The 144,179-nt window shown below is 43.4% G+C and overlaps 2 protein-coding genes across 6 annotated transcripts; both read left to right on the top strand.

The window, feature by feature from the left end:
- The first annotated feature begins 50,068 nt into the window (after positions 1-50,068).
- EGFL6 (EGF like domain multiple 6) lies at positions 50,069-128,519 on the top strand. Of its 5 annotated transcripts, none has more exons than XM_053310460.1 (12): positions 50,069-50,135; positions 76,315-76,427; positions 92,452-92,544; positions 98,655-98,774; positions 99,956-100,075; positions 104,976-105,110; positions 108,126-108,248; positions 113,337-113,678; positions 118,319-118,390; positions 122,443-122,529; positions 126,835-127,100; positions 128,119-128,519. In XM_053310460.1, the coding sequence occupies exons 3-12, from the start codon at positions 92,490-92,492 to the stop codon at positions 128,227-128,229; spliced, it is 1,431 nt and encodes a 476-aa protein (XP_053166435.1). In that variant the 5' UTR covers positions 50,069-50,135; positions 76,315-76,427; positions 92,452-92,489; the 3' UTR covers positions 128,230-128,519. The 5 variants fall into 5 exon arrangements, with proteins under 5 accessions (XP_053166435.1, XP_053166432.1, XP_053166433.1 ...); XM_053310457.1 differs by lacking the exon at positions 50,069-50,135 and adding an exon at positions 69,345-69,552; XM_053310458.1 differs by lacking the exons at positions 50,069-50,135; positions 92,452-92,544 and adding an exon at positions 69,345-69,552.
- An 8,649-nt stretch (positions 128,520-137,168) lies between these two features.
- On the top strand, positions 137,169-142,394 carry TCEANC (transcription elongation factor A N-terminal and central domain containing). Its single transcript, XM_053313070.1, has 2 exons — positions 137,169-137,649; positions 139,724-142,394. The coding sequence occupies exon 2, from the start codon at positions 139,732-139,734 to the stop codon at positions 140,776-140,778; it is 1,047 nt and encodes a 348-aa protein (XP_053169045.1). The 5' UTR covers positions 137,169-137,649; positions 139,724-139,731; the 3' UTR covers positions 140,779-142,394.
- Positions 142,395-144,179: the final 1,785 nt, after the last annotated feature.

Raw genomic sequence — 144,179 nt, 5'->3', positions numbered from 1 at the left:
TTTTTGGAGCTCCTCACAATCTTTTTTGGATGGATGGATGGATTGATTAAGAGCTGTCAAGTCGGTGTTGACTCTTAGAAACCACAAAGATAGATTCTCTCCCAGATGATCTGTCTTCAACTTGGCCTTTAAGGTCTCTCAGTTGTGCATTCATTGCTGTCGTAATTGAATCCATCCACCTTGCTGCTGGTCGTCCTCTTCTTCTCTTCAACTTTCCCCAGTATTATGGACTTCTTCAAGGGAGCTGGGTCTTCGCATAATGTGTCCAAAGTATGATAGTTTGAGCCTGGTCATTTGTGCCTCGAGTGAAAATTCTGAAATGATTTGTTCTATGATCCATTTGTTGGTTTCCCTGGCTGTCCATGGTATCCTCAAAAGTCTTCTCCAGCACCAAAGTTCAAAAGCATCAACACCTTTTCTATCTTGCTTCTTCAAAGTCCAGTCTCTGCTCTACATGAGCAGTCCTACCCATGTATGGCTGTGCAAGCCCAGGTAGGGCTGCTCATATGCACGCCCTCATTGTTAGCTTCTCTAGATATAGATGTGGGAAATACATGCTTAGTATATATGGTCATATCATGAGGTACTCCCCTTATGGAACTTTTGCTATTCACAGATGATGGACCCATCAGTGGCTTGTGGGAGTTTATGGTGGGCCACCTGGTACCAACAAATAGTTATGGGGCAGCAAAGTTTGCAACTTCCATGCAATTTCAAATTGATGGAGACTTTCATCGTGGAACGTTTTCCACTCAAATTGCTGGACTCTAAATAAGAGATATTATGATTGAATTTAAGTTCTGCTGAAAAGTATATTACATGTTTGTGTTCACATCCTTACAATGTGATCTACAAACAATTTAAAATGTCACATAAGCACTTAAGATGGTACATTCATTGGGTGACATCTAGAGTAGTCAATTTGGGATGTAGCAGAGCTGCATCTGGCACAGACAGGCTGCTCAAAGCTCAGCCAGAGTGTTGCGGAGCACCAGACTCTGTACAAAGGTAAGAGTGAACTTTTCACTGCTCTCCCAAGCAAGAGCCCCCATAAATACTTTCAAAACTGTGTTCCTGAGGACTTTGTGGCCTTCAGGCAGCACTGTTTGGGGGTGTGTGAATTGGGGCTATCACCTTGGGCCAATGATGGCAGCAGCATGGATTTTCCAGCTTGGAATTTCCCACTTCCCACCACTGAAAGGCCTGCCACTCTGCACTGCCACCACTTGCGTGGGGCTAGGTATGGCACAGGGCAATGGCCCTGATTCCCACTCCCAAAGGATGATACTGCCTGAAGGCCAGTGCACCGCTCTAGGACACATTTTTCAGGGCAAAAAGAGAGAACATTTGTGGGAGACTCTTACTGGGGAGAGTAGCGAAAAATTCTCCCCTTACTGGGGAGAACAGCAAAAAATGTAGAGTTGGAACAGTGAAGGTTATGGGCACATTCACCTCCTCCTGCATATACCCTTTCTGCACATGCTCCAATCAACATCTGAAACCCTGTTCCAGGTTCTCCAACCAACTGAGATTCTGCACAAGGGCCTTTCCTGTTGTGGCATTAGCATTACAGAACACTCCCTCCAGAAAACCCTCCTTTAAGGTGCTGGGGACCTTGAACCAGGAACTCTGGCAGCAGGGCTCAGTTGCCTCATTCTCCTTATCACAGAGGCACCTCCCAGGCAGAGGGAAATATTAACTGATCTCTGCTGTCCTGCAGTGCCTCCCATATAATGGACAGAGATGGTATTGCCGCTCTTCAGCCTAAGAGACCTGAAGATTCAATAGGGGTGTAGCTGGATCCAGGCTTGTTGGTTCCTCAGCCTGAGCAACTCATCTGACCAAGCACAGATGTGTGTTGCTGCCTTGCCTCCTTGCTCTGAAACCTGTTTTCCAGCCTATTTAAGACCATCTGTCTCTGGCCCTTTAGATCTTTGTCTGGGCCCTGCCTTGTTAAAATATGGCTTTTTAGAAAAATCTTTAGTGGATGCTTATGATTGCTAGATTTCTGGTGGCTGCTTTTCATAGAATTATAGCATTTTAGAGTTAGAAGGACCTTAGAGGTTACCTAGTCAAACCCCTGCTCAGTACAGGAATCTGCTACAGTGTCCCCGATGGATGCTGTTCAGCCTCTTTTAAAAATCTCCCGTGAAGGAGAGCTGATGACGGTGCGAGGCAGGCAGTTCTACTGCCAAACAACTCATGTAGTTCACTGTTTTTGATTGGGCTGCTTCCGTTTTTGTGTTGAAGTTTGTTTTATTACTGTTGAAGGTATGTGTTTCTACAACTGACTGATCTGCCATCATTATTAATTATGCTATTCTGCTTATCAGGGGCGTAGCTAGCCTGCCAGTGGCCCGTGTGTGGCCACGGCGAGCACCCTGATAGCCCCACCCCTGAGTCTGATGTCAGATGCGGGGGGCGTGGCCTGGCTCCCGAACGGAGCCTTGAGTCTCCGTTCGGGACTCCGCTCCGTTGTAACTGCTGAAGGGGCCATGCGGCCCCTTCGGCAGTTAGAAGAAGGCTGGTGCTGCTTTCGCAGCACAGCCCAGGAGCAGCTCTTGGCTGTGTTGCGAACGCAGCACCAGTCTTAGCTCCAGAAGGGGCCGCGCGGCCCCTTCAGGAGCTAGTTAGGCTGGTGCTGTATTTGCAGCGCGCAGCCAGGAGCGACTCTTCCCTGCCTTTGAAGGGAAGAGCCACTCCTGGCTGGCACTGCAAATGCAGCACCAGCCTTAGTTTAGTTCCCGAAAGGGCCGCGCGGCCCCAGCTCGGGAGCTAAACTACCGCCCCCACGTCTGACGTCAGACGCGGGGGGCATGTCGGGGCCACTCTCGCGGCTCCTGATTGGTCACCGGCCTGGGTTCTTTGAACCCATTGGCCCAATGGTGGCTCCGCCCCTGCTGCTTATTATTAATTGTATTTATTTTCCCAGCCCAAATCCCTGCTAGTACGATTCCCAGACTATGGTAAACCCCTGTATAGGGCAGCGGCGATATAGGAAAGATGCTGAAAGGCATCATCTCATACTGCATGGGAGATGGCAGTGGTAAACCCCCTCCTGTACTTTACCAAAGATAACCACAGGGCTCTGTGGTCACTAGGAGTCGACACCTACTCGATGGCACACTCCTTTACCTGGAGATGCCAAGGATTGAACCTGGGCCTTCTGCATGGAAGGCATGAATGCTACTGTTAAGCTATGGCCCCTCCCACTTGGAGAGGGGTGAGAAGTCTAAAACATAAGAGGAATTGGGGTGGTGGGTACGGTGAAGCTCTAAGGAAAAGAAAACTTAATACTTCTTGGTGTTGAATCAGTGACTTTTTCTTTGTTTTAACAAAGTCTGTATTTTCCTGAATTAGTTAATTACAGAAAAATCTTAAAGATTTTAGGGATCTTCACATGACCGGGAGGATGGGCAGGAAGATGTGCAGTGGAGGGAGGCAGGGATGTACCTACCTTCCCCCAGATGATTGTCATTTCTTTCTTCAGCATGCCGCCACATGCAGCACGGATCTCTGCAGGCTGGGGCAATGTGTCCCGGCCTCCAGATGTCCCACAATGCACCGCACGATGAGTTTGGTGAATTGGGATACCCTACATGAGTCAGGGGCAGCCCAAGCACACACATGACCCTAGTGCTGGGGTTAAGGGTGTGCTCAAGCCCTTGAACCTCAGCTAGAGGCTGGGATAAAAAGTAAGGTTAGACAGGCGAACAGTCTTGGAATCCATGTGGATCCCAGCACTGCACAAAAGCAGGCTAGCCGAAGCTGGACTGCCCTTGCCTGGGTTAGGCTGCTCATGAGAACAGGGTTATTGTATTTCTTCTCCAGACTTAAAGTATACATTCACAAAGATTCACAGTATAGGAAGAAAGTAAAATGGACTTGACTCATTAATTTGAACCACAATAAAATCTTCTTGCTTTTTTCATAGAAGGCAAATTTGCAAACCCTTTTGTGGTTCAATTTCTTGGTTCACAGATAAATGTAAAGTAACTGTGTGATTACAGGCAACAAAAGGCAGGAGGCACCCACTGCCTTATTTGGCTAAGAACAGCCTGTTTTTTGTGGCAGGAGTGGACGAGCTCAGATTCTGGAATGAACGAAAGAATATGACGCTACAGCATGCACAAACAGATAACAGTATTAGAAAGGTATTTCATGGGTGTGTCATTCCTCTGAAACAAATATAGCAAGTTTACAACATCAGTTGATATTGCCAGGCTTTCTAAGAAAGCGGTTCCAAGTAATTCTACTTTGACCCCCATTTTTCTCTCTCTGTACAGCACAGACAAGCAGGTAATGTGTGATATACACATTATATATTATTGCTTTACATCTTCAAATACTCATTAATCATGGGAAGGACCCAGACTAAGTTAGTCATGACTAAGCACTATTGAAATAAATGAGACATGATTAATTTAAGTTCCATTAATTTCAATGGCACTTAGCCATAACAAATTGTGTCTGCATCCTCCCCACCATATTTGCAAGCAGAAACATTTTGGAATTTTGCGGAGAACTGCCACATCAAAGCTCCAAGAGAAGGCTAAAGAGAAGCTGTTCGTGTTCTGTATTGTGCGGCAGTGGTATGAAGTATAGTTATTTTAGATAGCTATTTTTAAAAATTGCATTTAATCCCACTCTTTCACGAAGGAGCTCAGGGCGGAATAAATGGTGTCTCCCCTTTCATCTCCATAACAACCCTGTGAGGCTAGCTGAGAGAAAACACTTGACTCAGAGTTGCACAGTGAGCTGCATGGCTGAGCATGGATTTCAGGCTGGGCTTCCGTGGTCCCAGCTGTCTGGCCATTATCATAGGTCATAGGGTCATAGGAAGCTGCTGTATACTGAGTCAGACCATTGGTCCATCTAGCTCAGTATTGTCTACACAGGCTGGCAGCGGCTTCTCCAAAGTTGCAGGCAGGAATCTCCCTCAGCCCTCTCTTGGAGATTCTGCCAGAGAGGGAACTTGAAACCTTCTGCTCTTCCCAGAGCAGCTCCATCCACTGGGGAAGATCAAGCACTGGCTCTCTGTTCCAGATATATGGGGGAATTAAATTTCTTTACAATACAAAGCAATTGTAACTTGCAATTCAACACAGTTTTCAGACATGATGTAGCGGTGTTAGAAAGTACCAGTTTACCACACATTTTATTGCACATCTGTGCCTGGTAAACTTCTCCTTGGCATGATGGCCAAATTATCCTGAGGCAGGAGAGCCTATCCCAAAGTAATCTATATGAGCTCATAGATGAGGATGGAACAGGAAATGAAAACTCCTGCTGTTGGCTGGCTTGCTAGCTAGCTAGTTAGCTAGACAGACTGACAGACAGACAGATTCTCACTCACATGTATACTTTGATAGCGTTTTAGTGGTGGTATACATCAGAAAGAAATATGCCCTCATGACTGAGGAAACAAAGAGGCAAATGTCTCTTCCTGCTTTTATGAACCAAATTCCATTATTGATTGTATAAAAGGGTAAAGAGCGCCCTCTTCTGGCCTAGATTACAACTTGTGGAGCACTCCCTTCTCCGCCCCCAGCAAAAGGCTGAGAAAAAGCACACACAGTAAACAGCACTGAGGGGTTGGGTTTTTTGCACTTGTGACATGACACACCTCCATATATAATATAGCAGGTGAGAGGTTCAGGATGCATCTTTGTAAACAGACGGGGCATTTCCTTTGGCATGTGTGACTGCTTGTATGGCAAGGAGCACCACACAGAGCCAAGGAAAAAGAGAGAGTGAAAATGTACACTCATCTGAAGCCACTCATCACTAGGCTGTTGGTGAACTTTTGAGAATGTAGGGGCCCAGAGAATCATGTACTTCCTGTTTTGACTGATCACATGGATTTAAACACACACTCACACACTTTTCTTCCAACTTCTCTCCTGCTTTATCAGTTTGTCCCATTACAGTTACTTCAGCAGTTGTTTACAGAATGGCAACAGTTACTGGACAAAGAGAAACATCGGTCTGATCTGCCATTGATCAGGACTTCACACATTTGCATGTGTGGTGATGGGAGGGCACACATGCACTTCTAGTTATGCAGTCAGGAGCAATGAGAAAGGGGACATTTTCCCTTCTTACCCTATATTTAAATCTGCCTGTGCTTCTACAACCCAGCTTATTGATTTGTTTATTTTATTTACCTGCACTAAGTCTGAAGTTGAGTCTGCATTAAACAGTGGAAGCATTCCCAGATGAGGCTTTTTGCTCACTTCTCCTCTGGAATGGAGGGTGTGCATTTGCACATCGGCTGGATTTGTGCCAAAGTCCATGTGAGAAATTGGGCGGCGGCAGGGCGGGGGCATACTTTACACACAATTCAGGTTTTCCATTGTACATTGGAGTGGAGTACAATTTATGTCCAGGATAAAAAAATCCACTTTTGTGTCTTTTGCGGGGGGGCGCGCAAATTCAAACTTGAAGTAAAGCCTTGCTGTAAGGCCTGGTGCCTGGAAAGGCCCAAGAGACATAGTTTTGCCACGCTGAAGAAAATGTTGATTTATATATGATAGCAATTGAAATAAGAATCTATTTGGCAGGTTCAGTTCACCCTCCTGCACCTTTAATTGTTGTGAAGAAGGCAGGAATTTTGCAGGCATTGCATTGTCCATCAATGCAATTCACTGATGGGAAAAGCTGCAGGAGACAAAATTCTCCCTCCTATGCCACTATTCAAGACACAAGAGCCCAGTCTTATATCAAATCTGGTGATAACTGCATTCAGTTTATACAATTGCTGGCTGTTATTTTGTTTACTTCCTCCCAGAACCAGCACAAGTGCTTTTCTGCCATAGGCAATGCTGCATCAGATGTACCCCTGACCCATGCATATACAGTACAGTGATACTGTGTAAGGGAAGACACAAGATCACACAGCAATGAGAGGTAACAGCAACATAATGACCCAAGCTCTTCAGATCCTTGGATATTTATGCACCCTTGCATTTTGCTTTTTGAGAATAGCTGCACTACCAACATAAACTGGTTTGAACCTGGGTTTACAGGGAGGGTTTCCCTGACAGAATACAGGGGACTGCAATTTCATGAAGATGTGGAATAATTCTGCCTCTCTCAGGGAAATACAGTTCATTGGCTGGAGGCAATGATAATTAAATGGGCTTGAAATTGATTCCAGCATGTTGTACAGAAATAGCCAGGAGCTGTGTCAGGGGTCAGTCACAGGTCAAAGGGCTCACACCCATTGAAGGCCCATCCAGCTGATCCCTGAATCTGCACACTGCACACTGCTGCTCAGTAAAACTCCCCACTGGGCCCTGGCTTACCAGGCAATGGGGAGCAACAGTGGGTGCTGTAGGTGGCCCTCCCAACAGTGACACCATTTTAAGTGACTGATGTCCCACCCCTCACAGTTTGCTGAAGGAAGAGCATCTCTTCATTGCCTGTTGAGTTTTCCCATGCAATCAGGTATCATCATGGGGCTAGTGTGCATGTATGCTTGAGGCCCAGGGTGCTTCAGGGGGCCCAGTGCAGGGCTTTTCCTCAGGGCTCCCTGGAACCTGGCCCTGCCCTTGAAAATAACCTAAGCACTAAGGAAAGGAATTCAGTGGTAGGAGACTGAACCAACTATGGCTACATCCCATACCGGGCACCAAAAGCATTGCAATAACCATAGCAAGTCAAGCTAATACCGGTACAAATTCAGCTACCACAGCTTAATAGGCCTGGACTCCTCCAGTATTGTATTCTGCACCAATTGCAGCTTCCGGACAACGTACAAAGGCAGCCCCATGTAGAGTACATTACAGTAGTCGAGCATAGAAGTTACCAGCATGTGCACCACTGTCTTAAGGTCACTCGCTTCCAGGAAAGGGTACAGTTGGCGAACTAGTCAAAGCTGATAAACCATCGCCTCCACCTGAGGTATCAGGGAGAGGGTTGCGTCCAGAAGTACTCCCAAAAGGCAAACCTGTTCCTTCTGGGGTAGTGTAACCCTATCCAGAACAGACAGATCTTTCCCATTTCCCAAACTGTGAATTCCTACAGTGAGCACTTCCATCTTGTTTGGATTCAGTCTGTTTGTTATCTCTCATCCCGCCCATTACTGCTTCAAGGCAGGCATTTAGGGAGGTTATGTCATTGCCTGATGAAGCTGACATGGAGAAGTGTCATCATCAGTGTACCCTACACCAAATCCCCCAAATCCTCCCAGTTAGTAAAATGATGACTTACTAACTCAAGACTACAAGAATGGTATTACCAGAATTCCCTGTGAAAAACTTCGTTCTTGCAGAACATTCCCTGAACAGCAATTGATGCTTCTGTACCATTCAACGTCATTTATACCTTTGTTGAGAAGCAGGGGTGTGTGATTACTTATTTTTAAAAAACTGTCTTTAAAAATTTGCTGTCACAGTTCATGTCAAACCATTATATAACAAAGGAAGGCAAGCTAGGATGTATTAGGTAAAGTTGTGTACAAATCGATTTTTGCTATTCAATTCAACCTCAAATTGAATTGCAAAAATACAAATCAATTTGTTGCACCAGCAGGCCATTGCTGGGCAGTTCAACAAATTGAATAGAACATTGGCAAAAAAAATTGTGATTCACCTATAGGGAACAATGGGGAACTCAAATCACCCCACTGTTCCCCATGGGTAAGTCCTAGGGAAACCAAAGTTAGTGTGTGGAAGGGCATGATGGGTGCTACCTACGAACCCACCAAAAAAACAACAACAAAAAACAAAACCATCCAAGCTTGCGATTTTTAGAAAGAATTTAAACTCCCCCCCCCCGCAAAAAAATAAGATTCCATATTGGACCTTATGGGGTTTAGATTTTTAAAAAAAAATAATTGCCCATTTCCCTGTTTCTTTTGTGAGGTGGGTGGTAGGTACCACCTATCATGCTGTACCACCCAACCCACTTTGGTGTCCCTAGGACCTCAAGTTCCCCATTGTTCCCTATGGGGGAAACAAGCAAAGTGCACTGCACACATTTTGCAATCCTGCCTTAAAAAACAACACTGCAGAACAGAAGCAGAACCAACACATTTTGCCATAAATTGCCCCCCCAAAAGTCCAAAGATCTCCACACAGTCCAAAGATTGCCCAAAAAAGAATCACTGACCCATAATCCACTACCAGCCACAGTGCCTGCACTGCAGTAACACCATTGGCACAATTTGCTCTCTCAGCTCACAATTATTACTCCATCCTTACTTGCAACAGCTGCCACAGCACAGCAGCACCCTTAGCAGCCAGCAAGCATAGCCATAAGCTCAACAAACAATGTCTTCAGCCACATTTTGACTGAGTGAATATACCTTGCATTGCAGATTGCAGAGCAGAGCAGTGAGGGGAGCAAAAGTTAGTCCAAGGCTAGACATAGAGCTCATCTCACAGCAATCTCCAAGGAAACATTACAGGGCGGGGGGAAGGGAGAGGGAGAGAAATGATCTGCCACTGTCCATTTCTTGCTACAATACCATCTCACAAACAGACCAAACCACAACTCAAGGAAGTTCTGCCTTTTTCAATCTGAGATCCAGCAAAACCAGATAGTTATAGCAGCAATAGGTAGCACAGCATTATACTCAGTGCTGAGAAAAGGAAATCACAAAATCAAACCTACCTACATACCTACCTACCTCCTGTTTGGATGTATCCTCTTCTTCATAAGGGCTCTCTCAGTGCCTTCCAGTCCTTTTGAATACACTTTGAAATTCTCCAAAAGTATTCCCCCTCCCTCTTCCCTCCCCCCAGCCAATGGGGTCACAGTTATCTATGCCAACAATTGATTTGAATGACAATAAGCCAACCAAGGTGCAAAGAGATCTCAAGCCAATCAGAAGCCAGTGCCAGAAAATGAATCAGCAAGGGGGGGGGATGCCCCAGTTCACTGCAAATCAAATTTCATATCCCTAGTCTTAGGCCTATATATGGTAAAATTGTTCTCATCCATACAATTGACTATAATATAGACCCCCCCACTGATAGGTTTCTTGACAACACTAGCCTAACAGTCTTCAGGTGTGTTTGTGATTAACCAATAGCAAGAAGTCATAGGCATACTGAAGAGCTGAACTGGTTTCACAGCCCCTTTGCCAATGAACTTTGGCATTGTTTGTTTGTTTGTTTACTTACTTACTTATTGCATTGCATTTCTATACCGCCTAGTATTTCTATACTGTCTAGTAGAAATGTTGTTCTTGGAGAAGAGGGAGACAAAAGATCTCCCCACAATTTGCAGGATTTTTTCAAGGAAACCATGCCAGGTAAAGTGATATAAAACTGATATATGTTCATCGTGTAGGTAGGTCAAATATTTATCATCTTAAACATTTATATGCTGTTCACTGCAACTCTAACCGCTGAGATATTATAAATGAATGACACTTGCTGCCATCTATTGGCTATGATATGGAATAGTTTTTAACAATTCAAGAGATTTTAAAAAAATAATGGCATCTGTACTTTGTTATGATATTTGATACACACTAAAACAAAGATGAAAGAGAAGTATGAATTGCAGTGCAAGGTTTTATTTTATTTCTGCAGACTCCGATTACTGAATTGAAATTGCCGAACTGCTATTTTAGAAATCAGTTCCCAATACATTCTTCGCATGAATAGTATTCTTTGTTGTGGGGAGAGCAACATTCATTATCATGTTATAGATTACTAAGAGCATTATTTCTTTTAGAAACACATGTCTCAGGAAAAATCTCATGCAATCAAGCCAGGTAAATAATAGGCTGCTCCTTAGTAACCATTCTATTTTTGGACACAATTAAAGAAAGCACAGCTTGGTATACCTAATGGGGTAAACACTTTATTAAGATGAACACAGCAGTCATGTTCCCACACATGCATTTTAGAATAATTCAAAGCACTAAGAACAACCTGAGGTACAGGGAGGTCTTTCACACCGAAGCACCAACCACAAACTTCATCCTTTGTTTTAATATGCCTGAAGCGTTGTTTGTTAGACTGCAGAAGGCAAAAGCATATAATATTTTCTGGAAGAATGTCCGGTGGGTGAAACTCACTTCAGTTGAAACCCATGGAAACTTACGGACAGCATTGAGCTGCTTGGAGCAAACACACACTGCCAGTTAGGGATAGGCACCTCCTTTGGGAAGCACCGAACCAGCTCAGGTGGCCACAGCCGAAGTGGTTTGGTGGGGCAGAGAGCAGTTCCCTTATGGAGCCAGTAAACAGATCCTTACCTGCTCCACTGCTGTTTTTCCGGGCACAGTGCTCACACTAGCAGTGGCTGCATGGGGCTGCGGCGCTGTTCTCTGCAGCCTGTGCACGCAGCATTGGCTTGCACATGGCATCCACGCATGAGCGGGTGCCATTTGTATGCTCAGCAACACCATGCTGGCTGCGCAAATAGTGCCTGCGCATGTGCAGATGCCATGTTCATGCTGATGCCACGTGCACATGCTGCAAGGAACAGCGCCACAGCCCCATGCAGCCACTGCTAGGGCGAGTGCCGCGACAGGAAAAGTGGCAGGGCGGCAGCAGAGCAGTTAAGGACCTGCTTTCTGGCTCCTTAAGGGAACCACTCTCCACCCCACCCGCCCATGCATGAGCTGTCCGTGCACATCCCTACTGCCAGTCAGGGATGACTCCAAGGGGTTGCAGGCACTTCCTCCAAAATATGTCCCACCCTCCCTTTCACTCTCCCACCCACCAGACTGGAACTTTGTGGCAAAGTGACACATTATACAGTCATGGCATATTATGGTCCTATAGCTTGAATCCATTATAGCTGGAATTAATTATTTTAAATAGTCTCTTTTGTTTACAGAAGCCATAGTCACTCCTCTACCTCCCAAAATGCCTTATTGTATGCAAAAGGGATAGTGGGCTAAGGTTAATCTGAACCGGCCCACTATCAGACCTACATTGGGAGTGGCGGTACTGAGTTTATCTTGCCAATTCTGACATGTGCCATATTGGTTAGAAGGCTGAACGTTTACTCTTCCATATACATGAATCATTTTTCATACGATGCCAGTCTGCTCATTCTCAGTCCCTTAGGCCTAACTGTGAAATAGTATTCATGATTCAAATACAGCATTTTTGTTTTGGTGGCCTTTTACTGCCCTAATGAGCCTTCCCACTTGACCAGGATAATTTCAATTGTGGCATGATGATTGGTAGTTTTTCTTTTTTCCTCCAGAAAGCTATCACTTTCATCTCAGCTGTCAGCAAGTACACAACCAGGCTCAATGTAATAGAAATTTCTTCTGGAAATATCTTCTGTTCAACAAGATTGAATAGCTAATTCCATCTTAATTGTTCTTGCCACAGGTGATTTAATAATGTTGCCTAGGCGCAGCTTTTCCCTGGTATCCAGTGGTATTATAAATACAGCATGATTTCCCAGCATCTTGTTAGTCTATGGCAGGCCTGCACAACATAAGGCCCAGGGGTCACATTCGGCCCGCAGGGACTATTCTACTGGCCCCCAGGTATCCTGCAGCAACACAAGAGCTGGAAACTGTCTTATAGCGCCCCCTGTGCATGCTTTCTCAGAAATATGCTCCATGGTGTGCCCAGTGAGGCTTACTCCCATGTAAGCATGCCTAGCATTGCAGCCTGAAACTAGCAACAAGAGTTTAGGGAGAGGAGAGAGCATTTGTTTGGGGCTGGCATGCACTCCAGCAGCCCCACTGATTGAGCAGGGACAAGACATTTTCTCTGGCCACTATCCTTGGTTGAAACTATGGGTCCATTGACAGGGAGAATAGATCCACAAGTAACTAATAATATTTTTAATTTCAATGTAATAATGTGCTAAACATTGACTTCGGCCCCTGTACACCAAGTTGTGGATGGTTCCGGCCCTCCAGGGCATTTGAGTTGTGCAGCCCTGGTCTATGGGAAGTGTTTGTAAGATGCAGATTATTAAACTGTCTTTTAAAAGGTAAAAATGTTGTTTTGGTTTTATGTGTATGTGTTTGTTATGGCTTTATGTTGCCCTGATTTGGTCACAGACTGTAATACACTTGAACTGAACTGAACTGCCAGTAACAAGCTTCTGAAAGGCTGTATTGACTCCTTGCCATTGGTTCACTGAAGGCTGGATGAGCCACTGTGACTCTTCGACATTCCGCGGGTTCTCAGGCAGAGAGCTCTCCAGGCAGCATTTACAGGCGACATCTCTCCTGTGAGAGTTGCTCCCAAGTAAATGGGTCAGACGTGAGGTGTTGTTGTGTCACATCTGCATTCAGTGCTAATGCCATCAGCTTGAAATTAACACTGGAGATGGGGAGGCAATGGCAATTAATTAGTGCACAAATGGCAATGAAAGCACAACTATGGCCTGCCATTGGGTGTCACTCTTCTTTCATGAAACTATAGTATATGAAAAACTGGGTAAGCTTTAGAGCAATTATTCTACCTACCTACCTACCTACCTACCTACCTACCTACCTACCTATCTAATTTGTATGCTGCCCCAAATTTCTGTCTCTGGGCTAAAAGTGAGGTAAGAGGATGTGAGCGTGCCTCCTACCCCACGGCTCGGTCATGTGGGTGAGTGGGCTGCCAGCAGCCACCAGCAGACAGCTGTACCATAGGGCTGGGACAAAAGAGCATCCCAGCAGCTGGCATCCCCCCAATGCACCACTCGAGCAGTGTGAGCAGTGCGGTGCATTGGGGGATTCCTGAGGGCCGCTGCCGGGCCTCACTCTCACTGGCTCCAAAGAGCCATGCCGCTTGCCACAGTGGCAATTGTGTGGGTGAGCAGTGTGGCAAAGCAGGAGCGGAGCTAGGCTCATGTGAGGGAAGGTAGATATAATCCTGCCTCCCCCCCCAGCCCTCCCCAGCCCTGATGTCATGGTCTCGTCTGGCATACCAGCTGTAGCTGGTAAAAAGCACCTCTGCACACCGCCGCCACCTGCGCCTCCAAGAACAGGGGAAACCTGCCTCCAAGGACGGGACCAGAAGGACCCGCAAGCTGCAAACTTGGTCTTTCAGAGGGAGTGTTACCCCAAGACCAGATTTAGAGAGCCAGCGTGGTGTAGTGGTTAGAGTGCTGGACTAGGACCAGGGAGACCCGAGTTCAAATCCCCATTCAGCCATGAAACTAGCTGGGTGACTCTGGGCCGGTCACTTCTCTCTCAGCCTAACCTACTTCACAGGGTTGTTGTGAAAGAGAAACTCAAGTATGTAGTACACCACTCTGGGCTCCTTGGAGGAAGAGAGGGATATAAAATGTAAAAAAAAAAACCTCACTACTGAAATGATCAGTTTTACCAACCCAGAGCACTTCTGTCTTATCTGCATTACGTTCCAGCTTGTTTGCCCCCATCCATTAAAGCCCTAGACCAGGGTTTCTTAACCCAAGATGTTGTTGGACTAAACTTCCATCACCCCCAGACATGGCCTTTGTGGCCGGGGATGATGGGAGTTGTAGTCCAACAACATCTGGGGGCCCAAGGTTAAGAAATCCTGCCCTAAACAGCTTGATTGGTTGACTGATTGATTAAGTGCCATCAAGTCAGTGTCGACTCTTAGCGACCACATAGATAGATTCTCTCCAGGATGATCTGTCTTCAACTTGGCCTTTGAGGTCTCTCAGTGCCGAAACAGCTTAGGCCCTGGGTATTTAAGAGAACGTCTTCTTTGCTATGATTCCCACTGCCCCTTAAGGTCATCTGGAGAGGTTTGTCTACAGCCACCACCGGCTCGTCTGGTGGCTATTCAGGGAGGGGCCTTCTCTGTTGCTGCCCTGAGACTTTGGAATGTGCTCCCTGTTGAAATAAGAGCTTCCACATCTCCGACAACTTTTAAAAAGTCAATTAAGAAACATTTATTAACCCAGGCTTTTAATTAGATTTACAGTTTTAATACTTTTAACTTGTTTTAAGTTTTAAAGTGTTTTAATGTTTAAATTTTGTTTTTATTGTGTTTTCATTGTGAACTGCCCAGAGACATAAGTTTTGGGTGATATATACATTTGTTAAATAAAAATAAAATAAATCCAGCCCAGAATAGCCTCCAAAGGCTCCAGAGGAGAGCTGGTCTTGTGGTAGCAAGCATGACTTGTCCCCATAGCTAAGCAGGGTCCGCCTTGGTTGCATGTGAATGGGAGACTTGATGTGTGAGCACTGCAAGATATTCCCCTCAGGGGATAAAGCTGCTCTGGGAATAGCAGAAGGTTTCAAGTTCCCTCCCTGGCTTCTCCAAGATAGGGCTGAGAGAGATTCCTGCCTGCAACCTTGGAGAAGCCACTGCCAGTCTGTGAAGACAATACTGAGCTATATAGACCTATTGTCTGACTCAGTATATGGCGGTTTCCTATGTTTCTAACCCTGGTTCAGAATACCCACTGCTTCCCTGGTGCCTTCTGACTTAAATAATAGGTAGAGCTCGGTGTCATCCTGTTAACACTGCAGCCCATACCCATGGATGACCTCTCTCGCAGAAGTTTCATGTAGATGTTAAACATCATAAGGTACAGAATAGGTCCCTGCGGCCCCCTCATAGGCCAAAGGCCAAGAGGAAGAGTAGGTGTCCCCCAGCACCACCTTCTGAGTACAACCCTCCAAGTATGAACAAATCTATTGTATAACCATGTCCCCATCCCAACCCAGAGAGATGACCTAGAAGGATACCATGGTCGATGGTATCAAAAGCCTCAAGGAGGTCCAGGAGAATCAACAGTATCACACTCCCTCTGTCTATCTTCTGTTATACGCCATCCACCAGGGCAAGGCAGTTTCCATCCTATGCCCAGACTGGAAAGGATTTAACATGCAAATCACCCTACGGGTGAGGGGATGTCAATTGGGCCATGCAGTATAGCTGGCTGCTACAATAAACCAGAAAAACTGGCAGCAACTCCACCACATGCCTCTGAATCAGGATGTCCTGTCCCTGGATCAGGAACTCATGAGGCAGGGAAAGATAGTCAGAATTGCAGCACTAAGTTTCGCTGCCAGTCACCAACTTGCTTCAACAAGGATCAGAGGTGGAATGAAGCCTTAAATACCTCCAGCCTCAGAGTGGCAAGCAGAGAAGTTTAAAGGGACAGTATGTTTTAGCACTTCTCCTCTGCTTCACCAAGTTCCTCCTGGCCCATTGCTGGCACTGTTAGGAATACTTGGGGGGAATACGGGGAACATCATTTGGGAAAGGCAAGTTCATTGGGAGGCTTGGGCTCAGGCTCAGTGCGTGCCAGTTCTGGGATCTCCAGTTCAAGGGTCCGCAAGCTGGCAAGATCAGACTCCAGCCTGGTGTCAGGGCTTGCTGCTGGGCCTGGCTCCTCTGGCTTGACTTCTCCCACCACTACAAATCAACTCCATGCTGCTGCTCAGGACTAGGGTCAGCAAGAGGAGAAGCAATGCAGATGTAGTAGCAGGTGCATTTCGCCACTTGCTTTTCACGTGCTTGGGTGGGGCTTAGGTGTTGCTGGGAAAGGACCACAAACAAGAAGGATTTTGGGAATCCTTTTGGGGGTGAAGATAGTCAGGGATGGGCCTGCTGCTGGCTCTGACTACCTTTAGAGAGCTCAGGAGGGGAGATTTCTTTATCTGCCCCAGCGACAGCAGAAGTGCACAGGTAAAGGAGCACTGCTAATTAATGTTGTCTGGAGGCATGGAGTTGAAGTTCCAAATGAAGTAGTTTATTTAGGAAATCCATCAGGGAGATAGATAAGACCTATCATGCCTCATTGCTAGCTATATACAGGAAGAGGGAAGGGGAAAGAAGGCGGTCTCTCTCTCCAGGGTGCACTACAACAGTGTCACTTTGTGTCCGTTAAGTGTGCTTCCATATTGCCTGTGTATAGACATTGCAGTCCCTGCACTGGCAGCAATGTGCTGTTCACATTTCCGATGCCTTCTTTGGGGTTTTATTGCTGCGTTACAGTCCTACAACAGGAGCATAGGGAAGCGCGGTCCTGTTTTTGAGAAGCGTAGCCAGCGCCTGCTTCCTAGCCTGGTCAGGAACATGGCTCCCTGCAGGAGTGGATTTTTGCCGCCCATAGGCAAAAAGGCTTTTTGCAAAAAAATGCCACTATGTGGTGGCAGTAGGCTGGGGGTGGGTGGGCGAGGGGCAACTTTCCCTCTTTGCCCCGGTTGCAGTGGCTGCAGCAAGGGTGGGGGTGGGAGCGAGGAGGGGAGAGCTCCCCTTCACCAACTATCTACCTTTTACCCAGGGAGGGAGGGTGGGATGGGTCTGGTGGCAGAGGCTGCAGGCAGGGGCGTATCACCACACATGCTCAAATGGTCCCTGCGAGGCCCTAGAGGCCAGCGGGGGGAGGGGGAACCTTTGCAGACCCCCCACAGCCTTTAGGAAGCCCCCAAAGGGGTTACAGGTATATTTTTAATAATAATAATAATAATAATAATAATAATAATAATATAATATGTCACTGTACACATATTCAGATGTACAGAGAATCAGGGCTTGTGAATACTGAGCTGAAGCTTATGAGCTAGGATTGTATTCATTTGCTCTTACTTTGCTTCTTGTGTAAGTGAGTTAAATGTGATGTCTTAATTATATGGCTATTAATGGTGAGTTTGTCTTTGAATCAGTGTGAAATCCTTAGGATTAAGACCCACTGGGAGTTTTGTTCTCTCTTTCTCTCATTTTAACTGTCTTTCTGAAAGACTAAAATATATTCCAAGCAGTGACACAGTTTACTCTGCATATCCTTTAACTATTTTCAGAATATCTGGGGAAAGTCAAATTCTCCATTTATTTTTAAAACTTATGTCATAGTGATGCTACAATGCATAGTAGAGAATTAGACAGGCACTTCTGTTTAGTTTCCCAAGTACACCTCCACATAGTATTTGGTATTTCATGAGCCCCAGCTTATGGAAATTTGTAGTTTTCCAGCAATTTTCGGTCTGGCTACGTCCACTGCTAAATAGTTTTTGAAATATTAAAAGATAATCGAGCTTGACTTGTATTTTTGAGCTGATATTATGGTAAAGTTATCTATAAGATGGGTGTCAGATGTTTGGACAGGGGGCGCAATTTCAGTGCTTGCCCTAGGCGCTATTTTCCCTAGATACACCTCTGGCTGCAGGGATGGGGGGTGAGGAGCAGAGAGTTCCCCCTTTAACTGGGATGGGAGTTTGGCTGCGAGCTCCCTCCCTCCAGCTGCCCTCCCTCCTCCCAACTGACTACACAGGCCTCCTGAGTCCTACCGCTCTGCTTCCAGCAGGACTCAGGAGGCCCACTTCTGCTGTCTATTGAGGCAGCAGATTTTTGCAGTCCAAAGACAGAGGCAGTTCAAATGTAAGGCCTTGATAACACATCACACTATCAGATCACTTCAATGCAGGTACCCCACCACCACCACTATTGTATTGGTGAATAAATGTATTCAAATCAGATTGGATCAGAATTGATCAGATTCCAATTTTTTTCAGCAATGTACAGCCCATAAGTGAACATTAGGCCCACTGTTCCTAGAATTATAACTTTAGTACTAATTTAGTGGGGTTTATTTTTTAGTGACTTCTCTGTTACCTTATTTGCAAATACCTTTGCAGCTACTTACCAGGTTCCTTACTTAGTAAAATGAGTATCAAACTTCAGAGAAAGGTGAAAACCTTGATATGTCAGCGAGATTCAAAACTGTCTCCCTCAGAGATGACAGATAGAAAAGTTAAGAAGCTAAAAGAACAAGGGGAATCGCCAAAACAAGTTCAATCACATATAAAGTATCCCATGATGCACTAGGAATTTAGTTCCAATTAAGATGCATTCCAAATGAACAGGTGTCATTTTCAAATCAAGGACAGGAAGTGAAAGTCAAAGTGTACAAAGCTCATATATTTTGCTACACATCTTAGGCCATAATAAATTTAATTTGACTTGTCTTTCATCTATTATTTATCTCTTTTTAAACATTATAAGTGGAATCTTTGATCAGATAGATTAAAAATATGTAATGTGTTTTAAGTCTTACTAGCTTAGCTTAACCTGCACAGAGCATCTGTGCACTAGCAGTTGATTGCTCCCCTCACCTCCTGCCACAACACTCCTCACCTCAGAAATCTCTCCACCCTCACCTGAGCCACACTCCTGAGCCTCCTCCTCCATCCTGTTACTTCCACCCCCTTTACCCCTCTTGGTCACTCCTCCATCCCTTTACACCATCCCCCTCACCCCTCTTGTTCGTGGCTGCAGCGTTGCTGGCGCCTATTCGCCAAGCTGCAGCCCTCAATCCCTAGAGACCTCCCCACTCTCACCTGAACCCCGCTCCTGCTCCTCCCCACAGGAGCAGCAGCAGCAGCGGCGGTTGACCAGGCCCTGCCTCACTGCCACTGCCACCATGGCTGCTCATTCCCCTCAGACCGCTGACAGGCCTGGGCCTGTCCCTTGCCTGCCTCCCTCCGCCAATAGCCTCAGTAGCCCCAAAGAGCAGCAGTGGTTGACTGGGCCCTTCTTTGCTGCCACCGCCGCCGCCACTCATTCTCCTCGGGCTACTGACAGGCTCACCCTTCCTTCTTTCTCTATTCCCCTCTCTCTCTCTTTCTGTCTCCTTTGCTCACTCTTCCCCTGTCTTTCTTCCCCTCCCTTAACTCTCTCTCTCTCTCTCTCTTCCTGCATTAACAGATCTTGTTCATCTTATTTCCTCATCTAATTCACACAACAGCAGCCTCCTTCTCCTGAAGGGGCTCTTTCCTCCCTCACAACCCCATTTTTCACAGACCCCTGCCCACTATCCTTTTATATATATAGATTCCTCTCCTCTACAATCAAGAACATCTTCCGACCAGTAACAGTTGCATTCCAACTGACCTTAACCATCATAGGCTCCTCTCCCCTTCTGCATATGAAATCCCCACTGCCCAATCACCATGATGTCACAGGCTCCTCCTCCCTATCTGTGTATGGAATCCCCACTGCCCAATCACCATGGTGCTTCTGCTCTCACAGGCTCCTCCTCCCTATCTGCATATGGAATCCCCACTACCCAATCACCACAGTGCTTCTGCTCACAAGCTTTCACAAGAGCTGCCACACACAGGATTAGCCACAGGTATGCCTTAGAAAATTATATATATAGAAGATTACCTCTGAATAGCAATACTCTGTGATGGAGTCTGAACTAGTATTTTCCTCCCAGATGCAATACTAGGCCATCTCATACATTTTACTGTAAAAATGTAAAGTGTGAATGTGGCAATTAAATCTTTGCAAACACATGCACTACTCTTGTCAGGAAACTATAACTGGCTACAGCTATCTTTTGAGTGTACACTCAGAGGACTGACATATCAACTGCACTGGCTGCCGATATGTTTCTGAGCAAAATACAAAGTGCTAGTTTTGAGTTGAGCCAGGCCCATTTGCAGATATGGGCTCTCCTGAGTGGGATACTGCAGGGGGTGCATCCGGTAGTTCTGGGGCGGCTATTGCTGTAGTGGTGGGGAATAGAAGAATTGACGTTGGGAGAGCAGCTGACCGTTACAGGGGAAGGGAAACTAGTAATTTAGTAACTGTTTCCACTTCCAGCTGCTCTGTCAACTCTCAGGCCTTGGGGAGCAGCTCCAATTTCCCACAGAGCCTTGCCTTGCTCCTTTGTAATGCCAGGTCAGTTGGGGGAGGCGAGTGGTCCAGTGTGGGCCCAGCTTCTCCCTCCAGGTTATTCTGTTGTGGAGCAGGTTAGGGGAAGTGGGCAGGGGGTGGAGTGGCAGTGGTCCATAAGAATACCATTTCCCTTACCAGGGTCCCTGTGAGGCACCTGACCTATATCGAGTGTGTATTTTTGAAGCTGGCAGCTAGGGATAGATTGGGGATTCTGTTGTTGTACCGCTCACCCCGCTGCCCACCTGACTCCCTAACTGAGCTGACAGAGCTGATCGCGGAGTTGATGTTGGAGTATCCCAGGCTTCTGGTCCTGGCGGACTTCAATATCCACCTTGGGGCTGGCTTGTCTGGTGTGGCTCAGGAGTTCAGAACGGCCATGACAACTATGGGCCTATCCCAACTAGTATCTGAACCAACTCATGTTGCCAGCCACAAGCTCGATTTGGTCTTCTGTTCGGATTGGGGGGTGTTCCGTGGGTGGGGGATCCGGTGGTTTCCCCATTGTCATGGACGGACCACTACCTGGTTAAGGTTGGCATCACAGCCACAATCCACTCCTGCAGGGGTGATGGACCAATTAGGATGGTCCGCCCAGAAAGGCTACTAGACCTTTTTTCAGGAGAGTTTTTCAGTAGAGTTCCAAAATGCCTTGGAGGGTTTCAAAGTTGGTGCTGCAGGTGATTCTGTCGATGCCCTGTTGGGAACCTGGAATAAGGAACTTGCCAGAGCAGTAGACATTATTGCTCCTAAGCGTCCCTCCAGACCTGCTTCAAAGTCAGCTCCCTGATATACCAAGGAGTTGCAAGGGTTGAAGCAGCTGGGTAGGCGACTGGAGCGCAGGTGGAGGAGAACCCAGCTCGAATTTGACAGGATGGAGCATGTGAGTCACTTGAGGGCTTACGCGGAGGCGGTGCGTACGCAAAAAAGAAGTTCTGGTCGGTTTGCATTGCTTCTGCGGATTCACGTTCGGCGGAGTTATCCCAGGTAGTGAGGAGTCTAATTTCTACTCCTTCTGTTTCTAATCGGCTCCTGGAGGTGCTCTGCTGTGATGCCCTCAGTGGGTTCTTTGTGCACAAAATCTCCTGTATTAGGGCTGACTTGGATTCCACTTTTTCTGCAGGGTCTACGGAGGAGGTGTCCAGCAATCCTGCTTACAGTATTAGGTTGGATTAGTTTCAATCTGTGATTCTTGAGGATGTGGACGAGCTGCTTGGGACAGTGCGGTCCACCACTGGTTCTCTGGACCCTTGCCCGACTTGGCTGCTTCACTCTAGCAGGGAGATTATTTGAGGAGGCCTGGTGAATATCATAAATGCATCACTGAGGGAGGGTAAGGGCCTCCATGCTTGAAGGAGGCAATAATTAGACCGTTTCTTAAGAAGCCTTCCCTAGATCCCTCGGCGATGGATAATTATAGGCCAATCTCTAATCTCCCTTGGTTGGGCAAGGTGATCGAGAGGGTGGTGGCCGACCAGCTCCAGGCAGTTTTGGAGGAAACTGATTATCTAGACCCATTTCAAACTGGCTTTAGAGCGGGGTATGGGGTTGAGACAGCCTTGGTCGGCCTGATGGATGACCTATACCAAGGAATCGACAGAGGGAGTGTGACTCTGTTGGTTTTCTTGGATCTCTTGGCGGCGTTCGATACTATCAACCATGGTATCCTTCTGGGTCACCTGGCGGAGTTGGGTATAGGAGGCACTGCTCTGCAGTGGTTCCGCTCCTATCTCTCGGGCAGATCCCAGATGGTGGAGCTTGGTGACAGTTGCTCTTCTCAACGAGAGCTGTTATATGGAGTCCCTCAGGGCTCCATTCTGTCAACAATGCTTTTCAATATTTACGTGAAACCGCTGGGTGAGGTCATCAGGAGATTTGGTGCTGGGTGTTATCAGTATGCTGATGACACCCAAATCTACTTCTCTCTTTCATCTGCTTCATCAGGAAATGTATCAGATATTTAGGTTCATTCCCTAAATACCTGCCTACAGGCAGTAATGGGCTGGATGAGGAATAACAAATTGAAGCTGAATCCAAGCAAGATGGAGGTGCTCATTGTAGGGGCTCAGAATCTGAGGGATGAGTTAGATCTCCCTGTGCTGGATGAAATTACACTCCCCTGGAAGGAGCAGGTATGCAGCTTGGGGGTACTCTTGGATCCAGAACTCACTCTGGTATCTCAGGTGGAGGCTGTGGCCAAGTATGCTTTTTATCAGCTTAGGCTGATTCAACAGCTGCGTCCATTCCTAGGGGAGGATGACCTCAGAACAGTGGTGCACCAGCTGGTAACCTCCAGACTTGACTACTGTAATGTGCTCTACGTGGGGCTGCCTTTGTACGTACTTCGGAAACTTCAGTTAGTTCAAAATGCGGCAGCAAAGGCTGGTCTCCTGGGCAACCTGGAGAGACCATATTATGCCTGTTTTGAAACAGCTGCACTGGCTGCCGATATGTTTCCGAGCAAAATACAAAGTGCTGGTTATTACCTTTAAAGCCCTGAATGGCTTAGATCCAGGTTACCTTAGAGAGCGCCTTCTTCAGTCTGATCCCCACCGCACGCTAAGATCATCTGAGGAGGTCCGGCTCCAGTTGCCACCAGCTCGTCTGGTGGCGACCCAGAGGCGGGCTGTCTCTGTAGCCGCTCCTGGACTGTGGAATGCACTCCCAGCAGAAATCCGTAATTTGAATTCTTTATTGGAATTTAGGAGAGCCCTAAAGACCTACCTGTTTGGCCTGGCCTTCCAGTACTCTTAAATTGTTTTAAGGGGTCTTTGAAGTTTGTGAACCGCCCTGAGCTATTTTGTAAGGGCGGTCTATAAATCGAACAAACAAGTAAATAAATAGTTATTACCTATAAATCCTTCAACAGCTTTGGTCCAGGGTATTTAAAAGAGTGCCTTCCAGTGCTCTTAAATTGTTTTAAGTGGTCTTTGATGTTTGTGAACCGCCCTGAGCTATTTTGTAAGGGCGGTCTATAAATCAAACAAGTAAATAAATAGTTATTACCTATAAATCCCTCAACAGCTTTGGTCCAGGGTATTTAAAAGAGTGCCTTCTTTGTCATGAACCCTGTTGCTTATTAAGATCATCTGGAGAGGTCCAGTTACGGTTGCCACCAGCTCGTTCACGGGTAGAGCCAACATTGGCTGAACGGGTTCAAAGAACCTGGGCTGCTACTGATGTAGTATGGTAGACTTCACCCAGTAGGGGAGGTTCTTTTCTGGGCGGATGGAGCCCAATAACCAGCCCAGATGAGAGGACTTAAAGATCAAAGCTTTTATTCTGCCTTAAGAACAGAGGTGTTACTTTGGCTTATGCTCAAAGCAAGACAAAGGAATATTCAAACATCCATACCTTTATACAAGAAAAATTCAAAAGTCATCCACACAACACAACAGCATGTTGTTGCCAGAGTGCTTAACCAAGGCCAGGCACAAACCACAAGCATGTACACGGGTAGACAGCCAGCTTCTTCCTAGTCATATCAGCTTTTTCTTACATATCACAGTCGGTCACTGTAACTTATGGGGGATGGAAAACTACTAGAGAAACATAGTTTTGACAGTGCTTTGCACTGACAAGCAAAGCAACTTCTCTTGCAGAGAACCATTATTTCAAACTAATTCAGGCTGTGCAATTCTATGCATTTCTAATTTACTATACATCACTACCAATAGGGGCCGCGAGTGTGGCCCCAGACATGCCCCCCCCACATTTGACGTCAGACGCAGGGGGAGATATTTCAGTCCCAAATGGGGCTGTGCAGCCCCGTTTGGAACCGAAATCAGCCCATGCTGCCGGAATGATTGTCCCTGCCTTAAAGGCAGAGAGAGCTGCTCCTGTTCTCACTGCCAACACAGCAGGGCTGTTTGATCTCCCTCCCAAATGTGGCTGCACGGCATTGGCAGTGTGGCCGGAACAGCTATCCCTGCCTTTAAGGCAGGGAGAGTCATTCTGGCCCACACTGCCCAACACAGCATGGGCTGATCTCCTTTCCAAATGGGGCCTTGCGGCCACATTTGAAAGGGAGACCATGCCCCCACATCTGGCGTCAGACACAGGGGCATGGCTAGCCCCTGTGTCTGATGTCAGGCATGGGGGTGGGGCCAGGGGGCATGGCTGCACACAGGCCACCGCCAGCCTCCCTACACTCCTGGGCTCGTTTGGTGGTGACTCGGAACCAGGCCTTCTCTGGGATTGCCTCGGGGCTCTAGAATATGCTCTCTGTCAAAATAAGAGCATTTCCTTCTCTGTTTGCTTTTAGGAAGACTCGCAAGATACACCTGTTTTCTCAGGCTTTTAACTGAAATTAATTTGAAACTGTTTAATTGGTTTTTATCCTGTGACATTGTTTTAACTTTTTATTCTGTGACATTGTTCTAACAGTTTTTACTCAGTTTTATATTTCTTGTGTTGTAAATTGTTTATACCACCTAGAGATGCACATATCAGGCGGTATATATGTAAATATGATTGATAGATAGATAAAATAGTTTTTTGCACATTGCATAATGAACCTATGTTATTCTCTGCCACAAGATGTGGTGACAGCCACCAGCCTGGATGGCTTTAAGAAGGGCTTAGATAAATTCATGGAGGACAAGTCCACCAATGGCTACTAATCCGGTGGCTATAGGCCACCTCCAGCCTAAGAAACAAGATGCCCCTAAATACCACTTGTAGGGAAACAACAGCAGGAGAGAGGGCATGTCCTCACCTCTTGCCTGTGGGGTAGCCAGAGGCATCTGATGGGCCACTGTGTGACACTAGATAGGTCTTGGCCTGTTCCAGCTGAGCTGTTCTTATGTTCTTATGGCAAATCCATATTTGCCTTTGTTAAATGTGTAAAACAGCCCTAAGGTATGAGATTCATACTCTAACCCAGACATGAAGACCGCTAACCCATGTCTTCATGACTTCAGACAGAGTGGTAACAGCAGTAAGTTATCCCAGACCATAATGGCCTTGATTCTTGAGGAATAAAGATGTAACCTTGCCTTCTGCTCCCTGTTTCTCCAAAGCAGTCACAGCAGAAGGTACTATTTTTGCGAAAGGCTGCAATACTATGCAAATGTATTAATTGGAAGCCAATCCTATTGAAATTACTTTTTACAAAATTATAGGATTGGATAGCAAACGTACAAAGCATGTATTGTGAAACTGTCTATGCTTTCCTCCTTAAAGAGTTAGGCTGCTCAAGTTACTTTTAAATACAGATCCTAACATTTAAAAAAGACAGATTAAGTGTAACTTAATTAAGTATTTAGCAATTTATTTAAGCCCTTCTTCTGTCCATTAAAAGCTAAGATGCAACACTGAACTGAATATGTTATAAGAACGTTAAGACATTCTACATTCTTATCGATAAACATTCTAGGAGAGTTAGTCTTGTGGTAGCAATTATGAATTGTCCCCCTTGCTAAGCAGAGTCTGCTCTGGTTTGCATTCAGATGGGAGACTACATGTGTGAGCACGGTAAGATATTCCCCTTTGTGGATGGGGCAGTTCTGGGAACAACATCTGCATGTTTGCATGCAGAAGTTACAAGTTCCCTCCCTGGCACCTCCAAGATCAGAAGCCAGTGTCAGAAAACCAATCAATAAGGGAAAAACAGGGCTGAGAGAGACTCCTGCCTGTAACCTTGGAGAAGCCGCTGCCAGTCTGTGTAGACAGCACTGAGCTAAATGTCAGACTTGGTATATGGCAGCTTCCTATGTTCCTACAAGGCATTCTTCTGTGCAAAAAGGTTTTATGATATTTGTGAACCACCCTGAGCTATTTTGTAAGGGTGGTCTAAAAATCAAATAAATAAATCAAGCAAGCAAGCTTGTCCTTTATATATAACAGAATAATAGTAAATTGAATTCAGATATAAGAAATTAGTAAGAAGTGAGCCATTATTATCGACCCAGCATGGTGTAGTGGCTAGAGTGCCAGACTAGGACTGGGGAGACCTGAGTTCAAATCCCCATTCAGCCATGAAACTAGCTGGGTGACTGGGCCAGTCACTCTCTCTCAGCCTAACCTACTTCAAAGGGTTGTTGTTGTGAGGAGAAACCTAAGTATGTAGTACACCGCTCTGGGCTCCTTGGAGGAAGAGCGGGATATAAAATGTTAAATAAATAAATAAATAAATAAATAAATAAATAAATAAATAAATAGAAGTTTCAATTCCTATAGGTAATGGAATTACTGGCACTGTCACAAAATGGCAATATCTTGATGGGAAGCTTGTGAAAAGGAGACCCAGAGAGATAATTCCAAACAGCCTTCTACTTCTTAGGGTGATCACACTTGGTGAGGATCAAATTTGCAAGACAGAAGAATTTTAAAGACCAGAGCAGTGAAAAGGGGAAACCAACAATTGTTTAAAAATGAGGACTATTCGTTCACGGTGATCTAACACAGATGGATACAGCAGAAATCAAACTGACAAAAGATAAGAGGCCTTTCATTTGGGCCCCTGAGGGAATCTAATTAACCGATTTCTAGAAATTGCAGCAGTGTCTCACACTGAATGCTCTGTCAGATACTTGGCAAAAAATCAAATTGCTTGAAAGAAATTAATGGCGGGGGGAGCTATAATGTCTGATGATAAAACAAACTGGCTGGCCGAAGAGCTGTAGGGCCTGTGATTTTGGAATGCTTGAGTGCACAGTGAGAACAGAACAATGATGAATCCTCCGATAGTCTTTATGAATGAAGACAAAGAGTATACTCATAAATTACCCACTACAGCCTGTAATTACTCAAACTCTGTTGAAGAGTTCTTCTTTATTGTGATAAGCACTGCCTGTATTTAACAACAACCCCCAAACGGATCTGCTTAGCCTACACCTCCCTACACTAGGGGTGTGCACAAAACCAGTTTGCCCAAATTGGACTCAAACTGGGCATGTTCAATTTTTTGGCACTGAACACACACACACCCTTGCCCAGTTTGAATTCGAGCTGGTTTGGGGGTTCTAAACTTCTTCTAAAAATAATTTTTTACTCACTGCCATGGCACCGGCAGCCTCAGGGAGGTGCTGGAGTGGCTGCAGGGGGGTCCCCTTAGTCTCTCCTCCCCCGCCCGGCCTTGCCTCAGTCCTGCAAGGGCCCGTTGGGCCCATTTGTGGGCCGTTCCAGGCCTTTTCCTGGTGGTGGTGGCCATTTTGGAGGCCGCCACACATGCTCCCTGACCATTTATGTGGCCTTGGTCATGACCGCTGCCTTAGTGATCGCTGCCACTAGGAAAGGGGCTGGAACGGCCTGAAAACAGGTTGAAACGCCCCTTGTGGGAGCGGGGGGATACCAGTGGGGTAACAGGGAGACTAAGAAGACTGCCCCGTGGCCACACCTGCACTCTCAGAGGTCGCTGGACCCACAGCGCCATGGCAGTGAGTAAGTTTAAAACCCATGAACTGGCCCCAAACTGGCTGGTAGGGTTTGGCTCAACGTCAAGCCAAACTGGGCCCAGTCAAGCTTGATAGCGAGCCCTCAAGCTGGGTCAGTTTGATGGCGAACCAGCTCGACCTCAAGCCAGTTCACACATCCCTACACTACACTGATGATGCAGAGATTGAAATCTTTCATAACTTGAAATTAAACTACATTAATTGTCATGGTGTAAACTAGGTATGTGCAAAATATTTCAACGCTGAAATGTTTTGACTCGAAATGAGCCATTTCAAGTGTTTCAAGCTCGAAAGAAAACAACCTCATTTCGATTGAAATGTTTTGACATTCTGAACGCTATTTTGGAAGTTTGTTTTTCCCTTGTTGATTGGTTTTCTGGCACTGGCTTCCAAATGGCTTGTGATCTCCTTGCTTCTTGGTTGGCTTGTTACCATACAAATCAAGTATTGTCATGGGCAACTGTGCCCCCATTGGCTTGGGGTGGGGAAATACGAAAGGATGGAGTTTCAAAATGTATTCAAAGGGATTGGGAGGCAGAGAGAGCCCTTGCAGTGTGCCTCTCTTGAAGAGTGAGGCTCACATCAGGAGAGGAGGAAGGAATCAAGGAAGGTTTGTTTTTGTGGGTTTCTTAGCACCTAGTATAATATGCTGTGCTATTGCTCTTATAACTATCTGGTTTTGCTGGATCTCATGTTGACAAAAGCAGAACTTGAGTGCCTCCGTTTCTTCTTTCCTTCCTTCCTTCTTTTAGTTGTGGTTTGTTTTGTTTGTGAGATAGTGTTGTGGTGATAAATGGTGGCAGCTCTCTGTATGTGTAATATTTCTTGGTGCTTGCTGTGATGAGCTCCATGTCTGGCCTTGAGACTAAGTTGTGCTTCAGTCACTTTTCTGGTCTGCTCTGCAATCTGCATTGCAAGGTGTACTCGGTCAAAATGTGACTGAAGTTGCTCTAGTTGAACTTATGGCTATGCTTGCCACTAAGGGTGCTGCTGTGCAGCTGTTGCAATGCTAGAAAGTAAGGAGTCATAATTGTATGAGAGAGCAACATAATTGTATGAGAGAGCAAGCGTTTTTCATGGTAGGGTTGCAAAATGCATTGCAAAATTTGCATGGCAATTTGCAATGCAAAACTTGTGTTTGCACCCTGTGGGGCTATTCACATGCGCAAGCAAAACCAGGTTAAGGAAGCCCAACCCAGTTTTGCCAGTGTGTGTGAACTGTGTGGCTCCCAGTGGTGGCACGGCAGCAAACCTGCTTAGGGAGACCTCTGCTTAGCCCAGTTTTGGATGCATGGGTGCACTTAAACTGGCTCTGCACAGCACCTACACTTAAGTAGCCTCCCAGCCAGTGTCAGGAGGATCCCTAAAATGCACTGCACTCTCACACGGAGCATTATAAGAGTTCTGTGGGTTAGGAAGACACATCTCAGCCCCTGACCCTCCATGCTGCTGGCAGTAGCAGCAATTATCTGGGCAGGTGATCTGTCCAGGAAGGAGCCCTCGATCATCTGCCAGGGACATAAGCATTTTAAGGCTGCCTCTTCTGCAGCCATTTTTCACTTATCGTGAGAATGGTTCCCTCTTTGTAAGGAGCATAGAGTATGGCTAGCAAGTAAGCACTCACAAGCCAGTGAGGGAAAGAAGCAGGTTTTGTTTTTCCAGATGCCAGTAACAAGCAGTACTCATGGTGCTTCCCAGGGAGAGAGGTGAACCAAGCCTCATGCTATAATCAGACAGTTCATTTTTGAGTCAAATGGTGAGTGCAATTGTACTAGAAGCACTCAGCCTCGAATATTTACAGACAACACAGCTAGAGCACCTGGAGCTGGAGTGATGTTTGTGGTGGCAGATGACATTGTCCTCAGGCTTTAAATTAAAATTAACTAGAGATAATGATAAAAGGTATGAAAGTGCCTTCAGAACTAACTGACAGCTATTAAATGTGTGTCTGCAAGCTATTTTTGAAAGATGAAATGTATGCTGCAGATTTTCCATCTGAAATATTTAACAGCACATTCTTAAGCTGCTTTAGAAGCATTCTGTGGTTTGCCAATAGGATGAGGAAAGGAACCCCAATGCAGACATTGATGGAATGAGAGGTTGGAGGAAAGAGAGGGCTTTTATTGAGTTGAATCATCATTTATTCATTTGCAGAAATATCTTTGGCACATCTTTAGATTAAATCACTACCTAGTAAATTCAAAATTCAGATACCACAGCCATCTATTTCGGACAGACTGATGACTTAGAATACTATCTGAGTGGTGTCTTTCTCATTTTATTGGCAGATTGCCAGATATTTTAACACTGCATTATTTAAACTTTATTTTAATGACTTCTGACAATAATTAAAATAATATCCATGGATCATCTAGAAGCAACAAAGATTTGAGAGAACAATTCAAGAAACACAGGATCTAGCTATACATATTTGGTAGTTCCAAATATAACTTGGGCTGCAATCCAATGCACAATTACTTCTGAGTTAAAGTCCCATTTCTGAGGAGTGAGCCAAACAGTCTCCTGTGGGGTTTTGCATGTTCCTCCCTCTACACAAAAGAGAGATTCTCTCCATGCAAAGAACATGTTGTGGGAGGGATTAGGCTAACTAGCCTATACATATTCAGCAACCATATGACCACAGACTGCTATTAGACCTGGCTGAAAGACAATCTCAGGGCTCTCATGGGATTTTTTCCATATGCTTTCGGTTAAACCCAGTATTGTTTAATGAGTGAGCTCCAGTATATCTTCAAATATTCTCGACAGAAATTGCGAGGTAGATGGATGTTTAGCCATTCTTTCCATTATTTTGGTTTAGAATGTGAAGGTTGCTATCTTAATCACATTTACATGGAAGTAAGTCCTACTGAATCAATAGTCTTATTTTTTGTATATGTTTAGATCTCTAAAATGTGGGAAATAGCTAAGTTTGATTGTTCTTTTAAACAATTTCCTCCACTGATGTATGATGATGTACTAAATTACAATCTGGATTAGATTTTTACTGATTAGATTATCCAAAAACTGAAGATTTATGAAAGAAGCCACTAATAACCCATTTAAAAAGCATTGTACATAATTTTACTGCAATAATGCAGTTACCTGATAGTCTCATCCTAATAAGATACACATGGTAGACCTCAAATCACTGGTGCAAGGCCAGGCAGACAAGCTTTACAAAAGGAGAAACCAAACCAAACCCTGGACCAGTTGTGGCACTTTACTAGTGTATATTGTATTAAATCATACTTGCACAGTTAAACTGGAAACAAAACCAGAAAGAGGTTTTCATAGGAATGTTTACAATGCAGAACCACATATCACCACCACTGCAAGTAATGCTTACATGCAGAGTAGTCCATTATTTATTCTTCAAAGTACACATCAGTGCTCATTTTCCGCCTTGTGTACTTATTTAACTCTGCCTTTTCTTGTTCACTAAATTATAAATCTAGAGACAAGCAACCAATCAGGCTTCAAATTTAACTACAGCATGTACAATATTGCTGTTATGTATGCCAGAGGGTGCTGTGTTGTTTAGTTGTGCTTTTTGTTCCTCTGCAGATCCTGTAGATTTTTGGGGAGCTGTAGCTGTTGGTTGGAGCTTCTGCAGATCCTAAGTGGATCCCCCCCTCACTGAAGCTCAGCTCATGAAGTAAAGAAATCTTAAATGAGGCTGAATAGTGGTAACAAAAAGCATAGTAAAATATTATATTTATAAATAACCTATGTTCCACAATAGAACATCATCCTAAATTATTTTTTTAAAGGTTTTGTAAATTGTGGGCAATGCAGGTCATGTAATGGTACTAGAGAAAGACATGCTGTTCTGGTAGCTCCAGGTCTTAACCCTCACATCAATTTTGGAGGATGAATACAACTGAAGGAAGACTAGGCGGGTGCACGGCTGGGGGAGTCAGTCATGTGACTTGCCTCTGGGGGGTCCCCCAAGGCAGTGGTCCCCCAGACAACTGTCTCCCCTTGCCCTATTATAGTTACGCCCCTGGTATCAATAAAGAGCAGTTATGTTTTTAGACCTACATGTTTCCTCCACTTTTCTAGCTACAACATAGCACTTTTGGCAATGAAGATGGGATCTGCTGAGAGCTGAAGAGCAGCTGGAAGTGTGGTTCTGTCCTCATGTGCTACTAGGCATTTTCCAGATTAAACTCTGCAATGTACTCACAACATATCCGCTAAGTGCCCCTCCGTATTGCCTGTGTTTCAACAACGGTGTCACCGTGTTGTCAGCAGGATTCTGTTCATATTTCCCATGCCTTGATTTGAATGTTAATGATGCATTTTTGCCCTACAACTTTGTAAATGCACTGCAGGAAAGTAGCTGTATTTTTCCTTTGTAGGGAGCCTTGCCTCACATTTTATGCGTTGTAGCATTTTGCAGTATGGACAGTTCTTCCCCCACCCACCCACCCGTCCTTTCTTCCTCTGTCTTCTCACTGCAGGGAGAGAAACAGGCAAGGAAAACTCTTGGCTTTCCCCTCCTTTCCACCCCACAGATCCCAAACCACACACTGCCATCCTCCTCCACTTGCTTCCAATATAACTTGAACTTATCAACACACAAGGGGAGGGGAGAGCAGCGGTGCAGATTTCTGAATCCAACACTTTCTCATGCACTTTTTACTGAAGAGGAAGCCCATTGAACTAAATCATTTACTTCTGTGCAATCCTACTTGCTTACTACAAGGCAAAGGGCAGGGGGACAGAACAGTCACTTACCCATTGAACTGAATCGTGATTCACCCCATTGAACTGAATCATGATTCATTTACTTCTGTGCAATCCCACAGCCCTCACTAGAGAAGCTCTCCCCTCCCCTCCTCCTCTTCCCTCCATTGGCCCAAATGGAGCAGGAGGAGGGGCAGATAAATGCGTTTCAAAGATAATATGGACACTCCTGCCTGGAAAATATGTTGCAGAGGATGGAAATATGAATGGCCACCAGTTTACAACAAAGCATTAAACAACCCTTTACTCTTGCTTTGAAACCATTGCATAATTCCATCACAGTTTGCAATGCATTAACCGTTGCAAATCTCGTAGTTCGGAAAATGTCCTGGTAAGCAGTATAAAAAAGCCCCAGATTGAAAACCTGAGCAGATCCTGTGCTAAAATGGCTGCTCTTGAACACATTGAAGAGTTGGATATTAGTCAGCCTGCTTCTAGGGATTCATATGCACGGAGGCTTTCCTTTTATCTTGAAGCAAACAAAATAAGTTAGCCTTGAAGAAAAGTGAGCTGTCCTTTTGACTGTCTGTGAGGCCCAAACATTTGCAATAAGAATACTCACTACTCCTGTTTCACCAAAGTCTAAAACCTTTGATGAACTTGTGGAATTACTGAAGGCTCATTTCTCACCAACACCATCAGTCATTGTACAGAGATTTAAATTTAACAAACGAATTCAACAGCCTGGAGAAGACATTGCTGCTTATATCACAGAGCTGCATAATCTTTCTCAACATTTTAAATTTGGGGACTTCTTAGAAGATATGCTGAGGGATCGCCTTGTGTGTGGATTTATGATGAAGCCCTGCAATGAAGGCTCCTATCTGAGCCAAATTTGACATTTGCAATGGCTCAAGAAAAGGCATTAGCCAGTGAAACTGCATCACTACAAGTCACAGAACTCAAGGAGGTAGCAACCAATATAACATGTTATATACATGTTAACCAAGTAGGCTGAAAATTCTGGACAACAGGGTCAGCAGAACACAGAAAATGTACCTTCCACAATTTCTGCAGATAGGCCCTACATAGCAATCCCTGCTCAGGCTGTGGAGGGTTGAATCAGTGCTCTGTATGCAGATTCAAGGATGTGGAATGCAGGTTTTTGTAAGAAAGGTTACCTCCAGCAAGTATGCCATTCCAAGTCCATCATTAAGAAACCAAAGAATTGTAACATGGAGTCACACCACCTAACTTCACATTAACTTGATTGTTCACAATGCAGTGAAGCCCAGGAGCTGTATCATGTTCAAAATGTCTGTGACAAAGAGCCTAAAGATGGTTCAGTGTCTCCAAAGGTGTTTTGTGAGGCATTTTATTTATGTATTTATTTTATTGTTAAATTTATACCCCGCCTTTCATTAGGAAAATCCCAAGGCGGCTCACAATAAAATTTAAAAACAAGATTATAAAAAAGACATATTGAAATATTAAGTTAAAAAATATATAAACAAATCCGGTTTTTAAAAAATTAAATTAAAACACAAGCATAACACATTTGGTTATGGGAACTGGGAGCTTATAAATGAAAGCTATCATCATTCCACTTGGATCCATCTGTTGCACCAATTCACATGAAAGCCAGGAATGTGCCTTTTGCTTTACATGAAAAAACTGAAGAAAAGCTTGAACACCTTACCAAACAAGGAGGCTATCACAATCCATGAGACAAGCCTCTAGGGGGTTTGTGGGTAGAGCAGGCTTAGCCTGCTCTCCCCGCAGATGAGCAGACAGTCTGCTCTGGGCAGCTGCAGCGGCCACCCACATGACTGCCAGTTCTGTCATGGAGCCGGCCGGGGCTGGGGAGTTCGGGGGCCGCGCGGTCCCCGGAAGCTCCAGCATGCCCTGTGCGAGCGCGCAAGGCATGCTGGAGAGACCCCCGAGGCAGAAGGCTGCTTTTCAGCCTCCCGGTCGGGGGTCTCCTCATGAGTAGTCGTGGCACAGAGCCGCACCACAGCAACTTACGGGCAGAAAAAACGGGTTTGCAGAGCACTCGCTCCACAAACCTGGTTTAAGGGGAGGGGTGGTTTGGTGGGTTAACCGCCTGGAGGCCAGCAGGCTCACCTGCGAACCTGGTGGTTGCCACGATCAGGCAAAATCAGGCTAGGCTCCCAATTTTGTCAGATCGTGGGAATAGCCTCAAGGAGTTCTTGAACCAGTCACAAAGACCCATGGGCTAAACCAATTGTGCCAGTACTGAAACCTAATGGGAAAGTGAGACTGTGTGGAGATTAAGTGCACTGTAAATAAGGCAATAAGCACCTGTATCCTGTGCCTGCAGTTAATCAAAAATTGAGGAAGAGCTTGAACACCTTACCAAACAAGGAGGCTCTTCTCACGATCCGTGAGAAGAGCCTCTAGGGGGTTTGCAGGGAGAGCGAACAACAACTGCTTGTTGTTTTTGCCAGGGAAAAGGTTTTTGCAAAGCATGATCTGGCCCAAGTGCACCAGCAACTGGCTGTTGATGATGCCACAGCAGATGTCCAAACAATCATCACCCATTGTGGGGCATTGCGGAGTTAAGTGTCTCCAGTGTGGAATTTCTGTGGCCCCTGGAATGTTCCAAAACTTCATGGAGTCTCTGCTTTCTGGAATTACAGGTGTATGCCATATTTCAATGATGTTCTGGTTATGGAATCAACAGAAGAGGGACTTAGTCCAGATGAATAGCCACTACTCTTAGGAATAATAAACCTCACAGCATAGAAAATAATGCAACATCTATTCTATAACCTGTAAATCCTTTAAGAGAATGCCTTCTTCATCATCAACTCCATCGCCTGTTAAGATCATCTGGGGAGGTCTGATTGCAGTTGCCACCAGCTCGGCTGGTGGAGATTTGAAACTGGGCCTTTTCTAGAGTTGCCCTGGGACTCTGGAATGCACTTCCTAATGAAATTAGTTTCCACTTCTCTGAATGTTTTTAAGAAGGACCTGAAAACATACCTGTTTTGTCAGGCTTTTAGTTTCTAGTTTTAAAGCTTTGGTTTTAGAGTTTTTATTGTATTTTAAATTGTTTTAATTATGTTAATGTTATCATGATTTTATATTGTGAACTGCCTAGGGACTTTTTTGTATGGGGCGGTACATAAATGTGCTAAATAAATAAATAAGTGAATAAGTAAATAAATAAACAAATAAATAAAATATAGTTTTTACCCAAAAGGTATCTTTTGCTAAATAAAGTTCTATACCTTGGTTTAAGTAACTAGCCTCCAGATTTGTTTGTTTGCATGCCTAATACCTATCACAGCTACTGAAGAAGTACAGAACATGGGAGTTTGAAGTATCAGGTGAAAGGAAGCTGGTGGAAGTGGAAGAACATTAAGATTTAAATGCAGGAAAGGGGTAATAGAACATATAGGTAAGGATAGAATCTGCCACCTGTGTAAAGGATTATTTTTTTATTTAGATATATTTACATGGCATATGGATCTAGAAGGCGACAAAGCCAGTTCTACAAAGGCGGCAACCTCTGTCGATAATCACATTGTTAGTTAGTAGTAACTGTATAGCCTTTGAAGAATAAGTTCTTTGTGGGGGGGGGGGGATGGATCAGTCTTTTTACTGAGAACCTGAGCACTGGATTAACTAAGTGAAATAAAGTTAAATGTTCAAAGTCTTTAAAAGTTTCTCATATTTCAAGAATATTTAATTACAATATAAAGCTTTTAGGAGATCTGTAAGAAAAAACATTTTGAAAACAGATTATAGGGAAGTGGGTTTATATTTTCCCAAATGAAAAGGAGCCGCTTGAACACCTCAGTGGAAGCATACCAACCAATAGTGGGAAATTATTTTACTTAAAGCCTCTCTTTGGCTGTTATCCTATAAGCATTTACAATGATCTCACTGAAATCAGCAGACCTATTCTGGAATAAACGATTTACTTGGTTTATTAAATGTATGAATCACTTTTCCATTTCACATCTTGGAGTTCTCAAAGGACAATGTTAAAACCAGAAAGCAATCTATATAAATTAAAAATAGCAGGAAATCCCCAGAACTGAACAGAAAAACAAATAACTACTGACATTTGAGAAAATATCAAGATATCAGAAGTGGCCCCATCTAATATTAAATGGCATGATAGGTTATTTACAAAGGATGTTAGCTGTGCTTACTTTGGTTAATTGGTTATTGGCATTGATAAGCACCATGCAGTTTGCCTTTCTTATGTTGTAATAACAGGGTAACATTATATCCCTCTATATGATGCATGAGCACATGAAGGCATTTTCCTCATGGGTGGGCTAACATTTGAGCTGACTCAATAGACTTTTTAAGGGAAGCTAATCAGACTACAGGTAGACATCCTCCATTTGTGGGGCTGTTTTTCCTATATGCTGCTTATGCTGCAAAATAAAACTATAAATCCAATTGGCCTTTCCTGCTGTGGTTGCTAGACTGGAATAGCCTAGGCTGAGCAGGAAGGAATAGAACAGGGCTGCACAACTTTGGCTGTCCTGCAGATATTGAACTACAAATCACATCATCCCTGATTTTTGGCCACTGGAGTGGCTCAGTCTAAAAAGAAACACAAGGTAGACACCAGCAACAGCCATTGGAAGGATACTGTGCTATTATTGAATAGGCACTATGGTTTTCCCCCTGCATCACCACATCAAAAGGTGTCCCCGGTGTCCATTTAGCAGGAGTAACACTGTTCTAATGCCATTCCCCCTTCTACTTCTTCCCCATTTCATTATCAGGTCAGTGGTAAGCAAGGGAGGACCCAATGGCAGCAAAGATGAGGAGGAGGGTTTGCCACCAAGTGATAGCAAAGGGCTGTTCACACAGTGAGAAGGGCAGAGGGAGACATGTGATGTAGTGGGGGGCATCGTGCTACCATGCTGGTGTCCCACTAAGTTAATGTTTGAGATTATTGTTTCACCTTACCTCATGTAAACACTGCCCCTGTGTTAGGAGTGCTAGGAACCTATATGTGTTCCTATGAAATACAAAGGATAACAGTGGGATTTCTGTGTACTTCAATTAGTTCAGAATGCGAAAGCCAGATTGGTCTCTGAGGTAACCCGGAGAGACCATATTACGCTTGTTTTGAAACAAGTGCACTGGCTGCCGATATGTTTCCGGGCAAAATACAAAGTGCTGGTTATTACCTTTAAAGCCCTGAACGGCTTAGGCCCGAGTTACCTTAGAGAGCACCTTCTTCTGTGTGATCCACACCGCACATTAAGGTCATCTGAGGAGGTTAGTCTCCAGTTACCACCAGCTCGTCTGGTGGCGACTCGGAGGCGGGCCTTCTCTATAGCTGCTCCAGGGCTGTGGAATGCGTTCCCTGCGGGAATATGTAATTTTAATTCTCTATTAGCCTTCAGGAGAACCCTTAAAACATATTTGTTTGGCCTGGCTTTCCAGGGTTTTAAAATCAGTTTTAATATTTTAACCCAGTTTCAGGGTTTTTAATCATTGTGATTGTTTAATTGTTGTTTTAAATTGTTTTTAAATTGTTAATTGTTGTTATATTGTTTTTAATTTTTGTTTTAGCTCTTTACTGTTTTAATGGCTTGTTTTAATTGTAAACTGCCCTGAGCCATTTTGGAAGGGCAGTATAAAAATCAAATAAATAAATAGTAATAAAAAGGAAAAGGCCAAATGTTTGGTAGAAATTGGCTGAAAGAACTTGGATTGGATTGGGAAGAAATGTGTAATCCACGCCTGAAGAAAATGCCTGCAGTAAAGGAAGTTGGGGTAAGCAGCGAGGTGGCCAAATTTGCAGATGACACCAAACTATTTAGGGTAGTGGAATCCAAACCAGACTGTGATGGGTTCCAAAAGGATCTCTCCAAACTGGGGGAGTGGACAACAAAATGGCAAATGCGGTTCTATGTTAGCAAATGTAAAGTGATGCATATTGAGGCAAAACCCGCTAACTTCACATATACAATGATGAGGTCTGAGCTGTCAGCGACTGCCCAGGAGAGAGATCTTGGGGTCATGGTGGACCAGGAGAGAGATCTTTGGGTCATGGTGGACAGCTAGTTGAAAGTGTCAACTCAGTGTGTGGCAGCTGTGAAAAAGGCCAATTCCATATAATAATGTCGCTTTACAGAGAAGAAGGGCTCAGCGGCATCCCTGATCTATCAAGCCTCAAGCGATCCCCTCCTCCTTCTTGAAGCCAAACGCTAACCTAAGGTGCATCACCCGATTTAAGCTGTTTTTTCCTCTGCACTGTACCTGCCATAGCGGGCGTTAGCCTAGCTTAATGCCCCACACCCCCACCACTCATGTAGAACTAACACCAATCCCAGCCGCAAATCATTGATGAGCAGTCTCATGCCTGTGGCCGACAAATTGACCCCTTCCCCCCGGTAGAGGGAGGATGAAAGAACAAGATGTCACCATGTGGTATACAGCCGCCTTCCCCGAAAGCCAAGAAGCACGTCGAATCTGACATCAAACCTTTTTGTATATCCCTAGTTGTAAAGCTGCCTTGCTTTGCACACTTGGATAGAAATAAAGCCTTAGCACAAATTTACCTGTGTTTCTTTACTTGGGGGGAATTTTTGGGAACAGCTTGACAAATCTTATCACTGCCTGGGATCAATAAGAGATAATAATCAAACAAGAACCTAGAATTTTCTGAACTGGGTGCTTCATTTGAGCAAGGCCGCTCACTTACCCATAATTTATTTAAAATCCTTTTATAACCATTCTTAATCCTTACAAAAGGACATTATAGAAATGGAGCCAGTTCAGATATTTTAAGGAGTACATTGTAGAACTGGAAAGGTGCAATAGAGGGCAACGAAGATGATCGGGCCTAGAGCACTTTCCTTACAAGGCAAAGCTATAACACTGGGGCTTTTTAGTTTAGAAAAAAAGACGACTGAGGGGAGACATGATAGAGGTCTCTAAAATTATGAAGGGTGTGGAGAAGGTTGATAGAGAGAAATCCCCCCCTCTCATAACACTAGAACCACGGTCATCCCATGAAACTTCTTGCCAAGGAAGTACTTCTTCAGGCAACACATAGTTAACCTCTGAATTCTCTGCCACAAGATGTGGTGACAGCCACCAGCTTGGATGGCTTTAAGAAGGGCTTAGATAAATTCATGAAGGACAAGTCCATCAGTGGATACTAGTCTGAGGGCTCTAGGCCATCTCCAGCCTAAGAAGCAGGATGCCTCTAAATACAATTGCAGGGGAGCAACAGCAGGAGAGAGGGCATGCCTTCAGCTATTGCCTGTGAGCTTTCAAAAGGAAACTGGTGGGCCACTGTGGGAAACAGGATGCTGAACTAGATAAGTCTTGACCTGATCCAGCTGGGCTGTTCTTATGAAGTTCTGGATGCTCATCCTGCAGTGCCCCAAGAAGGGTAAGGTAATCTGAAGATGATCTGGATTGGCTGAACTAAAAGGCATAACCTCTCCAGTGCAGTTTTCAGAATGGGCAGTATCAGTGACATAGTCAGACCAGACCATGTGCATCTGAAAAGCCACACAGTCACAATATGTCAATAAATCAAGTTGCCTTATTCAGTTAACAGAAGACCTGCTGGCAGTGCTTGAAGGGGTCAACACTTCAGTAATTTGGACATATCCAGGCCTGCCAGTGACAGAAAATGGAACTGTTGAATAACTATAAGGAATTTACCACAATAAACATCCAGAAGGGTTAATACTAATACTTTATGTAGTTCTTAGCAGCAGGAATATCCCAGAGAGCCATGGAAAAATTGTTGAAGGAGATTCCTGGACTAGTGGTGAGGACTGATGATATTTCCATTACTGGCAAAAGTGATTAGGAACAACTCTCAACAATGAAGGAGGTACTTCCAAGACTGTAGGAATAAGGGCTGCACTTAAAACAGAATAAATGCTTTTTTATGAGGTCAGAAGTACAGGACTTACATTACAAAATGGACAAGGACAGAGTTAACCCTATGGTGGAAAAAGTTACAGCTTGGGTGGGTGGGGGGAGACATGTGCTCCACAAAACGCACCAGTGTTTCAGATATACTTAAGTATGTTTGATTCTTGGAATGCTGCTTCTTGTCTCTTTCCATAGTGCCACACCGGGTCCCATCTCTAAAAACGATTTAAGAGTTCCAAGAGAGCCCAAGAATTGGGAGAAACCAATGATAAAAGCTGAACATACCTAAGTATGTTTGGGTCAAAATAAATTAAGCACGTTTAGAGAAGCATTCTTTCAACCAGCATTATCTCTTGTTTTGTCAAAAAATAAAGCAATCTGAAGTTAAAAGATAATCTGTCACTTGAAAGTTCCAGCAATACCTGTTAAGGGAAAATCATCATCATTTAGTTGGCCAGCATGGCAAAAGCATGACTACAGTGTTGAACAGCAACGTGAGCTATGTATGAGTTCAAGAAAGCTTATAAAGCAAGCAAGCAACATGACAATGTGGATGTTCTGAGCAGATGTACTGAGCCACTCCCAGAATCACCTCCAATTGAGGAGGTTCCAAAGGAAGTTGTCCTGCTGATGCAATACCTGGATCAGATCCAGTGATGGCTGCCCAGTTAAGAATATGGACTACAGAGGACCAGTCATGTACTGTACATTATAGGGCTGGTCCCAAAAACAGTTTAGGAGAAGCATTGTGCCCAGTTTGGAGCTGCAGTACAGAACTAAGCATAAAGGATGGCTGAATATTATGTGGTATCGTGGCTGTTGTTCTCCATGAGGAAGCCAACAAGTCCTGGCATAGCTCCATAAAGCGCATCCAGGAATTTCCTGCATGAAGGGTTTAGCTTGCACCTATGTTTGGCACATCTGGATGAAGACTTGGAACTGATGGTCAAGATTTGTCAATGTCAGGTGCATCAACAGCTTCCAGCACTGGCACTTGTTCATCCTCGGGAGTGGTCAGGACAAGCTTGGTTTTGGTTGCTTCTAGATTTTGCAGGAGCCTACGCAGGGAAGAGGCCAGTTCAAAGTGGTGTGGTTGGAAGAACACCCAATGATCTCAACAACCTCAGCAGCCACCTATGAAAAACTGATAAACTTTTGCCCCTCAGAGATTGGCCATGGTTTGGTCAATCCAAACCATTGCTCATGGTTTGGTTAATCCAGATAGTGGATTAAACTTTATTGCCAGGGATTAAAGATTCCCTGAGCAAAACTGGAATTACTTTCAGACGTCACTGTACCATCCAACTTCCAATTATGCAATGGAAAGAGAAGTGAGAATCTTCAGACAAGGGATGAAAAATGTGATTGATGAGAAGTTGGAAACAATGCTGGTCTAATTTCATTGAAAACAAGTCTGGACTTGAGTCTTCCCAATATGGAGGAAGAAGCACAAAAGAAACAAGTCCTTTAAAAATGCATGCATAATTATTGTGATAGGATCCTGTTCTAGGCTGAGCTAGGGTCTCTATCAAGGCAGAGATTTGGGAGAGACATAGACCTTGGATAACTCCAAGGAGGAAAGGGTCAAGAACTGGGTTAGCTGCAAGCAGGAACCCACAAGAGATGGATTTAGCAACATACCAGAGATGTTCCTCCAATGGCTGACTGTTTTTAAGACTACTGCCTAGACAGAGTGAATTGGCCCCATTCCTTCCCTAGGGAAGTCTTCTGTTGCCTGATTTTCTAGCATTGGCACTAGCAGTGCTGGGAGACCATGTCCTTGGTTTGTAAAGGAGATGCTGGCTCAAGTTCCCCTGGTTCTCCTGCTATGGGGGGTCCTGGCAGTGGAGGGTCACCTTGGGTCTGAGTTATAGGGTTTCCCCACCCTGGATCATTCCTTGAACTGTTTGCCCCATCCACCAATGGGCGGGGGAGGGGGGGCCCAGATCCAAAGTCATGACAGCAAGGGAAAAAAGAGTGTGTGTACAGGAACATGTCTACACTAAGCATCAACCCACTTATCTGGATTCTAAGTGGGCTTCAAGATGGAGCCTTTATCACTTTTTAAAATAAATTATGATGGCATAGTCAGACAACATCAAAATCACATCTGCATACAAACCTGTGTACATATGGACCATCTGCAATCAAATCGCACATGAACATGAGCCACTGGCTGAAAGGACTGTGTCAAGAGCAACAGAATTCTAAAGCATCTAAAGAGAAGGGCAGGTATCACCTGCACTGGATGAAAACCCAATCTCCAGGGGAAGCCATCAATCAACAAGGGGGGAAAGAATATGAATACAATGAATATTTATTTATAGCCCATTCAGATATTTGCAAAAGAAACTGTGCTCGCAGTTATGATGACTGAAAGTGGGTAGGAGGTTCCATCCCACATTGTCACTCATCACCTCCACCTTACCCTTCATGATTACAGAGCTGCTTGTGTGAAAGGAGAAGTGCTGTAACTGTTATGGCCAGTATTTCCATGATCAGCCACGTAGAGTGATCCAGCCATGGTGTTTATGGCATTTCCCCCTTCATATAAACAGCTCCATAATCATGGAGGGTGAGGTGGAGGGGGTGAGTGACAGTGTGGGGTAGGACTTCCTACCCACTTTCAGCCATTGTAACTGTGAGTGCGGTTTCTTGTGCAAACCACACAAGAGTGGGACTAATGTCTGAGTTGTAAATTTAAAAGGGAGGGAAATGGTATTTTAAAAGGGAGGGAAGTGTAATATTAGAACTTTGTAATATGGGCTGGATTTAGACCCCACACTTGAATTTTTCTTTCTTGTTCCTTTCTGTTTCTAAGCAAGTGTTCTGCCCAGCAATAAAAGAAGAGTGTTTGACTGTAAATATAATTGAGAGGGGATTTATTTCTCTGGAGCATGAACCTCTATATAAAAGTTTCTATCTCTGCATTTCATCTTGAACTGGTGCAGTATTTTATTGTCTCATGGTTTCTATGATAAGAAAACAATCAAATATGAATTGTTTTGTTGTTATCACTGCAGCTAAGTGGCTATTATTGTACACATTTTTGCTTAGCTGAATGGCCTTGGGATGACCTGTTAGCAAAGGCATTTTGTTGCCATTGGCGATTGTCAAGGCAACCCTTACATATGTACTTAAACTCTGGAACAGCTCTCTGCTAATATCCAGGATATCCCTGATATGTTGATGGATGAGGTGTGAGAACTTGGTTTCATTTAAATTGCAAGATGAGAATTATTACTGTTACTTGCAATAAAAATTCTTCTCTGAAAGGCATGGAAGGCAGACATCCAATCCTCCCTCACTGTTTTCCCCCATTTTAATTTAATTTTCTCTTCTCCTCCACCAAAGGTTACTACTATTGAAGGAAGTTACTTATATACATCAACCTCATTATACCACTTTAGTTTGAAGGTGAGTTCTATGCCCCTAAGTGCCCTGTTATAAAGGAAATTGGAGTTGTGGCTTGGAGAAGGAAAAATTAATAAGCTGGAGCTATACTAGTTCTAGAAATCAAGAGTCTTTTTAAGGATATATATCTAGCAGCAGCTTTGTAAGATGTTATCGGACAAGAGTTAGGGCTCGATGCATGATTGAATGTTTCTGACAAGTGGGACATTTTTTCTGTTGTTCTCCATCACTAGTAAGCCAAGTCATGTAGTTTCACTTGTTGATTTTGGCATGCCAAACACGTAGGAGCTGAATTTCACAGTTCAAACACCAGGAATTCTCACCAGAAGAGACAATTATTTTTTGATATAGAGTTATTTACTATTTTCGGCATATCACTTCAATCTGTATTTCAGATTCTTTTAAAAATTGTTTCTCTCACATATCTCATGAAGAGCAAAAGGATAGATAACATGAACAGTTCTTGAAATCTCTCAAGGAAGAGGAAGCATGAAACACTATAATGCAGAGTCTAGCAAAGGAAGATGGCCACTCCAGTCCATCATAACAAGAAACAGACACTTAAGGGTCTAACTAGTAGGGCTGTGCATAGTTCAAAACATAGTATCTGACCCAATTGTGGTCCAATTCAAAAGGTATTTACATCTTTGGCATTTAAGCATTTTAGTGTTTTTTGAGTTCTTAAACAATTTTCTTGGAACTCTGATACAGACTGAAATGCAGCAAACTGGAAAAATATTGCTTGTTGGATGCTTCATAATTCAATGAAAGTCTAGAATTTCTGTATCAAAAAGTACCCAAGAAAACTGCCAGAGTTTGTCAGAAGGTATCATTCTCCATGTTTTTCCAATGGGAGAGTTTTTCTGCATTTTCCAGTAAAGTAATCCGTTTTCCTGAGTTTTTTTATATTCTTCATAGTTTGGGTGAGGTCTGGAACCTACGAGTATCTGTGAAAACAACATGTTTCTATCTTTAGTGGTTTGGTCTGGGAGTTTCATGTCAGTGAGTGAGTGAGTCAATTAGTCAGTCAGTCAGTGAGGCCCAATCAGCTGGAGTTATAGTAGAGATAGATATAGAGACAGAGATAGAGATAAATATTATTTTAAAGCAGAATAGTATCAAACTTTCAGGGATGGTAGACTACTGTTAGGATTAATAGTGGACCCTTGTTAGGGCTTGATACCACCCTAATTTTATGTAGTGGTCTCAGAGGCACTCCCTTTCACATAAGGAGAGGTCTATCAATGGCTACTAGTCAGAGGGTTATAGGCCACCTCCAGCCTCAAAGGCAGAATACCTCTGAGTACCAGTTGCAGGGGAGTAACAGCAGGAGGGAGCGCAGGCCCTCAACTCCTGCTGTAGGCTTCCAGTGGCATCTGGTGGGCCACTGTGTGAAACAGAATGCTGGACTAGATAGGCCTTGGGCCTGATCCTGCCAGGCTGTTCTTATGTTCTTATATCTGTTTTGCTTGGGTTTTTGCTTTACTTAAATGCCTGAAGGCATTGGTGGCCCCTTTCAAACTACTTGTCCCTCAAAGTGCAAGCTGATAAGTGTTAGGGTTTCTGAGGAGGTGGCAAGCCCCCCATTTCTGCTTTGCACCTTTTGAGTGTTCCTCCTAAGAGTCACTAGCAACAAAGCAGGGTATGGTCTGAGACAAAGCCTTATATATTATTTCTCGGTCCCTCCCACAAAGCATTATGATCAGAAGGGAAAAGAGATGCAGATGACCCAACTGCAGCATAATCTCAGCAACTCCAAGCTTGTGAAGACATTCAGAAATGGTCAGCGACAGATAACTCCCACTTCTTCCTCCTCAGCATATATGGAACATCTTCAGATTTTAAAAGATACAAACAATTGCGCTTTTTGGAGCAGCTATTTGAAAAGAAGTCTGCTGCTTAAAATCAAAGTTCTCAATGAATATGAAACAGGCCAATTAAACCACACATAAAAGCCATTTGCCTGCAGGCAAGTTTGCAGAGTTGCTCGCTTGTCTTCTTAATTAGCTCATCTTAAAGGTGTTAATTGTTTCTTTGTCAAAAGTGTATCACCTCCTTAACCCAACAATAGCCTTGAGCCATGATTGAGGCATGGCTTCCTAGCCCCAGAGGTTGCAGTGTGGGAAGGCAGGGAAGTATGGGGGGGGGGGGACACAGATGAGGGGTCCTTAGTGGCCCCTCTTCTCAGGGGGCCCAGGCTGACTTGTGTTCTTGTTGCTAGCACTGCTCTTCTGTGGGCCCCAAGAAGTCTCTCTATTTTGGTCTGAGACCACAGGCATGTGGTTGTCAGTTTTAACAAGCTCAGGAATCTCATGGGATCATGAGCTCGCCATTTGTTGGCGTATTGGGGATCAGTCACTTAGCAGACAGTGGGACAGTTACCCCCAGATTTAGCAGCTACCAAAGCCAAATTGAAAGGGAACTAGCCTTGTGCCTTTCCAGAGCCACAAGGATCCAATCGCCACTATAGGAAGAACAACATTGTATGTTAATCGCTGTGCCCCTCTGGGCTCTCTATCCGTGCTCTCTTCTTAAATCCAAAAACCTGTTTCTCTCAAGACTCCTTTCTCTAGCCAGCCTGGAAGTTATTTTAATTCGGACACTAAGCTAAATTTCCTCTTTGCAGTTATCTGGTTAATCTTGTAACCAATTTTTAGTAGTAATATTGCTTTAATCAACTTTCTTCTTCCACTGTTCCCCTACTCTACAATAAAACCTTTTTTGTTTTGAACTTCAACCTCTCTCTCTCTCAGTTATTTTCCTGTAACCAAAGTTTTGCACAGAAATTATTCTGACATGGAACTGCTCCATCCAGCTCGCTAATTCCACACACAAAGCCCAAATGCAATTTTGGGGTATTCACCAATCACCCCAGGGCAGTCCTATTAACATTCTTCAAATACATCTGCCCAATTACATTTATGCTCTTAACAGGGAACAAGGTTTACCACACAAGTATCATATAAAATTATGGGGAATAAATGGTTACATTATTTGGAAATGTTTAAGCCCCATGTAAATAATGGTGGCATCAACTGGAAATGTCTTATTTTTCTTAGTGAAAGCATTTCAGTGTTTATACTCAGTATGAAACAAGGACCCTTTTTGGAGGCTGTTATTATTTCATCGCCATTCACCAGGGATCAACAGGAAAACTCTTGCAAGTCATTAGTTGAAAGGGGTCAGAACAGGCTTACCAGCTATTTAAAATGTTTTGGAACAGACCACAAAATGAAAGCACTGATCAGATAACCAGTGGGGGTGGGGGGTAGGGGGTGGAAATATACATCCCAGGCAAACAAAATGCAAACGTTCCCCAAGGGAAAGAGTAATTTTCAGCATAGCATACAGACACAAATAAAGGGAAGTAAACCTATATGGGAAATGACCTGGATTTATTCACTTTACATTTCCTGATTTCCTGTTATTCTCTTTCACATGCTGCTGTTTTATCAATTATGAATACACCTGGGAATCAGAGTTCAGTCAAACAACCAAGCCTAAATGCAAACTGGCATTGGCATTCATTTGTTACTATTATTTAATTTTATTAAATGCCATTCCTAGACTATGATCCAATCAGTAATTTTAAAGCCAAAAACCTTGCTTCTGGGGAAGAGATTTTTCTCCACAGGAAAGCAATTTTTAAGAGCGGAAGAGGGGGACTACATATATTGCGTTCCAGTTGAAACAAATGTCAGGGCTTAATAGTGGTATGCTACTGTCTTGGGGTCAAGGCTGTCCTTGCAAAATATCTACTACCCCTCACTCAAGCATAACACTTCAGATGGAACAGAATTAGGCTCACAAGCTTTAAAACTAGCATGATGTGGTTAGTTATGTGTTAAGCCACTTGCCTGAGGACCACTGGTGGAGCGGGAACCACCAGCGGCCTGTGTGCGGCCGCCGCCATGGCCCCACTGACCCCGCCCCAGCATCTGACATCAGACACTGGGGCTAGCCACGCCCTCGCTTCTGATGTCAGACACAGGGGTGTGGTCTGGCTGAACAGAGCCTTGAGGCGCGGACCCTTCAGCAGTTAAACGAAGGCTGGCGCTGCTGTCGTAGCGCAGCCCAGGAGCGGCTCTTCCCTGCAGGGAAGAGCCGCTCCTGGGCTACGCTACAAAAGCAGCGCCAGTCTTTTAACTGCTGAAGGGGCCAAGCGGCCCCTTCAGGAGCTACTTAGGCTGGTGCTGCGTTCGCAGCGCGCAACCAGGCAGGGCCGGATTAACATCGTAGCAAATGTAGCATTTGCTACGGGCCCCGCGTTTCCTAGGGCCCTGCACGCCTGGCTTGAACGTCTGCCCCTTCTTTTGCTCTCTATTTGGTGCTCTCTGCTGACTCTCCTCATTGCCTGCTGCTGTCCATTCTCATCTCGCTCAGGGCGTTTAAGCAAGGTCTTCCTGGCACCATGGTGTTGATTGGGTTAGCTACAGAGGCGTAACTATAGGGGTGCCATCTTTGTGGGTCACGGGGGCGCCGCCAGATCCCAATTTAAAAAAAAAAAAAAATTCAAAAAAAATTTAATACAAATTTCTCCGGCGCCCCCTCCCCCATGAGCGGTCCCTTCCGCGCCCGCGCCCCCCCCCATTGCTTTGCTGGCCTGGCTTTCCGGCGGGCACCGTGGCGGGCGCCTAGTTCCATGCTCTTGCCTTGCCTTGGCTTGCGACGGAACTTATATCCAGCCAGAAAGAGGCCCTCTAGTGGCTTGCCAGCCAGGGTGAGGGAGGGTCTCTAGTCACGCACGCGCGACTCGGCCGGCGTGCCGAGTCGCGCTATGCATGCGTGCGTGCGTCCGTCCGTCCTCCCAGCTCGGCTCGCCTGCACGTGGCACGGTCGCGGAGGAGAGCGTCGTGGCTGGGGCTGGGGCTGCAGGCGCAGGCAGGAGGACACAGACACCCAGCGGCACGGACAAGAAAGGATTCGGCGGGCGGGCAGATTCGGCGGGCGGGTGGTCACAACAAGGTGTGTGTTTTCTCTTCTGTCTTGTCATGTAGTCTTCTTATTCTTATCAATCCCTGATTCCCCGCCTGTTCTGCCACTTCCTTCCTTCTGCATCTCAGCCTTACATGATCTACGAGCAGCAGCAGCCCAACCCCTTGGTGAAACTTGCAGCCGCCCCCCCCTCACTTCAATCTTGCTGCTTCCCCATCATCTACGAGCAGCCCAACCCCTTGTTGAAACTTGCGGCCGCCCCCCCACTTCAATCTCGCTGCTTCCCCATCATCTACGAGCAGCCCAACGCCAACCCCTTGGTGAAACTTGCGGCTGCCCCCCCCTTCAATCTCGCTGCTTCCCCCTCCATTTGAAACCTTTTCTGGTGTAAATAGCACGCGGTTTTGGAAAAAGGGAGTCTTTCTTTAACAGCAGGAGAATAAGGAGTCTTTAGCACTATCACCCTAGTCCCTCGAATTACTCTGGAGTCCTTGGTTTTCGTTTTGTTAAAATACATACTGTCACTCACAGGGTTGTTGTGAGGAAAAACCTAAGTGTAATGTAGGATGTATCATCATTCATTGCATCATAATTCTGATGTGTGAGATACAAGCCAACTTCACAGGGTTGTTGTGAGGAAAAAACACGTGTGTCAGTCAGATGTATGTTGGGGGGGCGGCGGGGGGGCACAATTTCAGTGCTTGCCCCGGGCGCCGTTTTCCCTAGTTACGCCTCTGGTTAGCTATTATGTTAAGCAGCACGGGAGGGAGTAGTAAGAACAACAATAGGAACAGATAGCTTGCAAAGGGGTCTCAAAGATAACTTAATCGTCAGGGAGTTGGTCCTTATTTGTTTAAACTGTAAAAGTTTTTAAAAACATACACAAAGAGAGTAAAAGAAATAAAAGCAGTTTAGATTAAAAAAACAACTAACTATTAATGCTGGGCGGAAGAAAGGAAGCTAAAGAAGATGCTAGTTGAATGTTGCCAGCGTTTTCCGACTGACTGGGAGAGGGTAAAGATAAACAATGAGAACGTGTACCTTTAAGAGGAAAAAGAAAGCCGGAAGTAAGATGCACGGCAAGAGGAGTCTCAAAGTTTAGTGGATCAATTGAGGGGAGCTTGGAGGGAGATTATATTATGGTCTTGTTGGGTAAGGTCACTTATGTCCTCCTTTAGTATCTAGTGCTGTTGGGAGGGAATTTGTGATCATTGCTTTTCAAGGAACTGCCAAATTTAAGGTGAGCTCCTTTCCTCTCCTCTAGAACTGAAATAACTACTGCTGCGTTGCCAGCTTCATTAGCTTTACATTGGGATGCCCGTTGAAATTGTCCAAAGATAAACGGAGGCTGCAAACCTAAACACACTTACTAGAGAGTAAGGCTCATTGAGTTCAGTGGGACTTACTTCTGAGTAAACATGCTTAGGGTTGCACTGAATGATTTGTGCATTTCCTCCTTTTAATATTAAGCATGTTAGTGTAATTTAGATTGAAAGAGCCTGTGCCTCCTGCCAAAAGATTGTCTTTTGGATACTTCTGTTTTCATGGAATTTGCTAATGCACCTCATCATAATCACATTCATTTGCAATGCATCAACTATTTTAAATATACATCTGCTTTCCTGTCAGGCTTGCACAAGATGTTAAACATATATTCTTAATATTGTCAAATGGCCCTTTTAATGTGATGGCTGCTGGGATCCAATATGTTCTGCACACATTGGAATCAAACATCCACTGTTGTGTGCCAAAATTGCGAATAGGTTCAGATTTCTCAAAGTACAGAATTCCTGAGAACCTTTTAATTTAAACATTAAGAGTTTTGTTCCCCACCCCCTTTCTCTTTGTGAAAATAACTCCAAAGGAGAACCCATGGTCAGGAGTCACAAAAGTGTGTGTGTGTGTGTGGCGGGGGTGTTTTGCAAAGTTTGTTGACTGGCTGGCTCAGCTGAGTGAAGGCATGGGATGGTTGGTGGGGGGGCACTAGGCAAATGAAAAAATTGGATTACTTTACTATGCAAGTAAATAATTTATGTTTCAATATTTATGTGCATTTTTTAAATTTGGGGCCCCTTCATAACATATGCAACAGGCCCCACACTAGCTTAATCCGGCCCTGCAACCATGAGCTGCTCTTCCCTGCTTTTGCAGGGAAGAACCGCTCCTGGCTGGCGCTGCAAACACAGCGCCAGCCTTTGTTTAGCTCCCGAAGGGGCCACGCAGCCCCCGCTCAGGAGCTAAACTAGCCTCCCCGCGTCTGATGTCAGACAAACCAACTCCTGCAAGCCTTGCAGGTGATGTGGAGGAAGGGCAGCAAGAAGCAAATGTTGCCAGCAGCTTCCTCCCTGTACGTCTTGCAATTTTTGCAAGGAGTGTGAGGAATTTAAAGGCATTTTGCAAAGTGTGAGGAATTTAAAGGCATTTTGCAAAGTGTGCAAGGGCCAGATCATTCCCAAGGAGATCTTCCATTGGTGACAACAGGGTGGTGGTGGAAGGAGCATCTTGCCACTCTGCTGGTTCCACCTCACCGGTGCCACCCCGCCTCACCTTGCCTCATGAAAGGGTCACCCTGAATGCTCCCTATAAAGCTTTCAGAGGCAAAGTAGAACCAAAGCTCGTTTATATTATAACTGCTGCTGTAACTGTTTTCCTCATGAAGAGTCATTTTCATAATTATACCACAAAATTATCTGCACTACACATTCAGACCAGATCTAAACTGTTTAAATGTCATGATTCCCTGCGGACATATTGCCATGCTTCTGTGAAGGGACAAGAAATTCTCTATCAAGCAATTCTCAGCACCCTCATAAAACTGTAACTCCCAAAATTCTTAGGGGAGCCTGTGATTACATGAGCTGATTTCAAAGTCTAAAAATGCATAAGTGTACTTATACCATTGGGAGACCTTGTATTAGATCTGGTCAGGAATGAAATTGCCATAGGGATAACCCATATATACATTCATCATGTATTCCTCAAGCCAAGAGAGTGATCTAAAGGTAGTGGGCAGATAAACTTCTAATCAATCAATCAATAAGTATGTGTCTGTGTGTTTGTGCGTGTGTGTGTGTGTGATATTTTAGTGTGTCTTGGATCAGGAAACTGGAAGTCAAAGTATGTATTTTCAATATATATCTTGCTGCTCAAAGGTATGTGCTATTACTGTGTTAGGTGTTTATTTGACAAAGTGGAGAACTGCTAGATAAATATAATAAAATATTGAAAATAAATAGAAAATAAATAAAATGTTGGCTTACGAAGATAGTAAAATGTGATTTACCATTGGTCCATCTAGCTCAGTGTTGTCTTCACCAGGGATTCTCAACGTTGGGTCCCCAGATGTCATTGGACTTCAACTCCCATAATCCCCAGCCCCAATGGCCTTTGGTTGGGGATTATGGGAGTTGGAGTCAATAACATCTCAATAACGTTGAGAATCCCTGGTCTACACAGACTGGCAGCGGCTTCTCCAAGGTGGTAGGCAGGAATATCTTTCAGCCCTATCTTCATGATGCCAGGGTGGGAACTTGGAATGCTCATCCCAAAGCAGCTCCATTCCTATTTTACAGTGCTCACACATGTAGTCCTCCATTCATATGCAACCAGGGCAGACTTTGCTTAGCAAGGGGGACAATTCATGCTTGCTACCACAAGACCAGCTCTCCTCACAGGATTATCTGTACATCTATCCTGTTCCTATGACATTCGTGTTATTTAAGAGAACCTCTGGGTATTTAAGAGAGCATCTTCTTCACCATGAGCCCCATCGCCTGCTAAGATCATCTGGATAGGTTCATCTGTGGTTGCCGCCATCTCCTCTGGTGGTTACTCAGGGACGGGCCTTCTCTTTTGTTGCCCCTTGGCTTTGGAATGCACTCTCTGTTGAAATAAGAGCCTCCCCATCTCTGGCAACTTTTTAAAAGGCACTGAAGACATATTATTTTTACCCAGGCTTTTAATTAGTTTTAATACTTTTAATGTTGGGTTTTAAATGATGTTAATGTAAATGATTTTAATGTTTAAATGATGGTAATTGTAAACCACCCAGAAACGCAAGTTTCAGGCAGTATAGAAATACATTAAATAAATAATAATAAAATGTTGTTGTAAACCTCCCGGAGAACAACTTGTTATAGGACAGCTAACAACGTTTTATTATTAAAACATTATTATGCTGTTTACAATCTACCAGATATTATTGACTGGATTTGGTACTTTAATTATTGGGTCCTTTCCAAGGGTCTGGGATAACTAAAGAAAAATTAAAGATAGCATTGTAATATTTGTGCTGTCCCGAGTAGTGTGGCCTTCTGTAGTTGCTGTGTTGTAATTTTATCGATGCCCAAGGTATTAAGATGGTGTTCAAGTTCTTTTGGTACTGCACCAAGGGCACCAACAACTATTGGCACCACTATTGTTTTCTTTTTCCAGAGCCACTCAATTTCAATCTGAAGGTCCTTGTATTTAGTTATTTTCTCCAGTTGTTTTTTATCGACTCTGTGTTTGGCACAGAGCAGAGATTAAAAAGCAACAGATGTTTTATAAACCATCACCTGGAAGGAGGTCTATCCCCTGGGATTGCAATATCAATTATCAGAACCCAATTCTTCTCGATGACGGTCACATCTGGCATATTGTGCACTAAATGCCTATCAGTTTGTATTTGAAAATCCTAAAGGATTTTTGGCTCCTCATTTGCTGTGACCTTCTCAGTCGGATGATTCCATCAGTTCTTGCTTGCTGGCAATTTGTAATTATTGCAAAAGTTCCAGTGGATCATTGCAGCACCTTTATTGCTTGTAGTGATTGTTCCTGGGCTGCAAAAATGAGACATTCCGTTTCTTTCTTCAGTGTCCGCTTCTTTAATCACTGCCATGTTGTGCTATCATTGACTTGTCATTAAAGAACTGACCATTCAATAGTTTGCTGTGCCATTTTTTCTTATCGATTCCTCATCTGCTGTTTTTTGTATTCATCCTTTGATTCCTTTATTTTCAACAGTCCTATCTTACTCACTTCCTGTAGCATTTCTTCTTGGCTTTCATTGATGTATGAATGTCCAAACTCCATTGCAATATCACAGCTATAAATTCTAACTGTATTGAGTAATGACTCAGTTTCGGATGGTGATTTTCCATAAAGCTTTGGATAGTCCATATAAAGAAGGTGGGAAAGCTAAACTGATATTTTTGAAGCTTGGTATCCATGGTTTGTTTTTTTCAAGATAATGGATAGCGGAATTAGGGAGATTACAAAAAGTAAAGGTGACACTGAGTCTCCTTGAAATTTTCCTCTCCAGTTCTCAACTTCTCTCACTTCTTCTCCATTGAATAGCAAATGAGTCTTCCATGTGTTTATTGCCTTTTTTACAAAGTGTTTTTTTACAAATTATTTCTTGTTTACACAGTCAGACAGGTGTTATTGACTGGTTTGTTTTATCCAGCCATCGAGTCCTTCCCAAGGACCTGGGATGCCAGAATTTTATTGTCCATTGTTATAGATATCGTCGCAGAATATAGGCTGTTCCCAGTAAAGCTGCTTTTTGTAATTGGCTGATGGTGATTTCTGTGGCCCCTATGGTGTTGAGGTGCTCTTCAAGGTCTTTTGGAACTGCACCCAGGGCGCCAATTACCACTGGGATGATTTTGGTCTTTTTCTGCCACAGCCTTTCAATTTCAATTTGTAGATCTTTGTATTTGGTGATTTTTTCTATTTCTTTTTCTTCTATTCTGCTATCCCCTGGTATTGCTATGTCAATTATTTTGACTTGTTTTTCTTTCTTCTCGACTACGGTTATATCTGGTGTATTGTGTGGCAGATGTTTGTCTGTTTGTAGTCGGAAGTCCCATAATATTTTTGCATCTTCGTTTTCTTCAACTTTTTCAATTTGAAGGTCCCACCAATTTTTGGCTACAGGTAGCTTGTATTTTTTGCAGATGTTCCAGTGTATCATCCCTGCTACCTTGTCATGCCTTTCTTTGTAGTCAGTCTGTGCGATCTTTTTACAACAGCTGATTAGGTGGTCCATGGTTTCATCTGCTTCTTTACAAAGGCGGCACTTGCTGTTTGTTGCTGATTTTTTGACTTTTGCTCTTATTGCATTTGTTCTTAGTGCCTGTTCTTGTGCAGCCAGTATTAAACCCTCTGTTTCTTTCTTCAATTGCCATTCTTAAGCCATTGCCAGGTCTTGGTGATGTCTGATTTTCCACTTATATTGTGCAAATATTGACCATGCAGGGGCTTATTCCTCCATTTTTCTGCTCGGTTCTTGACTTGTTCTTTCTTGTAGGCCTGCTTTCAATTGGTCTTGAATAGTTTCACATTATTGATCATTTGAAGTGCATCTTCTTCACTGTCCTTGATATATTCTTCAAGGCAGGGGCGTAGCAAGGTTGGAGTGGGCCCAGAGACAAGATTTTAAAATGGGCCCCCCCCCCCAAAGTCCAGGGCCTCTGCACACCCCAGGCCCCCAAGGATTTAAGTCTGATATTCCAAAATAAGTATGCTGCCTGCAAATACATTTCACTGACTACACACACACACGTCACAATATATAGTGATATACATTGAGTACTATACATTTGTATTACTTTTAATGCCTAGAACACACTAGAAAGATGAATTATTAAAATGGGCCCCTCGCTGCAGATTAGCAAAGGAGACTTTCAACCATGCAGGGTGAGCCTATGTTTGTTTTCTCAGAATTCTGAACAAATTCAGTCAAGTTTGATTCCAGGAGGTTTTTCACAGGAGGCTTTTAAAGCCCTTTAACACACATTCTCCTCTGGAATGGAGGTGCTGCATTCACATGTTGGCCAGATTGACCCTGAAGTCCCTGCAAGTTATTGGGGAGCAGTTCACACACAAGAAAAATAAAATAAAAGCACCACACATGCTTCACAGTTCTCACTCAGACCTTCTGGGTTGCAAAACAACTTGAACATAAGTGCATTTATAAATGAATGAATGAATAAATAAAATTAATAAAATACTGTTCCAGAAGTTTTTGCAATTTTCTGCCATGAAACAAGCCACTTATAGGACTTTTTAGATAGTTTTTTTAAGTCAGCAAATTTTCCAAGCTGTTTCAAAATAAATTTTCAGAGACTTCTCGGTCCCTCCCCCCCCCCATATCCAAGCCCTATGGCAAGCAGATCCCTATATATGGGGGGTGGGGGGTGGGGCGGGAAAGGTAACCACAAAAAGGAGTTCACACTCTACCTGGAAAATGCTGGTCTGGGTTAAGCAGGGCAGCAAGAGGTCTTCTGCTGCAGAGAACACTCTGGCTGCCTCCTCCTTCCTGGCTGGCTTGGGCCCTACCCGAGTTCAGGCTTCACTGCGGCCTACACGAGGCCTCCGTGGAAGCCCCGCCCACCCGCCGATCAGCTGAGAGGCGGGAGAAAAGGAGCTCTTTGCAGCTTGCCTGCTGCTTCGATTGCGGGCCAGCAGAACAAGCAGGAGAGACGGCGAACAGGGCAAGTGGCTGAGGGGCCTTGGGGCTGGGCAGGGGGCAATGGGGAGTCACATGAGGTGCCTCTGGGGTGCCCCTCCAGGCAGTGGGGCCCCCAGACAACTGTCTCCCCTTGCCCTATCATTGTTACGCGCCTGCTTCAAGGCCTCTTTTCTCCTCCTCTACTGTTTGATGTACTTGCAGCATTCCTCTTCCACCTGAGCTGCGAGGGAGGTATAGCCTATCGACATCACTGCGGGGGTGCAGAGCATGATTGATGGTCATGATTTTCCTGGTCTTACGATCCAGCGTCTCTAGCTCTGCCTGGGTCCAGTCTATGATTCCTGCAGTGTATCTGATAACAGGCATAGCCCAGGTGTTTATGGCTTGTATGGTGTTCCTGCCATTGAGTTTGGACTTGAGGATTTTTCTAACTCTCCTGATGTATTCACTTCCAATTTTTCTTTTAACTTCAGTGTGTGCGATGTTATCAGCCTGGAGAATGCCCAAGTATTTGTAAGGTTCTTTCTCTTCCAGGTTCTTGATCTTGCTTCCATTGGGCAGTTCTATTCCTTCTGTTTTTCTTATTTTTCCTCTGTTCATTATTAATGCAGCACACTTGTCTAGTCCAAACTCCATTGCTATATCACTACTGAATATACAGACAGTGTTTAGCAGTGATTCGATTTCTGACTGGGACTTTCCATACAACTTCAGATCGTCCATGTACAGCAGATGGTTGATTTTACTTGATGTTTTAGATGTTTGGTATCCGAGGCCTGTTTTGTTTAGTATTTGTGAAAGTGGGGTCATGGCGATTACAAACAACAGAGGGGATAGTGAGTCCCCTTGGAAAATGCCTCTTCTAATGCTAACCTGTCCAAGTGTCTCGCCATTGATTGTCAACTGTGTACTCCACATGCTCATTGCTTTTTTTATAAATATCTGAATGTTTTTGCTGACACCAGTTGTTTCTAAACATTTTAGTATCCATGTGTGAGGCAATGAATCGAAGGCTTTCTTGTAGTCAATCCATGCCACACTTAGATTGGTTTTTCTTCTCTTGCAGTTTTCTAAAATCATTTTGTCAATCAGCAGCTGGTCTTTTGTGGCTCTGGTGTTCGGGCAATTTCCTTTCTGTTCAACTGGAAGCTGTTTGTTAGTTAATAAGTGTTGCATCACTTCATCTGCTCTTATTCCAGTTAATAATTTGAACATGGTTGGCAGGCAGGTTATCAGTCTATAATTACTTGGAACTGCACCTTTTGCTGGGTCTTTCATGACGAGATGAGTTTTCCCGGTTGTTAGCCATTGTTCAATATCACCTCCTTGCAAAATGTGATTGAACTGTTTTGATAGTTGTTTATGAAGGCTTGTTAGGTGTTTAAGCCAAAAGCCATGCAGTTCATCGTCACCTGGCGCAGTCCAATTTTTAATTTTCTTTGCTCTTTCACTTATTAATTCTGGTGTTATTATTAGATCTTGCATTTGTTGGTTACATTTTTTTACCTCTTTCATCCAGCCTGCTTTTTAATTGTAATCTATTGGATTGTCCCATAATTTCCGCCAGAATTGCACTGTTTCTTCTTTATTTGGTGTTTCTATGTTTCTTGCAGTTTCTCCTTCTATGCTTTGGTAGAAACGTCTCTCATTCAACTGGAATTGGAGGTTCTGCCTGTGTTGTGTAATTCTGGCTTTGTAGCTGCTGATCTTCTTTGACACTGCTGTTATTTGCTGCTTTATTATTTCCAGGACTTCTCTAATTTTCCTTGAATCTAGGTGGTATTTTTGGATCAGATTATTATTATTATTATTATTATTATTAAACACGAACATTGCTTAATGAATTCTATCGTTATTTTCTGTGTTTGGCACAGAGCAAAGATTAAAATGCAACAGATGTTTTATAAACTGTCACCTGGAAGGAGGACCCAAGTCAAGAAAGGAAAGGGTGAAGGGGAAATCCTGTGACCAGAAAGTGTTAACTTGTTGCAATGTGCACAATCGGAGGTGGGGAGGCAAATGTTTAAAATGGAACAGTGTTCAAAATCTTTCTTTTGAGGAGGCAGTGGGCATTTAATAAATCTTGCAGCCATATATTTGAAACTAGCAGGTAAGTTTTTGAGAGATGCAAGAAGGGTATCCTAGAATGATTGTCACACAATATACATGTTCTATGTATGGCAATGAAAAAACATTTATGGGATTAAATAGACACATGACAGAAATAGTAGAGATGTAGGAAAGCAGTCCGGTCTCAAAGAGTTGTGTTGACCTATTTTGCAGCATTAGTTTCACTGACCCTGAAAAAATATGTTTTGTGGTTATGCAGTGGCACAGTAAATGGTATAATCTATTTAAGTGCTAATTTTCTAGCATGTCTAGGCTATATGATTGGCTTGTAGAGTATCATGGAACATGAAAAAGAGTTGTTTAACTGAAAGACAGAGCTAGAGGTGCAGGTTTTACATTTTGTATAACAAAGTGATTGAAACAAAAATGTCTGTAAGCACTGTACAAAACAACAACCCAGCAACCATTGATAGTCATTTTGATCCATGGAGTGGGGCGCAGTGAATCAAAAGTCACAGTCAACTTATATCTTTAGTAGGACCAACCAAGATAACATAAATTTGTGAACAAAAAGCTTTCAAGTTCTCCAAAGCTCTTCATCAGGCTGGAGAGCAAAACAAAAACAATGGAAAGGGGAGGGGGAAGGAGGGACCTTTAGGCTGTGCCCGCAAGCACCACTGCCCCCCACCACATCCACCCTTTTCTACCTTTGCCATACAGCCTGCCTGAGAAGAGATCTGAAGAACCTGAAAGCTTGAAAGTGGGTTAGTTCATGAGAGGCTACCTGACTGTGGGTTTTTTTTTAAAGTATTATGTGTCCTTTAAAACAAAACCCTGAAAGTTTTGTTTTAAAACGTAAGCACCATGCTCCTTACAAACAATTGGAGAACATTCACAAGACCATCTTTTCTGTAAAAATGCTATAAGCAGGATTCCTGGGAGAGACTTTGTATCCCAGGGGAAATAATACTCATGATCTCCCAACCCTTTCATAATAATAATAAAATACGTTAAATAAATAAAAATAAACATATGCTAAATAATTAATCTTCACAGCCCAGACTTCACAACCATTTATTTATTTATTTATTTATTTATACATTTTATATCCCGCTCTTCCTCTAAGGAGCCCAGAGCAGTGTATTACATACTTAAGTTTCTCCTCACAACAACCCTGTGAAGTAGGTTAGGCTGAGAGAAACATGACTGGCCCAGAGTCACCCAGCTAGTATCATGGCTGAATGGAGATTTGAACTCGGGTCTCCCCAGTCCTAGTCCGGCACTCTAACCACTACACCATGCTGTCTCATTTCCATCCTGCTACTCCATCTATCCATCCAGCCAAGCCTCACCAAAGGCCTCACCTCTGAAAATTGAAGCCCTTTCCATCCTGGTCCTATCTTGATCACTGTCTGAGGCACATCCTGTATGTTGCAGTGAAGATCACTCGCCCTCGCCCTCCCCTTACATACTGCACTTGGCGCTGTTTCTGAGACAAAAGAGGCTCCATTACATTCTTCTTCCATAGAATCTCTGTATAATTCTAAAGAACTTTTTTTTTTTTTAAAAAAAGAGTAAGTCTTACAGCATGGGTCTACGTTAAACTATTCAGCAATATGAGAACATAACACCCAGTGTTTTCACCCCATCCTTTCACGGAACATCCTTTTCCCCCAGGATGAACTGGTTCCATCTCTTCTGTCAGGTCAGCAGGAGCCATCAACGCAGCCATGGACAGGCTGTTTTGCTACAGTGGGGCTTTGCAGGACTGCTTCCAGGTGTTGACCAACTGGGGCCCTGGCTGAGGACCCAGGGCTTTCAAAGGATTCATAATGTTGAACCCTGAGGTTCTGGTGAAAAAGGTCGGAGGTGCTGCCTTATGAGGAAAAAATATTTCAGCTACCAGTGTGACTGCCGAAGAGTGCTACAAGCTGACACTGCTACGGTCAGCTCTCGCAAGTGTTTGGGGGAGGTTTATTCTTAGAAACAGTGGTAGTGGCTACCCAGAGCACTCTTTGGTAGCTGTGCTGGTGGCTGCCATCTTCCTTTACCTATAAAGCAATGCCTCCAGTGACCCAGCAGAGACCCTGCATTATATACATAAATATGGAGGATCCTTATGTGGCTGAAACTCGGGAAATTTCTTTTTGCCTTTCAGTAAACCGCTTCCTCCTATTCCTCAGTCTGACTCAGTAGATGGTTAATGCAGGCAGGAAGGCAAACCAAAGCTGGAGATCACAAGAGAGGTTTACAAGTTTAATTTTCAAAACAAATGTTTCCTGAAAATCCAAAATCAACATAACTATTTACAGGTTTCAATTTGATCAGTAATTCTCAGAAGTTGTTATTTTCCTGCCAACCACTTAAAAATTGCTTAGGATATCTACAAACCACTTGATACTTCAAAGCACAAAGCTCAGTATTTTAAAAGGCGCAAAACTCAAATTTTCGTACCCATTATTTTTCAAAGCACATAACTCATATTTACACACCACTAGAGGGCAGCCTTAAATGCACATAAGCATGAAAGAAAAGCAGTACCCTCCACAGTCTCCCAGAAATCCAAGTCCAAACATTAATCCCACATTCAACATTCTGAGCATGTGGCATTTGCACACTTGCGGGGATATGCCACCAGTGGTGAAAGTAAAGATAAAAGAAAAGAAATGGCCCCCTGCCATCTCCCAAAAATCCAAACGAAGCCCAAAAATTGAACAAAATAAACAGCACATACCAGACAATGGAAGTGGCACACAGATTTGTAGCATGTGATGGTTGGGATGATTGGGGCAGTGGCAACTGAATTAGCCATGCACCATGCAGGAGGAAGACATGGTGGCATGAAGATTTAAAGCAAGCACTGAGGCCTATCCTTGTAAGAACTATGCAAGTGCAGAACAGGAAGGAACTTTTCTCATGACAGTTCTGGTGAGAATGTTCTTGGAGGGCTAAGAACATGTGCAGCGGCCAAAAGAAGTGGCATCCTGAATCACACTGGGGAGATCCTGAATCACTCTGCAGGCCAGCAGAAAGGTACACAGGAACCACTGGTGATCCGTGGACTACACTCTGAGAAACAGTAAAACGTGTGGGTGGTAGGGGTAGCTGCACATGGTGGCACAGCCCAAATGTCCCTCCTGCACATCCCCCCCCTCTGTATTATCCAGCCTGATGAGAAGTTCTAGAGAACTTGAAAGATTTTGTTCACAAATTTATGTTATCTGTGAACTTTATGTCCTTGATAGCATCATCCAAGGCATCAGCATTAGCAGCCATCAAAGAGACAGTCCAGCTGAGTTGACCAGACCTTACTCTTTCAGCTCAAGAGGCCATCAAAGACAGTCCTACTGCACAGGGTTGGTCAGACTTTGTTTACTGTTCTCAGGTGCCTATTGGGAAGACAACCCCACTGAGTTGGATGAATTTTGCTCCTTGGGCTTTGAAATTGCCACCAGTGACTCTTGTCCCAAAATGTTTTAGGCTCTGGCTGAGAAAAATATACTGCATATATTTGTCTTCCATTACTGCAGGACCAATTATGTGTTCTTCACTGTTACTGCTGACAGAAATGGCAAGGGAATTACTTTTCTCCTATTTGACATAATAAAGTATAAACTTCCAGTAACAAGTATATCTCCAGTTAAGGTTATGGATACAATCTATGTCAGGGCTGTTCAACTTCAGCTCTCCAGCTGTTTTTAGACTACAACTCCCATAGTCGATGGGACATAGTCACAATAGTCCATAGCCACAATGGCCAATAACCAGGGATTATGGGAGTTGTAGGCCATCGTCTTCAGTGGGCCAAAGTTGAGCAGTCCTGGTCTTTATGGTTGTTGCCCAGGTATAAATTCTCAATTGAACTGAAGTATTCTTGGTGTAAAGTGACCTGTCTGATGACAAAACCATTACTATATCATGCACTTCTGGCTTGTCATCAGTACTGTGACTATATTAAAGCTTGAATTGCAGTGAAAGCACCTGGGGATTGCACGGAATTTACATTATACTCTTCAATGTTTTTCCAATCTATTTCTTTATTGTATCTGCAACTCATAAGGGACTTGTGACAGGGGAATAGGTTTAAGCCTTAATGGTTTTGTAAATTAAATCCTCAGTTTGGGAGATTGTGGTAATTATGGTCTGTGGAGAACCCAAACAACAAGCATTCAACTTGTAATATTTTCTGCATTTGAACTATCTGAGTAAAATTTTATTGATTTCTCTGTAATACATCAAGCTACTGGGATTTCAATTTCTAACACTTTCTGAGTGAATGAAACAAGATATTTGTATTGTATATGGCACAGAACAGAGGTTTTTGAAAGTATAAAATCTGCTCTTGGCGTGGATTGCCTTGTTTTCTATTGTTGTTGCCAAAACACAATGAAATTTATTTATTTATGCTGCAAAATATATGTATTTTTACTGATGAACTACATCAGTGATCTACACTATTTTTCAAGTGGGGGTCACTTTTCAAAAAATCTTCAGTGTGAAAGCCTTTTTCTCACTGTGCTGACCACAGTACTGCTTTCTTCTGTGCTGGGTAGGCCTTTAAGAGAGATGAAGCCCCCTCTTAAGAGCTCTAAGAGGAAAGTACTGGAAAGGGCTACACTTTGCAGCACTCTGTGCATACCTTCCAAGATGGTGGAGGGCTCAAGAGGGCTCTGTTTCCCTCAAAATACCCCACCCCACTGGCACTGTGCAAAGTGCAGCACTGCATGGTGAGAATGGTCATCTCCACGTGGTTCTCAAGGGGCTGTGCAGAGTATTCAGAGACCTGGGGTTTGGACAAACATTGTCAGCTCCATAACTGTAGTTCTGTGCAGGTTTTGAAACTACAATTGTAGAGACAGTGGCGCACACCGGCCTGGGATCGCACCCACTCCATGCTTGCGGCGCTTCTCGCTGGACACCTCTCTGAGCATCAGCCCTACCCCTCCTGTCTCCAGTTCAGCAATACGACAACAAGAATACCCCCATGTCCCATCCCAAGCTTGTCAGCCTGTCAAGCAGCAAAGTCACACAGGGGCATTCCCTCTCCCCACTCTGTCCCCTTGCCCTCTGCTTCTGGCAAGCAGGAGGGAAAGGGGACAGGATGACAGGATGGGCACTAAGTGCTTTGCTCCCTGAGAATGGAGTGGCAATGATGGGACGAGAGCTGGTCTTGTGGTAGCAAGCATGACTTGTCCCCTTTGCTAAGCAGGGTCCACCCTGGTTACATATGAATGGAAGACTACATGTGTGAGCACTGCAAGATATTCCCCTCAGGGGAAGAAGGCACTCTGGGACCAGCATCTGCATGCTTGCATGCAGAAGGTTCCAAGTTCTCTCTGGCATCTCCAAGATAGGGCAGAGAGAGACTCTTGCCTGTAGCCTTGGAGAAACCACTGTGAGTCTGTGTAGAGAATACTGAGCAAGAGAGACCAATGGTCTGACTTGGTACAAGGCAGCTTCCTATTTTCCTATGTATGTTCACAAGCACAAACACTCCAGGTGGCAACATAAGCAGGGCACCCCATTAGAGTGCCAGGACGGAAACATTTGGCCCAGCCCCTTCCCCTTGGGGGTACCTGTGCAGTCCTAGGCTTACTTACTGTATGAGAAGGGCTGGACAGCAGGAACAGCATTGCCAACACTGAGAGGGGAGATTCCTCATCTGTGATCATAACTGATCCTGGATGCTGATCCTGAGTAGACCACTCACTCACGAGAGTGTAAGGCCATGGGGACACCTCCTCACAACTCATGAGAAGAACTGTCTCTGGGGACAAGGGTGTCAGGCAAAATCTCTAATCATGTGTGGTGACAAAAAAAGACCCCTTCTCCCATGTATAGCTCTCTCACGAGCGTGGCAGGCCATGGGGGCTCTATATTGAGCCGGGTTGCTCAATACAGGAAAGCCACAGAGATGGGTGCCCTAGCAACCTCCCTGTTTTGGCAACTGCTGCCAAGCAGTTGTCAAAACATGTCCCTGGCCAGCCTGTTCATCCATGTGCCTGGGCTCCAAAATGTTTACCCCACTTTCCTGGAAATTGGGACACCCCTCTCCCATGGTTCCCTGCGGCAGCAGGTCTGTATACACAGCAATGCTGACCCAAATTGGGAATTTTGAATGGGGGTAAAGATTTATCCACACACCCGGTATCCCCCCTGCCCGCACACATGGCTAGGCTCTGACACATGGAACATAACAATCTCCTTTGGCTCCGTGCGGGGGTTCCCAAGTGAGAAGGGGGGCTGCAGTGCAAAAGTTATATCTTTAACCAGAGAGGGTGGGGCCCCATTGATGGGAAAGCTCAACTCATGAGTGTGCAGTCCAACGGAAGACCAAGGGTACATAACCCAATGGTCCTCCCCAGTAGACTGGCCCTCTCATGAAAATACTAGTTCAGCAGCAGCAAGCTGCCAGGGGAGCAGGAGTGTGGCTTGGTCTGCATGGACTGCTTTGCTGGGGTAAGTCCTCGCAAGAGCATCCCAGGTCACAGTGGGACAGACCCCCCCCCCGATCATTTGCCCTCCCTCATATAATATCACCTCCTAGGAAGTCATCATGTTCCCTTCCCTTCTCTTTCCTAACAGGGAATAGTGCCCCCGCAAGTTATACACACACACACACACACATTGTGCTTATGCAGGACAGTCTTGTTGCGGGTCTCTTTGGAGGCAGGCAGTGTAATTGCTACCAGAAGAAGCGCTGACACGGCATGGCATTTAAAGGGATTTAAATACCCTTTCCATGCTGATAGTGGGCGGACTGTTACAAAAAGGCATGGTCATGCTCAGCAGTGCACGCCCCCTTCGAGATTGTGGCCACTCACAGCCTCTCTTGTGATGTGCTGATGCTTGGCCCACAGTCTGGTGATGGAAGCGCTATGGAGCTTGCTGGGATCAGCCTTCGTGGACCAGGAGAAAGGAGGGGCTCCCCTCTCCTGAAACTGGGGGTTGCTGGACCAGTCCGTGGTTGGATGAAGGTCTGCAATGCGATTTACAGTTTAAAACTGAAACCACAGGTTTGTCAGTGGTTGGTGTGGGAGTGAGATTTTGGTGTCCTGTATAGTATCCTTGCTACTTTCCAACACTATCAGAAAGAGAATTATGCAAATAAGCTTACATATGTAACTATTATTGATTTGCATAATATATTACAAATGTAACTTTTCTTGGAGCAGTATTTTGGGCTATTCTGCCACAAAATACTATTTTTGTTTTCTTTTGTTAAGTGCAGAATAGATACCAGATGCTAATGGTGTAATAACAGGCATTCTGAACTTTAGACCAAAATTTGCAATAGCTGATTCTATTCTTTTAACATAATTAAATCCGTTTAAAATGTCGTTAGCACATGGCTGTACAATACTTATTGTTTGTTATAATGTATTCAGCTTAAGTATGCTGGGCATTGTATGTGTTAATTACTTAAATGTAATGCATGTAGTGTGTTTGCTGAGATAACCCTTCAGAGGGGTTAATCCTTTTGCATTGTTAATGAAAAGGAGGAAGCCACACAATGTATAAGTAGTTTAAATCTGTCAGTTTTTGGAATTGAGACATTGTACATTATTTACTGAGGAAAAATGAAATTCTGGAGGGAGACTACATCATAGCTATGCCCAATTACACTGTATTGGAGCTAAACGAATTTAGGATTCAGAAACATGGAAAGGAAAGAAAGCACATAGAACAATACCTCTAGAGTATAAAGCAGAAATATGGGGTGGGGAAAAAACTATCAGAAATTATTTATTCGGCTTAGTGAAAACAACACATCCCATTATTCCTGGAATGCCTTTGCTCTCAGTTCTGAAAAGCAATTAATGCATTCCTGCTTCTGATGTGACTGGGCCACATGCACAGTTGTTATTGCAACTCTTTACATTCTAACTTCTCCAAAGCTGATCTTGAACAAAAATCCCATCCATTTGCTATAGCATCCTTGTTAATTTCATCTGAAAGCTTACTTGAGAGCAGGAGGGGTGGCCTTTCTACTGTTTCCCCTCCTGCTTGGAGGTGCCCAGTACCCACCCTTTCACACACACACACACACACACACACACACACACACACACACACTTGCTTGAATTGTAGGGGGACAGGTGGAGAGACCCTAATAAAAATCCACAAATCCACCTGTTGTGGCGGCGGCAGCTAGTGCTGTGGCTGGGCCAGTCAGGCATCTCCTTTCTGGCCGGCCGGCATTGCCCCCCACCCTCTTTCTCTCTCTCTCTCTCTCTCATCTGGCAGCTGAACTGCACACCTGCGCAGTTCCGACTATGGAAGTCGCATGCCCGTGACGTCATCGGCATGCAATGTCAATAGTCAGTACGGCGCAGGTGTGCAGTTCAGCCGGTTGGCCGACAAGACAGAGAGAGGCACGCTGGCAAGAGAAAAAGGGCCCGGCCCAGTCACAGCAGCCGGCCACCCAGAGAGGCGAGGCGAGGCCTGGCCCGTGCTGTCAGTGGGGAAGGATAAGCAGCAGCAGCAGGGCAAGGGCAGCGAAGCATGGGTGGCAGGGAGTTGTTTGTTGCCCTGCTCCTTGCATCTGATGTCAGATGCAGGGGGTGTGGCTTGGGGAGCATGCGTGCTTTGCGCCTCTGCCCATGCCCGTGCCCTGCCGGCCTTGCCCTTGCCCTTGCCCCGCAATATCAACAAATGATATTTTATTATCTGCTACAGTTCTCACTTGGGGAGGTTTTAGTAAGAAGGCAATTACTACTTCTTAGTACAATTAGCAAGAACCTCTAGTAAAAGCTTTCCTCAAGAGGGATAAATGGTTCCTTCACATAAATGTATGAGAAATTAGGAAGCCACAAATGAAGACCTGGAGTCACAATGCGTTTGGCCAATAATACTATATTTCGGGACTTCTTCAAGAAACTTTATTGCTGCCAATCATTTTATATTAAGCATTTGTGAACCAGATTATCCAACTTAATTTGTCCAAGTGTTTTTGAAGAGTACATAGCAATTTCTTATCCCTTATGATACACATAAACATAAAGTTTTCGAGAATAAATATCATTGTTTGTACATGATATTCCTGATCTTTTTTTGTTCTATGAAGAAATGGTACTAGTACCACCTTGCACAATATATAATACTCATTATGTATAAAAATTTAAAGTGTTCAAGATGCTTCAAATGATACAGTAATTCTTACAACAACCCTGCAAAGTAGGTCAGTCCTTTTACCTCATATTGCAGAGGATGGACTAATAGTGGCTAGCTTTAAAGGCCCTCTAATATGAATATGAATAATATTTATATACCACTTTACCACAAAAGTTCCCTAAACGGTTTACATAGATATAAAGAAAATGGCTCCCTGTCCCCAAAAGACTCACAGTAAGGTGGACACCAGCAGCAACCACTGAAAGGCTGCCGTGCTAGGGATAGATAGGGCAGTTCAGGGGCGTAACTAGGAGAGGGGAAACCTGTGGTTCACCCTTCTCCTTGGCAGCTCCTTGAAGTGAGGAGAATAATGAGGAAAATGCTTGGGGCCCCTCAGGAGCTGAGAGCCCCCGGGTTTTTTGAACCCATCCACTCAATTATAGCTACAACCCTGGGGCAATTGCTCTCCCCCTGCTCAATAAAGAGAACCACCACTTTTAAAAGGTGCCTCTTTGCCCAGTTAGTAGGGGCTAACTGCTTTGATGGCAAAGGTCAGGTTTGAACTGTGCATAGTGCATTGCAATGACTGCACAAATTCAAGGATACTTAGAAAACAAGAAGTCTGAAACTACGGTCAAATGCTAAGAAAAGCAAGTGCCTATCCACTGGAAGTCACCTTACGTAGCACAGTGGGGAAATGCTTGACAAACAAGTAAGAGGTTGCTGGTTCAAATCTCCATTGGTACTATATTGGGCAGCAGCAATATGAGAAGATTGTGAAAGGCATCATCTCATACTGCATGGGAGGAGGCAATGGAGAACTCCTCCTGTATTCTACCAAAGAAAACCACAGGGCTCTGTGGTTGCCAGGAGTCCACGACTCAACACCAACTCGATGGCACACTTTACCCGCTTTATCCACTGGAAAAAAAATCGAAGAGGCAGTTGTCGGAGCAAGTCAGCTTAGAACACTGGAACATAGGATGCTAGTGCAGATTTACTCTGAGATATTGAAAGATGCGGGACTTTGGGGGGAAAACAAGAAGCAGGTTGGAATTCAAATCAGGTACAGCCACCTAATGGTGCAGCAGGGAAATGACTCGATTAGCAAGCCAGAGGTTGCTAGTTTGAATCCCTGCTGGTACCTATATCTGGCAGCAGCGATATAGGAAGATACTGAAAAAAGCATCATCTCACACTGCGCGGGAGGAGGCAATGGTAAACCCCTCCTGTATTCTACCAAAGACAACCACAGCGCTCTGTGGTCGACATCAACTGGACAACACATCACACTTTACGATAATTTAAGTACTGTGGGCATCCCTGGTTTCTTGCAAGAGTACAGTTTATTCGGCTGGCTCCTGAACCCCGCATTTTCCGTTTCAGTGCTGGATCTTTTTGCCTGGGGCCACCAAAAGAGGGCTCCCCCTCCGTTTTACAAAGAGTGTATTTGTTTAATCAATTACTCCGGCTTTCAGCGAAAGCTTGTTTTTACTCCATGCATCAAATCGTGGTTGGCAGAGAGCGAGACAAGCATGTGAACAATGGGGTGGTCGGGGGGACCCGCCCCCCCCCCCGGCAAAGCGTGTAGACGCCGGGGTGGCAGTAGCAGGGAAGGTAACTGTGTGGATTTCCCTTCTGACTGTCGCGGTGGCAGCAGAGCTCTGGGAGTTCTGCTCTTTGCAGTTCCCGGCCCTGGAAAGCCGAGGGGTTGGAGGGAAGGTTCTGTCAACAGCGCTGGAGGGGGAGGAGGAGGAGGAGAAGGAGGACCCTAAAACCAGCCGCGACGGCAGGACGGGAAAGCCTGAGCAAACAGGACTGTTTGAGGCAGAAGAAGCGACTCCTGGCCCGTGTTCTTCTCAGGTGGCCTTCCAGTTTCAAAATACAGCGGCTCTCTCAGCTCTGCCTGCTGCTGTGGCGGCAATTCCAGCATGGTGCTGCTGGTCGCGTGGAGCACTTTTTTCTTCGCCCTTTCCGGGCTGCCCTTTGCTGCAGGTGGATTTGCTGAAGCCGCCAGGTGAGTTTCCAAAAGGGGAGTCGGGGCACTTGTGGGATTTCAGCAGTTCGAGGCAGCTCCCAGCTTCGGGTCTTAGACAGTTTGATACAGCCTACCCCCACCCCCAGGTGTCCGTGCAAGGCAGAGGGTGCTTGCAATGCCAATGAGGGGCTCGCCTGCTCTGCTTGCCTTTGCAGCGGCACGACTGAGGGTTAGTCCGGCTCCAAGCAGGCGCGCGATCTCTTTCGCAGAACCCCAGCAGCTGGACGTGTGTGAACTGCTTCCGCTGGAAACTTAGACTGAAGTGGTACATAGAGAACTTCTTTCTTTCTTTCTTTCTTTCTTTTTTCTTTCTTTCTTTCTATAATAATATATCGTTGTCTACTCTGGATTGTTTGGAGCAGCTCTCCGGGGTTTCAGTTGGGAGGCTTTCCCAGCCCTACCAAGTTTTCCACACCCATCTTTTAGTTCGCATCTCCTCCAGAATGGAGGAAGCACGTTCAGACATATACCCCCAAGTCCCTGCGAGCTATCGAGGAGTACTTCACACACAGTGGGTAACTTTGAACTCGCAGGAAAGCCTCACAGCCTGCTGTCTGGGACTTTTACACACAGCAGGCTTTACTGCGAGTGGACTTCGTGTGCGTTCCAATATGTGAGCGCACACCCTCCATTCCGGAGAAGATGCAAGTTAAAGGGCTTCAAAAGCCCCATGTGAAAAACTTCCTGGGAAAGCTGGAGATGCCAGGGGTTTAAATCTGGGACCTTCTGCATGCAAAGCAGGTGTTCTGCCACTGAGCTATACAGCCCCACCCATTCCACCCCACCTGTTGCAAGATGAAAAGAAAGCTCTGTTGGTTGCTCTGTGATCACTTTTCTAGCCTACTTTCCAGTAGGCTTATGAGATCAGCCAGCGCTCCATGTGTGTCTGTATGTGTCCCCATATCAACTCTGCAATGCCTGGACCAATATGAACCAAATCATATTGGTTCATATTGTAGGGACACATAGTTGTAGGGACACATAGGGACACCGCAGTGGCATCGTTTGTGATGATGTCATCCACCTCAATTCAACATGGTGGACACGTAAACTTTTGAGGCACACCTGGGCTAACTTGTGTACCACCTTCTGAGGCTAAGCATATGTAGAATGCATTTCCACTTTCACCAAATATTGTGCACATCTGGAACTAGGAGACAGGTGGAATCAAAGTTGCAAGATGTGGTGGTTTCCAAACCAAGCCTCTTTCTTCTATCAGTGCAGGGGGCTTGATCAGGACGGGGGCACTTCCCTCTGCCAGTTCAGATCAGGGCTCCTTGCGGCTGCTGCTCCCCAAGAGGGAAGCTCCCGTTTGTGCCAATAGGATTTGAAGCAGGACTGATTCAAAGCTCAGTCTCTATGCTGCCTTTGATATTGGGATGAGAGATACAGCGTTCACAAATCCAAGGAATGAATCCGTTTGTAGGCAGCTTGAGTCTTAATATCTCTTTTTTAAAAAATCAACTACTGCACCATGGGGCCATATTACTGGTGGCTGTTCCTCTTCAGGGGAAGCTATTCTGGAGGTGATGGAGTAGCTCTCATGGAGCCACTCTGGAAAGAGCAGAAGGTTCCAAGTTCCCTCCCTGGCATCTCCAAGGTAGGGCTGAGAGAGATTCCTGGCTGCAACCTTGGAGAAGCTGCTGCCAGTCTGTGTAGACAATACTGAGTGAGATCGACCTATAGTCTGACTCAGTATATGGCAGATTCCTAGGTTTATACAGGGGGCCCTTGTGGGCGAGGCAGTATAAGGGACTTTATCTTGATGTTATGAGCTAGGAGTCATTAGTTTTAAAAGGTTTAAACAGCAGGCTTAGATTGTGATTTTCCACAGGAATCATTCTGATCTCATTTGGATTATCCTGAAATAAATTATCAGCAGCTTGGAACTTGGAGTTCACACTAAAGCTGGGTAAATTATTTAGAGTTAAACATTACAAAGTTGCATACATTTTGCTGTGTGCACATATAGTTGTTCCTATTGGCTCCCTCTAAAGAATCACATATTGTCAGAAAACTGAGACCAAATTATTTGTGTGTGCGTGTGTTCTTGTGCATGATAGTTGCACAATGTAACTGAGATGCACAGATGTTTGCTCTGGCAATGGCTTTGAATATTTTGATTGTGTGGTGGTTCATCACAATAATCACATATTCACTTCTGAATTTGAAGGTTGGTTAGAGGAGAACCTTTCAGTGCAGCAAGGGATTAGAGATTCCAGTGGTAGGTGCTTCAGATGTTACATTTTAAACAGGAGATTCAAAAATATAGCTCTGTTTTGAACCTCTATGATGGTAATTTAGAATGCCGCTTATGTCAATGGCAAATATTTCTATTCAATGGGCAAGTCAATAGCAAATATTTCTGTTGATTTCACTAGATCGGGATTGATCTGTCAGTTTGTTTATTGTGCTAACACAGTTCTATTCCCCACCTCCCACATAAGGATTCCTAACATGAGTTAATAAAGAATACTTAACTGGTGTTATAACAGAAACCAGTTGTTATAGTGGAGGTCCTATGTGATATATACACAATATATTTTCTTACTCTAAGAGAATATGACAAATGCTTATGGGATGTTGGTTTTGAAAACCTTGATTAATTTAAGAAGGGGTTCCTGCTAACCAAAGCCTGCACATTCTTTTCTATACTTTATAATTCTATTGTGCATTTACTTATTTCACATACCCTGCATGGCTGTGTTCTCATTCCTTCTTAACAGCAGATGCAAATTTGTCTGCTGTACAATACTATATATGGCTGGATCTTCCAAGGTGCACTGCTCTAGCCTCATCTATGAAGGTATGTGAGCATGTGAGGAGTTCCGACAAAATCAAAGTGGCAGATGCAGTTCTTAAGCAATAGTGTGTGTGACTGCTTCATGGGATCAGACTACAGCAGTGTTTCTGAAACTTTTTCATCTCAAGGGACACTGAAATTACAAAAAAAAGTGGGATACATTGCCCTACAACATATCACACTTTTTTGCTGCAGCCGCAGGAAAGCTGCCCTGCCATTTTTATTTATTTATTTCTAGGTGACTCCAAAAGTAGGGTCTTAATCTCTCGACTTTTGGAGCTGACTTACCTCATTATGTACAAGGAAGGACATGCCTCTCACATCTCTTACACAACAAGAGAACCAGGAGTCAGCCCATGAACCTGATTGGCAGGAAGTTTAAAGGTAAAGTGTGCCGTCAAGTCGGTGTCGACTCCTGGCGACCACAGAGCTCTGTGGTTGTCTTTGGTAGAATACAGGAGGGGTTTACCATTGCCTCCTCCCACGCAGTATGAGATGATGCCTTTCAGCATCTTCTTATATTGCTGCTGCCCAGTAATGATGTTTCCCATAGTCTGAGAAACATACCAGCGGGGATTCGAACCGGCAGCCTCTAGCTTATTAGTCAAGTCATTTCCATGTTGCACCATTAGGTGGCTTGGAAGGAAGTTTAGGGCAGAAAAAAATCATGTACACCCTCACACAGCACTTAGCTAGTCTACAGAATTGGTTGCCACATGCTTTAAAAGAGGGCTGGACAAATTAAAGGAGGACAGGTCTATTGATGGGTGCTCATCATGATGGCTAGATGTTTCTTTCAGTTCAGAGGCAGTATGCTTCTAAATACCAGCTGCAGGGGAGCAGGAGCATTTCTGAGAGGCATTTGATGGGCCACTGTGGGAAATAAGATGTTGGACTAGATAGGCCTTGGGTGTGGTCCAACAAGGCTCTTATAGTGTTTTTATATTTTATTTTTAACGTAGATGGAAAACCAGCCATTGGGTTGCGATAGGTTTTTGTTCTTTGTTTTTTTAGAAGTAGTTAGCTTTTCCTGTGAGGTTTCAAGCAGGCCATAGTTTTTCCTTGGAAACTTGTGGGATTTAATGTACTAAACATGTTAACCAGCAGGATTTGGAAGCGTAATGTTACAGCTCTTTCTAATTAGCATTGTCATCTATCCCGGGATCATTGACAGTTTAAAAGGATGGATTGTGACAGAGCAATCATAAACATGTTCACATGGAAGTAAGACCCAGGGCCTTTATCTCAGTTGTCCCAAAGATCTGAAATGAACTTCCCTCTGGGGTCTGCAGTTTCCCTTTTCTATTGGCCTTCTGGATGGCCTTCTGCAAAACACATCTTTTCTACTTAGCGTTTGGTTTAGCTGGCTAGTTTGGTTGTTTCATTAGTCTCATTATTTTGATTTTATTGTCTACTCATGCGGTTTTATTGTTGAGTTAGTTTTATTGGGTTTTGGGGTAATTTTATACTGCCTTGAGCACTGAAAGGAAGATAGTAAATGGTTTTATTAAAAGAACCAATACTAGCTTAACCCGTGCAGAGCATCTGCACGCTAGTACTTGATTGCTCCCCTTACCCCCTGCCACAGTCCCACTCACCTCAGAGATCTCTCCACCCTCACCTGAACTGCATTCCTGCTGCTGCTCCGTCCGTTGCTTCCATCTCCCTCACCCTTCTTGGCTGAGGCTGCAGCATTGCTGGCACCTATTGGCCAAGCCGAGCCCTGCTGCTGCTCCTCACCCCAGGAGCAGCAGCAGCAGCGGTTGACTGGGCCCTTCCGCACAGCCACCACTGCCATGTCCACTTGTTCCCCTCACACCGCTGACAGGCCCAGGCCCCTCCCTTGCCTGCCTGCCTCCCTCTGTCAATGGCCTTGGTAGCCCCAAACAGCAGCAGTGGTTGACTGGGCCTTTCCTTGCTGCTGCCACTGCTGCCATAGCCATCCATTCCCCTTAGGCTGCTGACAGGCTGGGCCCATCCCTCACCCTTCCTTCTTTCTCTCTTCCCCTCCCTTCTTCTCTCTTTCTCTCTCCACTTGCTCTTGCCCTCTATCTTTCTTCTGCTCCCTTCTTTTTTTCTTTTTCTCTCTCTCTTTCTCTCACTTCCTGAGTTCAGATCTTGTTTATCTTGTTTCCTCATCTAATTCACACAACAGCAGCCTCCTTCTCCTGAGTGGGCTCTTTCCTCCCTCACCACCCTTCTCTTCGCAGACCCCTGCCTACTGACCCCGCACAGAGCATCTGTGCGGTAGTGCACTTAGCCTTGGGTCTCCCGTTGGGAGACTTTGCTTGGCCTTTCCTCCCCCTGCCCCTCTTGCTGCTTGGCTGTGTGTGTTCTCCCCATGCGCTCACCTGTTATTCCTGTTTGGCTTAGTCTTAGTCAGTGCTTTTGCCCCTCACATTTCCTTGCTTGGGCCCTCCTCCCTCTCTGTGCTGCAGATAGTGGTTCTGCTTGGCCCCAGTGCAGGGCATCTCAATATGCTGGCAGAAGAATGGGCGGAGATGAGGTCTGCCCACCACTCTCTCTGAGGTGCCTTCTCTGCCGCCTGGCACCTGCTCTCTGTGTTCCTCCACTCACTTATTCACACTCACCATTGGTCGCTGTAGAGAAGGCGCCATCTTGTCCCGCTCACCCCCGCCAGCCCCCTCATTCGGCCAAGCTCCGCCACCTCCTTCCGTTATCCAAGGTTCCAGTCCTCCTCCTCTTTTGCTGCCACCAGCTCCCACAGCCACTGAAGCCTCCCATCCTCTTCGCCGCCACCAGCTTCCTCGCTCAGGCCACCGCCTTCTGCCGCCCATGTAGCTCCACCACCCACCCAAACTGCTTCCTCCCTCAGTCAGTCAAGCCTCTGTTGACGGTGGCAGCTCCATTATTATTATTATTATTATTATTATTATTATTATTAATTTGATTTCTATACTGCCCTTCCAAAAATGGCTCAGGGCGGTTTACACAGAGAAATAATAAATAAATAAGAAGGCTCCCTGTCCCCAAAAGGCTCACATTCTAAAGAAAACCAAAAAACCACAAGATACACACCAGCAACAGTCACTGGAGGTACTGTGCTGGGGGTGGATAGGGCCAGTTACTCTCCCCCTGCTAAATAAAGAGAATCACCACAGTAAAAGGTGCCTCTTTGCCCAGTTAGCAGGGTAATCTTTAGTGGCCCACCACCTTCTCTAACCGGCCGGCCAACTGTCTCCTGCCAGGCGCACAGCTCCACCGCCCACCCAAACTGCTTGCCTTCTTGCGCAAGGCTGAGTCCGCCAGCTGGCCAACTGCCTCCTGCTGTGCACGCCTGCCCAAACTGCTTGCTGCCCATGTGTCCGGAACTCTTGTGAGAGTTCAGCCACGCATGTGATTTCCAGTGGAATGGCACGTCAAGAAAAATAAGTATATAGATAGATTCCTCTCCTCTGCAATCAAGAACATCTTCCGACCAGTAACAGTTGCATTTCAACTGACCTTACCCATCACAGGCTCCTCCTCCCTATCTGCATATGGAATCCCCAATGCCCACTCACCATGGTGCTTCTGCTCTCACAGGATCCTCCTCCCTATATGCATATCGAATCCCCACTGCCCAATCAAGTGCTTCTGCTCACGAACTTTCGCGAGAGCTGCCACACATGGGATTAGCCATGGGTACGCCTTAGAGAATTATATTTATATAATTATATATATAGTTACTGTATAGAAGATGGATCAAATGCTTTACTGGATGGGCAATTCAACTGTGCTGTCTTCAGCAAAGTTACACATATCTCTTGATAAGGTGGTTCAAGATAATTTCACTCCTTTTCACCTGTGTAACTCATGTATGATGTTACTGTGGCCAGCCTGTTTGATTAACAGAACACTTGTCCAAGGTGCTGTCCGGGCCTGTAAGGGGGCTTGTTAATTACTCTGCTACAGTTAATGTTCTATTTTATGTACAGCTCAAGAGGTCGCAGGCAGCTATTAACTGTGAATCAGCCTGGGGTCTGTCGCTATGGTTCTAAGCTTGACTGCTGCTATGGCTGGAAAAGGAATAGCAAAGAACACTGTGAAGGTAACTGTAACATCTTGTTGTTCCATTTATTCTAGAAATATGTTCTTAACTTTGGCTCCTGATGTACCTTCAAAGGTTACTATGAGAAAGACATGTGGAAATTAAATCTATATATAGTGCTACTTGATATGAGAAAGGATTTGGGCAAACCCTTTAAAATTGTACAACTAGAGCCTACGAGGATTAGCTGAATATATTTTCATGCCAGAAGAGAATATTCCGATAATTTAATCTGATTTCCTCTATAGCACAAATCAAGTGTTAAGAATTCATAGTATATGCTATAATTTGCATCTTTATGTCCATTAATAGAAAGAAAACCTTAGCGACATTGTATTAATATTAATTTAATATATACTGTATTAATATGTTTTAATACTGTTGAAGTAAATAAATCACTACAAGGGAAAAATGGCTTTATAGTTGCTATGGCTTTGTTTAGATGTTCTTTTCTGTTCCAAACGTTCTTAGCTCATACTTTAGGTCTTTATCCTTTCCACCCCTCTTGTTTGTCCCAGGCAGATGTTTTATTTTCCAGGCCAGCCTTGGAATACCTAGCAATTTCATGATCATTAGTTATGTCGGAGAATCACTACAACTGTTAGACAAACAAAGGCTGCGGTCACACAGTCATAGTGATCCTGGTTAAAGAGTTATCCATGATAGCTGAACCCAGAATTGTAAGGACCCAGAATTTCTGGCAATCCTGGTCAAACCACTGTGGTTAGCTCACATTTAACGAGAATAGATAACCAGGATCCTGTGACTGTGTGAACACAACCAAAATTATCCAAACATCTCCACAAAGCATTTTATCTGTGACTTGTAGAATGCACAAGAATATCCAAACATCTCCACAAAGCATTTTATCTGTGACTTGTAGAATGCACAAGAAGAACATAATTCTTTATAATAACTGCTTAGTTAAAGAAAGATTTGGATAGATATTAGAATATTACAGGCAAAGTCTGGGAAAAATCCATATTTGCTGGCAAAACAACAAAATGTTTTATGTTAGGTAGGGTTGTCTACTGGCTGGGAACAAAAAGGTATTTACCTTTAATGACACTGTTGCCAGAAGAAGAGAGAGAAAGCCAGGATTGTTTTAAAATATACATTGATTTTATTTAATAATATTTTTCACTTGTGTGATTATGAGGCAGGGCTGACATAGTGGAAGCTATTTGTCCCCAAGCTGCATAGCTTAAAATGGCTCCTGTGTGTTGCTGGATGCCTGGAGGCAATGGACAGGTAGAATGGAAAAGCAACTTATCACTGCCAGCCCAACGCAAATATGCCAGCAGTAAGCAGCGGCTAGACTGCCCCCACCCAGGGAAGATGAGTAGTTGTGATAGAGAGCACCATTTGTCCAGTAACTGTGGAGCAGTCTGTAATGGCCACCATCGGTCAAAACGAATGTCCTCTGTCTTTGTGTGTGGTAGGAAGGAATCTGGATCATTCATTCTGAGTCTGGCAAGTCTGTGTGTGTGTGTGTGTGTGTGTGTGTGTTGAGAAAGTGAAAGTGCATCTGTTTCCTATACATTTAATTCCTTGAGAGATAGAATGAGGTCATTCAGATGACCACATGCCGCCGCTGGGGGGAAGGCAGGACTTTTCCTGGTAGGCAAGCGGTGGCTGTCTTTGCCTCTGCTGCACCACGCACCCACACGAGCGGCGACACAGTAGAGGCCGAAGCTCGAATTATGAGAAGGAAGACCTCCTGCATCCCAGAGAGAGTCACGCCAGCAGCTCAGCGGCTGCTCTCATTAGAGCAGCCGCTGCACTCGGCACAGCCACTCCTTCCCTCGGCTTGCTAGCCAATATGGCAGCAGGTTGGGGGAAGCCTTCAATTCAGCAGCATTTGCCCAGATTATCACCTCCCAAGGTAGAACGAACCCACAGTTTGTTCTACCTCAGTAAAATGCTGGGTAAAAGAACAGGGCTTCCCTCAGCTGGATAGCTGGTAGCCGAGGGTTCCCAGCTCTCCAGATGATACAAGCTGCCTGGGTTACCCCAGGCAGCATGTGTCTTGAGAATAGCCTGAGTGTGTAGCTTAACAACAATGATCATGCTTAATGCCATCTATATATTTTTTTTCCTGGGTGTGCCCAGGAGAAATGCGTCCCGGCAGCCCAGCTGATTGGCTGGGCTGCGGGGGCGCCTGATTGGTCCTGGCGCACCCAGGAGAACGGCGGCGGCCATGGCCGGGGAGCCAGGTGGGCCCGGCCGCGGAGGCGAGGCGGCGGGCCTGGCCGGGCCCGGCGGCGGCGGCACCCTTGGGCCCGGCGGCGGCGGCGGGCCCGGCGGCGGCGGCACTCTCTGGCCCGGCGGCGGCGGCCGCAGCACAGGCGGCAGTGGGCCCGGCCGCACTAGAGGCACAGATGCTCTGTGCCCGGGCCCACTAGTAACCATATAATGCATAAATACTAACTGGGAAGGAATTTGGAACCTTCGTTCTGAGTCTGGCCAGTCTTATTCTCTGTATGTTTGTGTATTTGTGTCTTATGAGAATGTTAAAGTGTTTATGTTTCCTAAATGTTTAATTCCTTGAAAGACATAGTGAGGCTATACACACAATCAGCTTGTGGAGCTATATAAAGGTAAAATAGTTGAAGATAAAAAAACTGAGCAATTTCTCAGGACCAAAAACATTCCAAAACTTACTAAGGAACAAATAGAAATTATGAATGCTCCGATAACAGCTATGGAAGTAATCGAAGCAATAAGTCAAGCCAAGCTCAACAAGGCCCCTGGGCCTGATGAATTATCAGCTTTATACTATAAGTCATTTAAAGATCAAATCTTACAACCTCTTCAATGGACTATGAATGATATTCTACAAAAAGGGATTATGCCGGATTCGTGGAAATATGCAAATATTGTAGTAATCCCAAAACCAGACCAAGATTTAACGTTAGTTAAAAACTATAGACCAATTTCACTCTTAAATAATGATTATAAACTTTTTGCTGCTATTTTGGCAAGAAGAATGAAGGTTATACTAAGGCATTTTATCCATGAAGACCAAGCTGGTTTTTTACCCAAGAGACAACTGAGAGATAATGTCAGAACAGTCCTGAATGTTCTGGAGTATTATGAAAAACATAATGATAAACAGATGGCGATGATTTTTTTGGATGCAGAGAAAGCTTTTGACAATATTTCATGGCAATTTTTGTGGAGACTATTAGAGGTAATGTCTGCTGGCAATAATTTTATTAGGGCAATTAAGACAATTTATTCGGAGCAATATGCTAAGATTATTGTAAATGGGGAACTATCAGACAACTGTGTAATACAAAAAGGGACAAGACAAGGATGTCCACTTTCCCCATTGCTTTTTATATTGGTTCTAGAAGTGCTTTGTAGAGCTATCAGAGAAGACGATAAATTACACGGACCCAAAATTGGGAAACAGGATTATAAATTGAGAGCCTTTGCAGATGATGTTGTGCTGTTTCTAGAAGAGCCAATGGATAAGATTGAAAGACTCTTGGATAAAATACAGCAATTTGGTCAACTGGCTGGATTTTATATAAATAAGACCAAGACTAAGGTTTTAACTAAAAATATGGACCAGAAAACTAAAGATAGATTCTCTCAAATAAGTGAGCTGAAAGTGGAGAAGAAAGTTAAATATTTGGGGGTTTGGTTATCAAATAACAACTCGGTGCTGTTTATAAACAACTATGTCAAAATATGGAATTCAGTGAAAACTGATCTAGAAAGATGGTCCAAAATGAATCTCTCTTTAATGGGAAGAATTTCAGTGGTGAAAATGAATGTCTTGCCCAAAATGTTGTTTCTTTTTCAGACTATTCCTATAATTAAAACCTTAACTTGTTTTAAGCAATGGCAGAAGGACATAACTAAGTTTGTTTGGCAGGGGAAAAGACCAAGAATTAATTTTAAGAATTTAACAGATGCAAAGGAAAGGGGTGGTCTTACCTTGCCAGACTTAAGGTTGTATTTTGATGCTGTTTGTTTGACATGGTTAAAAGAATGGATAACGTTAAGAAATCCTAGAATTCTTGATTTAGAAGGATTTGACAGAAGGTTTGGTTGGCATGCGTATTTATGGTATGAAAAAAGTAAAATACATAAAGACTTTTTGAACCATTATGTGAGAAGGAGTTTAATGAGGGTAAGGTTAAAATATAAAAATTGGTTTGAACCTAAAACTCAGTTATGGGTATCTCCGATTGAAGCTTTATCACGTAAAGAAGTAAATATGCAAACGGGTTGGGGTACCTATAGGGATTTGGTACACTTTCACCAAAAGGATTGTAAGTTAAAAAGTTTAACTGAAATACAAGATAAAGTCAGAGATTGGTTTCAGTATCATCAGTTAAATGAGATGTATAAGAAGGATCTCAAAGCTGGATTTGAGGAGCAGATCTCAAATTTTGAGAAGGAATTATGCCAAAATGACGAAAAATTAGTTTCTAAAATGTATAAACTGTTGCTTTTGGAGGAGACAAGAGAGGAAGTGGTTAAAACGACTATGATAAAATGGGCTCAAGATGCGGGGCGTAACATAGAAATGGCAGCCTGGGAAAAGTTATGGAAAAAGGATTTAAAATTTAGTGCATGTTATGCTATTAAAGAAAACCATTATAAAATGATGTATAGATGGTATCTGGCACCAAAAAAATTGGCATTAATGTATAAAAATGTATCCAACAAATGTTGGAAGTGTGGACATTTTGAAGGCACATTTTTTCACATGTGGTGGACCTGTGGGAAGGCTAAAGCATATTGGGATATGATATATAATGAACTAAAGAAAATATTTAAAATGACATTTCCTAAGAAGCCAGAAGCCTTCCTGCTGGGGATAACAGAAGGAGCTATTTCTGCAACCAATTTAACATTTTTTATGTATGCTTCTACGGCGGCCAGAATTATATATGCACAGAAATGGAAGAGTAATGAACTGCCTTCAAAAGAAGATTGGCTGATAAAATTTTTGGAATATGCGGAGATGGCAAAACTTACAGCACTAATAAGAGACCAAAACTTGGAATGTTTTAAAGAAGATTGGAAACCATTCTTGTTGTATTTAAAGAATTACTTCCCTACTATGGACTTTACAGCAGGGTTTGAAATTTAGTAAAAAACTGCAGGTTGGGTAGATTAGCTATGTTTGTAAGGGTTTGAATTTATGTTTTGAATTATTATTATAGCAAGGGTAAACTTTATAGTTGATAAATCACGAAGAAATGTGAGCGGGAAGTCCACCTTTTATGTGTGTATTTGTAATGAATGATAATATTGTTATTGTTAAAATTAATAAAAAATCACTTGGGAAAAAAAAACAATCAGCTTGTGGAGCCTTACCGGGCTCTGCGGGGAGAGCAGGCTTAGCTGTCACAGAGCCGTTGGGGGCAGTGGGGATCAGGGGCCATCCAGCCCCCAGGATGCCCCGCGTGAGTGTGCGGGGCATTCTGGGGAGACCCTTGGGGCTGGGGAGCTTTCTGTAGCCTCATGGCTGAGGACATACACATGAGTCACCACAGCGCAGAGCTGCAGCGTCTCACGATCTTGGAAACGCCGTTAGCGGAGCACAAGCTCTGCTAACCTCGTTTAAGGGGAGAGGTGCTTTGGGAGGTTTGCTGCCAGGAGCCTCATGGCTCCCGTTGCACCACACAACCTCCCCAAAGTGGGCTGGACTCCCTTAGCCCGCTTTTGGGAGGTTGTGTGAATAGCCTCAATATGTGTATGCTTCACAACAGTGATCATGCTTAATGCCTTGACACATAATGTAGCAATGCTAACCAAGCAAAGAGGCATCTTTTTAGAGTGGTCAGTTTCTTATGCAGTGGGGGGGGGCATGCAGTATTGTGGGGGGAGAGAGCAACTAGTCCTTTCCAGTTGCAGCTCAGCATCCCTCCAGTGGCTGTTGTTGGTATCTACCTTATGTTTCTTTTTAGATTTTGAGCCCTTTGAGGACAGGGAACCATCTTGTTTGTTTGTTTGTTTTTGTTATATAAAATGCTTTGGAAACTTTTTGAAAAGCAATCTCTAAATACTAGCAATAATAAAAGTAAATCCTTCTTAAAGTATTTAAGATAACTTCTTGATTATGAACCCTGCCGCCTATTAAGATTTTCAGCTGAGGTTCATCTGAGGGTGTCACCAGCTTGTCTGGTGGTGACCCAAAGGCATGCCTTCTCTGTGGTTGCCCTGGGACTGTGAAATGCAACTCCTGTTGATATTAATGCTGCTCCATCTCTGTTGACTTTTTGGAAACTGAAGACACATCTCTTTAGCCAAACCTTTTAGTTAGTTGGTGTTTTTTAATGGATATTTTAATCTGGTTTTATGTTTTAACTGTTAAATTCTTGGTTTGTTTTATGCTGTAAACCACTTAGAAACTTTGGTAGTGGGCAGTATACAAATGTATTAAATAAACAAACAAAGCCTTGACCATATAGTGCATATATGCAGCTCGATATGTAGTCTATGATTTGGCTGATTTGCTTAAATTATCTGGTCTGCATGTACATTATTGTCTGCTTTCTAGTTATAGTAAAGCTATAGTAGGGATTACAGGGCAACCTCGCTACCTGCAGATTTGCCGTATGTGGTTTCACTTATCCACGGTTGGGTAATTGACACCCAACCTTGGCATACGTGGAAAAGAATGGGAGGGAAAGGGGTTAATTCCACAGGTTGGGGGTGGCCAGAAATGACCTCAGAGGTAAATTCTAGCCACCATTTGAAGAAAAGGTGCCATTTTGTTGCTCGTTTCTGTTTTAAAAAACCCCAAATCCTGTAATTTGTTTGCAGAAAAAAACTGGAATTTTTACTTCGGCGGCGGGGGGCGGGGGGAGCATGGCTGGACTTCTGGAGGCCCATGGATCATGGTAGGGCACTTTATTTCGTATCCCCCTCCCATTTTTTCCTGTTTTCTCTGTGATTTTTGGGCCTCCAGGAACCTAATTTCTGTGATGCCATTGATCTAATGTCTCGATATTTGTGGTTTCCTTATCTGCGGTAATTGCAGGAGACAGAACCCCCACGAATACCAAGGTCCTCCTATATATTGTGTGCTTTGGAGGACTGATATATATGTGGATGATATTGCTTGTTGGCTGGGGATTTGTAATATGCAATAGTGTTATACCTTAGTTTTACATACAATAGTTTTACACCTTCAGTTTTTCAAAAAAGCATTTTTATTGTTTAGGAGTTTCACTCCCAAGCCCTACCCACACAACAGCATTTTTTTATTTCAAGACTTGTCAGCTGTCTCCAAGAATCAGTGTGGGGCTCTTGTCTCCTTTCTGTGCATAATACCTACCCAAGCCTAAAGGGGTAGAAATTGAGAAGCGACAGGGAAAATGTAACCTTTAAGAAAACCACACAGACATATTTATAGCCAGGTGCTTTTGATTAAGTGGCATATGTTGTCCTCAGCTATGAACATTATTTGAGGATTGGTAGTTTCTAGCTGCCTAGCATTTTAATGAAAATGCATCTGAGAATTACTTTGATGGTTGCTCAGTTTTCAGGTGTCTGGAGAATTAGTTTAATGCATGACCTGTGATATTTAATGGCCTCTAAGCTTTTAATAAAGATAGTATATACACGAGTGATAGGTTAAAGCCTTTCTCCAGATGGATTCTGGCAAAGCTGAATGAACTCATAAAACGTTGACTTCAGGAGTCGTCTATTTCTTAGTCATTGCATCTGCTGTCTTGGTGAGCTTAACTTTGGGTATCTGGTGCTGATGAACAAAAGTTCACATCATAATTGATATGCTCACCAGTCCAGTGGAGAGGGCTGCCAAACCTTTCTCTCTCTCCTCAAACTTATAGTAATGCACATTGCAGATAAGAGTGCCAGTTGAAGGCATCACCATCTGTCGAATGGAGAAGTTCCTTATTAATAGTGCTTTTGTATTGTTTGTATAACCCTAGTTCATCTGTTCAAGTATATGTCATGGCAGTGATAACATGTAAAAGTCATTTAATGAAGCAAGAGGAGCTTTAAAAAGAAAACCTTTGGAACAACAATAGAATACTCTTCTATAACAATCCAGTTTTCAACAGTTTTTTACATTCTTAACTTGTCATATTTCTGGTTTGAGTCAGGCGTGATATGTGTTGAACAAATAAATTGAGATGCAGGCATTCTTTGCTGTATTGCTCTCTTTATTACATAGTTTCTTTCACAAAAGGCCATTTCTGATCAGAATTAAGGAGGTTGTTTTCTAAAAAATTGGGAGAAATATCTTTATATAATTTGGAACGCAAGATGGTTTAAATCCACCAGACATTGATGTTTAATATATTTCAGAAGAACTTTATAGGAGATAGTGGAATTCAGCCATGTTAAATTGGAAAGTTCTGAAAAGTGGCTAAGGCCCCCTGCAATTCTGCAAACAAACATGTAGCATATTCTTGTTTTATGAACAGGATACTCACATGCTGTGACCAAAATATTTATAGATATACATATGTGGTAGATGTAGAATGCATAAAGAAAATGCAGATGTTCATCCTGGCTATAGAAGTGACACTGGACATTACAGCATTTGGTGGGAGAACTTGTGGCATGGGTACTTTGGGGAAGGGTTCAATACCAGCTTATGAGAGTCTCTCAGCTCTATCTTCTGTTCGTCTTTTTTTTTTCTTTTTTTTTAATGGTGGTTGCTTTTTCTGTGTTTTGTGATTTTTACTGTTTAACTGACTTTAAGGTTTAAATGTGATTTTTATGGAGTTGTATTGTATTTTAACATTTGTAAACAGCCTTGGGATGCCTTATGAAAGGTGGTATAAAAATGAACAACAAACAAACAAATAATCCCATCTCTAAGAATTACTTCCCATTTAAGGACTACTTCATAACCCTGTAATAACATCTATGTCCCCTGCCCCCCAGGAACTGTGTGGGGTTATTGGTGGGTTTGCATCCAGAAAAAGCTCATATAGAGGCATTTGTCTGAACATGAAATCTGTATATAGGCCTCTTGATTTTTGTGACTGTTGCTTTTCAAAAATAGGCCACAACCATTGCATACATAATGGGGAACATTGCATGAGGACCACCAGGTATATGACCCTCAGAAATGGTTCCTAGATCACAGTGTGCCCCAAATACAATGAGGAGGAACCCAGGGTGTCCTGCACTTAAAGTGCCTACAGAAGAATGATTAGATTTAATAATTAAATACATTCAGATGGTTCAACTTAAATGAATAGGCCCATATCAACCAAGTGAACAGGACAAATCAGAGTGGAAACAGCCTTCATCTGTGTATATGCATAAATATTCCAGCAGTGGACCACTACTAAAGCACCAAATTGAATTCATATTGCTATTATGGAATTTAGAAATATATTTGAAACCATTCTGATGCTTCATTAACTTCCCTAGTGATTTTATCCCATATGAAGACAATGGTGAAAGGACTCCATTTATTTAAAGAGATTGCTTCATGTTATAAAGTAAAGTTTATGATACTTCAGCATTATGATGCTTGGGTAGTATATTAGATTCTGATATGGAAAAATGTTCAGACTCTGATTTGAGCCCCTTTATTTCTTATTGTAATTTCCAGGGGAATTGCACAAGGTTTAAGTCAATCCACAAAGAATTTGACTACAGTAACCTGAGGAAGATCTGGCAATGATTAGAAAGGAAACCAAACCAGCAACATTATGATGAAATAACATTTCTGTAGAAGACTTATTAAATTCATAGGAAGTAGGGAAAGATGGGTGTAGACATGGAAGGAAAAGAGAGAGAATAACGATAACAGATAATTTTCTGCTCTATATATGCTGAAGAACAAACCATTTGGGTTATTTCTATATTGGATTTTTATTTGCTTTGCTAAAGAATTGCAAGCTCTCTTGGACAGCCCTACAGCAATAAAGCAATATAGGTAGGAAGCTGCCTTCTGCTGGGCAGATCTTTGGTCCATCTAGCTCTGTACCATCTATACTGTCAGTATATATTAACTGTGAGGTGGTGTGTACAGCTTCAACTACAAAGTGCAAGTCACCGTGTTACAGCAGGTGGTGTAACTGGCAACATGTGAAGCCTGTTAACGAGTGATAAGGCCCTGAGTAATGGCCTGTGGTGACTGGTCACTACTAGTATAAGGGTAAAGCTCAAACCAGAGCAACTTGTCCACAGTGGTAAATGCTGCACCACTGTGGTCCACCTGGCTGATGCTGTATATGCTGTATCTATGTGCCTTCTCTGTGTGCCTTATGTATGTGAACGTGTAACTGGACCTTACTGAGACAATACATCATGTGAGTGTTCTCAACTTCAATATATTCTTTTGTTGAACTTTTACCTGTGTGTGGAGTGTTCTTACTCAACCAAGTGGGACACAGGTGATTTACTCTACAATAGGGCGCAGCACCCAACATATACTGTACTGACTCCCAAGGGTTTCAGATAGAGGTCTTTCTGTGAGCTACCTAGAGATGCTAGGAAAGCAAAGATGACTGGTTTTTTTCCTTTATGATGATTCTCGTTATCAGTGTTGTTCAAATCTTCTACCATATATCAGCTGTCTTGGAAATGAAAGATCCATATTTTAATTGCATAGTAAGGGGAACACGCATATATTTATCTATATATTGATCTATCTATCTATTTAATTCTCTTAAATGTATCTGTCACTAATCCCATGTGTGGCAGCTCTTGCGAGAGTTTGAGAGCTGCCTGGATAGTGACAGGGACAGGATGGGAGAGAAAACAGTGGGGACCAGGAGGTGGCGGAAGCCCGGAGGCCACCAGGAGGAAGAGGAGAGGTGGCAGCAGCCTGGCCTGGCCACCAGGAACAGGAGGTGGCAGTGGGTCAACTGGCCACAAGGAGGAGGAGGAGGGCCGGCCCAGTTGCCGGGAGCAGGGGGCAGTGGCGGGCCAGCCCAGTCACAAGGAGGAAGAGGAGGAGGCAGCCGCTGCTTGGAGTGGGTAGAGGGGTGAGCCAAATTTCTGGCCCACCAGCCAGAAAGTGCAGGGTGGGGGAGAGAAGAAGCAGGCTGGCAGGCCCACCATCTAAAAAGCGTGAGGGGCAGAAGAGGGCAGGGGGAAGTGGGCCGGCTGGCCAGCCAGAAAGCCGGGCGCACCAGCAGGGGCAGGGGGGAGAAACAGGCAACAGTGGTGATGATCTGCGCCTGGCCCAGCTAGTTTTAGTTTAATGTTTTAATTTTTCTGTTCAGGTCAAAGGACCCATCTCCCAGGAATCATTAAACAATCATAAAGCAAACATTGCACGGAACAACAAAATCAAAGAAACCACAACATCTGGTTCTATAACAACAAGAAGCACCATCATTTATAAATCGCTTTTCAACAAAAGCTTCCAAAGTGGTTTACATAGAGAAATGATGATAGATAGATAAATAAATAAAGATGGCTCCCTGTCACCAAAGGGCTCACAATCTAAAGAGAAACATATGATAGATACCAGCAACAGTCATTGGAGGTACTATGCTGTGGTTGTATAGGGCTGATTATTCTCCCCCTTCTAAATAAAGAGAATCACCATGTTTAAAAGTTGCTCTTTGCCTGGTTAGCAGGGATAACGAGGGGCCCTAAGTGGCCACTAGTTAGTGGCCCTAAGGGAGGGCCAGGTGGAGAGTATTTCACAAACTGAGTCCCACAGCTGAAAAGGCCCTGTCGGTGCTACTGCCAGGCTTCAGATGGTGGGGAGACACACAAAGCAGAGCCTCTAGTGTTGATCTGATCGTGCAGCTAGATGCATATAGGCACAGGTAATCCTTATGGAGAGCCACCTAATGGTGCAGCAGGGAAATGGCTTGACTACCAAGCCAGAGGTTGCTGGTTCGAATCCCTGCTGCTATGTTTCCCAGACTATGGGAAACACCTATACTGGGCAGCAGTGATATAGGAGGATGCTGAAAGGCATCATCTCAGACTGCGCTGGAGGAGGCAATTATAAACACTCCTGTATTCTACCAAAGAAAACCCACAGGGCTCTGTGGGTCGCCAGGAGTCGACCGACTCGACAGCACACTTTACCTAATCCTTATAGAACCAATTTGATAATACCACTAACGGTTGTTCATCTGATTCAACCTTGAGATAAAGGCCTACACACAATTCCTGCTCAAAAACAAGGGGAATGAGAGTGTGTCAACTAGCCAAGTCTCCCCAAACCCACTGGCTCCAAAGTACTGTGGCCACACTCCTTGATTTTATTTTTATTTTTAATTTTTATTTAACATTTTTATACTGCCCAAAACTTACGTCTCTGGGTGGTTTACAACAAGATTAAAAATTAAAACATTAATTAAAAACAAAAACAATTAAAAGCAAGGAATTTAAAACACAATTTAAAATTTTAAAACAATATTTTAAAAATGACATTAAAACAATCAAAACAATATCAGTTAAAAGCCTGGGTGAACAGATGCATCTTTAAAGACTTTTTAAAAGTTGTCAGAGATGGGGAGGCTCTTATTTCACTAGGGAGCGTATTCCAAAGCCTCGGGGCAGCAATGGAGAAGGCCCATCCCTGAGATGCCACCAGACGAGCCAGTGGCAAATGCAGACGGACCTCTCCTGATGATCTCAGTGGGTGGTGGGGTTCATAATGCCACTGGATTCAACATTTATCTGAGGAGGGGAGCACTGAACCCAGAGACTCTTCCTCCACACACTTTCTTGGGCCTCTGCAGAGAAAAGCTGAACCTGGGAACATCACGGAGTGTGGCCATGGAGTGCTTTGGCAGTGAATAAACATGGCTAGTTGGTATGCTCCCTTTCCCCAGTTTTTGAATGAGTGAAGAGTTATTAAGTCATAGCGCTCTACTGAAATGCTCCTTGTGAAAGCAGGAAGACACTTCCACTCACCCAAGCTCTCTAATTCTATCAGTTTTCCCTGTCCTGCTACGGCTTCTGTCAGTTCCCTGCCTCTAGCTCCAGCCCCCTCTGCTCCATTGCTCGAGGGTCCACCAATCCTCAATGGTCAATTTGAGGAGGGGGGTGCCAGGGGACTGTGATGGGGAGGGCATGGCAGTAAATTCCTGTTGTGTGAGCAAAACTTTGTTTGCACTGCTTTGGATTCAGACCATAATTTCTGCTACCCCATCTCAAAGACTATTGAAAAGAGAAAAGAAATACATTCTTTTCAGAATACCTCTTCTATAGGAATAGATTTGTCTTACTACTAGTACATCTATCTTTTGTTTTTCTCCCCAGCTAATGTTAACATATTTCTCATTACTGATGCCAGTGTGTACTTATTCCATATTTACTATAATAGTGGTCTCAAGTCAACTTAGACATTTTTCAGACAGATCATTTAATTTAGATAGGGAAAATCCAGTTCTTTACCCTACTCAATTAATTAAGCAAAAAAACCAAACAAACACCACAATATAAATTACTTTTAAAAATTAAAAAAGGGATGCTGGAAGATCTTTTTGGCAACAACTTATTTCTGCAATGCATTCAAAAAACACAGCTGTGTTTTGGCATCTTATTGCTTCACACCCAACTAAGAGAGCTTCCCATCATCCTTGCCATATCCCTGCTGGCGAATTTCCACACTTTATATGTGACAGAGGGAGACCCCAGCACAGTTTTAGAACTAGACCCTAGCTATCTTCCCAAATGGCTACCTGTGTTGTGTACATAAATTGCCACATTGGTTAAGCAACTCAAATCAGACAAAGCTCCCGGTTGCGATTTTATTTCATCTGAAGTTATTAGTAATAATCTCGAGTGGTGGACCCCTGTCCTAGCTTGCCTTTTTACAGCAATCGATCCTTCTGCCACACTGCCAAACGATTGGGACTTAGCGTTAATTATTTCTATATATGAGAGGCAGAAGGGACTTAGCAGCAAATTATCATCCCTTTAGTCTCCTGAATGTTATAAGTAAGATGTATATAAGTCATTTGCTTATCAAATTTCAGGACTGGCTAGAGAAGGAACAGATATTGGCGGAGGAGCAAGCCGACTTTAGGGCCAGTCACTCCCCAGTGGATCAGGCATTGGTTTTACAACATTTGGTTGAAAGTATTCTTCTAAGCCAACACTGCCTTATATACTGCATTCATCGATTTTAGATTTGCCTTTGATTTAATCTCTAAATATAAGTTGTGGAACAAGCTTATAAATGAGCCCCTGGTGGCACAGTGGTAAAACTGCCGCCCTGTAACCAGAAGGTTACAAGTTCAATCCTGACCAGGGGCTCAAGGTTGACTCAGCCTTCCATCCTTCCGAGGTCGGTAAAATGAGTACCCAGAATGTTGGGGGCAATATGCTAAATCATTGTAAACCGCTTAGAGAGCTCCGGCTATAGAGCGGTATATAAATGTAAGTGCTATTGCTATTGTAAGTGCTATAAATACATTGGTGGGCCACCAACCTCTTTTAAAAATCTATAGACTGCACATGAGAACTCCTGCTTGAAGGTTCACTGCAGCACTCTTGACCATTATTCAAAAGAAATTCCGACATATAGAGGAGTTAGACAAGGTTGCATCTTGGCCCCATCACTGATTAACTTTTATATTAATTCAGTCGTTTCTCATATGAATGACTTGGCTTTTCACCCACCAAAGTTGACTAACCAGCATCTTGCTATCCTTCTTAATGCGAATGACACAATCTTAAAATACCTTTACGCTCCCTAGCTGTATATTGTCAAGTGTTATTGATTAATTATGACAAAACAAAGATACTCACTTTTGCTAAGCGCCACAAACTACGTAACTGGTTTTCTGAATGGGCACAAATTAGAACAAGTTTAAAAAATTAAATACTGTCTTTCATGCTTCAGGCAAGCATAATGCACATCTTCACTATTTAATGCAAAATACCCAAAAGCCTGTATTAGCCATCCAAATCCTTTTTTCATTCTGGTGGTGCACACTTTGTTCCCACCGCGATTAAATCTAAATCCCAAGCTCAGCTCTTTTATGGCGCCCAGCTTGGTCCATATAGTAATTCATCAGCATTAGAGTCAGTTCAAACAAAAATCTTGATGAATATTTTTCAAGTGCTTCCTAATGTATACAATGTAGTTCTCTATTTGGAAGTGGGTGTTACTAAAATTGAGTCCAGGGTATAGTTAAGTGTTTGTGACAGTTGGTTAAAGTTACATTTCTATCCTTTGGGCTTAGCTCCCCTAGAATTATTAGACAATTTTAATTCATCCTAAAAAAGAGCAGTTTGTCAAAAGCTAACCTTAGACAGTTTTAGGCTGAAGATTTTACTAAACCTGGCATATGCCCAAGACAAAATAGTCCTTAAACAACATGTTTAAATATGGATAGGCAAATTGAACAATTTTTGATTCCCAAGGGAGTACTCCTTGGAAGCCAACCTACTAGTTATACTCCTGCTAGATATTTAATACAAATTACAGATCCTAAATATTGCAAGATGCTTAATTCAGTTCATTTTAATGTGTTACCCTCAGCAGTTTTTGAAGGGGTTAAAAAAAAATCCCATATGGTCAACAACTTTGTCCTTGTGCAACAGGCGCCATCGAAACCATATATCATGTCTCCTATTTTGAGTTTTATAGGGATTCTCGTTAGCATTACATATTTCCTCTTTTAATCAGTTTCCCAGGCCATATGGATTTATTTTATGTAAAAATTTTGCTCTCTGGCCAGAAGGATGAGATTTCCTTAAATGTTGCCAAGTTTTGTCTGATTGCTAGTAAAATTCGACATTAGATAATAGTTGCCTTATAGCTTGTGCCGGTTGCACGTAGGGGGTCAAATTTATTTTGTATAGTATCGCTAGATACTGTTAATTATGTTTGGCACTGTGATTAATATATTTCTTCTCTCATTCAACCTGTAAGGTGTTGTTTCCTGGTCTATGTCTGTATCTATAAAGATTGATTGACTGATTGACAAAGCAAAAGAGACAGTGTCTCCTATCTTGCTTCTGGTTTTCTTAAATATTTTTTCCCTCACTAATACCAAATAATTAAATAATCACAGCTGGATTGTCTTTCTCTGTCATCACACTTTCACTTCCATTTGTCTTTTTTTTCTTTACTCCACAGCCATCTGTGAACATGGGTGCAAGTATGGTGAATGTGTGATGCCAAACAAATGCAAATGTTTTCCTGGGTTTGTAGGGAAAACCTGCAGTCAAGGTATGTGCACTTCATCTTGTATACGTTCTGTTTTCAGCAATAGTGTTGCAATTAAAGAAGCCTGTATACAAACCTGGAGCATAATCTAAACCTTTGTAAACCTCATATACTGCAGAATTATATCTGCTTAGAGACAAGAGGCAGATTTCTGTTCTGCTTTCTCTGTGCATATCCAAGACTTATTTGAAGACTAAGGCTGAAATCTGTACATCCTATGAATGGACCTAAATTCCATTAAACAGAAGCGGGAGTTCTTAAGATGAGGTAGTCACGTAATTGGTGGGGGGTGGGGGTTCAGGTGCTAATGCCCAGCTCCGACCACCCACTTCAGGTGCCCCCTGCCTATCTGCCTACCCTCTCTCCTCTCACCTCTCCAGGGCATGTCTCCTTTGGCCCCCTGAAATGAAATTACCCCAGGATGTAATCTGCCTGGGCATTGCCCACAGTCATTGCTGCTGCAGTGACTCCTCCTTCATCACTCTCTTTCTCCTTCTGGAAGGATTTGAGGACTAAACACATTGCAGAGCTCATTTACTTGGAGTATGAAATTCTCTGTATGGACTTCATGGATTACGTGGTGAAATGCAAGACAATATATTATGGCCCTTATGATGCCTTGTTAATCCTTGGATCTAGTAAGAAGCCCATAATAATAATTAAAAATGCCTGACTTACTTTGTCATTCATCTTCAATCTTATCAGTCAGAGCTTTTCTTTGTGATTCTTTTTTATATTTTAAAAAAGCTTTTAAAATCAGCTTCTTGATAGATGGTTGTGATTCAGTTGTAAGAGATTACAACTATAGCATAGCATAGCATAGCATAGCATAACATAGTATAAGTATTGTATAACATGTTTGTATTGAAATCTGGATTTATTTTTAAATATTATTGTAAAAAAAAATTTTTTTTACAAAAGAACATTTAGTATAATTAACATTTAATTTTTTAAAAAATTAATTAACAAAATTATTAGCTGACATGATAAACAATGCAATGCTGACATTGCCAATCTGTCAGCACTACTGCACATGCAAAAGGTTAACCCCCTGGCAGTGTTGCGCAAGAGCAAAACTACTTTTAAAAGTGCAGGCTCACTTGCACAATGGAACTTCTATTGGGAACAGTGAAAGTTCTGTTTCACAGGTGTGGGCGCACTGTCTTTAGTTGCACAGCACTTCCAGGGTTGACTTCTATGTGTGCAGCAGTGCTGGCTGATGAGTAATCCCAGTGTTGCATTGTGTGTCATGTTGGCCATTGATTTCTGTCTATCCTGCCACATTGGCAAGAAGAACTGCCACCTTGTCAGTTTTAATTTCTTGGCTACCTTGTTTTTACCATCTGCAGATATCAAAATCCAGTTTCATGACTAGACAGACTTGCATGAACTGAAAATAACTTGTGATGGGGGCAGGAAGAGTATTGTTACTATCAAAGAAAGGTCTATGTGAGATCAGAGTTCGCTTCATGAAGCTTTCAAATTCTGTTTAAAGTTTGCATTTGGATAATAGGTTTTCCAAGTACCATGGAGAGCTGAGCTAAATAATTGGTTGTTTCTACTGATCCTTAAAGCAGTCTTACGTGCTCTTTCCTCCATCAGTCATCCTTGCCATATTTCAGAGTGTAAGCACAGTGAACATCTGTCCCAAGAAACCAGTTCTTAATTTATGAGAAAGAAGGAAGGGCGGTATTTTTTTTATATTCCTGGCTCCTTTCTTCAAGCACCTTTCAACAGAAGGAAAACCAGGGGCCCCTGACTAGTACTCTGAAAGCCAGGAGTTCTTCCTGTGGTAAGCTGTGCAAGCTGTGCAGGGTGAAGCTCTCATAAGGGTTTTCCACACAATCTGTTTTGTACAATGATTGTGCAGTTGTTTCAAATGATTGCATTAGATTCCATTGTGCTGCTCTTGCATTTTCTAAACATTTGAAGTGTAATATTTTATGCCTGGGGAAATGCAATAGTATCCCTAGAGAGTGCATTAATTGCTGTTTGTGATGGCTGTGTGGATTGAGGCTGTCTATCACGTGTACCTACCGAATATTTGTGAGTGTGGAGTGAGAAAGACTTCCTTCTACTTGGCTGCACCATTTTATGAACATTTTTATTTTTACAAGGTTTCTTAAGATGCTGTGTGTTCCTCTCCTGTACATCTCTAGAGTTATCTTGGTTTTGAAAGTAGTGAAAAACAGCAAGGCTAACCCTCTGCAACAGTGCTTTGTGAATTCTAATTGTTGTTCTTTGGAGGCTTTTTACTCCTCTGCTGTTCTGGAATGCAAAATAGCCAAATCCCCTCCCCCCACCCCACCCCGCATATCCCCAAACAGAGCTGAGCCGGTTATTTATTCCTCCCTTCTTCATCCATACAGTGCTAACAGATATTATGCTATTATTATTGAAAAGAGACCCGTGAAAGTACCAGCAACTCAAATGCACTTGTGGAATCCTTTGACTAATTGTGTAAAAAGACCCTAAGATATGAGTTCATAGAGGTAACCCATTAGTACCATGACCTAAATGGCACAAGCTGGTGTTCTTACGCACATGAAAAGTGAGTTGGATACAGTCATCTTTGGAAGAAGTGAAAAATGGACTGAATGGGCCCGATTTGGATAATTTCCCCACTCATTCTGAATTGAATGCACACCCTTAGTCAGCTTAGAATGGCACTGTCTTCCCCCAGTCCCTTCCTACTGTGTACACTGTGGACAGGAGCTGGGCAGTATCCAGTTCGATCATCCCTTAAGGAGTGAAGGTGTAAATGCTTCAGATAAACCAGAAGGAAAATGAGCTCTGGAGTAGGGATGTGCACGAACCAGTCCAGAGGCCATTGTAGAGGCCTCCGAACCAGTTCGAATGTGGCACCGGCTTGAAGGCTCGATGCTGGGGATGGTGGTTCTTTAAGGGCGGGGGAGGGTTTACTCCCCCTCCCCGCCTCACTTCCCCCACCGGCGCTTGGTTTTCTGCAAAGTTTTTGGGATGGCAGCATACCTCCCTTCCGCCCCTGCTCCTGTTCCTGGCTGGAAGTACCGTCTGCATGCATGCTCGGTGCTGGCACATCACACACGAAACACACGATGTGTGCACATGCACTGGGCACATGCGCAGACAGTGCTTCCAGCCAGGAACGGAGGCAGGTGCGGCAGGGAGGTACGCTGCCGCCCCAAAAACTTTGCAGAAAACCAAGCACTGGCGGGGGGGGGGTTACACCCTCCCCCGCACTTAAAGAACAACCACCCCCAGCTTCGAACTGCACCTCCACAGTTCCGTGCACACCACTGCTCTGGAGGGCAGAACCAGGTAAAGAATAGGCAGAAGGATGTGCTAGCTGATCAAAGAGGTCAAATGGCCATAAGATAGCACACACCAGGTACGGGATTCAACAGATAGTTGTATATATGCCAGTGACAAAAACCTCTGCGGCCCCATTGCCCGTGTACTCTCTTATGATGTCATGCACAAAGGAGGTGTGGCCCGGGCTCCAGAGACCCTGTGCAAGATCTTCAGAGCTCATTTCCAGCCAGCGCTTACTGGCTGGCTGTGTTTATTTCCCTTCCTCTCCCTCCAGCAAGGGAGAGATAGGGAAATAATGCACCCAGCCAGCAAACGCTGGTTGAAAATGCCATTGGAGGACTGGGGCAGGCCCTCCGGTGATCAAGCCACACCCCTTTTGCATATGACCTCATGCACAAACAGGGCTTTGGGGGCCCTTTTCATTGGCAGCCCGGGTTCTTTGAAACCAACTGCTCAATGGTGGCTCTGCCCCTGTATAGTGGGCACAATGGAAACATGGTGGAACTAGTAGGATGTTGTTATTCCTAGATATAAACTCTATAGAATGGACAGGGGGTGGTGAATTGGGGATGGAGTAGCACTGTATGTTAAAGAAGGGATAGACTCTAACAAGCTAGAAAACCTAGGAATACCGGAGTCCTCCACAGAAACTCGGTGGGTGACAATTCAAGGCCTGAAAGGAAATGTGCTACTAGGGATGTGCTATTGCCCTCCTGATCAAAATGCTGACAGTGACTGGGAGCTGCAGAAGGAAATCAGCAAGGTGGCAAAGAGAGACAGAGCTGTAATAATGGGTGGCTTCAATTACCCTCACATAGATTGGATAAATTCACATGACAAAGCCAGATTTCTAGATTCACTGAACAACTGTACCCTAGAACAGTTGGCCATGGAACTAGGAGAGAAGGCGATCTTAGACTTAATCCTGAGTAGTGCACAGGATCTGGTATGAGATATCAGTGTTGTGGAACATTTAGGAAACAGTGACCATAGTATGATCAAATTCAGCATACATGTGAGGAGAGAATCAGCAAGGAAGTCGAACACAGACACTTTGAACTTCAGAGAGGAAACGTCTCTAAAATGAAGAGTTTGGTGAAAAGAAAACTGAAAAGGAAAATCAAGAGAGTCACTTTGCTCCAGAATGCATGGAGTTCATTTAAAACCACAATAATAGAAGCCAATTTAGAATGTTTACCAAAAAAAGAGGAAAGAAGCTACCATCAAGTCTAAAAGAATGCCAGCATGGCTAACAATGAAGCTATAAAGGGGAAGAATTCCTTCAGAAATGGGAAGGCCTACCCAAGTGAACAGAAAGGAACACAAGGAACACAAACTCTGGCAAAAGAAATGCAAGGTGACAATAATGGGGGTGAAAAGAGTTTGAGAAACATTTAGCTAAAAGCATCAAGGGGAATAACAAAAACTTCTTTAAATACATCAGAAGCAGGAAACCTAGTGAAGAGGCCATTAGCAATAGCAATAGCAATAGCAATAGCACTTACATTTATATACCGCTCTATAGCCGGAGCTCTCTAAGCGGTTTACAATGATTTAGCATATTGCCCCCAACATTCTGGGTACTCATTTTACCAACCTCGGAAGGATGGAAGGCTGAGTCAACCTTGAGCCCCTGGTCAGGATCGAACTTGTAACCTTCTGGTTACAGGGCGGCAGTTTTACCACTGCGCCACCAGGGGCTCCCTGGTGAGGGATTAGATCTTGCCTTGGGCTTCCCAGAGGCATCTGGTGGGCCATTGTGTGAAACAGGATGCTGGACTGGATGGGACTTGGGCCTGATCCAGCAGGGCTGTTCTTATGTACACATCTACCCTAGCAGCCCCTGCAGTGTAGATGTGACTAGCCTTTATACCTATATACCTTCATATGAGTGGTAGTAGCCTTCTAATTTTGCAAGTTGTCTTCAAAATCCTTAAACCATGTTGTGGAGTAGGGATGTGCATGGAACCAGTTGCACTCCCAGGCTGGGGGATTGTTTTAAGGCATGGGGAGGGTAGCCACTTCTGGTATTATGCTGACTGGGGCAGCAATCCGGTATTATGCTGACTGGGCAGCAAGTGGGTATACAGCCACCCCACACCAGCAATTTTAATAGCAGTACCAGTGGGGTAAACACAGTGGGGGAGGTAACTCCCCGCACCTTAAAGTAACACCTTCCCCACACCTTAAAGTAACCCCCTCCCTGCCTCCAAACCAGCTTGATCGCCAGTCTTTCGAACCGGTTTATCAGTCTGTGAATAGACCGCCAAACCAGTTCGTGCACACCCCTATTGTGGAGCTATGCAGATCTATATTCTCAGTTTTTCCATATGTCATTTGCCCCAGGTTGCAGACAAGAACAGCCAGAGTAAGGAAAACTTTCTTGCTGGTCTTATATGTACATAGAGAAACTTTACAGTTTTAATGTTGAATTATAGTGGCCAAATCTAAGAATGTCTCTGAGCTGTGATGACAAGCCTAGAAGGTCAAACTGTAACCAAGATTATAACAGCTGTTTTCTTTCCTCCCTTCTCTGTGCAGTCTATCTACTGGTACAAAACACTTTTCTAGGTTCTGTCAGGTGCTCCAGGAACTTCTGGCTAGTGTTCCTAGCACACACACAGCACCAGATGGTTTGCTGTATTCCTTCTTTCAAGACTCAGGCTCAGTGAAATCCTAGAGAGAGAGAGAGAGAGAGAGAGAGAGAGAGAGAGAATGAGAGATTCCCCTGATGAGAATTTGAGACATGAAGTAATACTACAGGAACATTTTTTCCTCCAAAGATCCCTGAACTCATTTTATTCCAATGGTTTCTGCAGATATAAATGAATGTGGATTGAAACCACATCCTTGTGAACACAGATGTATGAACACACACGGCAGCTACAAGTGCTATTGTCTCAATGGCTACATGCTCATGGCAGATGGCACCTGCACAAGTAAGTGACAAATATTATAGAACCAAGTAAATGAGACAGGATCATATAATTACTTAGATGCTCACAACATAACTTATTCTAACCATTGGACAGCAGCTGTTGTACTTATGCCCGATGGATTTGTTGGCTTCTTTGTGGTGTCAGTATCAAAGGATATTCTCTCATCACTATTTACATTGTTCAATAGATAATTGTAGATCTAATTTGTATTTGGGGATATTTAGAGTGCAGTCATTTTCGCACACCTTGGCAGCCAGCAATGGAGTCAGCTCTTTAAGCTCCATCCATTTCCCATTACATACAATAAATCAGATAAAGCCAAATCTGAAATCACTCTCCAAAATCACTGTCTGATAACTTGAGAAGGAAAGTTTTTTTTAAAAAGTCTTGAATTTATGTATGTATTTTAAAGGTTTCATATTGCAGATATTTTTATTTCATATTTACAGATCCCCTTGAGATCTGCACTAGAATGGCATTAACTTAGAAAGGGGTAAAAGGACAAGCTTCTAACCAGATTCCTGATAAGTATGAATTGAAAAGGTCCAAAGATATACATCAGAGAGAATGTTTGTCTTAATAACTTGGGATATAAACAGTGTAAAAAAGGAGGAATATTTCTAGTAGTTTTGGTTGCCCTTGTATACTGGTAAAATCATTCTCTCACAGGATAATGGATCTTCATGCACTGAAAAAAGCAGAACCATAAGCATTTGTTACTAATGGGATGTCACATGACGTTTCAGAGCAATAGAACATTTGTAGAATGGGGGCAGGGGGGAAATGCATCCAGGCAGGTTAGGTATAGCCTTAGAGTGAATTTCTAGATAAACACGTTTAATATCTGCAGTACAAAAAAGGGTGAAAATCACGTAAAAATCCAGAGCTTTATTTGTTCTTTTTGCCATAGCAGTATCCACTGCCAAAGAGACAAATCACATTTTGGAACAGGTTGTCTCTTTGTCAGAGGGAAGAGTAGCAACTAATACAGCAACAAAGAAACAATAGCCTAACTTGCAATGTTCTCCCATGTACTCAACATCTCTTCTTTGTATCCCAGCCAGTTAATACCAATATTCATATTATCAGAAAACAGATTGCAAGATTATTCTAAATGTAGTCTTCTTATTCAGTATTAACAGATACTAGTCTAGCTTTTGACAAACCATGTGTTTTTAAAGATTCCAGGACATGTGCCATGGTGAATTGCCAATATGGCTGCGAAGAGGTGAAAGATGATGTGCGATGCTTGTGTCCTTCAAGTGGACTTCATTTAGCACCAAATGGAAAAACATGCATAGGTACATCTGGATGTTTTTATCTACTTGATGTCGTCAACATAAATGATTCTAAGAATTCAAAGTTGCCTTGCTTTATGAACACAGTGGTGCTAATCACTGACTATAATTCTAGAGAGAAATGAATCCACTAACCACTAGCTTGTAGTTGTTTTTAACTGTATGAGTTAGAATTACTATTTTTATGTAGATGTAGTAGTAGTAGTAGTAGTAGTAGTAATTAATAACTACATCCACTAGATGAAGCAAAAAGTCTCAGGTGAGTACAAATCAATACATGAGCTATAGCCTTCGCACTTACACACATGTTTCTTGACTTTCATTGCCACCTTAGGGTTGCAAATGCCAGATTATAATTCTACAGTGATGGTAAGAAGACACAACTTGCAGAATTTCCCTACTATGCAGTTCATAAAGGTATAGCAGACCTGTCAGGGGACTGTTCACACATGTGGAGCACTAGTGGCCCCAAGCAGCCACAGAGCTAGGTAGCCAGAACACCTGGCAGTGGAGAAATTCCCCAGTGCACTGTACTCCTCAGGTGGTGCATTGTGGGATTTCTGGAGGCTGGGCTGCATTTCCCCAGGCTGCATTTCCCCAGCCTTGTGTGGGCGTGCGAGCAGCGCTGCTGAGAAGAAGAGAATCATCTGTAGGGAAGGTCGGTACGATCCTGCCTCCCCTCAGCCCCACACCATCAGGTCATGTGAACGACCTTAGGGTGTAGACCTAGCAACCCTTGGCACATGTGTCTTACTGCTTACGGAAGCCTTCCTTACTTGTCCACTTCTTTCCTGCCAATATCACACAACTTGTCCTATCCTATTTGAGACTTTGCCTTAGTTTTTCCCTGTCTATTTCTTTCTTCAGCTCTATATGTCCACCACCCAATGTTTACACGGTCCCCTAATTTCCATCCAACTTGATCTCATTTCCTTCCATCCTGTCTCTTGATCAACCACCATAGCACTTCTGTCTCTCCCAAATCCTATAACGTATATAGCTCCTCCTGACTTTTGATACTGTGAGTTGTTTTATAGAGCTCTTGAGCCACTTTCCCCTTGAGTTACCTTTTTCCTCTGTACTTTTCCTCAAGTCCTTTCTTCTTCCCACTTTTTTTTTTCATGTTAGTGTTTCTTAGTCCATTGTACAACTGAACTGTGATCCCTGCCTTCAGCCACGTTGCCTCTAGGCTCCCTGCCGCTTCACTATCCCACACATTGGGATCTCTTCCTAGTCCCCAGCCTGGAAGTTTCTTTCTCAGTCAGAAAACTGACAAGTTTTTCTTCCATATAAGAAGCTGGACTACAAAAATTCTGACAGCTTTTCCCAGCAGCTGAAGGGCTCATGAATATTCTGTGCCTTCACAGAGCTCAGTCCACCAGTGTCAGGAACTTTGCTATCACAAGCTGAATACAAGATAGATACTTACCGTTTACATAAGAATGTTCAGTGTAGGTATTATCTAAATAATCCTGAGAACAGTCCAAAATTGGATTGGTGGTATTCTCCTCATATTACAATTGTGGAATGAGGCTGAGAGGTAGTGTTTTGCCTGGGACTAGATTTGAAATTTGAAATGGAGACTTCCAGATGATCTGTAGGTCAGTGGTAGAGTGTTTGTTTAGGTCCCAAGTTCAGTCTCTGGCATCTCCAGGTAAAACTGAGAGAGATTCCTGCCTGAAATCTTGGACAGCCACTGCCAGTCTGTGTAGACAATACTGAGCCAGATGGACCAATGGTTTGACCCAGTAACTCAGTTTGACTCAGTGTAAACATTTGACTCAGTGACCCTGTGTTCTGCAGACCTAAGTTACATCTGCAGCTGCTCCACTGCACCAGCTGTTTTGGACCCCCATCTTATTTAGAACTCCAGCTTTTATTGATTAGACAAACTTGTTTTCTCTCCCATTTTTCATATAAGTATGAAACTGGACCTTGTCTAACTGTGCCTTGGACAAAACTGATACCCTAAATACATGGTACTGTTTGTGCCTAGTACAGCAATGGAAAACTAGTTGTTGGTTTTGTCAGTACTCTGAGGGCTGTGATCCTCCTCTGTCTCCAGTGCAGGATGGCACATGTTTTACAAACTAGTGAGCCCAGATCAGTGCTGGCACAAGTATAACAGAGAAAAGTGCTGGGTTTTTAAATGTCTTACCAGACCTTAAAATGAGATCTTCTTAATGTTTTTGCACACTTTGATATCTGTTCTCCTATGTGTGATGTCTTAGGAGAAGTGAGGAGTCTTAGTGGAAAGGGGGGGGGAATTACTTCATCCTAGAAACCGCTGGGGATCTTTTAGAGCCTAGGAGAAACTGACAAGGACAGGAAATGAACTTGAACTGTGATTGCAGGCACGCATAATCTTTCAATCCACATATTCATTAAACATATCAACCTGGAAGCATTGTGCCGCTGAGAGCCTGTTTTTGACATACAGCTGCAATAGCAAGCTGTACACGGATTTCATGACCTGAGAGTATTTTATCTAGTATAGAAACCAAAGAAAGAGCCCATAGGAATTCTTGGCTCAGCTGCTAAACCATAAATATGCCACAGAAGGAAACACTATTCCTTTTCTCCCAAATTTGTGGGGTCCTGCTCAGAAGACTCTCCTTTTCCCTATATCAGCAGGACTGTCTTTGCCCCTGCCATTCTGCATAGTCTGATTAATGTTTACTTGAAGCTTTTGGCAACAGCAGGAAACGCAGTTTTAATAGAGCAGTCAACCTCATGCACTGACGTTGATTGTTTATATTTACATTTGCTTCATCTGTAAAATACTTCATCAATGAAAATAATCCATCTGGGTGGGTGTTCATTATTCCAAGTTAAGGATCGTGCTGCAAAAACAACTATTGACATCTCTGAAGATTTTTCTGGCAGAACAACTTGCTGGGAGATCATTAGAACTGTTTTGAGACTTTTAGCACTTTCCAACCAATGTATATTGCAATCAGATGAAGAATACATGAATTTATACAAGCCTAGCTTGACCTCAGTTCAGCACTTTAGGGAACATTTAGGAAATGGAGTCTCTCTCTCTCTCTCTCTCTCTCTCTCTCTCTCTCTCTCTCTCTCTCTCTCTCTCTCTCTCTCTGTGTGTGTGCCTCAAGTGCAAACATTGATATGGGCTGTTTTACACCTTGAGGTAAGAACCCAGGTTCTACCCACTATGGCCCATAAACTTTCCAGGCCCCCCTGTCCCCGTGATGCCAGGGTGGGAACAAATATACTCATTTAATGCATTGCTTCTCAGCCTTTCACAAGTTGTGTGTGTGTGTGTTCATTTAACAGGCACTAGAAATCATTGAACAACCACTCCATAAATAAATGAGATAAATAAATCTTAAAGAATGTACGATCACTGTAATTTGAATACTATATGGATGTATCTGTTGGCTGCTAGGTATTATTAGTGGGCTTGTTTATCTTTCTCTTGGTATATGTGTATATGAACCATGTGACTCTTGGCTTGGTGCCACAACTGGCATTTCACTTTCAGGAACCATTCTTGCAAAACTGGCCTGATAATATTGTTAGGCTGCCTCTGGTTGCCTTACTTCTTCGAGTAGTGAGAGGTTCCAGGGGCTACCTTGGATACTGGTTTCCTTGGAGGAAAGAGTCACTGCAGACTGATGGCATCTTTGTAGTGTTTAGTTTATTTACACAAATACACAGGTTGAGCATTGAATTGAGATAGAAGATCAGATTGTTCTTAGAAGCAGGAGCAGCTGGTGAGGTCAGCGCAGGCGGGGGGGGCGGGAGGCGGCAGCGAGAGGCACCTTTATGGAGTTAATAAGCAGGTGCTTACCTTCGTGTAAGCAGCACCTGCAAGCTGCGGCCACAATCCTGTGTGGGGTGGCGGCGCTCCTCCTGGCATCCGGCGTGGATGCCGGCCAGAGCACTGCCACCCCACATGAGATTGTGGCCGCAGCTTGTAGGTGCTGCTTACATGATAGTAAGCACCTGCTTATTACCTCCTTAAAGGTGCCTCTTGCTGCTGCTCCTCCCCGGCACTGCCCTCAGCCGCTGCTCCTGCTTAGAAGTCAGGTTACATTAGAGAGGCCGTAGCTCCCTGCTTTGGATCCTTCATTCCAAGCCCTTTCTCTCAAATCCATTCTTGAGTCTCCCATTTAGCTGCTTCCTGCTCTTTTCAGGCACACACTTGAAAAGGGAGGGGGGAAAGGGGAGCAGAGCAATGTCACCTTCAGGCCTCCTTTCAGGTAAATCCTACGTGCTTTTTGCCAGACTCATCATGGTATCCCTCATTCAGATTAGTCAGAGGCATTAGCAACACATCCTCTGGCTGTCCATTATCTAGTAATTAGCTTACAAAAGAATAGCCAGCCTGCTAACTGCCACCAACTGCAACTATACATTGAACTATGGCCAGTTTTTAAGCCTTCAGCAGATATTAGGCTAGAATTTAAGGTTGCTTCTGAATTGCATCTGAGACCAAATTTGGGGCAAAACCTAGTTCTGCCCAGTGCAACTGTATCGTGAATGGAGCAGAGATTAGAATTTATTGGGATCCCCATAGCTTTGGAGTCTAGCTATGTGACTCTGAATGGCATGTGTGAAGCAACTGAGGCATATGAAGCAACTGAATGGCATGTGTGAAGCAACTGTTTAGTGTTATGGATGGCAGATATGCAGAAGGTATCTGCCAGAATCCAGTAGGCCAGATGGATTTTTCACAAAAATTCATGGACCAGAACCAAGATAAGCAGAATCAAAGACTACATTCCACAAACAGATTTTGCACATCTCTACTAGAATGGGATGTGCAATTCTAGCAGTAGTCATTGCCATATTTTATTCACCATGGTGACCATTACATTTTTATTTCATCATCTTCCTCTTGATTCCTGCTTCATGAAATTTCATTTTCATGACCTAGATATTGATGAGTGCTCCACTGGCAAAGCTATTTGCTCTTTCAACCGCAGATGTGTCAACACATTTGGAAGTTACTATTGCAAGTGCCAGATTGGGTATGAACTGAAATATGTGAGTGGCCGATATAACTGTGTAGGTAAGAATTAGATTCTGGTTCTGCTTCTTTATCTTGTTTCCTTACAAATGTGCATATTACTGTGGGTTTTTTTAGTCTCTCTGAAGTCAGGTGGCAATTTTGCTTGTAACAAAGCTACAAATTGATGTTTAATTTGGTGGCCTAAGAAGTTAGGCACAAGAGTTTATTCAGAACTTTACATGGCACTTTGATAGGTGCTTCCTGCCTAGTTACAAAATGAATGAAATCTTTAAAAAATCAAAAGAAGCAGAGACAACTACTATTTATGTTAACTTGCCTGTCATATATTTCAGTCCACATTAGTGTGGAGCTCCTGCTGTCCTTGTTTGCCATGCTATCCAAAGGTGGTACAAATCAATGAGGATTCTTTGCACTTATGTATTCTATTTATTTATTTTTTACATTTATATCCTGCTCTACCTCCAAGGAGCTCAGAGTGGTGTATGTGGTTATTTTTATCCTCACAACAACCCTGTGAGGTAGGTTAGGTTGAGAGATACATGACTGGCCCAGAATCATCCAGTGAGTTTCATGGTTGAATGGGGATTCAATCTCGGGTCTTCTCGGTCCTAGTCCAACGCTCTAACCACTATGCTAAGCTGGCTCTTTTACCATCTTAGGTGATGGCTCTTTTACCATCTTAGGTGTATGTGGGGAAACCAGAGTGGCAACTGACACCTCAGTTGTCCTAAATTGGAATAGGATGAAGGAAAGGCAGTCAGGTTCTGTGCCTACAAGGCATGATCTGAAATGTGTTGTTGCATTTCTGTCAAAATAAAATAAAATAAAAAAGCAGCTGCAGGGTGTGGGATCTGGATTAGGAGTGCAGCATGGGAGCAGGGAGGCTTAACCCTTTCTCTTCACACCATTTTCCTGATCACACACACACTGAAGAATTTGTGGAAATTGCAGCTTCTCTTCTAGGGCAAACAGCAGCTTCAGCAGGGCAGGACTTTCATCAGGGAAATGGTGCAGGGCCAAAGAATCATTCATGCCCCCCACTCCTCTCCACTGTGTCATGGTCCTGTGCCAGATTAGCCCTTCTAAGGCTGGTTCTTACACCCCTAGACAGAAATGTGATGATAAAATTTCACACCACATCTCATTTGGCCCTTAGTAACTGACTTCATAACAGTTTGTAAGAGATAGAGCAGTTCTCCATGTCTGCAGTTCAGATAGGTGGAGACCCAAAACATCACTTCTCCTGTCCCCTCTCCTCCAAGACTGAGGAATGTGCAGGTTTATTCCACAGTTGGCCAACCTGAAGCTCTCCAGTGGTTATTGGATTACAAATCCCATCATCCCCAGCTGCAGTTGGGATGATGAGATTTGTAATCCAGTCATGACTAGAGAGCCGCAGGTTGGCCAGCCCTTGTTTATTTTCATCCTCTGACCCTTCTGACATAAGAAGATACCCCAAGCAGTATTGCACTTGAAGGGTGGGATTAGGTATAAGCATTTTGAATAAATAAGTAGAGTCACAGTGAGGCTTGGTATCCCATTGGAATTGTGCTGGTCCTATCACATTGCCTGACATATTACACTGACAAACTGTATCTTAGTCATGCATCCTGGAACATCAAATGAACAATCAGTTATCGAAGAAGACAAAACTGACAATTCATTCAAAGAAAAATTTCAAATGGCATTTGCATCCTTCTGTGCCTTCATCTGTGGACTCCCTCATGCTGTATGTGCATAGGATAGGATAGGCTTTTAATATAATAATTAATCTAATATTTGGGATTTGTTTTCAATCCAATTTGAACTGGAAATCGCAGCAGTTACACGTTATTTCCCTGGCCCATAACACACTATATGCCTTTTTGTGCTTTTTTTATGGGAAAGGTGGCCAATTTATACCTATGGCCTTGCGAGTGCTTCGAGCCAAGATTGTGGCTCAAATACTCTTCGGAGACACTTTCTGGATCCAAGGGACCCATTCAGATACCAAATCTATCCAGTCTAGATTCCTTAGAGCTATATTTAGCGTCCCTACTTGTGTATCTTATGCTGCATTATGTTTGGAGACTGATTCATATCCGACCTCCTGTCTAGCTTGGGAGGCCTCATTGATATGCTGGCTTAGACTCTGTTTGGACCCTCAGGGACCTTCATATGTTCAGTATATGTGGAGAGATACCTTCCCTAACCCATGGTTGTCTGCTGTCACCGATAAATTGTTGGGGATGGGGCTTTCTCCCTCTTACATTTTTTCCTTGGGATTTGCAAAGGCAAAGGCTATTGTCATATAGCCTCTAAAGGACATTGAGTACCAATGCCTAGTTGACCTTGGAAATAGATGTTGTTCCCCTTTATACCTTGGCATTTCTCTTCCAGCTGGGAAACAGGCTGCTAGATATTTAACCACTCTTCACTTTGTTAAATTTAGGTCAGCCTTTGCTAGGGCTAGGATGAATGTACTTCCTTCGGTTTTGATCCAAAGGAGGTTCTCTAAAGAACCCCCTGTTTCGGGGTTGTGTCCATGTGGGGAGGGCAGCTTGGAAACAGTCACTCATATTTTACTATATTGCTCTTTCTGTCGTGACTCTAGGAGTGAACTACTGCATCCATTACTAGAGCAATTTCCTAGTAGGCCTGATTCCTTTTATCTTAACTATTGTTTAGCTGATACTAACGATGAAGTCACCAAAGTGGTAGCCAAATTTATTTATGGGGCAATGAGAAAGACATCTCACCACGGTCTTTTATAGGTTTGATTTTATGGTAGTTTTAGTTTTATTTGTATACGTACTGTTATATTTACTCTATTTATTATAATTCTGAATGGCTGTGTTATTGTCACTTCTGCTGCTGTATGGCCTATGGCTGCAATAAAAGAACTAGTTGACAGGATAGGCTTTTAATATATCATTTACAAATTTGCCACCATTTTTTCCTGACAGGGTTCTTGAGTTTTAACGCCTGCAATACAGGCAAGAATAAGCGAGTGCAGCATTTCCCAGCATGAAGTCTTTGGCTTTTGTTTTTCTCCTAATATATTTCTCTATGTAGATATAAATGAATGCACAGCAAATGTGCCCAAGTGTAGCTTCTATGCAGAGTGCCTCAATACTCAGGGATCCTTCAAGTGCAAATGTAAACCGGGCTACAGAGGCAACGGGTTTGAATGCTCTGGTAAGTACCAGCACATTGCGAGAGAAGTAGGATTGTTTTGCTCCATCCTACTCAAATGGTGGGGAGTTTAGATTTGTATCAAAAGAAATAATGTGCCATTCTTCTGGTGTTGTTTGTATTTGGGGCTATGCAGTTTTCCTTCTCCATTATATCCTCTGAACCAGGGGATTAATTAATTCCAGTGGTTCCATAGGAGAAACTTCTTTTATATATTTCTCAGGGGATGCGGCTGCTCTGGGAAGAGCATCTGTATGCTTGCATGCAGAAGGTTCCAAGTTCCCTCCCTGGCATCTCCAAGTTAGAACTGAGAGAGACTCCTGCCTGCAGCCTTGGAGAAGCCGCTGCCAATCTGGGTAGACAACACTGAGATAGATGGACCAGTGGTTTGACTCGGTATAAGGCAGCTTCCTATGTTCCTATGAAACAGAACAAACTTTGAACTTCCAGTATGAAAGTGTTCTTCTGTTTCTTGCTTAATTTCATACAGAATGAAGGGCTTAAAGTGTTAGGGAGCAATTCACTCAGGCAGACTGATGTTTTGAGAATGCAAGCAGAATTTGAACATAATGAAGTGGGCATGTTATTGCTTCATGCTGAACAGCTTAACCCGTACTTACACCACCACAAGGCTGCCAGGAGTGAGTCAAGAGATAATGCATTAAATGTAGGTTGAGGGTAGGGGTGTGCACTGGACCGCGGACCTGCAGTTCGGCACTGGGGTGGGGGGTTCCATTAAGGGCGGGGGGGGCTTTACTCACCCCTCCCGCGCTTTGCTGCTTTGGTGCCATAATTCGTTTAAAAAATGCGCTGCAGAATCGCTCTCCGCCCGCTCGCCGCTCCTATGGCTCCGGACCGGGGCTCCTTCTTGTCTTCAAAATCGGGCGGCAGGATACTTCCCTGCCGCCCCCGAAGCCCCCTCAAGCTATTTTAGCTCTTTAAATCTCGCCCCGGACCAAGTCCTATAGCGCTCGGGCGGGCGGCGGGGAGATGTCCGTCCGTCCCCGCCCCCTTCCCTGCCTTCTGTGAAGTGCAGGGAGCCTTCTGTGCGCGCCAAATGAATTATGGCGCCAAAGCTGGAAAGGGTGGGAGGGGTGAGTAAAGCCCCCCCCTGCCCTTAATGGAACCCCCCACCCTAACCCTCCCGAACCAAAACCACCCCTTTTCCGGACCGGTTCGGAGGCCAGTAGAATGGCCTCCGAACCGGTCTGTGCACACTACTAGTTGAGGGCAGAACTATATTGTACTTGTGACAGGGATGCCACTAAAAATAACATCCTTGTGCTGAATTCTCGAATCCTCCATAGATTATACCTGGTGAACTCATCATTGTATGTACTTCTCCAGCCCCACTCCACACCACTGTCTGCTTCTGGCAGTGGTTAGGAAATATACATGATAACATAATGATATAAGCATTGCTGCATGCTATAAAGAACTGGGGGAGAACTCAGTACAGGGATCTGGTTTCAGTGGCAGCCCTGTGTCTCTATTAAAGTATAATTCTTTCCTGAGATGCAAGCTGCATGTGGTGAAGGTATCCATGATCATCCATTGCATTCTTAACATGCTAAGTTAGCTGTGGTTTTCTGTAAACATTCATATATGTTTTTGAAATAAGAGGATGCTGTGAAAGGAGTTTACTTAGCTGTAAATTGTTTTTGCTTACCATTTTTAGTTCTTTATGCTCTCTCTTATTTAATATTGTCAAGACTTTTGATAAGCTTGTTTGACTCCCCAGCAGTGTTCCTTCTAACAGAGATTCCCAGATGTTGTTGGCTACAACTCCCATGATCCCCAGCCAAAGGCCATTGCAGCTGGGGATGCTGGGAGTTGCAGTGGACAACGTCTGGGAATCCCTGTTAAGAGGGATCACTGCTCCCCATTGAATATGAGGCCCAAAGCAAATTTTAAAATAAGCTACTCCTATTTCTGGATTTGACTTAAGTTCACTCCAGTATTTAAGTTTCTAATTATACCATGAAGCCTGCATAAATCTTGTTCATAAATATAAATAAATCATATAAATCCTAGGTTAGCTTGTAGCCAAAAAGACATCAAACAGATATGCAATTCTTGTTACCATTGCTTTAATTATGAGAAGGAAAGGTAAGGAAGCCTTAATGAAATCCACATGCCCCAACACTTGACGCCCCCCCCCCCCACACTTTCACCCAAATTAGCTCCCCAGAAGCCTTCTAAAAATATCAGCTAAAGGGACTGTCACAAAAGCTAAGAAGTCTGGGCCCTTTGCCCCTCTCCATAATTTGAACACTACTCCTTACATTACAAAATTGTATAAAGAAGCTTCCAAACCTCTGTCTGAACCATCTGTATTAATCAAAGGAAATTTGATAAAGATTGCTATTTCTTTACAGTAACAAAGTGCTGGACTTTTTCATTTACTTTTCACAATTATGCAGATATTTCTGTGAATCAATCCCTGACTTGAATTTCCTTTTAGTTTTTGCTTGACTTTGGGCTGGTTAAATCAATACGTGCCCAGCAGCCCACATGAAACGGAAATAGTGTTTAAACAAGTATTTGGAGTGCATGTAGGGGCCATTGAAATTGATTCACCTTGCAATTGACCCAATATGAAAATGTTGCTGGGGCGGGGGGGGCGTGTCTGAACATGTTTTAATTTCACTCTAAGTACTATAACAACCCAAGTGTGTCTATGTCTGGCTGAGGAAGTCCTGCAGGGATCGGATGTGCTGGATGAGTGAATCCAATCCCCAGACTGAACCCATGCCAGTGCCCCCTTAGTTTTCCAAAACCAGAACAGTAATGTTGCGCTGTAAGAATATTTTATTTCTATAGGAAGACTTCAAAGCAGGAACTGCAAGCAGATGTTCTGGTTTGCTGAGTAGTCATCCCTGGCTTAAAAATCTCCACAGACCCTTTATTAAAACACTGGGGATTTGTCTTACTGATTGTTGAGAGGAAATTTGTTGGGAATTGGGGGTTTCCTGTTAATTTTTCCCTGCCATAATAAAGCTTCAGTGAATAAAGATTCAGTGAACCACATCCGTTGAATTGTACAGTACATCCTTTATAACACCATCCTCCTGGAGAAAAGATTTTCAAGCAGCCAGTTCACAAAGTGTTGATATGTAGGGATCATCTGGGCTAAACTAGTCTGAAAGTACTATCCGTAGGGAAGACAGAATCTGCAGTTTTATTTGTGCAGTTTGTCAAAAATCTGTAAATAAAGCCTCATAGAACTGAACACAACTAAAATATTTACCAACTAAACAAAGTGAACAAAGTTCATTGTAAAAATCAAGTTATCTTCTTTTGTTTATATAATACTTGCTTGGGAGAAATTCACCAGCACAATTTCCTCATGAAGCCCTCAACTTAAGATATTCTGAGTTAAGACACTTAAGACATTGGTAAATTGCCACCTACTTTCAACTTTACAGTACTCACCACAGGAGGGGAGGGGAGGTCCTGCTAGATGGAGACTGGTGTGCAGACTAGGAGGAGAAAGAGGTGACACTGGTGGCTCAGACTCACATTGTCATCAAGACTGGAAGTGCTGGTAACAGCTGCTGCAGCATCTGAGCCTGGGCAGGGATTGGCTGACTTGCCCATCCACGATGCTCTCACTGCTGCTTCTTTGGCTTCTTCTCCTCCAGGCTGAGCTGCTGTGCTGTGCTGTTTCTGGCATGGGGGGAAGAGTCCAGCTCATTCCCAACCCACACGACACTTTCTGTCGAGCCTCCCCCCGCCCCGCCCCGCCCCCGTCTATAGCCCAGAAAATGAAGATGAGCAACCCTGTTGCCTCCCTTCTGTCCATGAAAAGTGAGAAAGGAAGGGAGTGGGTGCCAAGGATGAACAGCTTCTGATTCTCCACCATCAACTTTTCTGCTGTATGTCTACAGAACTGTGACTGACACACCACCAGCTTTGACAGCAGCAGAAGAAAACAAGGCATCCAGCCTTGGTTCAGGAACTAACCCTTATTAAAATTGTTTCCTATCGGAAAATAGAACAAGTTAAGACTTTTAACTTCAGACACAATTTTCAGAAATTAATTATGCCATAAATCTAAGGACTGCCTGTATTGGTATATATGCATTAGGTTTTAATGTTTGTAATAGGTTGTTTCCAGCCTCTTCTCTAAAAAAGAAGTCATTCGAATTATAACACAAGTTATTTTCATCTCAGGATTCCAGAACCATATAGCCTTGGTGCTGATTCATTTCTTAATGAGGGAATATCTATAATCAAACCCAACTGCCTGAATTGGTGGGATTCTTTCTGGAGTCTAGTACAAGTAGCAGCATTTAAAGTTTGTTTCTAGCACTTGCTGTCTCCCTCTAAAGAAAACAAATGCACAAAGCTATTTGCAGTTGTCCCCTTAGAACAGGGGTAGATAACCTTTGGCACTCCAGCTGTTGTTGAACTACCACTCCCATCATCCCCAGCCACAATTAAATTATGGCTGGGGGATGATGGAAGTTGTAATTCAACAACAGCTGGAGTGCCGGAGTTGTCTACCCTTGCCTAGAACCACAGATGGTAGATGCTGCATTTCTGTTGGTTGACAATGGCGCACCAACAGGAGACTGCTGATGACGGGATGCAACTTCTGGGAGTTATACCCAGTTACCTGTCTTTCTGACTAATTGGAGCTGCATGGTAGTTGACCTACTTGAGCTGACCACAATACAGGCTGTTGGGCTGAGTTTGCATTATGGCTGACAAATTATGAAGGCCTGGAAAGTGTGATAGAAAAGACTAAGAAATGTTTGCTTAGCACTTTAATAGGGTTGGAACAACATCTGCACCATTTTTACTGCATACATAGTTTCTGCTCCATATACAGACAGCCTGAGATATTATAGAAATTACTTCGACTCTCTTGTATCTTCAAAAATATTAGAAATTGGTATTTCATCACATTGTGAAAAGTGCTCATATTCTGGAGAAATCAAAGGCGCATGCAGCATAAGTCTATAAATGCCTACTCAGTAATAAGTCATAATGAGTTCAATGGTGCTTACTTCTAGTTAAGTATGTATCTGATTTTAGCCTTGAAGTGTAACTTGAATCACACATGTTTATGTTTCATTGCTCTAGTTATTCATGAAAATTCTGTGAAAGAGATTCCCAGAATCTCTGGAGTTGCCAAAGAGAAGCTAAAGAAACTGCTTGTGCATAAGAACAGTGTAAAAAAGCATGAAGACATCAAAAATGTGATCCCAGAACCTCCTGTGACCCCAGCTTCTAAAGCTCATGTAAGGCCATTAGACTATGAAGATAGTGCGTACATAGAAGCTACCTATGGTGAACAGGGTAAAGGCACTGAAAATGCCAGAAGAGATGGAAAAGAAGAGAAAGAAGCAGAAGAAGAAGAAGAAGAAAGGCCAGACCTTGAAAACCAGACTGACTCAGAGAAGAAACTCCGAGGAGATGTATTTTGTAAGTATCACCTTATTTTTTTTTCCCCAAATAGGTTTATGTAGAATTTTGAATAAGCATTTATGACCACCTAATAGATTAATGGCAGGGGATTTTGTGGATACTGCTTTCCAATGTATCTGCAAAGGACAATAAGATGATGCTGATGAAATAATCCACATTTTTGCACTTTGAGGATTCAGAGTTCTTTACATAATCATGCTTCCTACAATCCTTGAAAGTTAATATTATAATATCACTGTTATCCTCATGCAGCAGATAGGCAGCTGAAACCAAGAAAGAATGGTTTGTCTGATGCCACCTAGTGAGTTCATGGCTGAATTCAAACTTACACCAAACAAAAAGCATAAAGGATCTGAATAAGAGAAGCCTAGAAGCAAACTAACAGATCCAGTGATATAATAGAAAACAATAACCCCAATAATGCAGATTATATTGAAAACAGAATAATCATCTATACATGGTGATATGGATGAGTATGAACCAGTTACTACTTCAGTTCTCTTACTTGTATGGAAAGATAAACTAGTATACCAAAAAGCAAAATGACACAACAGTCCACCAAAGTACTCGTAGCCAACTGGAGTTCTTTTGCTTCAGTGAAGTCACTGACTTCTGAAAGTCTGTTGTAGAGTAGAACCATTGATTCCTAATTCTATCCACTGTATCACACTGGCTCTCCATGGTGTATAACTGATATCTATAGAGGATCTCAGAAGTGGACCAGACATTTTTCAGTGTGCATCTAATTCCCAGTCCAGACATATGAATACCTAACTACACTAGTATTCTATCCATCCATGTAGCAGATGAGAAGAGACAGTGCAGGACAACCAATGTGGGCTGTACAGACTGCATTGTACAGATGCTCACCTTCCAAAAGTGAGCATGAGAGTATCCTTTAAAGAAAGATATATTAGGACACCTCCTAAACTTCAATCAATCAATATTTATTATGGTCTTTGACCAGCATCCTAAACTTCTCATTTAGTGGTAAAGGATTAAACCCATGGATACAAAAAGCTTCTGCACCTGAAGACTGTGTTCACCCAAAAGTTCAACTAGTTATTTATTCTGATTAAACTCTGGTTAACCAGTATGACCAGGATTGCCCTGAAATTCTGCGTTCTCACAGTCAGCTCTGTAGCAAAGGGTTCGCTAATCCTGATTAACTTTTTAACCAGGATCCTTGTGATTGTGTGAAAACAGCCAAAGTGTTACTTAAATCCTTACTGGTTAGAGTTGTAGGTTGCCAGTTTATTCATGTACTTCTGAACTGAACCTTGTTGGCATAAAATCAACTGCCAGCATAGAATCAACATTTATGATGTTCAAACTGTTGGCCTCTGTCTGTGTTAATTATATTTCCTTTACTTGAAAGCATCCAAATGCCTATATCAGTAGAACAAAGCACAATTTGGATAAATGAGATCGTTTGAGTCCTTGCCTTTTAAAATACTTTTGGCTTTACTTTGGAGCATAGTTAGCTTAAAGAAATAAGCAAATACTTTATAGCCTTCAGTATTTTCAAATATTTGCTATTTAACATTGAATGTAGCCCAGGCCTGGGAAAACCCAGGGGAAATTATGATCCTCATTTTATCAAAACTAGGCAAACAGTAAGAGCTTTAATTATCTTTTAGTGATTGCCAAATATTCCTCTGTAGACATCTGCCTGAGGAAGATTTAAACAAAAACAAACACTTTCCATTGGTTGAATTCTCCTTCCCTGCTGTTGTCAGAGTAGTCACCAGGCAGACCAGTGGCATGGCGTTATGAATCATGTTCCTCCTGGCAGATGCCAGAAATGTGTGGCACAGACATGGGACCTCACAGTCCAAAGCTGAGATCTGGAGCATGAGTTATTGTTGCCATAAAAATGGCTGTCAAAAATGACCTCCCCCAGGGTGATTCATCCCCCACTCCAGCATAAATGTAGACTGCATTGTCATCTTTAAAAATTTAATAACAATAATAATAATAATAATAATAATAATTAATAATCTTGTGTACCACATTTTACATACTAAATATTGTGAAGGAAAGAGAGGAAATGAAGAGGTACTTCAGGTCTTGGCAGCAGCCACATGTCTCTTCTAAGAGCTAATTCCACCCTCTATACTTCAGATAAATAGTTATTTCTGAAAGTAAAACGTTCTGCAAACACAGCCTAGAGTACAGTAGTAGTTGATGCAGGGAGGTTTAACTGTGCATTTTAATGGTTTGGATGACTTTCTTCTGTGGTGACTCACTTGTTCTGGATATTGTTTTCTGAAATATTGCTTTATCGTTCCTGTATCTTGTTCTATTCAAGTGTCTAACTTATATTTATTTACCTGCTCAAACAGCCAGAGAGTGTTACAAAGTAATTTGACCAAAGCTCTTCCAGATGGTGCCCCAAAGAGTTAATCTGTGCTGTGCTCGTCATTCCAATCTTATGGTCTTTCAGATGTTTCGCCAAAATGGTCTTCTCTCTAGTTGATGCCAGGAACCCACAGAAATCAAGCAGCGGAAAGCACTCAAATGGAAAACAAATCTCTACCACTGGCGATGAATTAGTAGGGTCAGTGATGCAGTGGATTAGAACTTTACTGTTACAGGAGTTATGTCTTACTTCACTCTCAGATACATCCTACATACAATGCTGCTACTAGACTTTGGAACCTATTGCTGATGTGGACATTACACTTATTTGTAATGCTTTATCTTTTCACATAATATTTGTGTTCAGTCACACGCCATGCAGAAGGTGTCTTGTGTCTCCCATTTCCATCTTAAGTATTCATGTCATGAATTCCAATTTTATGTGGAGTGCTTGGGTACTCTTGTGTTGTGACTGTTTGCATTATGATGTGGGATCATCCTCTGTTCAACTGCCAGAGTGGCTAATTTTTAGAAACTGTCTAGGATTTCAGTTCTCTGTGGCCTTAAGGTACTGGTATTCCCTTTATTTGCCTGAGCTGTGTGTGCAATGACACTGTTCTGGAAAGAGAATAAGGAAAAACCTAGAGAGCATCCCCCTTAAAAAAACATGCTGTGCATTATAGGGTATCAGGAAGAGGAAAGAAAACACACCTTTTGAACTTTTTTCTCAACATATGTATTGTTTGAAGAACACATGTGGCAACAAGCCACCTCAATTACCATGTCTGCTGGTATATTGGCATATGCCAGTTTTTAAGAGAATTAATTTAGGCACATCTAAGGACTTGTTTGTACCCACTGATATTTTTTTACTCCCCACCCCTTTATCAATAGTTATTAGTATTTTTAGAAGCTCAACTAGATTTAAATCCATCATTGTGACTACTGGTGCCTTCAGGGTTTTTTTTCTCTCAACCTAAGGCAAGCTTATTATCTAACAGTGCAATCCTGTTCGTGTTTACTCAGAAGTAAGTTTCACTGTGTGCGGTGGGATTCTCTCATAGGTACAGTGATTTAACCATGGACTTAGTGGTTTGAAGCTTGTATGGTACTGGAAAAGAAAAAATTGGTAATACATTATAGGATAGGATGTACAGTATTTCCTGGAACTTCTTGAGCATTTTTAACTGCTTCATGGGCCTTTTGCAGCTCTGTATATGTGTATCTTTTGAGAAGGGAGATTATGGAAATTGTTTTTTAAGTAACATATGTCAAAAGTTTCACATACGGTCCCTGAAGAGACCTGTCTTTTCAGTTTTGTGGAGTGCTAAAGCACACCCTTACGCACCAAGTTATCTTAGTGAATCTTTGCATATATTTATATTGGTACAGTTTAGTGTAGAACCAGCTTCTAGATCAGAGATTTTCAACGTGTGGGTCCCCAGATGTAATTGGACTTCAACTCCCATAATTCCCAACCAAAGGCCACTGGGGCTGGGGATTATGGGAGTTGAAGTCCAAGAACATCTGGGGACCCACACGTTGAGAAACCCTGTTCTAGATGAATGTTGCACTTGAACAAAACTTACATTTCTTTATCACATTCATGCATGTGAAAGTAACACAGAGAATGGTCTGAAAGCACACAGTGCTGAAGTAAACTGCCTGTGGCCCTGAACACTGCCTGGATGAGAGATCTGGGAACCACATGCGAACACCTCTGTGCTTCTTGAAGAAAGAACGGGGAATACATGTAATTAAGGAGAAGGAGAAGGAGATGATAATAATGATGACAGTAATGATGATAATAATGATGATAATAATAAAAATAAATAGCTTCTAGAGTCCAGATGTCAGTTTGCATAGTTCACTACAGTCTCTGTGGAAGTGTTATCAGCCTTGTGAGTGTCTGGTTTTTTGTGTGTGTACCCCTAAGTTTCCACAGGAAACTATTTTCTGAATTAGAATACATGCACATGGAAATATGCATGAGTGTCATGATGGAGGAAATATCCTTTTTACCTTTCCCATTTATTTTTTCAAATACTTCAAGGAGATAACTTCTTAGTTTTGGACAAATCTTTTTTTTTTTTTAAGGTTATCATACAAAGCAATGTAGCAATTGCTGCCGTGAGTAATTATGTGCACAATTTAATTTGTTAGATTTTGAAACATCAGTGATAGCCTGTAGGATGTAGAACTATCAGTTCAATTAATTAATCTTTGTATTTTTTTCTGAAACTAACAAGTTTGTGTGTTTTTTTTTAATTAAATAGCTAAAGAAGCTGCTGCCTTTGGTCCTGCCCCAGCACAAAGGAAAATTCCAGTACAAAAAGTGGAGTTGGAAGGTGGGCAAATTTTCAATGAAAGCTTTAATTTTCATCTAACAGTTGTGTGTTTTCATGGCAATCTTTATTAGCTGAACTTCAGAGCATTTTTTTAAAAATTCTGAAAAAAACTTTGACTGACATTAGATAGACAGAATCTACCTAATTAGATAAGTACTACTAAGCTTTTCTCTGAATCTGATCTTTTTACAGACTTCTCTTCATGCTTCCTTTTCTCCCCTTCAATTTATAATCCAAATCTCACCAAACTGGGGGAGTGGGCGACAAAATGGCAAATGCGGTTCAATGTTAGCAAGTGTAAAGTGATGCACATTGGGACAAAAAACCCCAACTTCAAGTATACGCTGATGGGATCCGAGCTGTCAGTGACGCACCAAGAGAGGGATCTTGGGTTTGTGGTGGACAGCTTGTTGAAAGTGTCGACTCAATGTGCGGCAGCTGTGAAAAAGGCAAATTCCATGCTAGGGATCATTAGGAAGGGGATTGAAAATAAAATGGCTAACATTATAATGCCCTTATACAAAACTATGGTGCGACCACACTTGGAGTACTGCGTACAATTCTGGTCACCACATCTTAAAAAGGACATTGTTGAACTGGAGAAGGTACAGAAGAGGGCAACCAAGATGATCAGGGGCCTAGAGCACCTTTCTTATGAGGCAAGACTACAACACCTGGGGCTTTTTAGTTTAGAAAAAAGACAACTGCAGGGAGACATGATAGAGGTCTATAAAATCATGCATGGCATGGAGAAAGTGGAGAGAGAGAGATTCTTTTCCCTCTCACACAACACTAGAACCAGGGGTCACTCCATGAAATTGATTGCCAGGAGGTCTAGGACCAACAACGGAAGTACTTTTTCCACACAACGCGTGATCCACTTGTGGAACTCTCTGCCACAGGATGTGGTGACAGCCAACAACCTGGATGGCTTTAAGAGGGGTTTGGATGACTTCATGGAGGAGAGGTCTATCAATGGCTACTAGTCAGAGGGCTGTGGGCCACCTCCAGCCTCAAGGGCAGGGTGCCTCTGAGTACCAGTTGCAGGGGAGTAATGGCAGGAGAGAGGGCACGCCCTCAACTCCTGTCTGTGGCTTCCAGCGGCATCTGGTGGGCCACTGTGCGAAACAGGATGCTGGACTAGATGGGCCCTGGGCCTGATCCAGCAGGGCTGTTCTTATGTTCTTATAAAGGGTGCCTTTCACCACCCTCAGGATTCCAATTACACCCCCTAAATCTTCTCAGCAGTGTTTCTGTCTTGCCCATATTCTACTTGTTTGTGTGTTTGAATCTAATTTCTCAAGTCTACCATGACAGATTTGGCTTAGCTGAATTTCATTGCTGCTCTTTTCTGCCTCACTTCACAGTTTATCAAAAAATATAATTGAAAATGTAAGAAGAGGCACATTGGCACTCCAAGATACTAAAAATATGCCCAGACCAAAGCAGCATCTTCCCCGTCTAATAGTTTTGTGCTCTTCTACCCTGGAAACAGGGAGAAGTACCATAAGAAAGACATACTAACCAGCATGTTGTACAGCAGTCATTGGTTGGACTGTACCATCCTCATCTGATTTCTTCCCAACATGCTGTTCAAAACAGAAGGGATCATCTTGGAAATCTGCACTGCGCATTTAGGAGTTGCCAGATATATTGGCAGTGTGCCTGAAACATGAAAAATTATTTCTGGAGGAAACTAGGCAGTCCATATCTGGATGCACCCTAAGAAGTGTTCAAGGATGTTGTATAAATGCTTAGCACAGTCTGCTGACAATCTGTGGAAAAGCCATGTCTTTTTGTGTTAGCATAAAAGTAGTATTGAAAAGATATGGCTTTCTCAGGGATTTTTAGCAGATGGCACCAGGAACTTACACAATGTCTTTGAATGTCATCTGGACACATTATATCACCCATCAGAATTTATGCTGAAACTGGAATAACCCAGTGAGGAGATATTTATTATATTTTCCAAATAATGGGCTGGGTACCTCAGTACCTCACAAAAATTTTCATCTGGGCCAGCAGGCTGTCAAATGTATCAAAGAACAGGCTATCAAAAACTAAGGGCTGATTTAAACCAAATGTTGTTAAAAGTTGCCAAAAAAACCCTTCTCATGTTATGTTTTGGTTAAACAATGAATTAAACTTGTCTTGAATAGCTCTTCCCTGTGTCATACCTCATGCATTGTGTGAGACTGTAAGTTCCTTACCACGTGCATCCCATCACATGCATGTTTCACACCCAATATTGCATATCTCTGGTGGCAGCAGAACTGTGAGGCAGATGCTGCACCTATCTGGGAGAAGTCAAAATGAGCCAAAAGCCAAAGTAGTGTAATGGTGAATAAGTTCTAAGAACATGAGAACAGCCCTGCTGGATCATGCCCAAGGCCCATCTAGTTCAGCTTCCTATTTCACATAGTGGCCACAGGGCACTAGGACATTTTCCAGATTACACACTACAACAGTTTCGCAACGTGTCCGCTTAGTGCCCCTCTCTATTGCCCGTATTGCGACATAGAGAGCCAGCGTGGTGTAGTGGTTAGAGTGCCAGACTAGGACCGGGGAGACCCGAGTTCAAATCCCCATTCAGCCATGAAACTAGCTGGGTGACTCTGGGCCAGTCACTTCTCTCTCAGCCTAACCTACTTCACAGGGTTGTTGTGAAAGAGAAACTCAAGTATGTAGTATACCGCTCTGGGCTCCTTGGAGGAAGAGTGGGATATAATTGTAATCATCATCATCATCATCATTGCAGTCGCTACGCTGTCAGCAGGGTGCCATTCATATTTTCGATGCCTTGTTTCAGATTTTATTGATGCGTTGCAGCCCTATAATGTTGTATATGCATTGCAGGAAAGTAGCTGTATTTTTCCATTGTAGGAGGCTTGCCTCATTGTTTATGCGTTGCAGTGTGGTGTGGTATGGATGGTTCTAATTGCGATGCAACAATTTGTTGATTTTTACAGCCCATTTGTGTCCCACTCATAAAATAATATTTCCATGAAATTAATTTGTTTTCCACCCAGGTTTTTGCATAAAGGTGCTACCCAATTTTCATCTGTTTTTGGCTTTTTATTTCAATTACATTTGCTTTTGTTTTTCATCAGACTTATTTTTGAGACACATTAATGTTTCCTCCTTTTTGTGTGTGCGCTGTGGATTGGCTGGCTTATTTGGCAGTTCGAGGATCTGTTGATATGTAAAGCCACAATACTTATTTGTGTGTGTATATATATGTGTATGTATACTATCACTCTGTTTCTTGCACAAGGGTCAGCTTTCGGCCCTAGCTACACTTCCCCCTGCTGGTGGCTTTGCTCAGGCATCAAGAATTTTTTAAAAAGTTTGTTGCATCAGCAGTTCCCCACTCCCTCTGTGACCCGCATTGGCCCAAAATGGGGGGGGGGGGCAGTGAACGCAATTCTGGTGGAATATGGACACCCCCTGCTTGGAAAACCCTCTGCAGTGGTGGGAAATATGAACAGCCAAAACCCTGTCACGGTGCATTGAGAAACACTGTACTTGCGGTTTCAAGCCACTACCTCACAACATTGCACTTTGCAACACTTTAACCGGCACAAATCTCGTAGTCCAGAAAACGCTCTGGCCCACCAGGTGCCTCTGGGAAGGCCACAGGCAGGAGCTAAGGCATGCCCTCTCTCCTGCTGTTACTTCCCTGCAACTAGTATTCAGAAGCATCCTGGCTCTGAGGCTGGAGCATAATCCAGACTGCAGGACCATAATGCAAGACCATAATCCAGATTGTGGCCTATACCTGGATTGTGGCTTTTGAAACATTCAGCACGTTGTTAGCATTATTTTAAAACTTAATAACCCCCCCCTTTTTTTTCATTTTAAGTGGTTATAGCAACTTACACAATAGGCTGTGGGGTTTTTTTTAACATGGATTGTGCTTTTGAAAGATTTCTGAATTTGGAATTCTTCAGTCACAGCACTAGTAAAAAATAAAGTCACCCACATTTTGCTTTGTGTATAGCATTCAGAATGTTGTATTCCTTTTTTCTGATCTCCCAATTCCTGTTTGTTAGTGGATTGCAGCTTTGGTCGAGGGTCTTGTGCCTGGCAGCAAGATACGAATGATGATTTTGACTGGAATCCTGCAGATCACGATAATGGTAATCTAACTATTTATTCCCTTTCTATTGTTTTATTGTTGTGAACTGCCCTAAGCAGTATTGCACTGGAGGGGCAAGATATCAGTAGTTTAAATAAATAAAATAAACAATCTATGGGGGCGATCCAAAGAGCCCCATGCTCAGTCAGAAAGAACTTTGCTCATGCGGGAGAGGAGTGCTTATGTTCCTTTCCCACTGCAGTCCTCTGGGTCAAGTTGAATCCTGTTCCAGAGGGTCATCTAGGGTTCAGGAGTAGCTTTTCAGGGGGCATGAAGGGCTTCAGTAGGAAGGGAGACTGAAAAAACCTGCTATAGATGCAGAATTATTGCTTGTTTGTTTGTTGCATTTTTATATTGCCTTTCTGCCTTGACAATGGCAACCAAAGTGGTTTACAATATTAAAATAAGGGATTGACATAAGGTTAATAAAATATTGTCTCAGGCTGTTGGTCTTTTCAGGAGCTGAGAATAAGAGCTCCCTTGCCTTCCTCTAAGGGCACACTGCTCCTTCAGTACTCCTGGAAAGGTAGGGGAGAGGCTGCCCCAGCAGTCCTCACAGACCAGTGCTGGTCTCTGTGGGAACCAGTGTTATGCTCTCCCCTGACTTGGGTGCCTCCTTTCTTGCCTTCCTCTCAGGACACACCAGTCTTTCAGTACATTGTTCTACACATGACGCTTTGAATGCTGGCCTGAAGGTGTTCTCACCTTCATCTTACCTTGCCCATTATTACTTTCTGAAACTGAAAACATATTGAAATTAGGTAAGAGATGCCCCAGCACCCTTGCAGGCCCCATTGCTGACCACTAGCATCGGCCTGTTCTTAGGCCCCCAGTTATGCCTGTTGCCATTTTATTTTTCCTATAGTGCTCCCAGCATAGTATTTTTCTGGGGCACATAATAAATGGTGGCCAAAAATGGCATTTGACAGTGGAGGGAGGCCCCATCATTTTTGTTTCCCAGTGCGTCCTAGAGTATGGTATGTTAGCCTGGAATTCTTGCATTGCTCTTTATTCTCTTTGTATTTGGTTTCTATTTTATTGTGTTAAAATGTCTTTTCTTTTAATAGTTCTTTGAACTGTGTCCTATTGATTTTCTTTTTCCACATATTCCTGCAAGTATCCCATAAAAGGGTGATTAATACATTTTAAAGAAAATCAGTAGGGCCTCCTCTCACACACTGTGCCCCTATGTATGGAGTGCTACCCCCCCCCCCAACCCTTGGACTTGCTTGATTTCCTGTGTGTTTGTGTCCCCTGCTGAGCAGGACATGCCACACAAGAAGTGCAATGTGATGTGAAGCCAGGGACCAGGCTTTTATGTAAAATATCATATGTATGGACCTGATATGCATACTAAGAGCTGAATTACACATTACCCAGAAAGAGGTGGCAGACTGAAGATGTAGAATTTCAAACTGTCCCACTTGAGACTGCAGGTGATGGGCATATGAGGAATTAAGGCACCATTTCTCTCTTCCATGCTCATTTTCTATACAGCTATAAAAAGAATAAATGTCAGTGTACCCTTTGAGCATGGTGCAGACACTCTTTGAGCATGGTGCTGAAGAAACATTTGTTCTGTGTTTACAGAAGAGGCAATAGAAAGTTTAAGGCCTTCCTTAAATCTTGAATTTTTTAAAAATCAAAGTTTCATTATTGTGGCTTAGTGTTTTAATGTGCGGTTATATATATTTTTAATGGTAAATGGTTGATATCACATACAATTTTTTAAGTCTGATAACAAGGAAAGACAGAAAAGCTGAAAACTATAAAACGTGTCTAAATGTTTTTTCTGCTTGGCTTAATCTGTTTTGAATGCCCTTTTACCCTATTAAACTGTTTAGATAATTCTCCAACCACATAACATTCCAGAGTTCATATAAACCATTTATTTTTCTGTGTAAACCGTTGTAAAAACTTTTGTTGAAAAGCGGTATATAAATATTTGTAGAAGTAGTAGCAGATTAATTTTTTTTTTACACGAGGAAGCACAAAACAACAACAAAATCCAACACCTACCTCTTCTCCGTCTAGAACACAGTTTCTCAACCGCCGGACCCCAGACCGCTGCCGGTCCCCAGGGGGTTGAGTGCCGGTCCGTGCAAGTCCTTTAACACCCCCTCCTTTTCAAGCATGCCAGTCCTTTAATACCCTGGAGATTAGCTCCCTGGAGCTAATCTTTAACCAGGCAGCCTTCGCTGCAGGGCTCTGTCTTCCTCCGGAGTCCCAGACAGCCTTTTCTCACTCCCGCCTAATCTCTCCAGTCTCTTTGATGAGAGGAGATAGCGAGAGCGAGTGACGTCACTGGTATGCAGCCGGTGAAACACACACAAGGCAGGTAGCAGGGCGAGTGAGAGGGAGTGCTTGGCTTGGCTGGAGTGCTGCATGCATAAACTCTGTTCTGAACTTCTGCATGCATAAACTCTGTTCTGAACTACTACAGAGGAGGAACAGAGGAAGGCAGGCAGGCAAAAGATAAGAAAACAAACAAAAGTAAGCAACAGTGCTGATCAAATGAAAAAAGAAGGGAAAGATAAGAATGAAAGGGGTGGGGGTGAGGGGCGGGCTGATCATGTACTGATTCAACAAAAGGGGATGAAGATCAAATAAAATGGGATTTTTAAAAGCAAGCATACAGGAGAGAACAAGTACAATTTGTGTGAACTGAGAAATAAAATGTGGGGGGGGGGGATGAGGGAGATGAAGAAAGGGGTGGCTAGGGTGAGCTACTGACTTACCAAAAAGGGGATGAGCTAACATAAACTGGGATTTTAAAAAGCAAACATGCAGGCAGGAGAGAGAACTAGTGCAATGTGTGTGAACTGAGAAAACCAGTGGAAAAAAGAGATCACGAGAAAGGGGATGGAGTGGGGGCTGGGTGTAGCAAGGTATGAAATGGTGAATAGAGGAGAGAGAAGGAGGGAAAGAAGGATGAAGAAGAGACCCACTAAAAGTCTTCCCACTCGTGTGTGAGTACATAGTACTCCCCCCCCCCTTAAACCTCTGCCTAAAAATCATCAGTTGTAAAAACCTGGATATATATGAATGTGTGGTATGAAGGGTTAAATCTCCCACCCCATTCCCTGTGGTTTACTTTCCTAATGTGGATGCCATATTAATGTGTAAAGTTCATTACCATAACATTACCTTTTCAAGGTAATGAGTGTTTTAGTTCTGAGTGTACAGCTTGGAGGTTTTTTGGATGATGTTTGGTTACAGACTTCCAGTATGATATGAGATGTCATGTTTTAAGCTTCCTATCAATTAAGTTGATAAGCTGGTTTTATGGTAGCAAACATGCATTGTCCCATTTGCTAAGGAGAGCAAGGGCAGTGATTACCAAATGAAGAGAGGAGGAAAGCTGGAGGGGGAGTACTGTGTATGTAAGAGAGAGTACTATTTTAAAAGCAATATTAAATTACTATTTTTATGCATTTAAGAAGCAAGATATTATGCATACAGGAACTTGACACAAGTTCCTGCCTGCATGTTTATATGCAAAATAGATAGATGAGGAGTAAGAAAAGACAGAATTGGAAGAATGGAGTGTAAGGTTGCAACCTATTTTTAAAATATGGTAATGTTAAATCTGGACTGGACAAATCTCAGGTGCCAGGGAGCCATGATGTCTCATCCTTTCCTCCCTCCCCCTTTTGAGCCAGAACTTCAAAAGTTAAATATTGATTAAATTCATTTTCATTAATTTCACTTTGATTTAATTGATTGATTAAGTGTTATTTTAATAATCAGCACCCTAAAAATTGACCTCGGCCCCCATGAGCCAAGTCACGGTCAGTTTTGGCCCATCAGGACATTTGAGTGGTGAACACCTCTGAACGCCTATACTAATAGATAAACTTGACAGCCCTTTGCTAACTGCTGGTCTGGGACTAGAAACTGCACACACAAAATGTAGCGATCCTTGAAACTCTGCATGACGAATTTAGCGGTCCTTGATTCCAAAAAGGTTGAGAAACACTGCTCTAGAATGTATCATGTAAAACAACTGTATGTAATGAGGGTGCATATTTGACCATTCTCTTTAAAATGCGGATGAATGAACATGGAATACCTACCTCACCCACTGCAATCGCCTTGGGTGAGAATTGACTTCTTGAGTTTCTCCTCAAAAAAGGATCTATTAAAAGCCTATCTCACAGGGTAATTGAAGGAATGAATAAAAACCTGGATACAATTTGCACACTGAAATGTGTTATAGAATAGTAAGTAACTATCACATTCAGGATGAAAAAAAAAAATTGACATCCTGTTTCTCCCCTTCTGAATCCCTATATCCCCTATCTAGGTGATGAATATTATATGGCCGTTCCAGCCTTCATGGGGCACAAGAAAGATGTTGGTCGTTTGAATCTTCTTCTCAATGACCTCAAGCCAAAGAACATCTATTGTTTGATTTTTAGTTACCGGCTTGCAGGAGACAGGGTGGGTAAACTACGAGTAATCTTGGGCAACAGCAGCAGTAGTCCTTCCTGGGAACAGAGCCTGGGAGATGATGACCAGTGGAGGACGGGACAAATGGAAGTGCACATGGGAGGTGAAACAACTATGAACGTAAGTTTAAGGCTGAAAATGAACTGTAATTACTGTAATTAAGTACAGCTGCATTTCATTCTGATGCATCATGACCATAATTATGTGGCTATATGAAGCCTCCATGTTCAGAGGCAGTATACTGCTGAATACCAGTTGCTGAAAACAATAGCAGGAGAGGGCTGTTATCTTCATTTCCTGCTGTGGGCTTCAAAAGCATATGATTGGTTCCTGTGAGAAGCAGGATGCTAGACTAAATGAACCACTGGCCTGATCCAATATTATGCTGTTATAATTTTCTGTTAGTCTGATGCAAGATAATGTTCTTCCACTATGAATCTTGTTGGAACACAGTGAGGCGGGTCTCACGATCACAGAGACCCGCCTCCATAGGGTTTGCAGGGAGAGCGGGCTAAGCGCACAGGGCATACTGGAGAGAACCCCGAGCCGGGAGGCTGCTTTTAAGCCTCCCGGTCTGGGGTCTCCTCATGAGTAGCCGCAGCGCGGAGCCGCACCATGGCTACTCATGATCCAAAACACCGGATTTGCAGGGTGCTCGCTCTGCAAACTCGGTTTAAGAGGCGGGTTACTTGAGCTGGTTACCCGCTCAGGAACCACTGGGCTCACAGTCGAGCCCGGTGATTCACACGGAATACAAAAATCGGGCTAGGCTCTCTTAGCCCAATTTTTGCAGTCCGTGTGAATAGCCTCAGTGGTGTCTAGGCTTTAAGGATAATATCTTCTTTAAATCGTATTTGAATTTTAACTGCTCAAGTTGTTGTATCTTTGCTATGAAGGATGTTAGAATCAGAGCCCAAAGAGGGTGGGAAGGCAGGAAGGATTCTCAGGGGGGCCATCCGCATGCTCCTCTTTCTGCCAGGGACTGTCTTGGAGATAGAGAGAGGAACTGACCAGGGGAGGAGAAGGCAAATGTATGTGAGTCAGTGAGAGCAAGGTGTGTTTTATAGCTGTTAAATTGTAGAGAGGCATTCAGAGTTGGTACCACTTCATTAATATATATCTTTTTTCATTATATCAGATTACTTTTGAGGCAGAACGTGGGAAAGGTAAATCTGGAGAAATTGGAGTGGACGCTGTGGTACTGTTTTCAGGCCTGTGCCCTGAAGATCACTTGACATTTGATACCTGAGCCTATTATTTTCATTGTTATGTTATTTGCTATAGTAATTCAGAATTTAGTAACACTGTGACAGACAAAATGTAAATCAAATGTAAATCTGGAAACAGCATCTTGAACTTCACTGCAGACAGAAAAACTGATCTGTCTAAAATGTGTTAAATAACACATTTGTATATAAAATATACTAAACTTTGTTGTACGTGTAGCTCTACTGTACTCATGGTCTGGATCTAGATGTGACAATATTTGTCTAGTTCTTTGGCAATACATGTCCTTTATTTTACATAAAATTCCTTTTAAAGAAAATGCTGTTTGTTTGTTTATCATATTTCTATACTGCCTGATATGTGCATCTCTACATGCATATTCCCCACATTCTTCTACAGGACTGTGAAGCAATGTCTGAAGAAGGATGTGTGGTCTCTCATTACATTAAGAACTATCACACTTGGCACAGAACCATGTGTATGCTGATGTTATTGCTGTGGTCAGTGCTGACTCAATTTTGAAGGGCCCTCAGACAAGCCACCCTCAGTGGGCCCCCTCCAGTCAGTGTGGGCTTCCTCTCTCCTTGCTGCCATTGTTCCTACCATTGCACCTTCTCACCATCTTTGCTTGCTTGCTTCTCAGGAAAGACTTGACAGGTGAATGAGTAATGGCAGCTCTTCCTCCTCAATGGTTTTTCCATCCCTAACTCTCTCCTCTGATGCAGAAAGAAAGGATGAGTGAGCAGGTAGCAAAAGGGGGCCACAGCAGGGGTTAAAGTTTCCTTCAATCAGGGCCCCATGCTTAGCTATGGGCCTTGACAGGTGCCCCACCATGCCAGTTCCTGGAGTTAGCCTTGACTGTTGTAAATAAAGTGGGAAGATTAGGTGAATGTTCCAAACACTGAGGTATGCAGAGTAAGGCATGCCAGGAAGCCCTAGCCAGTCACCTGATGAGTGCCTCTCCTTCACTGCAACAACCACCAGTGTACCTGGGTGAAAGGTAGTGAAGCAGCTTCCAGAAGTCATTAGTCTGGAACAATTTTTCTGCCAAAAATGTTTGTCTAGCTATTGTTCACATTTTTTTCTAAAATAAATATACTGCTCTGTCAAAAAAAACCATAACAACACTTCCAGCCAGCCAGAAATCAAACCCTAGAAAATACTAGCCCTAACAAACATAGCTTGTCCTTTCCCCTTTGTTTTGTTCGTTTATTTCCTTCTTTGCTGTATTTCCTTGCTTGGTGTCTTCTTTAGGAGAAAAATACAAAGCTTGTTGCCTCTTCTTCCTTCAAGATCTGCTCAAGTTCCTTCCTAACCAGGGTTATAGGAAACCAGTCATAATCAACACTTCTGCATTGCTGCTTGTACTTAATGAGGCTATTCTCATGAGTGAGCAAAACCAGGCTAAGGGGGTCCAGCCCAGTTTTGCTTGTGCATGAGAACCACCAGGCTCGAAGGTGAGCCCTGTAGCTCCACAGCAGCAAGCCCGCCTAACAAGTCACCACCTTAAAACAGGTGAACGGAGTGAGCACTCCATTAACCTCATTTTTTAAAATCATGTGTCAGCTGCAGCTGCTTGCAGCCACGGTAGACACACTCGGGGAGGGAGGGAGGGGGAACTCCAGAAATGCACCATGCATTGTGCGATGCATTACTGGGGCTCCAGGGGATGGGGTGCCCCTTGGCAGCGCTTCCCAGCATCCAATCTCTGGAGCTGCCGGTTGAGGCGCAGGAGAGCCGCAGCCAAGTCACCAGACAGTCATCTGGGCAGCAGATCCACCTGGCAACAGGTGAGTACTTGTCTGTGGGGGGTCGGGCAAACCCGATCATGAGAAGAGCTTCAATGATTTCTCTCCTTGGCTTCAGGTATGAGGAAGAACCACCTTCTGCTCTGTGAAGGAAGCTCAAATCCTGCCCTTGGTAGGTGGTGCCATTTGTACCATTCAGCTTAGTTTGTATAACTTATGTTTGAGTTCATTAACAAAGGTTTTAATCTTTGGGTAAGATAGAAATAAATATCAAGTTTGTATAGAATGTAACTATGGTTAAGAATGGCATGTTTGCTGTACTATTGCTAGTAGAGAGGAAGTTAGAACTCACGAGTGAGATGATGGCAACTAATCATTGTACTCTTCTCTTCGTGATTTATTTTCCTCCTGACTCGGAGATAAACAGATGTTTCATCTGGCCAGTGTCTGCTAGATTTGGGATAATGATGCCAAGAAATAGTATCCTCTTTTTCTGTGTCCTCTTCCAGGGAGAGATTAATGTACATAAATATTGGTCAATGGAGACTACAGGCTCCAAGGATATTTTGATAGGTAGGTCTTCAAAATCAATTGGGGAGGGGAGGAATCTGTGTAATGCTCCCTGCGCTGGCTGCTTCAATACTTTCCACACCTAGTTTTGTTTTCTGGATACAGTGTCTCTCCCTCTTTATTTCCACTCTGATCAAACTGATACATTTATACTAACAAGCTGCTATGCCAACTGTTTGAGATTAATTATTTTCTGCAGTTGAAGCTGATTAAGGAAGATATTGTTTTTCTGGAGTATATTTCACCCTTTTGGCAAAGAAATTATGCAAGTCAAATACGATCCAGGCTTTTTATTGAAGGAGAGCATAATCAGCTAAAAACATTTCATTTTCAAGCACATTGCTCTTCAGGACTGGAGTGCAATGATTGGATAGAAGGTTCAACATTGAATGTATCCAGGAAAGAGCCATACTTTATTTCAACCCATAACAGAAGGTTACCTCCAACTTCCACAGGTATAGGTAAGGGCACATGAAATTCAGGAATTCAAAAGTCCAGTTCAGGCATTATGTTGAACAGTCATACAGTCATACAGTCATACAGTCACACAGGTACATATCTATATACAGATATGCACATGCTATGTTAAACATAGGTACAGTCAGTAGCTGTACCATGCATTTCAGGGGCCTGTACCCAGTTTCATTTTTTAAATGAATGGAGGTATTTTTCCCATGACACTCTATGGGTGTAAAGGCTGAACTTTGAAGAAGCAAGATAGAAAAGGTGTTGGTGCTGGAGAAGACTTTTGAGGATACCACGGACAGCCAGGAAAACAAATAAATGGATCATAGAACAAATCAATTCAGAATTTTCACTCGAGTCACAAATGACCAGGCTCAAACTATCATACTTAGGACACATTATGTGAAGATTCAGCTCCCTTGAGAAGTCCATAATAGGGATGTGCACTGAACCAATGCGAAGAACCGAAGGTTCCACCAGTTTGAAGGCCGCGGGGGTATATCTGTAAGAGTAGGGGAGGGTGCACTTACCCCTCCCATTGCTTTCTCCCCTTCTGTGCCCCTGTTTTACAAAGCTCATCAGGGTGGCAGCGTACTTCCCTGCTGCCCCATTGCCACCGTCTTCTGGATATGACCAGAAGTCACAGACGTGCCTGTGGTCATATGCCTTATGGTCATATCCGTAAAACAGGGGCACAGAAGGGGGGGAAAGCAATGGGAGGGGTAAGTGCATCCTCCCCCACTTTTAAAGATAGACGCCCACCACCTTTGTGCCTCTCCGCCATGGTTCTGTGCACACCCCTAGTCCATAATGTTGGGGAAAGTTGAGAGAAAGAGAAGAGGACGACCAGCATCAAGGTGGATGGACTCAATTACAACAGCAATGAATGCACGAATGAGAGACCTTCAAGGCCAAGTTGAAGAGAGATCATCCTGGAGAAGAGTCGACACCAACTTGATGGCACTTAATCAAAAAAAGAACCATTCATACAACATGTATGAGTGTACAGTCATCCATACACGCATACAACATAATGTCTGAATAGAACTATAGAGAACCAGACATTGTGTTGTCTGGATAATTATATTGAATAGTATGGACAATATACCATAAATCACAAATACATCCTGTCATCATGTTCTTCACAAAGAATGTGTATTTTAAGTGCTTGTCCCACTTAAAACAATCATCCTTGTTTCTACTCTTTCAGTTGCTTGACAGACCCAATGCCACCCTCATGTGGTTGATCCACAACCATGTAACTCATACTATTGCTACATCTATCCACGCCAGCACAGTACCTCCAGTGACTGTTGCTGGTGTCTGTCTTATGTTTCTTTTTAGATTGTGAGTGCTTTGGAGAGAGGGATCCATCTTATTTATGTATTATTTCTTTGTGTCAACTGCCCTGAGCCATTTTTGGAAGGGCGGTATAGAAATCGAATTAATCATCATCATCATCATCAATCATCAATCATCATCATCATCTAGAGTAATTCTCCCATTGATAAGTAATTTGCCTTGTCTTTTGGGTTACAATGTGTACATTTCTTGAAACTGCTTTAGCTTATTTTATAATAGAACTGGTCTATTTTATTCTGTATAAAACATTACCTATGACTACAACACATACCAATCTTTTAATTGCAGTTACCTTTTCACTGAAGCTGTGTATGCGTGAGAGAGAAGGGGTGGGGATGGGGGTATGCTGTGAACAGGGAAGTTTGAATATCACTTCAGCCACAACTCACTAGGTGTCTTAGGCAAGTCACTGTCTTAAAGTGACGTGCCTAAGGATTGTGGCTGAATTGTGAATTGTGGCTGAAGTCTGCATAATCCTTCGTTTGCACTTTTGCTGGAACTGGGAAAGGGGTCAAAACAAGAACCCTGAAAAAATAAACCAGTCTGAAAGTATAACTTCCACCATGCAGTCTGCACATACCCCTTGTCTGCAAAGTGAACTGGAAAGACAGATAAAGAATGGATTGTACATTTACCTAGTGCCAGCACCGAGTTCATGGGAGTCCTCAGCCATGTGCCTTTTCAGGGTCTCTTCATGGTGGCAGGAGGGCAGCAGCTGTACTGGCAATTGCCATCACTCTCTTTTTTTTACTGGACATAACAGTGAGGACGGGGCATTCATTATAGCGAACGAGGAGATAGTAATCACCAGATGTCTTGAAAAGAGCACTCCAAATAACTGCAGCTTCAAAGACTGACCATGGCAGAACTGAGACCTCAGCCAGTCTCTGAGTGACCCTGATGTTAGCTCTGCATTTCCCTATTTGTGTTTTGACAGAATATGTAGGAAACAGGCCAACTGCTGACACATGTGAGAATGAATGAATGGGACTTTGGGGACCAATCTGAATGTTACATTACAAGTGGAAATTGCAGGTGCAAGAATAATCTGCAATCTGATGAAACACCACCTTTACTGTAATGCCTGAGTCACGGACACATGGATTTTACCAACAGTCATATCTGTGGCCTCAAATTAACAAAATGTGGATGAGAATACCAATTGTGTGTTGCATCATTATTGGAGATTAAGGAACACATCGGGGCAAATAACTCATCTGAAATGCTGTTTTTAATGTAATATCTGGATTGGAGGAGAAGGAGATGAAAGCATTGCCACACATGCCCCAGAAGTGTATTCCCATTCCTTATGGAACATCCGATATAGATAGATTTTGTCCTAATTAAATGAAGAGAGATCACTGGTGATTCGGTGTCATCAAGATATTAAATCCACACAGAAAACATCCTGAAGTTCCACTTGTTTTCAATGGAACTTTCAGCTCAAACTGTTCTGAATCTCAAATGCAACATGGCAGCAGAGGGCAGCAGAGACTCAGTTATTCAGCCTACAGAAGAATATGTGTAAAGTGTAAATTAATTTTCATTAGTGACAGCACAGCATCCTTTTGATAAGGTAAATTTATCATAGGAAATTGTATTTATCACTAATATGTGGTAAAAGCAACCTCAATGGTAAGCCATCTTGAATTGGTGGAAAGGGGTAATATATTTTTACTACTATATATTTAAAATAAGCCTTTTCAGAAAAGAAGCACTTGATTTAATTTTTAAACTAGGGTTTTGTTTTGTTTTGTTTTGACAAGTTAAATATCTTTGTACAATTCTGTTCTTAATAAATAAAAATTCCGGGGTGGGGGGGATATAACAAGCAAGGTAGAAAACAAGCATGGTAGAAGCTGGATTGGAATAAGATGAACGTGGTTTTAAAATTGGAGGAAGAAACATCAATAACCTGCTCTACGCTTATGACACCACTCTGAAAGCTGAGAATGTGGATGATCTGCAAGCACTAGTAACGAAAGTCAAGGAGCACAGTGAAAAAATGGGACTATAACTAAATGTAAAGAAGACTAAACTAATGACAATGGACACAGCAACCAGCCTCAGAATTGATAACAAAGACATTGAAGTGGTGGATAGATTCTGCCTTTTAGGATCAACTGTCAACAGTAAAGGATCCAGCACAGTTGCAGATTCACACTAGGCAGGATTGCATGATTGCCTTGGAAATGATATTTAGATGCTGTGATGTGTGTACAACTACAAAGATTAGAATCATTTGGACAATGGTTTTTCCTGTGACATTCTATGGATGCAAAAGCTGTACTTTTAAGAAGCAAGATAGAAAAAGTATTGACGCTTTTGAACTTTGGTGCTGGAGAAGACTTTGAGGATACCATAGACAGCCAGGGAAACCAAGAAATGGATCACAGAACAAATCAATTCAGAATTTTTACTTGAGGCACAAATGACCAGGCTCAAACTATCATACTTTGGACACATTATGCAAAGACCTAGATCTCTTGAGAAGTCCATAATGCTGGGAAAAGTTGAAGGAAAGACAAGAGGACTACCAGCAGCAAGGTGGATGGAACTGATTATAACAGCAATGAATGCATGACTGAAAGACCTTAAAGGCCAAGTTGAAGACAGATCATCCTGGAGGGAATCTACCTATGTGGTCGCTAAGAGTCGACACCGACTTGATGGCACTCACTCACTCACTCACTCAAGGAGGTAGAAAAGACCGAGTAGGCTTGTTCACACAACCCTAAACAGGGTCAGAGGAGTGCCCAGCCAGGGCAGGATTGCCATGCACACTCCTGAGAACCGAAACATCAAGGCAGGAGTAGGGGAGAGTGATCATGTGAGAGGTGGGAGTTGGGTCGGACAGGTCTTCATTATGCTCCTAGCATTGTACTGACGGTGAACAAAGTTGCTCCACCCAGCTGTCACCTCACATACAATCATTCTCCCTTCCTCCTACCTTAATGTTTGCGAGCACACGGCCGAAAATCAGGAGCGTGCCTGCCTCTCCTACTCAGGCTGGATGCTTCTCCTATCATGCTGGTGGTTGTATGAACAAGTCTAATATATTACTATAGCAGGTAGTAATATATTAATAATATACTAATATATTACTATCAGCCTATACATTCCTACTGTCAAGTATGTGCGTGTAGGATGGCAGCCTTAGTCAGGGCCATGCTTAGGGACCAGCGGGGCTCAGAACAAAATGGGAGTGGGGTGCCAGGACCTGGTCAGAGGTTAGTGGTGACAAGGGGATATGGGGCTCCTTCAGCCAGCACTGGCCAGTGTGTGTGACTCCCACTGACCACAGCAGCAGCCACCCTCTGACTCACTTTGCCAAGCTGAGCACGCTGCAGGGCCCAGCCTAGATGGAGGCCAACCGCTACAATCGGTGGGAGCCACAGTCCAGGCTGGCGGCAATGTGTGAGAAATATCTGTGCCTCTGTTGCAGCTCATGCCTGCCACAGCCAGCCCCAATCTACACCCTGGTTTGCCTAGCAGAGTGCATCCGGCTGCCCAGTCAAGTTGCAGGGCAGCCGCTGCAACACACAGGACGTGAACTCTGTTGGAAGTTAAAGGACTTTGTGCTGTCTCTTGTCTCAGACAGTGGAGGACAGACTAGTGAGTCAGAGGGGTAGAGGGTCAAGACATTGGTCACCCCTTTTCCACTGCTCTGACACTATCCCTTTGCATATGTAGATTGCTAATCTCAGGGATTAACTTCCTTCCTCTCTTCCCTTCCTATCCTTCTACCTTGCAACATGGCAAGCCTCTCTCCCTGCACCATGTGTGCAGAAAAGATGCAGAATCCATCTGCATCCAGCTAGATAGATAGATTAGAGATCTTAACTCCTCACTTTCCTATCTAGAATGGAGTTCCTTAATAAATGCTTTATATATTGATTTGAAACTATGAACTGGCTCCAAGTTGCTTTACTCTCAGCATACACGCATGCCTAACTAAATCCACTGTGTTGTGCCTCTGTGCACTCTGCTATAATGAAAAAGGAATTCTCTCACCACAGAGAATTTCCAACAAACTCGTGGCCAGCTGAAGTGGGAAATCTCCACATTGCTGTCACTGGCAAGACGCAGCTCCTGCCAGTCGCAGCAGCCTTCTGCCTCCAACTAGATCAGCCCCATACAGGGGCGTAACTACCATTAGGCAAGGGGAGGTGGCTGCCTGGGGGGCCCCACGCCTCGAGGGGCCCCCCAGAAGCAAGTCACATGACTCCCCAACACCCGCAGAGCTTCGGTGCCATGGAAAAGCCAACCCCTAGTTCAGAGCAAAGGCTGCATGCATGCAGCAAAGTCCTTGTCTGCAGAAGCAACTCTGAGCCGGGAGCGCTCTTCCCCATGGGAGGGTGGAGGGACGGGGTTAAAGCGAGGGAGTGGAGTTTTCTAGAGAAGCTGGCATAATGGGGATGTGAGTGTGAGTGCACTATATATTGTGAAGTGTGTGTGTGTATCAACGAGGGGACGATTTTAAATCTCTGGGCCCACTCCAGCTTTGTTACGCCCCGGCCCCATAGTGATCCCCAGTTTGGAAGGGAGCAGACCCCTAGCCAGCCGAGCAGCTTAGTGGAGGTCGGGGTGGGGTGCCAAAAAGAAATAGGACAGAGAGCCAGGTTATACTACGTTAGCTGCTCTCACTCTCATCACCATATAGCACTTAAACATTATTTGTTTGTAAGAAAAAACCTGTAGGGGGGCACACACAAAAATTTAGGGGGGGCGGACAATCCTGCCCTAGCCCCCGCCCCGCAAGAGGTCTTGGGAGAAAGGAAATAACGTGTGTGCAGAACGGCATCAAGAGGCAATGGGGAGGAGCCAGAGTTATCCTGAGTCTGGAACGAAGTGCTTACTCCGCCCGGAGGAACGTAGGCTTTGCGTTTCAAACTAAAGCCAATTATAAATGCTACTCGGACTTTGCTTTTTCTCCTCGGGGAGCTCCCCTGCCTCAATAAGCGTCGTTCGTCATAATCCTGAGCCGAAACGATTGCGAACCACCAGCGGCCTCAACCACGCACTCTTTTCACCTAAGCAGCCGCCCCGGGGAGAGCGCAGAATAATACGACAGCGAGCAAAGATTGCCTCCCAGCCTCGGGGCCCGCGGGCGGGGACTGGAGGAGAAGCAGCGGCGCGCACGCTTTGATAACTCTTTTTCACGTTCGTCGTCTGCCAAAAGCGGGAGCGCGCACGTGCCCAACTAATCTCTTACGGAGGAAGGAACAGGACCGGTCCTGGAATGGAGAAGAACTAGAAAACCGAGAGCGGGTCTTCAGTGGCTCTGCTCGGACGAGGTGAGGAAAACGGGAGTGCTGCCTTCGCCAGTAGGCCTTGGGTGGGATTAAGATGGGGGCGCCTGGCCGCAAGAACTTAATAGTTGTTCTGCTGTTCTCTTCCCCTCTGCCCCGGCCTTTAACAGCCAGCAGCCTCCCCTGTGATAGAAGCAGTTCGTGTTTTCTTTCCTTGCCCCCAAGATACTTCCGTCAGCTGTAAGGGCAGGGTTACTCGCCTTCTCTCCCCCCATGGCCGGCTCTTGTGGCCTTGTCAAGCCGATGTTTGGAAGCAAAATGTCAACTTCTGCGAGCCTGTGGCTTTTTCCATTATGGCAATGGAGCGAGTTACACCTGTTGAGTTGCCTTTTTTAGGCAGATGTAAAAGGACTGGTTTTAGGTACCACCAAATGGCACAGCAGGGAACATAGGAAGCTGTCATATACTGAGTCAGACCATAAGTCCATCTAGCTCAGTATTGTCTACACAGACTGGCAGCACCTTCTCCAAGGTTGCAGGCAGGAATGTCTCTCAGCCCTGTCTTGGAGATGCAGAGCAGTTTGATCCCCTAAGTGGAACATCTTACAGTGCTCCTACATCAGGTCTCCCATTCATATGCAACCAGGGTGGACCCTGCTTACCTAAGGGGACAAGTCATGCTTGATACCACAAAATCCACTCTCCTCTCCTTTAATGACTTGAAATGACTTGACTAGCAAGCCAGAGGTTACCTGTTCAAATCCCTGCTGGTATGTTTCCCAGGCTATATCAGGCAGCAGCAATATAGAAAGATGCTGAAAGGCATCATCTCATACTGCACGGGAGATGGCAGTGGTGAAACCCCTCCTGTATTCTACCAAAGACAACCTCCTGTATTCTACCAAAGAAAGCTCTGTGGTCGCCAGAAGTTGACGTGACGGCGCACCTTACTATACTCCTCAGGAAGAAAGTGGCTATCTACACTAAGGAATCAAGTCAATGTAGAATTCACGCCCCTTTATGTGGAAGGCTTCTACAATGTGTGAAAGTGATGGGTATTGAGCAGTATTCAGATGAACTCCCATTGCATTAATGGGACTTACAATTAGTCATGGCTAACATTAAGTTATAGCTTACTAACTGAAATGCTGCCCATTGAGTTGTGAGGAAGGTGTTCAGCACATCTTCAAAGGCACTAGTTTGTTCTTTAATTAACAATTTACAAAGCTGAGCAGTTGTCAGCAGATTATAGGGCTGGGCTCTGGCTCAAATACAGTTTGCTTTTTTGAGTGTGCTTGCACACACCCCATTCTGTATTTGGTAACAGCCTTGCCAAGTAATAATACACAGTATAAGCAAAGAGCTGTAGCCTTTTAAAATCCTCTGACCTGGCAGGACCCAGTTTTGAGTTCTGTTGAAAATTGTTGAGAGTCATTCACTTTTCAAAGATCTTTGGAAGTCAGCTTCCATGGTCATTCTGTTTGCTATACAATAAGCAGCTTCATGGTCATTCTGTTTGTTATACAACAGTAGGTGGAGTTCAGAATTCTGCATGCACTGATCTCCAAATTCAATCAGACTGCGCAGACTGACACTTGCTAGAAATACTGGGATTCTTTGTGTATAGAGCATACCCAGAATCAAAAGGTCTGAAGCATCCTTTGTTGTTGTAATCACATATCACATCTATAGTTTCTTCTCCAACTCTGTTCCAAAGAATTGAGTGATTCCACTTTTCAGGAGGCTTGGCTTGTGCTAAAATAGTCATCATAATATCTTCTGTTTGTGATTAAATGATATTACACAGAACAGTTATACAACTATACAATGTTTACTTAGGGGTAAATTCCTATGAGTTCAGTGGATATACTTCCTAGTGCATAGGATGTAGCATTAAGCACTAACACAGATGCAAACATTGCAATAGCTATGCACCTCTTCTTAAAAACCAAAACAATACCAAATAATAAACCAATTATAGTTCAAATATTTTAGAGAATATTTCTGAAAAAAACCCTTGTTGCCTGATGAATTACCTAAACTGGAATTATGTTTTGCTCTGCTTCATACTAAAGCCATAATTGCTGTATAAAAATGATTTCTGCTATTTTCATTTCAGGATTTAAAATGTCTAACAAAAAGGTGATTGCAAGTAGAGCTGATTGTGTAGAAAAATTATTGTCAGAAAAAAATTACCATGATATTGGAAGTCACCTTGCATATTTTGAAACTGTTGATATGACTGCAGACCATCTCCAGGAGACTGATGTTGCCAAAGCTGTGTTCAGAATTCTCAAAAACTGCCCCTCTGTGGTACTGAAAAATAAGGCAAAACATTTACTGTCAAAGTGGAAAGTACTTTACAAGAATCATTGCCATCAATCAATGCAAGTTAAATCAGTGTTGTCTGATGATGCAAAAGAAGGTTCTGATCACCTTCAGGTGGCCCTGGAAAAGGTAAACTCTTCTGAAGAACTGAATCAACATGAAGTATTAGACACTTCCATTTGCAGTAGTAGCCTTCCATCAGAATGCCATCCAAAAGATACTGGATGTAATATGATTCAAACATCACTACTAAGCGATTCTTGTCCTGTTGGTGAAAGAAGCCCACACCAAGATCACATGGCAACTGTGAGGTGTAAATGCACTAAACTTCTTTATGAAGCTTTGATTGACTCTTCAACAAACAATGAAGAAAATGAAAAGAATCACAAAATAGCTGAAGAAATTGAACAGCATATTTTTGCACTTTATGCTAAAAATGATAGAAAATACAAAAACTGTGTCCGAAGCAAAATTTCTAACTTGAAAAATCCTAAAAATTCTCACTTGAAACAGAGCCTTTTTAGAGGGGCTTTGAGTCCAAAGACATTTGCTGCTATGTCTGCAATAGAAATGGCACACCATGACCTGAAGCAGCTGAGGGCTTCATACACACAATCATTTGTTCTGGAACATCAGCTTCCCCAAACTATTAATGGTACACATACAAACAAAATAAAATGTAGACGCTGTGAGAAATTTAATTGCACTATTACTGTGATTGCCAGGGGAGCTCTCTTCCTTCCTGGTTGGGTGCGAAATACAAATCCAGATGAACAAATGATGACTTATGTAATTTGTAATGAATGCGGAGAGCAATGGTATCACAGCAAATGGATTTGCTTGTGATTGTGCATCCTTTAATGAATATGATTGAAGAGGCGATAAACATAAAATAACTGAATATAGATATTGAAAATGTTTGTAATGCAGTAAAAATCTGGGTGATTATTATGGAGCAAAATGGTTCACAGTCTACTTGGGAGACTCTCTCGATATCTGGATATGACTCAGACATTTTCCCCATGTGAACTCTCTTATTATTCTTAGAAATATAACATATTAAAAACTATTTTGTCACTACTGAATTTTTCAAAGGTATTGGTAACTCAGCTTTCATTTCTAGTGCTGGGCTAGGGTAGAGTTTCACAAACATGTTCACGCTCCTAAACTATGATGTATGCAAACTGTGTTTGGTGCAATGTCTTAATTCATTATAAAAATCAGACTGTGGTATCTATTATTACTTCTCATTCAGGTTGCATGCATAATCTTTGTTTCCCCAAGACAGTCCAGTTTTCATGCATCTAAATAGCCTTTTTGCTATGTATGAATTTTGACTCTTCACTGCATGTGTGGTAATAGCTTAAACTACTATTACTGTGTTAACAACTGTGGTGTTGCTTTGACTTTTATTTTAAGTTAAATTGTTGTGGTGTTATCCATATGTTAGAGCTCTCCTTCCCTAATATTATTAGCTATGATATAATACCAGTTTTATATGTTGACATGTTCTGTTCTCTTAGGCTTCATTGATAAAGCTAAGTATTGTTAAAGAGTTATAGTTCACTTGAATGATTTTGCTAATTGGCATTCAGCTCTTCTGAATTATTTTCTCATTAAATCTTCCTTGTTCCTCTTTTCAGTATAAGATCACTAAAAATATTCAGCACTGCACAGAACATACTTATCTCTTCTCCACATTAGTCCATGAGCTAGGCCCACAAATTTAACAGGCCCTCATACTTATCCTTCCTTCCTTTATTTGATTTCTATACCGCCCCTCCAAAAATAACTCAGGGCAGTTTACACAGAGAAATAATAAATAAGATGGATCCCTGTACCCAAAGGGCTCACAATCTAAAAATAAACATAAGATAGACACCAGCAACAGTCACTGGAGGTACTGTGCTGGGGGTGGATAGGGCCAGTTACTCTCCCCCTGCTAAATAAAAGAGAATCACCACATTAAAATGTGCCTTTTTGCCAGGTTAGTAGGAGGTGAATACTCAGTGATTTCTGGCAATATATATCCCCCAGCCACCTAATAGTGCAGTGGGGAAATGATTTGACTAGCAAACCAGAGGTTGCCGGTTCAAATCTCCACTGGTATGTTCACCAGACTATGGGAAACACCTATATTGGGCAGCAGTGATATTGGAAGATGCAGAGAGGCATTATCTCATACTACGTGGGAGATGGCAATGGTAAACCCCTTCTGTATTCTGCCAAAGACAACCACAGGGCTCTGTGGTCGCCTCAATGGAACACTTTACTTTAGAGATGAAAAAGGTAATTGCATTCTTGTACTCACAACTTTATCCCTACCCCCAAAGGATTAGGGAAAAATTGCAGTGCTGTACTATATCCATGGAGTTATGTTATCGGGGTGGGTGGTTTTCTGCGTTTTGACTTTGGTGTATCTGAACATTGATTATAAATAAAGTTTTTTCTATTTCCATGGAGTAATCCTTGGAGGACATTTCTTCCAATTGTCATTTCCATTCCTCTGACATCAATGGAATTTTATAGTCGTGTTTGTGTTTTTAAAACACTATTGCAAACTTGGCCACTGCAGGACTGATGGTCAGAAAGCTAAAAGCATGACAACACACTGAAAACTCGTATTGAAATGTTATCACCTATTTTCCATCTCTAGAGGTGGTGTAGATCAGGAATTCTCAACGTTGGGTCCCGAGATGTTATTGGACTTCAACTCCCATAATCCCCAGCCCCAGTGGCCTTTGGTCAGGGATTATGGGAGCTGAAGTCCAATAACATCTGGGGACCCAACGTTGAGAATCCCTGGTGTAGATCAGTGTTCCCTTTAACAGGGATTCCCAGATGTTGACTACAACTCCCAAAATTCCTAGCTGCAATGGCTTTTGGTTGAGGATCATGGGAGTTGTAGTCAACAACATCTGGGAATCTGTTAAAAGGAACACTGGTATCAAAAATCACATTGAGTATTTGTTCCCTCTCCCCTTGCCCCGATGGAACTAACCACTGGTTCATGTACTACTTTATTTCTTTTTGCATCCCATTCATACAGCTTTGCCAAGCATTAAACTCTAGAAGGAATATTGCTCTTGATTGTACTTGCTTAGTGTTGTGAGAGCAAGTCTTTCGCAGCTTGAGCAAATGTCTGATTTTTCAAAAGTAAACATGTATAAGATAGCCCTAGCTGTTCTTTGAGAACACAAAAAGGGTAAGTTGCTTGAGATATCCGACTGTGCTTATCAAATTGAGCAAATTTGCTCTACGTTTCTCTTCTTTACAGGGACAAGGTGAATTGGGCTCTCTTGCTGTCAAGCCATGCTCTAAATCACAAAGGAAAATGTGTGGTCCTGTTGTAACCCCTAATACTTTGCTGAGAGAGATATAAGTTACTGCCTGAGACAGTAAAGGTAAAGAGTCTCTGGGTTCAGTGCTCCCCTCCTCAGGCAAATGTTGAACCCAGTGACACCAGGGTGTGGCTACAGTGCTTTGGTGCCAGTGGGTTGGGGAGACATGGCTAGTTGACACACTCTCATTCCCCGTTTTTGATCAGGAATTGTGTGTAGGCCTTTATCTCAAGGTTGAATCAGATGAACAACCGTTAGTGGTATTATCAAATTGGTTCTATAACGATTAGGTAAAGTGTGCTGTGGAGTTGTTTTTGACTCCTGGCAAGCACAGAGCCCTGTGGTTGTCTTTGGTAGAATACAGGAGAGGTTTGCTATAGCCAACTCCCACACAGTATGAGATGATACCTTTCAGCATCTTATGTCGCTGCTGCCCAATGTAGGTGTTAGTGGGGATTCAAACTGGCAACCTCTGGCTTGATAATCAAATCATTTCGCCGTTGCACCATTAGGTGGTAGGAATGTAAAAATTCATTTAGCAAAGCAAGTGGATAAACTTGCCAGGCATTATTGTGTCTCTGATACAAAGGAGTAGGATTTTGGGAATTACTATTGTCACTGAGCTGTCAGTGACTGACCAGGAGAGGGATCTTGGGGTTGTGGTGGACAGCTCATTGAAAGTGTTGAATCAATGTGCAGCAGCTGTGAAAAAGGCCAATTCCATGCCACCGCAACCTCCTTAGCTCCGCCCCCAGTGTCTGATGTCAGACACAGGGAGCATAGCAACACCCCCGCGACTGACATAAGATGTGTGGGGGGGTGGTTTGGCTCCCAAGTGGGGCCCCGTGGCCCCGTCTGGGAGTTAGATCACCCAGTGCTGCATTCACAGTGTAGCAGGAGCGACTC

This window comes from Hemicordylus capensis, chromosome 3 (assembly GCF_027244095.1).
Source record: "Hemicordylus capensis ecotype Gifberg chromosome 3, rHemCap1.1.pri, whole genome shotgun sequence".
Taxonomy (NCBI): Eukaryota; Metazoa; Chordata; class Lepidosauria; order Squamata; family Cordylidae; genus Hemicordylus; species Hemicordylus capensis.
Note: the sequence above shows the minus strand (reverse complement) of the source record. Positions and strands in the feature narration are given on the sequence as shown.

Bases quoted from the DNA above. Each gene is read 5' to 3' on its own strand.
- TCEANC (XM_053313070.1), top strand. From the start codon at position 139,732: ATGTCTAACAAAAAGGTGATTGCAAGTAGAGCTGATTGTGTAGAAAAA.
- EGFL6 (XM_053310457.1), top strand. From the start codon at position 69,467: ATGGTGCTGCTGGTCGCGTGGAGCACTTTTTTCTTCGCCCTTTCCGGG. The intron at 113,679-118,318 runs GTAAGTATCACC...TTAATTAAATAG, and splicing joins ACTCCGAGGAGATGTATTTT to CTAAAGAAGCTGCTGCCTTT. The intron at 127,101-128,118 runs GTAAGTTTAAGG...TCATTATATCAG, and splicing joins GAGGTGAAACAACTATGAAC to ATTACTTTTGAGGCAGAACG.